At 41.6% G+C, this 144,179-nt stretch overlaps 1 protein-coding gene across 1 annotated transcript; it reads right to left on the reverse strand.

Moving 5' to 3' along the window:
* Positions 1–2,446: 2,446 nt before the first annotated feature.
* On the reverse strand, positions 2,447–98,330 carry LOC118900563 (laminin subunit beta-4-like). Its single transcript, XM_036862959.1, is given in 39 exon segments — positions 2,447–2,586; positions 8,392–8,545; positions 9,860–10,033; positions 12,624–12,762; positions 15,508–15,715; positions 19,542–19,686; positions 22,748–22,842; positions 22,845–22,923; positions 23,847–24,012; positions 24,014–24,050; positions 26,696–26,820; positions 26,822–26,849; positions 30,416–30,796; positions 35,441–35,537; positions 36,196–36,248; positions 42,165–42,308; positions 43,841–44,018; positions 45,546–45,552; positions 49,524–49,637; positions 50,415–50,524; positions 53,623–53,708; positions 53,711–53,786; positions 60,771–60,902; positions 65,081–65,231; positions 66,160–66,240; positions 68,592–68,653; positions 68,655–68,701; positions 71,078–71,257; positions 81,125–81,244; positions 81,247–81,312; positions 82,615–82,735; positions 83,858–84,072; positions 84,251–84,314; positions 85,650–85,838; positions 86,954–87,027; positions 89,613–89,748; positions 92,848–92,949; positions 92,951–93,003; positions 98,297–98,330. Coding segments are annotated over 39 exon segments (4,563 nt in total).
* Positions 98,331–144,179: the final 45,849 nt, after the last annotated feature.

Below are 144,179 nucleotides of genomic sequence, written 5' to 3' on the forward strand. Positions count from 1 at the left end.
ACTACTGAGCCTGCGCTCTGGAGACCGTGAGCCACAGCTACTGAGCCCCCGCACCACAACTACTGAAGCCCGTGCACCCTAGAACCCGTGCTCCGCAACGAGAAGCCACCACAATAAGCCCACACACCGCAACGAAGAGTAGCTCCTGCTCGCAGCAGCTAGAGAAAGCCCGCACAGCAACAAAGACCCAATGCAGCCAATAAATAAATTAATCAAAAAAAGTGACACAAGAGGGAGAGGCGGTTGGAAATTAACAGGATGGTGGAGAGTGTCTATGAGGGCCAGCATGAGCATCCTTACCTGAGTGTCCCTGAGGTGTGATCTTGGATATACGCCCAGATGCATAATTGTCCTTGGTTACATTTTCTCCAGCCATTTCTTCAATTTTATGTGCTTTCAGATATCCTTCTTGTAAATTCCCTTCCTGCTTGATAAACTCTCTGGGAGGACAGAAACTCTTCCCTCTTTAACCCTTTCCTCACTCTCCAGTCTATTACTTGTAGAGTCTGCCCACTGAAAAGGTAGAACAATTGAACGTAGCTATTTCAAACAGATCACCATGCTTGCAAAACTAAGACTATCATTTGTACCAAGTTGAAAGTCAGCATCCTAGTGGGAAAGTTGGAGTGTGTTCCACTCTCTACACTGGAGTAAACAATCATGTTTGTGATAGTCGTGTTCTTCGACTCTGGTTCATTCTGTGGGCTGTTCGTTGGTGGAAGTTTCCAAAAGTCCAAGTGCTGGATGCGTGGAGGATTACAATCATGTATTTCAAGAGAGACTTCTGGGGTGGTCCTTCCTGTAGAAAAGTTTCATCCTATTCTTCAGAATCACCAGGGAAACTGCGATTTTCCTTAGTAACCTACATCTAAAGAAATTCCATGTTTATATGGAATCCTAAAGCTCCTTTGTTGAATTATTAAATCCATCTGTTATGAGTCAGCCCTTAATGGAAATGGTTCCAGCTGCTTCTTCTCTTTTATACATCAGTGTTGATGTATATGATTTCTCAATCACAGATGTGGGGTCAAATTCCCTTAAAACAATCCCTCCGAAGGAGAGCATTCCCAGTGTGCTCTATCATATAACATACATGCAAGAAAAGTTAATACAAAATCATAGATCCATTTTGAAATGAAACAATCTGATCTTTTATACTAAACAATAGCAACATGATTGCTAGTCTTTTAAAAATGAGCAGCAGATCTTACAGCAAAAATGCTTGCAGACACGGACTTCCCTGGTGGTGCAGTGGTTAAGAATCTGCCTGCCAATGCAGGGGACACGGGTTTGAGCCCTGGTCCGGGAAGATCCCACATGCTGCGGAACAACTAAGCCCGTGTGCCACAACTACTGAGCCTGTGCTCTAGAGGCCGTGAGCCACAACTACTGAGCCCATGTGCCACAACTACTGAAGCCTGCGCACTCTAGGGCCCGTGCTCCGCAACAAAGAGAAACCACTGCAATGAGAGGCCCGCGCACTGCAACAAAGCATAGCCCCCGCTCGCCACAACTAGAGAAAGCCTGCGCGCAGCAGCAAAGGCCCAACACAGCAAAAATAAGTAAATAAATAAATAAATTTATATTAAAAAAATGCTTGCAGACAAATTATGAAAAGTAGCTCAATATTTATCTTCTTGTACATTGTTCTAGTGCCATTTGGGAAAAACAGAATCCTTTGGTTGAGAGAATGAATATGTAGGAGAGTGGGTGTAAAAACGAGTTATATTTTGAATTGTATGCATTTTATTCAGAACAGAATAAGAGTTTTACAGACAAAGCAAAAGCAAATCCAAATAGAAACTACAGAACAGTCTAGTATATCCCATCCATATTTATGCCAACCTAGTATTAGAAATATTGATTTATTTAAATTTGTTTAAATTTATTTATTTTTATTTTATTGTGGTAAGAACATTTAATGAGATTTACACTCAATGCTTAAGTGTACAATACATTATCATTGACTATATGTATAATGTATGGCAGATCTCTAGAACTTACTCATCTTGCTTAACTGAAACTTTACTCCCATTGATTAGAACTCCCCACTCCCCCCAACCCAGCTGCTAGCAACTTATTTAACACTCAGGTTCACTGGACTGAAATGAGTTTGAATACATACTTATTTGTAGATTTGTACTTGTTATATGTACATATGTCTATATCTATTGTATGTCATATTTAGGCTATGAAAGGAAAGGAAGGCAAAAGGAAAGGTTTCCGAAACCAGAGATGATCCCTTTACTACTCCCTTTCTATTCCATATAAAGTGGCATTGCCTTGGCCAAGCTTCACTCCACAGCTACACTGGGCAAGGAGAGGGCTTGGGGATGGAGGCAGAAGAGGCTGACCATTTGTGCTTCCCAACTTCAGCACTGCACCTCAGGTTTGCTCATGAGAAGCCAGAAACGAAGGCACAGGTGATTTTGCACTTTAACTCTGCCTAACTGTAGCAGGTAGCATATTTATTTTCTTGCTCGATAATTTCATTTTTAATGGCAATGACTTGATCTCCCTACTGTTTCAGCTGATCAGCTTTTTCTTGTCTACTTAGATTCAAAGCTTGGATCTTTGTTTCTAAATCTTAAAGAAGAAAATGGAGTAAATGTTTAATTAGGTCCCATTTGTTTATTTTTATTTTCATTACTCTAGGAGGTGGATCAAAAAAGATCCTGCTGCGATTTATGTCAGAGAGTGTTCTGCCTATGTTTTCCTCTAAGAGTTTTATAGTATTCGGTCTTACATTTAGGTCTTTAATCCATTTTCAGTTCATTTTTGTGTATGGTGTTAGAGAATGTTCTAATTTCATTCTTTTACATGTAGCTGTACACTTTTCCCAGCACCACTTATTGAAGAGACTCTTTTCTCCATTGTATATTCTTGCCTCCTTTGCCACAGATTAGGTGACCATAGGTGCGTGGGTTTATCTCTGGAGTTTCTATCCTGTTCCACTGATCTATATTTCTGGTTTTGTACCAGTACCATACTGTTTTGATTACTGTAGCTTTATAGTATAGTCTGAAGTCAGGGAGCCTGATTCCTCCAGCTCCATTTTTCTTTCTCAAGATTGCTTTGGCTATTTGGGGTCATCTGTGTTTCCATACAAATTAAAACTAGAGCTACCATATGATCCAGCAATCCCACTCCCAGGCATATACCCAGAGAAAACCATAATTTGAAAAGATACATGCACCCCAATATTCATTGCAGCACTATGTACAATAGCCAGGACATGGAAGCGACCTAAATGTCAATTGACGGATGAATGGATAAAGAAGATGTGGTACATATATACAATGGAATACTACTCAGCCATAAAAAAGAATGAAATAATGCCATTTGCAGCAACATGGATGGACCTAGAGATTGTCATGCTGAGTCAAGTAAGTCAGACAGAGAAAGACAAATAACATATGATATCGCTTATATGTGGAATCTAAAAAATGATACAAATGAACTTATTTACAAAACAGAAATAGAGTCACAGATGTAGAAAACAAACTTATGGTTACCAAGGTGGGGAGGGGAGGAGGGATACACTGGGAGATTGGGATGGACATACACACACTATTATGTATAAAATAGATAACTAATAAGGACCTACTGTATAGCACAGGAAACTCTACTCAATACTCTGTAATGACTTACAAGGGAAAAGAATCCACAAAAGAATGGATATATGTATATGTGTAACTGATTCACTTTGCTGTATAGCAGAAACTAACACAACATTGTAAATCAACTGTACTCCAATAAAAATTAATTAAAAAAAGAAAGTGGAGTAAATGATATCTATTTGATAGATTCCTCCTGGATACCCATGTTATACCAAACACAGGGATTTATGTGTCAATTAAGGACATATTTAGTTTTCTGTTTTGATTCAATGGATAAAGCACTTATTTTCACCAGATTTCTCAAGGTTTTCACCTAAATCAGTAGACAAACTGATATTTTTGTCTAAAGCTAGTTAGAATTCATTAGAAATGAAAAGACAGATGACAAGCCTTGATTGGATTTGGTGAAGTGCTGTATTTCCAAAGGTTTGTTCTTCCTATATTCACTTTTTAACAAGTGTCCATCACTTTAGGGCTTCCCAATCTTTCAGGAAATAGACTGAAGACATTTTTTTAAAAGACATGTTCATTTCTTCATTCTTCCCTGCTTATATGGAAGTCCCTGAACAGTAAAAGCAAAGTGATGCTCTTCACTCTTATCCATCCATACATCCATCCATGAATCCATACATCCATCCATGAATCCATACATCCATCCATGAATCCATCCATGCATCCATCCATGCACACATCCATGCATCCATCCATCCATTCACTTATCCATTCTTCATCCAACAAATACCTGAGAATTATAGTAAACCCTCACCAGGAGCCCATAGAGTAGTGGATGGAAGAGGCACAGAGAGCTATAGTTAACAGTGTGAGGTGGCCTTTAGAAAAGAAACTGACCTTAGGTTGAAGGGGCACTTCTAAAGGAAGGAAGGTAAATGTTCCACTTCACTTGGTCATATCACACCTGGATACTCAGTTGGTTTGGGGTAACTGTCAAACTAGCATGTAGCATGCGTTTAGAGGAACAAGCTAGATTGCTAGAGAAATATGAAATTGTCTTGTGAACAAAAGTTGAATTAACTTTTATGTTTACGTTTCATACCCATGAGTTGAGAAAGAAGATTCAGGGCATGTGCTATAGCTGTTTTCAAGTATGTGTGGCCAGAAAAGCAGAGTAAATGTGTTTTTGGTCATCCTGAGGACACAGAATGAAACCAGCAGGTGAAAGCTCCATGAAGGAAGATTTTTGTCTGAATATAGAGAACTTTCTAGTAGTCACAGCAGTTCAAAGACTAAGGAGCTGCTATGGAAGGTGGTGAGCATTCTATCGCCAGAAACTTTCAAATACGGGCCATTTGGGATTGAACAGGGGAGTCAGCATTGAAAGGGTATTTGTACTAAAAGAAAAATAGATCCTTGGGTTTCTACCAAGGAAGTTAACAAGATCGTGCTGGATACTTTTCATTTGCCCCACCAGATCCTTGCCCCATCCTGCTCTGTGTCCTGGAACGAAAGCCAGCCTCCACAGATGACATCACCTGGCTCCCTTGACCTCTGGCTTTCGTTCACACTTGGCCACTGGCCAGTTCTGAGAAGGGATCAGAGGGTGGGAAGCGCGAGCGGAATGCACCTGTGGTGAGCAGCAGGGTCTGGCAGTCCTGCTCTCTCTCAAGTCCAGCTCCTACAGGGTGGCCTCCTCCCTTCTGTGCTCACAGCGCTGCCTTCCAGCACTCACACTCCTCCTTCCCGTGGCTCATTCAGGTCCAGGGATACTAATGGCTTCTCTGCTGCTCACCCAGGACTTCCACACCCTTGGTTGATTCCCTTAATTCCTGTGGTTTTTTTTTTTTTTTTTCCTAGTTCCTTCCACCAAGAAATAGAGTCTATTTACCCTCTCTCCCCAAACCAGGTCCAGCTTTGCAAGTTGTTTTGACCAATAGAAAGTGGAAGAAATGATGTTGCTGGACCTCAATCAAGAGCCTCGGGCCTTCTGCCCATTCTTACGGAACCCTGTATCCACCAGGCTATAAAGCAGCCTGGAAGGAAAGACCCTGTGGAGAGAGGCCCAGCATCTCAGCCAAGCCTGGGCCCTGGCAGACCTGCCAGCTGACCCATCAGACAATGCAGCTGCTTGAGTAACACCCCAGGAGAGACCTGCACCACCCAGGCAAACCACACACAAACAGTGCACACTTGTTGTTCTAAGCCATTAAGTTTGGGGAACAGTTTGTGATGCAGTAAATAGATAACTGAGACAACTCCGCTTATAAACACACAATCCAGAATTACATCCAAGTGTGCTTTTCATTCCTTGCTGGGATGCTGACTGACACAAAGCTCTGTGGAGGGACCCTGGCTGCAGACTGGGGCCCACTCCCCACTTTCTCCACTTTGACCTTGTCAAGTTAAGTCAGGGCTCCTTTCTGCAATCCCATGGGCATCTCTTCCTAACAGAGGGGAATAGAGCACAGACCTTGTGGTTCAGCCTCTTCTCAAGTGACAGAGTTGGGAAGAGGGCCAAACCACTGTCTTAGTTTCCTATCTTGTTGAGTTGCGAAAACAGCCTTACAGTGAGAGAAAAAAAAAGTAGTAGAATGCATTGCTTTTGATCTGAGAAGTCCCCTGACTTAAACTTCTCTTCCAACCTAATTTTAAGAACTGTGAAAGTTTTAGTCTATAAGGAAAAGTGGAAACAATGTAGACCCTGACATAAAATATAAGACAGAAAAGGTCCTCCCTGTGTTTTTGTTCTCACAGGAAGGACCAAGGTCTGGGAATAATAGAAACTGATTTTTCATGGTATCGCCTATGGAGTGCAAGGTAAAAACAACATTTGTCTTTTTGAATCTTTCCTAGTATTTCCTTTTTAAAATTATTAAGAAAATACTGAAAGTGAAAAAAACTCACTACTTTTTAAAACAATTCTGTAAATGTAAAAAGTAGTGTTTTCCTCTTCACCCTCCCTGCCCCCAGAGATATCTAATGGTAACAGTTTGGTATGCATTTTTCCTGACTTTGGCCCACACTAATGTTGCATTTTCATTTTTTTCATTTCATAACGATGATATAAATAGTTGTAGGGCCGACGACTCATTTTATAATAAAGTAGCATTTGTAAGTAAGAGTTGGTTTTTTCTTTTTTTTTTTGGCCCCATCCTGCGGCATGTGGGATCTTAGTTCCCCTACCAGGGATCGAACCTGTGCCCTCTGCATTGGGAGCGCAGAGTCTTAACCACTGGACTGCCAGGGAAGTCCCTGGGTTATTTTAGTATTTTGAGAGTTACTTATATTCGAAATGAATATGGTTAATTTTAAAGTTTTGGGAGACAATAAATACAACTAGAAGTAAAACTAGACCACTTATCATTCGATATTTCTTGATGATTTAGAGGTGGTTCAGGACATGATGATTGCCCAGAACAATCATGAATATCAGCTGTGGAAAAAACACTCTGATTACCTTTCTGATTGTATGTGTTTTATGTTCACTACACCTTTTGTGCATCAAAATTTCCATTTTTTTCAGAGTATGTTTCCTTCTGGATTGCTACCTACAGACCCATGATAAATGACTTAGCACCCTAGAGTCTAGATCATAACTCCAAAAAAGTAACTTGCAGGAGAGGAGAAAATGAGCAGCATAGCTTAGGACAGGGTTTCCCAACCTCGGCACTACTGATACTTTGGGCAGAATAATTGTTCACTGTCAGGGGGATGTCCTGTGCATTACAGGACATTTAGCAACATCCCTGGCCTCCGTCCACTAGACGTTGTTGTGACAAGCAGAAATGTATTCAGACATTTTTATCCCCAGGGGAGGGGATAAAATCACCCCTGGTTGAGAAGTACCAAGTTAGGACAAGGGCATTTCAAGGTGACCATAGGCAATCTCAGTGTGTTCCAATTAATGCAGACAGAGCTCATCAATATTTGTTGACATAAAATCAGGCACGAGGCATATTCCATTACAGTCACAAACCCAGCTCCTACTTCTCTCTCCTCGGTGGACTCAGAAGTGGTTAAACTGTGTCAATGATAAATTGAAATTGGTATATGTTCTACCAGAAAGGTGGAGTATTATGATGTTATTGTCAAACTGGGGGAGTGGGTAAAAGGATAGAGAGAGCTACAACATGGTCCAGGAATCCCGGATGCGTGTATATATCTGAGAAAACCAAATCTGTATCTCAAAGAGATATCTGTACTCCTGTGTTCACTGCAGCACTATTCACAATAGCCAAGACATGGAAACAACCTGAGCGTCTGTCAATGGATGACTGGATAAGGAAAATGTGAGAGGCATATATACACACATCAGATATATACACATATATGTGTAAATATAATTCATCACGACAAACAAGGAAATCCTACCATTTGCAACAACATGAACGAACCTAGAGGACATTATGCTAAATGAAAATAAGCCAGACAGAGAAAGACAAATCTGTATGGTATCACTTATATATGGAATCTAAAAAAACAAAAAAAAAGGTGAACTCATAGAATGAGTAGAACGGTGGCTGCCAGGGGTTGGGGGATGGGGAAATGGGGGGAGATGTTGGCCAAAGAGTACAAACTTCCAGTTATAAGATGCGTGGGTTCTGGGGATCAATCAGATTGTATTGTATATGTGGGTAGATCTGAAGCATTCTCACCACATACACACAAAAAGTAAACATGTGAGCTGGTGTTAACTGTGGTAGTCATTTCACAATGCACACGTCCATCAAATCATCACGGGGTACACTTTAAATACATACAATTCTATTTGGCAATTATACCTCAATAAAGCTGAGAACATCTAAAGAATAGGTACCTGTTATTCTTCTTACCTTGTCCTCTGTATCTGCAGCCAGTTTGACTGCTGTATCTCTTGGCTGTTTCACTTTCCCTAAGGTTTCCTTTGCCAGTCCTGGCGCGCTTGTCTTATGCTGAAGAATAGCATATTGACATTGTAGCGCAGCAAGCTCCTGTAACAAAGCAACGCTCCCATCATCAGAAAATATTTATAAAGCATGCACACGTGCGTGATGTTTGCCTGATAACGTTCATAAAAGGAATAAGCGCAACCATCAGCCAGCCAGTGACGCTTGAGTCACTCTGATATTTCTGACAGGGCTTTTATTTGCATGGCTTGGGTCTTTTTTTTTCAGGTTGAAAAAATGCTCAGCTTTAGTTAGTCACAAATAAAATGTTTCTGTTACAAAATATCAAGCATTTTTTCATGTTAAGGCAACGACTTGTCCTGAACTACGTTAAGGTCAGAGATAACAGAGAACAGAACTGAGCCCGTTCTGCCCGTGACAAATGTTTGGTTCAGTGGGGTCGAACAGCTGCAAGTGCAAGGTGAAGGTCAGAGAGAGTGGTGAAGGTTCAGAAGCAGCAAGGACACAGTATTTGTTTGGCACAAAGGTGAAAGGGGAATGAGGAAGGAAGGGAGGCAGGGAGGCAGGAGGGTGTGAAGGGTTCCTCGCGTTTAGAAGGGAAATCTTCAGGGTCAGCTGAGTGGCTGACAACCTGGAACGTTACATAGATGAATAACCGCCAGACCCAGGAACGCACTATGGAAGTGGTAGAGGGTGGGCAGGAATCACCTTTCTCATCCTCTGTTCCATAGAAAACGCCCTCAACTCCCAAGTCAGTGGAAAATGCACCCAGCACATTAGGAATTAAGAGCAAGAGTATACACCAATTACAAGAACACTTCAACCTCTTTCTTTTGCTTAAGCTGCTATATTAATGTGACCAACCAAAGATTTCCTGCTAAGAAAATGAGTTGATAGCTTCTTTCAGCAACCGAAATGAACAGGCCATTTTCCACAACTGTTTCATGAACTCACTCTGATTTCTGTAACTTGATCTATTCCCTTTGGCAGATGACTTTCACTTCTTTGTTTTGTGATTTAATTAGAGTAAAGGGATCAATCAGATTGTATTGTATATGTGGGCAGATGTGAATACATACAGCATAGACCCATGACATAAATTGTGAATGGTTGGAAGTTTAGGAAAAATGGGACCAAGATGTCACTAGTAATACGGGATGAGTAGATGGGGCTGAACACTCTAACATAATCTGGCCAAAAACCTGTCTTCTTTGGAGACAGCACTCCACTTACAGAAGCATCTCCATGCCCAGTGGGGTCCCTACAAACATGCACTGCTGAGCATGGACCAGCACTAAAGGAAATGCTGACAAATGGCACAAAAATCTGGGGGTGAAGGGATTATCCTTCAAAGAAGCACTGTTGTCTGCTCTTAGTGGCAGGGGTAGGACCAATGACCTCCTCAAGGCCCCCAGCCTGGCGCCGGGCCGATTCAGCCTGAGCTCCCACACGGACGGCCTCGTCTCGATTCCTTTGCAACTTGGTCTGCAGCCGGGCAAGTCCACCCTCCTGCGCTGACTGTTGCTTTGCGAAGTCCAGCACATTCTCAGTCTCCCGGGCCTGATTTTTAGCCTGTTGTTGATTGAGAGACCAGAAAGGAGAAAGTCTCTTTATGTAACAAACAAGAAAATACATGATGTAATGACCCCTCTGAAAACAAGCTAGGTGTAAAGGGAAAGGAAATCGTTCCTTTGCTTTTTCTGTTCCTTAAAAAAATGTTATAAAAAAATATTTCAGACAGACAAGAGGGTCTAGGAGAAGATGTGGCACGTATCCGTGTACCCACCAGCTGGCTTAAGAATAAACATTGCCAGTGAGCCAAGACCCTGGGTGTACCACCCCCATCATCACCCCCTCCCCCCTAAAGATCACCACTACTCTGAATCTAATATTTCTCATTCCATATACTTCTACATGCTTTTAACTCATCTTATTTGGTATTTCTAACAATATACAGTATTTTCTACTTTTAAACTTTATGCAAATACATCATCCTGTGTATTTCTGCAGCTTGAATTTTTTAATTCAAAATTATTCTTGTACAGGTCACCTAATTTGCATAACTCTTTTTTTTCTTTTTTTATTCTTAATTTTTTTAATTCTTTATTCACTTTTACCAATTTAAAGTGTTCCATTGTTTGAATATACAAAAATTTATTTTTCTATTTTCCGATGGATGCAGGTGGCTTCTAATTTTTTTCTCCCTTATAAACAATAATGAACACCTTATACTTGTTTCTTATTTCAGCGACTATACTTGTCACGTCTAGAAGTCTGACAGGTCATTTGTTATCTCTTGTCTCTTGTTCTTTGGTCAAACTTTCATGCCTTCTTTGATTTTCCTTAAGCGTAATAAACATTCTTATTTTGTACTGGATATCCAATAATGGTAATATCCGAAGTCTCCTGCATTCTGATTCTCTTGTTTACTGTTTCTGATGGACTCTTGCTTAAGGCGATTTGTTTCTTTATTGTGTGTTTCAAGGGAATCCTTTGAGGCTTGGTTTTAAGGTACATTTCCTTTGGAAAGGATTTCTCATTGCCTCTGTCAGGCATCTGAGGGCCCTGACAACCCAGGACCACTTTAAATGACATTTTTAGCTTGGTTTACCAGGGCCACCCAGGTAGTGTGAATTCTGGCCCCATCTCACCTGAGAGCCAGCTTGTTAATAATTCTTAGTGAAGACTCTCCCCCTCCATGCACAGGCTAATATCTTAACTGCCTCTTCCTCTCTCTGAAATAGTTTAACATTTCCTTGAGGGTTTGCCTTTTGGGGTCTCCTCTCTGTGCAGGGGCCTCATCCCCTCCTTGCATGGGCTTCGTTTTCTGTCTATTACTCATGGCAGCCAGGGAAACCAGCAGCTTTAATACACCAGGGATTGACAGTTGCCCTCTGACTGCCATCAGGTTCATGCTTGATTATCTGTCGGGATCATGTTTTCCGGTCATTATTGGCCTCTGAAGATTTCCTCCATTTTTTACCAATTCAGCTATGCATTTAAAAAATTGTTAAAATATCTACCATTTTCAGGTTTTTTCCTACTAGATGGCTCCTTGATATACTGGTCTACCATGCTGTTAGAAATCGAAGCCCCTTCCTAGGCCCTTGGGCATAGGTGGGAGTTTTTCTAGAGCAGGAATCTTGAAGCTTTTTCTGTAAAGGGCCTGCTAGTAAATATTTTACACTCTGTGGTCCATAAAATCTCTGTTGCAACTATTCAACTCTGTGCCATTGTAGTGCAAAAGCATCCATGGACAATATGTGGCTGAATTCCAATAAAGCGGTGTGACTTTGGATACAACAGTTGGTGGGTCCCTGTGGCCCTTGGGCCGTATTTTGCCAACCCCTGTTCTAGAGTAGATGTCTAGAAGGGGAAAACCCGGAGGCCTTCTTTATTTTTTGCTCCTGTATATATGCAACCTCTTCATATCTAAGCTTTTTATTTCCAGGTGCACGACTTCCTGTGCTGGTGCTTTCTGCTTTTCTTTTCATGATGCATGTATTTAGATATCTAAGACTCCGGGGAAGAACAGAGACCGAGAAGCTTGCAATCTGCTGGGAAGAAGATGTGTTGGAGGGAGATACGTCACAGACTCTCAGTCTAGGTCCTGTTCTGTCCTCCAGCTGCCAGGCTTCCTCTTCTGGATCCATCCCCTGGGTTAAACCGTGGCTTTATTCCTGCCAAACAGTGGATGGAACCCTTTCTTTCAGGTAAGATAGTCTTTCAGTCTTAGGATACGCTGATGAGATTTCATGCATATTTTGTTATAAAAATCTGGCAACAATTAACTTAATTTCTTTGGTTGGTGAGCTTTCAGAAGTCCGTTACTTTCCCTGGTATCAGAAGGGATAAATACTGGCCTCACATCTACCATTAATTAGCTGCGAGACATTACGTGAGTGACTTAACCTCCGTGAGTCTTAGTTTCTTCATTTACAAGCTGATGGTAACACCTGCTTTGTCCCCCAGGCTTGGTCAACAATGAGATGAAATAATGCCAGGATAACTCTGTAGAACATTAATTAAACACATAATACTATCATAATCTTATTTATCATCATAATAATTCCATCAGACAGGTAAGATGAGATATAAAAACTGTGCTGTCTTCACACTCAAAGTCTATTTCAGGTTAGTTTCAAGGAAGATAGAGAAATACCTGCAGGGCGTTCTTTTTTATTTTTGTTATCTGGGCAGTCAGCTGTGTGATGGTAGAACTTGCCCGTACTTGAGTGATGTGAACTTGTTGCAACTTACTCAACATTTTGTCGAGATTTAATAGAACATTTGCTGCTTTTCTAAGATATTAACATATCAGATTAGATAAATATACAATTATTCATTTATTTCACCTTGAGAGTTCATTCGACTCAAAAACTTTACTGAATTATTTATAAAGTCAATTGAAATCACTCTTAAGCAAGGCAAAGTGCTGAAGTCTTCCTTTTGAGACATAGGTACATTTAGATGCCAGTAAAAGCACGTACATATGCATGCATAGATACAGATTTTGCCAGATATGGAAATCAAGGTTACAGGTCTCGTTTCTTCTTAACTTGTCATAAGCAGAGAGGTTTGGGGGATAAAACTGCCAAGCTTGGAACAAAAAAAAACTATCTTTGGCCAATTCCAGTTCTCTGATTTCTCAAACTTAAGTAACGCTCTTGAAATCCTTTTTGGAATAGGGGGCGGGGTAGTCAAGAGGCTCCAAAGGGAGCAAAAGAGAACGAAAGGCCCTGCGTTTTCAGGCTGTGTTTATTCAGGTTTATTTAAGCTTCGCTGACATTCCAGCTGCCCAGGGGCCCAGTCAGAGGTTACCATCACAAGCATTCCAGGTGATAGTCTATTTTACAGAAATGAGCTCACCTCAAGTCAACATTCACCAGATACTTAGGTCTGTGGGCTCAGAAGCACCTTTGGAAGAAGGTACAAAGTCAGGGAAATAGATCTTAGCAGAGGCATCATTAGAAATGCTTGTGTGAGAGCAAAAACAGCTAAATGGCAAAACAACCCCTTCCCCATCCAACCCAGCCTCTCCTCCGGGTGATAATCCTTCTCTCTGTTGAAGAAAAAAAAAAAAAAACACACAGCTTTTTTTTTTTAAGAGCAGTTTAAGTTCACAGCACAATTGAGAGGAAGGTACAGGGATTTCCCACACACTCCCTGCCGTCACACATGCATAACCTGCCCAATTATCAACATCCTGCACCAGAGGGTCCATTTGTTACAACTGATGAACCTATACTGACACATTGTAAACACCCAAAGTCCACAGTTTACATTAGGGCTCACTCCTGGTGGTGTCCATTCTAGGGGTCTGGACAAATGTATAATGACATGTATTTATCATTACAGTATCAAACTGAGTGTTTCCACTGTCTTAAAATTCCTGTGCTTGCCTATTCATCCCTCCCCTCAACCCCTGCAACCACTGATCTTTTTTTACTGTGTCTCCATAGTTTTGCTTTTTCCAGAATATCCTATAGTTGGAATCATACAGTATATTGCTCTCCCTTTCTATACTTTTTTCTCTACAATTACAGTGAGGGTTCTAGAGGCTTTCCTTCTCATAACTCCCCCCTCCCCCATATCTTTTTACTGAATTCTTTTTTTCCTTTAGATTTTCAATGTACTGCTCATTATAGTAAATTTAGAAAGTACCCCAATAAAAGAAGAAAGAAGAAAAAAATAGCAGGGAGGGAAAATTTACCAGTAATCCTACCACCACCTGTTAAGATATTGGCACATTCTAGCATTTTTGTCCTACCAGGTTTTTTCTTTTCATGATTGAGATCCTCTTCCACGTATAATCTGTTATCTTCTTTTTACAAGCATTAACATTACACTGTAAGAATCTCTGCATGTTACTAAAAATCCTTCGTCAGCATCATTTTTAATTGCTGCATGATTGTGCCCAGTTGCTTAATCTTCCTAGTTTGAAATATTAAAACCAGAAGGGGCTGGGCTTTCAGTGGAGTCTGGTGCACTTCATCTGTATAGGTGGGTGATGAGACAGTGAAGGCAGCTCAGGTCTCAACTCTGCTTCTGGGCGTCCAAAAATGGTGGTGGGTGTTGATGATGGTACCATCATCCACTGACCCTATGACCTGGACTCACAGCACCCCATGATCATAAAAACATCAAGGTGGCTTTTCCTCTTTGCTTGGCTAAGTCGACAAGGGCAAAAGGAAGCAAGAGTTAGTGGACTTTGTGTACTGTATATATCATTCTACTCCTGTATTACTCCTGGGGCACTAGTGTTCACTTCTTCTCTGTCTCACCGTCATATTTTTAATGTGATATACTTTTTTTACTCTAGATTTTCAAAATACTGATATTGTAGTAAATACAGAAAGAAACAAAAATAGGTATGCAAGACATAGAGAATGGACTTGAGGACACGGGGAGGGGGAAGGGTAAGCTGGGACGAAGTGAGAGAGTGGCATGGACATATATACACTACCAAATGTAAAATAGATAGCTAGTGGGAAGCAGCCGCATAGCACAGGGAGATCAGCTCGGTGCTTTGTGACCACCTAGAGGGGTGGGATAGGGAGGGTGGGAGGGAGATGCAAGAGGGAGGAGGTATGGGGATATATGTATATGTATAGCTGATGCACTTTGTTATACAGCAGAAACGAACACACCATTGTAAAGCAATTGTACTCCAATAAAGATTTTTTAAAAAAATAAATAGGTATGCAAGAAAGGAAGAATACACAGACAGTCCCAGCACTTGTTAAGATATTGGCATATAATTAATACATGGCATTTATTGGTGTATATTGGTATAAAGAGGTAGCAGACACTGGAAGGGCATTCAGACACTAAGGAAAATGGGAAACAAGCATCTCTGCACAATGCCTCCCAGTTTCCCAACTTTCTGGGGCACCTCCACAGACAGCTTAGCCCTCATTTTGGGCAATGAACGATCAGAGGGTAATTTCATTTGAACGTTATAGCTCCTTAGGCAAATATTTTTCAGATGGCCTTTTGGCAGATGGCCTGTTAGAGGAGGAGGAGAATATTAATACTGTACTTACTCAGCTGCTTTTGCCTTCACCAAAACCTTTCGGGCTCCATCTGCTGCTTTATTTAGCCTGTTCTCCTCTGTCCTGTAGTCCTCACAGAGTTGCATAAGTTTCCGTGTTTTGTCAAATTCATGGGTCAGATTTTGCGATGTTACTGGTAAGTGGATGTCAAGTACACGATTTGCAACCCTCTCTATGTCCTCTGGAGGCACGTTATCCTCTTAAATAAGAAGATGGGTTTTAGGTAATTGTGTCTCCTTATCATTCTACCTTGTAAATATCACCACAACGAATTCTAAGTTAATTTGCATTTGATTATGTGTCCCTAGAATACAGGGATTATTGTATATGTCTCACAGATGCTTCTTCATCCTCAATTTTCCCTTCTCTCTGAAAGAAAAGCTGCTCATGTGAAGCTGAATTCATTCAATGCTTGTTGGAAAAACGAAAAATGACAGATATGTGTTCTACAAAATGTCCTCACAAGAATTGCTTATTATAAGTACAGATTCAAAAGCAATTAAAATGTTTAGATGTCATTAAGATTCAAACACAATGGCAAACTATTATATATAGGATGGATAAACAACAAGGTCCTACTGTATAGCACAGGGAACTATCTTCAATACCCTGTGATAAACCATAATGGAAAAGAATATTAAAAAGAATGTACATATGTATGTATAACTGAATCAATTTGCTATACAGCAGAAATTAACAACATTATAAATCAACTATACTTCAATTTAAAAAAAAGAGATTCAAATACCATGAATGAGACAATGGGGAAGCACTGGGTTTGGACTCAACAAAACTCCACTCTAATCCTCCATGACATTAAAAAGGCTCACAATTTTTGCTCACCTGCATAACTGGGTAATTATAACTGATGCTACTTCTCAAGGGCCTATTTTGAGACGGGGATGCAACAAAACAGAGTAATTTACAGTATGATTAATGTATTATAAAGAAACTTTTAGGGAACTCCCTGGTGGTCCAGTGGTTGGCACTCTGTGATTCCACGGCAGGGGTCATGGGTTCCATCTCTGATTGGGGAACTAGGATCCCGCGTGCCGCCAAGTGCAGCCCGGGGGGGAAAAAAAAGAAACCTTTAAATACATCTATGTCTTGCTTTTCAGAAGAATAAAATTGGCCCCCTTTGAGAACTAAAGTGCATAAGATGGACTCTCGGTATGTGGGGTAATAGCTCTTTGTCTCTCTCTGGCTCCTTATCGAGGCACAGATGCTGAGCGCCACGGGGGAAGTCAGAGATGAATCAGACACAGGTCTGATCCCCAAGGGGTTCACCACCAAGTGGGGAATTATAAGTCATTTTAGATGATTACTGATCCCTTACGAACAGAAGTGATAAACATAAGACAAAATGATGTGGGGTTCAGAGGGAGGAGAAAATACTTCAGGAAGAACTTCAAGACAGCATTTCAACCCGGTCTTAGAGGCCCGCACAGATTACATTTGTGGAGACATGCAGTGAGAAGAGGGTAAGGGCATTCTCCGCCGAGGCCAAAGCTCAGGGTGGAACAGGTAACAGTGCGTGGGTCACTCCTGGCTGGCCGGTGGGGGGGGGGGGGGGGGGGTCTAAAAAAGTAACTAAAAAAGCAAAAAAGTGTCTAAAAAAGTTAAAAAAAAAAAAAAAAAAAAAAAAGGAGTGGAAGTTCGGGAAGGCTGGAAGCAGATCACACATGCCCCTAAATGTGAGGCTAAGGAAACTGGACTTCATTCAAGACACAACGGGGGGACTTTCCTGGTGGTCCAGTGGTTAAGACTCCGCGCTCCCAATGCAGGAGGCTGGGGTTCGATCCCTGGTCAGGGAACTAGATCCCGCATGCATGCTGCAACTAAAACCCGGCACAGCTAAATAAGTAAATAAATACTAAAAAAAAAAAAAAGAGAGAGAGAGACAATAGGGGCCCTGGATAGCTTTGAGTATTTGAGTCACATGACCCTAGTATATATCTTCTTTGCAATCATTTTTGCCTTACCTATTCTTGTTTAATATAAAAGGAATATTTAACTTCCTTTTTTTTTTTGGCCACACCCTGCGGCTTGTGGGATCTTAGTTCCCCGACCAGGGATTGAACCCAGGCCCTGGCAGTGAAAGAGCCGAGTCCTAACCACTGCACCGCCAGGGAATTCCCAAAAGGAATATTTTACTTCCTATAATGTTTTTGAAAAAAATGTGACGAGAATTTTTCACGAATAAATTAAAACCATATTTTAAACAGAATCAAGGAGTTGGCTCTTTCTAGGAATAGTAACTTCTGTTAAAAAAAAAAAGTTCTAATAAAAAGTGAATTGAATTTAACCCCGTATTCAGTCATGAAACATTTCTTGGCATTTCTTATGAGATTAAAAATTCATATTCAAGTGATTATAAATTCACTTTCAGGAGAAGTGACACATAACTCTGTTAATAAGGAATTCAGACCGTAAGGAAAACATTAAGATGGTAAAAGAAGAGCTGAATAGTGTGGCCACCATAAATGTAATGATCATTTTATTTGGGCTTTATAGCCAAGAAAAGCAAAGAACTGGGTGGGTGAAGGGCACTGCTTCCTGGTGACCAAGAGTCTTGGACCCTGATCAGGAAAGTTCCTTTTATGGAATAGGATTTTTCTTGATGCCTAGTTCTAATTTTTATTGTAATTATCTGAGCACAGTTTTTTTTTCCCCTAATTCCTTAGGCTAATTAAAGTGACATTTTTATTAGAAACTTATTTAGTATCAATGAGAACTAGGACCAGTATAGGAGTAGGCTCTGTGACCCAGTGAACTAGGAGGAAAACAGGTAGAACCTGCTTTTTGAACCGTTGCTGGAACTGAGGACGCTGTGGCAGTTCTGATTTCGTTTTAGTTTTGGTGTCTGAATTGACTTGTATCTGCAGAAAGAGCTACCGTGTTCCTCACACAGTTCCTGGATCTGTGTCTAGTTAATATCAATCCGTCTCGCTCGCTCACTGAAAACTTGCTTTTGAACAAACAAAATGTCCAGTTGACTGATCCCACACCCAATCATTTTTACTGATTATTTTGGTCATTTTTACTGATCATTTTTACTCCCTATTTTTTTCTTATTTTGAAAATCAGGACTAAAGATGCTAATACAATTTCTAGAAACAGTGAGATGGAAAGAATACTTGGCCACAGGGGTGTCTTATAAATAAACAGATTTAATAAAGTGATTGCAGTGATTATAACCGACATCCCAACTGTCGATTAATTCATGTGGAGAATATTAAATTATTGAACTTGGAAGACGTCTATAGGAAAGAAAGCCTCCTCAGATCAATTCCATGTAGTGTTGTACCCAAACGATATTATTTACCGAGAGTGAGATTTCCCATCAATTTCCAGCTGTACTATTTGATTTTTATCTTTAACTAATAGTTCTCTGGAGTTTAAAACAAACCTCTCCGAAAATAAGGCACAATGAGGGACATTAAGTTCATAATTATAATTCATAATAATAATGAATCAAATAGTTCCCCCTTTGGTCAGTCACAGAAAGCCAACATGAGTCTTGGAAAATAGTCAATAATAGTTATCTAAAATAACCAATATTTTAAATGCCACCACACTACAGTATTTGATGTACTAACCAACAGCTGGCATACCTTGATCTCACACAGTCTGTCAGCAGAGAAAGTTGTGGAATCTGACAGAGTCTTCATGTTAGATTTTCCTTGTTTAAAAAAATAACTTTAAACACCATGTTCACTTCTTTGGAATTCTAACTAAATTCTAGGATTTATTACTAAACTAATCTTATACAGAGAGCCATATTTTTTTTGATAGAGTTAATATTTTGGAATTGTTTTCATTAAGAAATTTAAAATCAAGGAGTATATCATGTTTCTGATTTAGCCATGTCATTTCCAGTTAATGTAATTTGGAGTTGGTTGTGATGTTTGAGTATACATTAAAAAAGGAAGAAAAAGAAGGAGGAGGAGGAGGATGGGGAGAGAGAAGAGGAGGAAGAGTGGGGGAGGGATGGAAACTAGTCCTAATATTTAAAAAAAAATTACCTAACAAGAACATTTTCAGTTTCTTGATTAAAAGATTCATTTTTTCTTCTTCAGATTCACTTTGGTTTTTCATATTCCTCAGTTTCTCACTTAGCTGTAAGGCATTGTTTTCGGAGACTTCTGCCAGTTTATTTATATTTTTGATCTGGAATAAGAAAAAAACAACAATGAGGCAAACGTAACAATTAGGCACATTCTGTGACGTTTCCCTACTTAGCTGGACCAAATAGAGGTCACTAAAAATATAATAGAAGTCTACATAATTAAACAATAGATTCATGTTAAAGGACTCTTTTAAAAGGTGATATTATCTGTTTTCATTACCATGTTTTCTTAATAATGTGAACTTATCTCTTAAAACATTTTTAGTGATCAAAATTGTTATTTGAAAACAATTATTGATGTAGGACTAATGACTTTTCCTGATACAAATCGAAAACACAAATTCTGTTTTAATAAGATGTTAGCATTCTATCATATCAACAAATGTCACAGAAATTACTTACAGTGATCATTATGTTTAGTAAGTTGAGAACATTTTCTTTAATATAAGTTAAAATATTAAGTTTAAATAATAAGTTTAATATAAGTTAGAATACTTACTCTTTTAAACATTCTTCAGATTCAGATAATGTACTTTCTTTGAGAGTAAAAAGAAAGCATTCTTCCTTTTAATAAACGAGTTTGAACTCAGAGAAGGCTACAAAGATAAATTCCAGATACTGTGTACACTTGGTGGAGGAATGATAGAACTAAAATGTTTACAACCTAGAAGTGCAAATTCTTAACTGTGTGATTTGAGAAAGGTCACGGACTTTTTCTTGGGATTCCAACAAATGAGAGAAAGAGAAAAAACAAAGAGAAATAGGACAATATCATCTGCAAGTTGAGCTATATTTAATAAATTAACTGTGACAGAAGCAGGGCTAATTAGGATCAAACATAGTTAAGGAAAAAAGAAAATCTCCCTTTATTTCCCCACAAAAATAGCCAGCTTAATTTAAGCCACACAGATTTTGTGGAAAAGGATTTAATGGTAGTCATTGGCAAATGATGAAACAAAAAGAAATATTTACATGATTAAAAATATGTAATTTAATTTTTTGGAGTTGTTCCTTAATTCTCTAGAACTTTTTAAACTTTAAAATGGATAACAGTTGCTAAGAAAGATCTTAAAAGTTCTCATCACAAGAAACAAAATGTAACTATGTGTGGTGATGGATGTTAACTAAATTTATTGTGCTAATCATTTTGCAATATATACATATATCAAATCATTATGTTGTATACCTAAAACGAATACAACGTTCTATGTCAATTATATTTCAATAAAAAAATAAAATGGAGAAGCAGTGAGTAAGAATGCACAGAAGTAAGATGAGAATTCCAGAAATAAATACTCTGGATAGGAAGCACCAAATTATACACATGAAATCTCAGTGTAGATTAGTCGATGCCATATTCAGAAAGAAAGAGATTGCTAAATTACTTCACTCTTAAAACATCTCTCTGCAATCCATCCTCTGTCATGACTCCTGAGAATTCTCTCGTAATCTCTTCTGGCATGCTTCCCCCTTCTAATCAAGAGGAAAATAGCACATCATTTTATCAACATGACAACCCCCATCCTTTTCCAGTTCTCCATTTATGTGCTGATTAAGCCAGATTCTGCTATTATACACTTCAGGGGTTACCTTTTAAAAGTAATAGCTTAACACGGGAATTATTTAAATGGTGTGAGATTTCTGGTTCTTGAGAAGGGGCAATATAGTAGTTTAAAGTTACATTAAACCATTAAGGATTCTTTTAACCACAGGGATGCAAGATCAGGATTTGCGTTTGTTCACTGCTGTGTTCCCAGCATCTAGATAAATGTCCAGCACGCAGTAGGTACTCAATGAATATTTGTTAAAGCAATGAAGAATAACATATAAGTGAAAAACTAGGTGGCAATATAGAATTATGACTATGTAAATAAAATTTTTCAACATTTAGGATGTGTGGGGATGTTCTCTAAGTTAATCAGAGACTTGCTCTGGAACTTGGATCCGGAGCCTGTGGGGCAAGCACGTAGGACCAACCGGGGTTCGGATGCATGGAGGCGAGGCTCACGGAGCAAACTGGTACTCTGCGTGTGCGCATGCGCAGGAGTGTGTCTCATCGCTGTGGTTCTCACCCCATTCCCAAGGCTGGCTCTCTATTCTCCTCTCACTTCTGAGACCCAGATGTCTTCCTTTTTGGTGAGGAGTTGGTTTCTGTTGCTTGCAAACAAGAATGCTAACTGATAAAATATTTACCTTATATTGGTAAAAAATTCAGCTCTTTTGGAGCTTTTTCTTCTTCATCAAAGGCTCTATGTATACTGTCCAAAAAAAAAAAGCAAACTAGGGAGCACATCATCATCTTGTTTTTAAGTTGAACACAATGTATTCACAAAACACCTAAAATTGTATTCATCCTTTCAAGATAAGTATAATGTATTCACAAAAAAACCCTAAAGAAAGCTAGGTAATTAAAAATTATACCCATTTATTAATATGACCAGAAAAGTAAATGAAGCCATTTAAAATTATTAGAGATTCCATTATCAGGTGCTTAAATATTAAAACAACTTTATCATGTCTATCAACATAGGAAAGAGTTCAAGGCATTAAGAGCATATTCCCATTAAAATATTTTCTAATATTAAATTAAATTCTAACATCAAAATTTGTCTATTTAGTAGAATTTCAAACATACCCTTGACTTTATGAAAAATATTCTTTACTTTGAGAGCTCTATAGTTTTCAAACCTTCAAGGCTAGGAGTTTACACATTTCTATGCAGTGTTTGCTATAAAGGAAACATATCCACACAAGTCTATATATGTCCTACAAACATATACTTTGAGATTTTTCTCTTCTTTCTTACCATATACACACATACACACTATACACACACACACATATTATATGTATATATGTGTATATGTAATATATATGAGAAAGTATGTCAATATTCACAGCTACTTCTAAATCACCATTCTTAACCACATCTATATTTTTATTCTATATTGTCAGGCACAAGAACACCTAACATCTAGAATCTACCCTTTTTAATTTTTAAAATTTAAAATTTAAAATTTTTAAAATTTTTAAAATTTCAAATAGTTTGTTTTTTTAATTGCTATTAATTTTACAAATAAAGCATGAGAAGACATCGTTTACCTGATTTTTCAACCCTTGAACTTGGTTGTTCAAATTGCGAATCACGAACTCTGCTTCCTGAGCTTTCTGGAGGGTGTTCCTCGAGAGGGTCAGGAGCCGAGACAGCTCCGGCCACCACAGGACAATAGCACACAGGGCATATGTGCCTCCTCCACACACCTGACAGGAGAAAGTATCTATGTTAAAAAGCAACTTGTTGGGACTTTCCTGGTGGTGCAGTGGTTAAGAACCCGTCTGTCAACAGTGCAGGGGACACAGGTTCGATCCCTGGTCCGGGAAGATCCCACATGCCACGGAGCAACTAAGCCCGTGCGCCACAACTACTGAGCCCACGTGCCACAACTACTGAAGCCTGCACGCCTAGAGCCCGTGCTCTGCAACAAGAGAAGTCACCACAATGAGAAGCCCATGCACTGCAACGAAGAGTAGCCCCCGCTCGCCACGACTAGAGAAGGCCCGTATGCAGCAATGAGGGCCCAATGCAGCCAAAAATTTTAAAAAAATTTAAAAAAAAAGCAACTTGTTGGCAGAGCTTTTTCTAACGTCCTCCAGGTTCACCAAGGCAAGACACTGCTCTGTTCATATGTGTTTCTTCAATAGCTGTTCACACTTAGTACATGGATATGACCGATTAAATATTTCCTAGTTAACTGAATAAATATCTAACTTATTTCTTATCAGCATTTGGGCCAATCAATGTCGCTTTTACACTTATAGTTTTGGGGGAAATAGTCACATGTCTAGCATTTCCATGTTACTTTCATTTATTTTTTTAAATAAAAAGTACCTTTTACTTATGAGGCAGGAGGAGTAAATGTCCATAATCTGTACCAGTTGGGAAATAGTAAATAGCATAAAATAATAAAATCAAGCCACAATCTTTACTCTTTGATTTTTCTCAAACTTTGACTTACGAAATAAAAAAAATAAAATATATTTATATTATTTTTAGATTAAATATATGTTATTTATAGATACTTTCTACACTTATAAAATATAAATAAAAAAATAAAATGTAAGACAGGGAAATACAATTGAAGAGGTCTGTATATCAAGTAAAAACCACAAACACTTGGACTATACTGTCATGAATATTTACCTTTTCATACAATATTTGAATATCTGGTATCTTGATCTGCTTTAATTTCTCCAATGACAAGTTTTCTTTTGAAGTTAGTGTATCTAAGATGGTAAGTAAGTCATTCCTGTTTTTTTCAGAGTTATCTATGAAGGAAGTAGTTTCATTAGTTTTCTTTTCAGCAGATAGAGCTCTGATAATACTTCTTGATGTTCTTTGAGGAATCTACATCAACACAAAGTGAAGTAAGATAAATTTTGTGAAAACGAATGAAATTATACATGGGTTATCAAGATAATCATTCCCCAGTTTGACTAGACTGTCTTGGTCTCAATGATCAATACAAAAATTCAACATCCTCTCTCTTAAATTTGCACTTAATAGGGAAGTAAAGAGTAAGGAATTTGTTCTCATTCCTAATCTGGAAGAAGGTGCCCACTGAAAGAACTGAAAATCTGTCAGCAGTCACCCAAGACAGGCAAAATAAAGCACAAGTGCCCCCATGTTGATTCTCCCAAACTTGCAGATGTCGCGTCATAGATATACATGTAATAGCTACAGAGCACTGAGACTTAAGTTTGCAGACATGGGTTTGAACGCTGGCTTCTCCCTTTACTGTCTGGGTATGGCCTTGAGCAAATCTGTTAAGTCTCTTAGATTGTGTTTCCTTATCTGTAAACTGATGATGATAATTTGTGGAGATTAAGTGAGATAATATAGAGACCCTCTGTGAAGTGTTCCTCAAATGTAAGGTATTAATTTTGACTACCCATATGAATCTAATATGATGAAACAACTAAGTTCACCTCACTACATAGAGCAGGAGTTGACAAAGTCATTCTACAAAAGGCCAGAGAACAAATGTCTTAGGCTTACCTGCCGTCACATTGCTGTCACAACTACTCAACTCTGCCATTGTAGAGTGGTAGTAGCCACAGACACCACATAAATAGGTGAGGTGGTCTCCTAATGGAACTTCATTTACAAAAGCAGGCTGTGGGTAGGATTTGCTGGCAGACTGTAGTTTGCTGACCTCTGATGTTGAGGCTGATGACAGCAGCTAACGTGCTGAGTGCTTTCTATACGCCTGTCCTTCCGATCAGTTCTCATCCTTGATCTTCACAAAACACTGTCAGGCGGTTAGCACGACCACCACCATTTTACCAGTGAGAAAAGGAGGCTCTGATGATAGCAAGGTCTCACTGGGAGTGTGATGTGAAGCCAGGATTTGAAGCCACGTAGTTTGACTCTAGAGCCTGTGTTCTTAAACACGTCTCTGTATTTTCCATATTGTAATGAAAATACAAATTCCTGAAAGTAATGTGAGATGTTTTAATGTAAACGAGAGTATATTAGGGCTTTAAACTGTTTTAGGAACCAAAGGCCCAGGGTTCTGATCTTTACTCCTATGTAGCCATAGTCCAGGCACGATAGCCACACTTTATCTTTTCAACATTCCTGGTTTTTACACTTAACAGACTCAATATATCGTGATTTTCATTTATCATGAACCGCCTCCCCCCGCCCCCCCCCCCCATCTCACACACACACAAATGAACACAAAGCCATGTTTCTATTGCTCGGAATGATTTTCTGCCTTGATTTATCTGGCAAATTTATCTTTATTCTGAGAGGCCTTTTCTAATAGACCCAGGAAGAACCCCACTCTCTCTACTCTGTTCCCGAAGCAGCTTGAAAATGTTCTGATAGAGTCTTTTCACTGTTTGGGGATTGTTTATACGCCTGTCTTCCCGCCACGAGACTGGGATGACTTAAGGGCGAGACTTACTGCCCGTCTCTGCTGCTCAGCACAGTGTCAGTCATCGAGAAAAAGCCCAGTGATTGCTGTTGGACTGCAAGTTTGAGAGAATCAGCATGGGGCAGTTTTGCTCTCTTCTACCTGGCCTGGGTGACTGCTGACGGATGTTCAGTTCTTTCAGTGGGCACCTTCTTCCAGATTAGGAATCGGAACAAATTCCTTACTCTTTATGTAGCATTTACTGAGCATCGTCAATAGTGATTTCATCAAATTTAGACCTTCCTTTAGGGTCATAGTTGCCATCTGTGTTTTTCTCTTTTAGCTCAAGATCAGATGACAAACAGGACCATAGACATAGGATAAGGAAAAGCAGACAATGTTTTTGCCTTGAGATAGGTTTCACGTATATTTTCCCTTATACGGCTCAACTAGATGGGTTTGGTGTGAATAAGTTCAGTGCTGCCTCACCTGGTACTAACAAGCTGTCTGTCCATGTCAAAACATAACAAGGATCTCATAGGAGATCAGCAGATGGGCTAATGCAAGTTTTGCTTTAGAGTTCCATTTCTCCTCCAAGTTGATTTTGGCTTTGGCATAATTCCCGTTCATTTTTAAGAACTATGTAATATGAATTACAGGCTTCCAGTATGTTACATGTCTCCAAATTCCTACAAAGTTCTTATGAGAAATTGTTTAGGTCCTTTTTGCCTCATATTCCTTTGCATTTATGGTTGCTGGAAATGGAGTGGCTTATACTCAGGAAGGCATAGAAACATGTCTCTCTCATTTCCTTATGGCCATAATAGAATTTCCAAGCTGCTGATTAAACGAGATCCTAGCATGGTTTGGAATCACAATACTTTGGGTTTCAGTATTTGTTTAGTATCGCAGATTGTTAGCGTTATTTTGTGCAAATGCTATCCAGCTTTGCAATGTTTTAAAAAGTTGAAATATTCATGCACAAATAATACCTTTAATGGGTGTGTTTTCATGTTCTAAAGTGCTCAGGTGCTGTGGCAATAAGCACAGGGAGATTCACTAATGGAATGCACTAGGGATTTTATCAACTCCTGTCCAGAAACAGACAGTTGAGGTGCATTTTCTCTCTTACCCATGATGCTTGCATTACGGGCACGGGAGTGCGAATTAATTTCTTCTTGAAGATCTTCAAGTAAGAGGTTCACTTTATTCCTCGTTCTTCCTCTTGTTTCTTTCAGATCTTGAAATTCATACAGTTTTCCTCTGCTCACTTAGTTGCATGATTTCTTTCCTATAGGAGAAAATGAGAGTAAATGTAGCTAAGCTTATATTACATTCTACAGATTGGTGAAAAAAACACACGTAAAGAAATTGCCCTCGGACTTCCCTTGGTGGCGCAATGGTTAAGGATCCGCCTGCCAACGCAGGGGACACTGGTTCGATCCTTGGTCTGGGAAGATCCCACATGCCGCGGAGCAACTAAGCCCGTGCGCCACGACTACTGAGCCCGTGCGCCACGACTACTGAGCCCACGTGCCACAACTACTGAAGCCCACACGCCTAGAGCCCGTACTCAGCAACAAGAGAAGCCACCGCAATGAGAAGCCCACGCACCGCAACAGAGAGTAGCCCCCGCTCGCCACAACTAGAGAAAGCCCACACGCAGCAACAAAGACCCAACACAGCCAAAAAATAAATAAATAAAAATAAATAAATAAATACAATTAAATAATTTTAAAAAAAAGATTGCCCTCATTATTAGGTATCCTCATACTTAGGATGGATTTTCCCCCCCAAATTTTCATTTGACAGTTTATGATTCTGCTTATGGCTTATCTCTTTCTTGTTAATTCCGCTTCCTAGAGTATTTCAGCACTCATTTAAAATGGTCTCCTACCATAAAGGTTTTTGAATCTTTCAATTTCAGCTGTTTATACTCTGTCTCCCTTTGCTTTGGTTTTCAAAAACACGTATTCAGACATGGTTCATTTAAATCAGTCTAAGGGAGCCAACCTATATTAGGCTTATAACAGAATCCCTCACACAGCCAAGGATAAAAATCAGTACCTCATTTAGAATAAATCTGCTTCCAGCAAGGTTCCTTTTACTGCTACTTCTGTACAGGGTCTTAACTTTGAATTTCCACAAGTGACAGGTTTCCTTGCTGGTGAGTGTACATTTGGGTGTGTCCTTTCTACATCACCTTTGATGGTGCCACCTTTGTCCCACTTCAGTTGGCTGGGTTCAGCAAACACAGTTGGTTCAGGTGAATAATTAGAATATCCCTCATTACGAGGAACTTGGGGACAAATTGAAGAGTACAGTTCAGGGAAGCCACAATACAAATTTATGGGACTAATTTATCTTGGTATGATTGCAAAGTATTAACCAATGCTTCCTAGCATTTTCTGCTCTCACTCTCCCTTCTAATCTACAGACTTTTCCTTCAAGCTCCAACCATTAGCACTGTAATCCTTCTGGCTAATAACAATAACAGTAATTACTATTATTATAACTGGTACTCTTAAAGCACTTACTATGTGCCAGACACCATGCAAAGTGGCTTGTCTTGAGTGATTCTCACAAGAATCCCATGAAATAGAGACCTTAACCCCACTTTTGATGAAGAAACTGAAGCTTGGAGAAGTAACTTCTGAGGCCACACAGCAGCAGGTGGATTTGAACCACAGTAGTCTGACTTCTCAATCTATGCTTATGATATCTTGGTTTCTCTGTCCTCCCCCCTTCCCCTTTGATTTGTAATTTACCCAACAAACATTTATTACTTAACTAAACCAGGCCTGGAGAAAGGTACAGAGAAGGCAGCTTTGCCCACAGGAGTCCCTCAGTGAGGCAATGGCTGAGCCACAAAGACGTGGGAAGATGCAGAAGGAAACACATCCTTTCTCTCAGGAGGTCAGGGAAGGCTTCAGTGAGGGGGTGGTGTTTGGGTGGTTGTTAGAGAGGAATAGGAGCTTAGCAGGTGGACCAAGAGGGGGCAGGCTTTCCTCATGGCTTCAGGCCTGGCCCCGGGACTCCTGCTTCTCTTGCTTTCTTCTCTCTGGTCCTGCTCAGGGCTCTTGCAGTATCTTTATCTACAGCATCTACTGTGGATTGGCTCCTTCTGCTTTCTCAGTTCCACTTCATCTGCCATGTCCTATAACCACAAACCAGTGGTCCATGTGCCAAAACTCATTCTCAGACAAGTTTCTTTGGCCTATACAGTGCTTTTTGAAAGCACTATTGGATTAGCTGCCTATATTTTAAAGTGGGGACATTTCCATAAAAATCTGGATGTCTGACATTGTTTAAAAAGTGAGGAGATCTGGGAACCCGGGGCCACAGTCTTTACCAGGGCATAGGAGTGCCAGTCCTCACCTGCCAACTTGATTTGGCTATGTGACCTCTCTGGGCCCTATAGCTTCGTTTATGATGCAGGTGGCCCTTCCTCTGAACTATCCAGGTGAGTTGTATCATCTTCCTTGTGTAACTTTTAAGCAGTTGCCATATACTTCAGGATTTTTTGTCTGGTAATAACGAATGGCCTTATATTTATGCTTGTGGATTTTTGTATGTTTGTTTGTTTGTTTTTGGCTGCGTTGGGTCTTCATTGCTGCGCTCAGGCTTTCTCTAGTTGCGGTGAGCCGGGTCTACTCTTTGTTGCGGTGTGCGGGCTTCTCATTGCAGTGACTTTTCTTGTTGCGGAGCACAGGCTTCAGTAGTTGCAGCACACAGGTTCAGTAGTCGCGGTGCACGGGCTTCAGTAGTTGTGCCTCGTGGGCTCTAGAGTGCAGGCTCAGTAGTTGTGGTGCACAGGCTTAGTTGCTCCGCAGCATGTGGGATCTTCCTAGACCAGGGCTTGAACACGTGTCCCCTGCATTGGCAGGTGGATTCTTAACCACTACGCCACCAGGGAAGCCCTGACAGGCGGATTCTTAATGACTGCACCACCAGGGAAGTCCCTACGCTTGTGTTTTATGTAACATAAAACTCTGCAGCTTCAACTATTCTTTAATACAGGAGCTTTTCTGGGGGAGGAGGGATATTTTTCTATAGAACTATAATCTTTTTGGTTTCTTAGTAGACTGTGTACTCCTAGAGGGGTGGAAACTATACCCAGCTCATCCTCGTTTTGCCCAGAGCAGGTCAGCAAACTTTTTCTTTAAAGGGCCAGAGAGTAAATATTTTAGGCCTTGGGGGCACCATAGTGGCCCTGTCGCAATCACTCAACTCTGTCATTGTAGAGAGAAAGCAGCCACGAGGATGTAAATAATGGGCATGGCTGTGTTCCAATAAAACTTTATTTACAAAAAATGTGATGGGTCGGATACTGACTGTGGGCTACGGTTTCCTGACTCCTGGTCCAGAGCAGCCAACATAATCTCTAGAAATATTTGATGAATGAAAAGAAGGACTCAATAATATATAATAGAAATGATATTGCATTTTGAAAGAATTACTGTACTCATTATATGACTTCACAGTAATGTGTGGGCTTATAAACAACTGAAGAATTTGGGAACATTTAGCAAATTTCCCTGAGAGCATGGCTGAAAAAAAATTTTTATATTAGAAACTTCCCCACTTCCAATTTTGTCTTTCAGCTCTGCTGGGTTTGGGTTTCTCAATTAACCTCATGATTGCCTTTTTGTTATAATCAATGACATCTCCCAAAATCATGTCATTCTAACTAGGTAAGAAAGAGACAACAATGATTCCCAGCCTGGTTATTAATGGAACAATGATCATTTCCCTAACATCAACAAAGGTTCATTTCTAAGTTGAAGGCTGCTAAAGCTCACAGGAGTTAAGGTAAATCAGGAACTTGGCGATCTATTACTTGCATACAAACCTTGCCGAACAGAGTCATGATAATCCTTGACTTTTAAGAATTCCCCAGATGAGAAAACAGGATGTCTCCACATCCTTTCTATTTCAGACATGTTCTCTCTGAGTCCTTTGAAGTCGGCCTCACAGACAGGCAGGGTCTCTCTTTTATCTTCCATGTTACCAGCCAGCCTAATTAACCCTTGCACCGCTTTGGAGAGGGAAGAAATGGTGTGGTCCCATTGATCAAAGCACAAGTGACACCGAAGACAAGCAGGGAATTCCTGGCCGTGACCCTGGGCGCAGCGATCACATTGTGGGCCGCTAACACCCTCTCGGCAGTGACACATGCCCGTGTCCTGGTCACAGATGTGCTTCTGGGAATCTTTCCTGTTGCAGTCACATGCTGAAAAGGATGGGAGAAGGAGCGGAGAATGTCAGTCACCTGGCCTTTGGCTCATGACCAGCTCAAGAATAAAGTCCTCCCCTCTCCCCTGAGAATCTTCCTAACTCCCATTTCTAAGGTGAATGTTAAAAAGCAGGATAATTTCAGAGATCTGTGCAATGGCCATTAAAACAGAGCATACCTCGTTTCATTCCACTGACCAATCAGCTCTTGGTTTTTTTGTTTTTTTGTTTTTGGACACTCCACCGTGGCTTGCAGGATTAGTTCCCTGACCAGGGATCAAACCCGTGCCCCTCGCAGTGGAAGCGTGGAGTCCTAACCACTGGACCACCAGGGAATTCCCAGCTCTTGGTTTTTATATGGACATTATTAGGTGTCACATTTACTGCAAGTGTGAGTTGTTCCCATCTGGTTTCTTTAAGTATGTGAGTGAAGAATATGGATCTAATGGATGACACACTTGTGACGGCTGCTACTGCCCCCACCCCAGGGTGGTTCAGGCGTGTCACAGACTCTCTACGAAGGCCCATGATCACACTTTTTCTTAGTGAAACCCAGCCTGGATGTGCTGTCTTCCATTACATAAGGAAAACTGTTCTGTTATCAAAAAAGGGGTGGGCGGGCGGGCGGGCGGATCACTCTTTGGTATTTACCCAAAGGAGTTCAAAACATGCCCACAGAAAAACCTGCACACGGGTGTTTCTAGCGACTTTATTCATAATCGCCAACTTATAAGTAACCAAGATGTCTATCAGTAGGTGAATGGATAAAGAAACCATGGTATATCCAGACAACTGAATATTATTCAGCACTAAAAAGAAATGAGTGTTGAGCCATAAAAAGACATGGCGGAACCTTAAATGCTTACTACTAAGTGAAAGAAGCCAATTTGAAAAGGCTACATGTTGCATGATTCCAACTGTAGGACATTCTGAAAAGGCAAAACTATGGAGACAATAAAAATATCAGTTGTTGCCAGGGGTTGGGTGGTGGGTAAGGATGAATGGGCAGAGCAAAGAGAATTTTTAGGGCAATGGAAATACTCTGCATGATACTATAATTATGGATACATGTCATTATTCATTTGTCTAAACCCATAGAACGGACAACACCAAGTGTCAACCCTAACGTAATATGAACTTTGGTGATTATGATGTATCAATATAGGTTCATGAATTGTAACAAGTGTACCACTCTTCTGGGGATGTTGATAATGGGGGAGACCATGGTGGGGTCTGGGGGTATATGGGAAATCTCTGTATCTTCCTGTCAATTTTGTTGTGAACCTAAAATTGCTCTTAAAAAAAGTCTTTTAAAAAATAGAGAACATTAAATTCATTCTGTCTTAACTAAAAAAAAAAAAAATCCTGATGCTACATGCACTTCAAATGAATACGTTTTTGATTAAGCCTGAGGATGGAGGATGGGGAGAGCTATTGAAGTTACAGCAATTTCCAAAAGGTCAGGGAATCACTAACCTATGCCATTGGCTTGACTACAAGGAACAAGCGATTTAAAAATGCATTTGGCCAGCTTGAGTGAAAATAATGCGAATTAGAAATAAAAACTGATTAACACACTAGGCTCCTCCAATAGACATCACCTGTCTGGCACATTCCCTTTGGTCCAAAGGCCTCTGCAGAAACCCCTGGGGGAGCTCTGTGCGCTTCACCAGCTGGAGGCCAAGGCTCCCCCTTATTACCTGCTCCTCCCCAGGAGCCCTAGTGGGATCTGTGGCCTGAGTGGACCGTTTGCAGAGTTTCCTCTCTGAAAGATGAAAACATTTTTATAAAGTAAGATTATTAAAATATTAGAGGGGCACAGGAATAGAAGCTCTGTAAGACAGTTTTTCTAAAAGCCAACATTTCTTCCTGGTTTTTAAAGTAGCAATTCCATTTGGAAAATTGAGTATTTGAATGGGGCAAAAAACCAAAGGCATTTTTTTTTTTTAAGCCACAAAAGCACATTTATAAAGGAACGGAGAGGAGGAAAGAGTTACCATATGTGGCTACATTGAGGTGACTACAATGATAAATCCATCACATCTGATATTTCTTCGGATTGACTTCTTTTGAAAGCCGATTTCAAACAGAGATTCAAAGATCCCTCCTCCTAGAACCAACCCAGATTCTAAATCTGCACTGTCCGATACGGTAGCTACTAACCACATGTGCTATTTAAATGTAAATGGATTAAATGAAATAAACAATTGTTTTCCTCACATGCACTAGCCACATTGCAAGTGCTCAGTGGCTACATATGGCTGGTGGCCCCCGAACTGGACAGTGCAGATGTAGAATGTTTCCATCTCTGCAGAAAGTATCAAACAGCCCTCCTCTAAATCCTGTAACTATTGCTAAGGCATGGAATGAAAGACACTAGAAGACAAACTCCATAGGTTGGGGGCCTTGCCTTATTTGTTCACTACCTAGAGTACCCAGTAGACACTCTGTGAATATTTTTAAATAAATAAGTGAATCTGTGATGGACCCCAAGTTATGAGAGCCACATTGAAAAAACATCCACTCTGCTGACTTTCTATGATCCATCTCCCAGCATGTACCTTAATCCAAAGTAGCTATTTTTGTCAGCATGTTTCCAAATAGCAGAAAATTGGCTACAAGTTATGATCTCAGAAACCTGTTCCATTTTAATGACTTTGAGGAATTTCAATATAGGCTAACATTCAATATAGCGTAAAGTTTTAATATAAGAGAAAAAAATTTTATAGGGCTAAAACATTTTTTTTCAAAACTAGGATTCAAGTTTGTGGATTTTCAAATATAAGACATGACACCATAGAACTCCTAGAAAAGAACATAGGCAAAACATACTCTGACATAAATCATACCAACGTTTTCTTAGGTCAGTCTCCCAAGGCAATAGAAATAAAAGCAAAAATAAACGAATGGGACCTAATCAAACTTACAAGCTTTTGCACAGCAAAGGAAACCATAAACAAAATGAAAAGACAACCTACAGACTGGGAGAAAATATTTGCAAATGATTTGATGGACAAGGGCTTCATTTCCAAAATATACAAACATCTCATACAACTCAATAACAAAAAAACAATCCAATAAAAAAATGGGCATATATATATATACAATACCAAATGTAAAATAGATAGCTAATGGGAAGCAGCCGCATAGCACAGGGAGATCAGCTCGGTGCATTGTGACCACCTAAAGGGGTGGGATAGGGAGGGTGGGAGGGAGACGCAAGAGGGAAGAGATATGGGGATATATGTATATGTATAGCTGATTCACTTTGTTATAAAGCAGAAACTAACACACCATCGTAAAGCAATTATACTCCAATAAAGATGTTAAAATATATATATATATACATATTAGGATTGGGAAAAAAATAAATAAAATGCATAGATTTTTGTGCATTTCTATCAAATAAATTCTTGTGAAGGAAAAAAAAAAACAAATAAACGGCAGAAGACCTAAATGGACATTTCTCCAAAGAAGACATACAGATGGCCAACAGGCACATGAAAAGATGCTCAACATCCCTAATTATTAGAGAAACACAAATCAAAACTACAATGAGGTACCACCTCACACCAGTCAGAATGGCCACCATTAAAAAGTCTACAAATAACAAATGCTAGAGAGGGTGTGAAGAAAAGAGAACCCTCCTACACTGTTGGTGGGAATGTAAGTTGGTGCAGCCACTGTGGAAAACAGTATGGAGGCTCCTCAAAAAAACTGAAAGTAGAGTTGCCATATGATCCAGCAATCCCACTCCTGGGCATATATCCAGACAAAACTATAATTCAAAAAAGAGGGGACTTCCCTGGCAGTCCAGTGGTTAAGACTTTGTCTTCCAATGCAGGGGGTGCAGGTTCGATCCCTGGTTGGGGAGCTAAGATCCCACATGCCTCGGGAACAAAAACCCAAAACATAAAGCAGAAAGCAATATTTTAACAAATTCAATAAAGACTTTAAAAATGGTCCACATCAAAAAAATCTTTAAAAACAAAAAAACCACAAAGATACACGCACCCTTATGTTCACAGCAGCACTATTCACAATAGCCAAGACATTGAAACAGCCTAAATGTCCATCGACAGATGAACGGATAAACAAGATGTAGTGTATATATACAATGGAATACTACCCAGCCATAAAAGAGAATGAAATAATACCATCTGCAGCAAAATGGATGGACCTAGAGATTATCATACTACGTGAAGTAAGTCAGAAAGACAAATACCATATGATATCACTTACATGTGGAATCTAAAATATGACACAAATGAACTTATCTACAAAACAGACACACAGACATAGAGAACAGACTTGTGGTTACCAAGGGGTGGGGGAGAAGGACGGATTGGGAGTTTGGGATTAGCAGATGCAAACTATTATATATAGGATGGATAAACAACAAGGTCTTACTGTATAGCAACAGGGAACTATATTCAATATCCTGTAACAGATCATAATGGAAAAGAAAAAAAAAACTAATTGGTTACACAGTTTTCATTTTATTAATATTTTGTGGAAAATTTATTTTAAAGTTAGTGATTTTTCGACCAAATAAAGGAATTTAAAACTCAGTTGGTTCATAGCAAGCCCGTGGTAGGACCAGGCTGACTGTACTCACGTTTTCAGAATTACCAATACTTACGAACGCATCGCCCCAGGGGATCCCCATAATAATTTTCCTCACACTCACTGTAGCGTTTCCCATCATAGCCTAATCTACACGGACACTGGCCTATAAGCTGTGAGAACAGTCATGGGTGAGAAATTGACAAGCTCTATGATCTAAAAAAATAATGCATTTTAATACAAAACAGTTTTCCCTCCAGTGATTTAGAACATACAGCTGTGCAAAGGCAGAGGCAGGAGGATTCCCGCAGCCAGCAACCACCCCCGACAGCACCAAGGATCAGAAGTTAATGTTTTTGGCTGAGGGCCCTTGAATATACCGCCTACTTCCAGCTGTTCAGGGACAGGTGGCCCCAAATCGGGAAACAGCCACAGATGCAAATGAAAACGAAACACATAATGGGAAATGGGCCACATTCACTCCCAGGTTCTGGGAGTTCTCCCCTAACAGAGACAGACCCAAGATCTGGACTTAACCTCCATCAATTAATTTGGCAAATAATGTTTCCATTATGGAATGTAAATTGGAGTTTCTCCCAATTGGGCTAATGTTTTTCTCCACAAAACATTTTTTTGTAAATGAAGCTTAATCATTCAATGACAGTTATTTAAGTGTGTTTTGGGGAGAGGGCTGAACTTTCCTGCATCCTCCCAACTGGACTCTTTTTTTTTTGGCTGCGTTGCTTGTGGGATTTTAGTTCCCCGACCAGGGAGGGAACGAACCCGTGCCCCCTGCAGTGTGGAAGGGCGGAGTCCTAACCACTGGATTACCAGGGAATTCCCCCAACTGGATTCTTGATCAGCTTTTCTGAACACCAAGGAGACTGGAAAATTAACAGGAGAAAAATATAAAATCAAATCACTATTGTTGTGGTCCTAGGTTATACCTGACCAAAGCTGCTTACCCAATGACAACTCCAGAAGTAGCTGGATTCATAAAGTGACTGCGTCTACTAAGCTTCTACCCATTTTTGGAGTAACCACTGGCTTCTACTCAAATATAAGGAATTATGGGAGCTTGTTGCCATATTGTCTTTGTTGGGCAATGCTGTCTTACGTTGATGCAGAATCTGCTCCTTGTAACTTGTTCCCATTGTTCTGAGTCCAGTCTTAAGGAAACTGCACAAAACAGGCAGCCTCCCTCTTCCCACTTACAGTCCATCTCCCAACTAGAGGTGGCCATTCTCAACTTGCATATGCTTCGTTTCTTTAAGCCAACCACCCCTAACACTTCATCACAAAATACCATGGTTCTATCCATTATCCTTGCTGTCTTCCTTTGGACACATACTAGTTTGTCAATACAATGTTTAAAATATGATACTCAGAAATGAGAACGATGTTCCTGGAAGCCATCTGGCCATATAGAGGACAATAGGACAACGGCTGCCCTGGAGCTGGGCATGGCACGCCCAACCCCCTCTTTGGCAGCCCAGCCACACCACTGGCTCACTTGAAGCATGCAATCAAAATCCCTCAGATGTTTTTCTCACAAGCTAGCTCCAAGTTATTACTCCCACCCTGTATTTATGCAATGGATTTAAAAAACCCAATTGCAAAACTTTATTTTTAACCCATTGACATGTCATCTTCTTGTTGCCAGCCAACAAGACAGGCTGTTAAAATATCTTGTCTCTTGTTTTGTCTTGATCACATTAACTTATAACTTTATAATATCTGCAAATTTGATAAGCATGTTTCCCCAACTCCATCTAAACTGTTGATGAAAATATTGGACAGCACATTTGGATCTCTCTGTGAGAATGCACTAGGGACCACCTACTGGCTGACATAGAGACATTTATCAGTAGTTGTTTAAACAGCTGGAAATCTAAATGTCCACATGTCTCTTCTATATGCCAATGAAAGTGTTTCCTGATTGTAAAGAGCAAATTTCCCCAAGGAATCCCCTATGGACCAGATGACCGCAAATACCCTTGTCATAAGGGGGTCTTTGGATAAACCAACACCATCTGCTTTTCAGCTTTGTAGATTTCCCTTAGCCTCCATGACTGAACTCTTGTCTCTGTCAAGTCCTGCTACAAATATGCTTCCCAAAAGGTCTAAGAAGTATGCCAGACAGTGATGTCATGAGCATTAGGAGTTCCTCATGAATTAGGAAGCCATGCAGTGTGTAGAGATCTACCAATTTGTTCCATGGTTGGTGGCTGCAGGTGTGAGGAATGAAGAGGAACATATAAAATAGGCATGGTCCTCTAGTGCCCAGATCTTGGTTTCTAATACCATTCTCCAATAAAAGGAACCAGCCCTCCTTAAAGAAATGGCTGATTCTAGGATGGGGCAGGAAATACACAAGATGAGCTTAGAGCATCTTGAAGTGCAGAAAGTAAGGAAGTACTTAAAAACAAACAAACAAACAATAATATGTCAAATGCATACAGAAGCCAACTGAAAGAGCTCCCCATGACCAAAGCTGGAAAAACTTGAATAACAAAATTAAGTAGTGCTGGATTATAACTCAAAGCATAGTACAAATATCCTGAGTCCACTGATATTAAAAAATGATTGAGGGACTTCCCTGGTGGCACAGTGGTTGAGAATCCGCCTGCCAATGCAGGGGACATGGGTTCGATCCCTGGTCCGGGAAGATCCCACACGCCGTGGAGCAACTAAGCCCATGTGCCACAACTACTGAGCCTGCGCTCTAGAGCCCACGAGCCACAACTACTGAGCCCGCACGCCACAACTAACGAGCCTGCACACCACAACTACTGAAGCCCACATGCCTAGAGCCCGAGCTCCACAACAAGAGAAGCCACCGCAGAGAAGCCCGTGCACCACAAGGAAGAGTAGCCACCACTCACCACAACTAGAGAAAGCCCACACGCAGCAATGAAGACCCAAAGCAGCCAAAAATAAATAAGTTTATTTTTTAAAATGATTGAAAAAATGAAGAAGTGGGGAACAACAGACAAAACTCCAGTGCAGAAGAATTCCAAATAATTTATGGAGATACTCTGCCCTCAAAGAGACAGAGCATAACTGTCCATTCCTTAAGTGCGGACTGTGTTTAGTGACTTCCCCCCAAGGAGTACAGTATGGAAAGGAGAAGGGTCGCTTTACAGTAAAGAAATGACACACACTGCTTCAGCCAGGTGATCAAGATTCAGGTCAACAGTGATCAGTCGTGTAAATAGCATGTACCCTTGACGTGATGTGATGAGAATAGCGCTTTACCTCTATGGTCTTCTTCTCAAAACCCATAATCCAAGTCTCATTGTGAGGAAAACATCAGATAAATTTGAATTGAGGGACATTTTACAAAATACTCCTCAAAACTGTTAAGGTCATCAAAAATAAGGAAAGTCTAAGAAACTGTCACAACCAAGAGGAACTTGAGGAAACATGATGACTAAATGTAATGTGGCGTACTGGATGAGGTCTTGGAACAGAAAAAGGATATTAGGTAAACTAAGGACATTTGAACAAATTATGGACATTAGTTAATGATAATGTATCAACACTGGTTCATTAAGGACACCCTAATATAAACATGAATAACAGAGGAAACTGGGTGTGGGGTACCTCTTCTCTATGTTCACAACTTTTCTGTAAACCTAAGTCTATTCTAATATAAACATTTATTAAGGGAAAAAAGGCCATTGTGTGCATTTGTGTGGGTATGGGTTGGAGCAGGGAGGGTTGGAGAGAGAAAGAAAAAGAGAAGGGAAAACACATTCTATATATAAGAACTACCTACAAAAGTTTACTTGTACAAAATTTGGCCTTTGAATAAGTTGAACAGTGGAGCTGAAACCGGAGGTGAGCCATACTTATTAGTCAGGAAGATTCCAGCTTCTGAAATGAGCATTTTGATTCCAATTAAACCCTAATCCCTGTATTGTGGATTGGACTCTAAAATTTCTTGTCATTGTTTTACCCTTCTTCCTGCATCTCAACTAATGTAAAAGTGTTTCAAAGAATACATTTATCAAGCCAAAAAAGCCTAATCATGACATTGTTTTCTCCATAAATAATGTTAATATTCTTTTAAAAAAATTTCATGCTAATTGTTTTATTGACTGAAAATCACATGTGCAGTTAAGTAGTGTTAACTGTATATTAAACAATAAAGGTTTGCTCCTAGGCTGCATTCTTTAGAAACAATTGCTGCTGGTCTGGTAGCTATAAGATAAATAAGATAAATTAAATAAGAAGACATCTTATTTAACCATCTGTAAAGCAACTGGTGAGCTGCAGGGAATAACAGCTTGATTTTTTTTAATGGAATTATGGATTCTGAACGAACCCATTAACTTTCATTCTGATTCACAATCAATTCCGATTAATGATGGATTTCTAGGGGCTTGCCTATGCTCACACATATGAAACAGTGAAAGAGAAGGTGGTCTGTGTTTCATTCCTTGATAAATGCAGACTCCGCCCCCATATAAGTCCAATCCTATCTAAAAACACTGATGAACAGCAGTATGTAAAGAAAACATTCTTTACATATTTAGAAAGCATGTCTCCCCATCACATCTCACTTTGACACCACAGGAAATTGAAAGTCTCTTGCCTGGTCACAGTGTCTATTGAGTGAGGTCCAGGGGTCACAATCGCATGGCTGACATCCTCTGCCGGCGATGACATTCCAGCATCTATCAGCACAATGGTCACAGGCCCGGCCTGTGACGTTGGGCATACAAGGGCATGTGCCAGTGTCAGGGTCACAGAGGCAAGCTCCCCCGCCAGGGGGACACTCAGAGGGACTCACGCCGGAAGGATGACAGGAACACCCTGGGAGCACAGAGCCGTCGTTGGGGGGCAAATCCGTGATAACGCTGGCATCAACAACCCCTGCAAACAACTTTCTAGAGTGGAGGCATCGTTTCTTTAAAAGGCTCAAGGAAGAAACATCTTACAATAGAACAGAATTTATCAAGGAATCTAAGTAGGTTGAACCCATTCAACTGTTTTTGATCTCCCCAAAATGCAATTTCCTATGGTTCTACCTACTACTACATTCCAAGAGCTCACGATTAGGATAAACGAAAGTCTCACTTTTTCCTCACGCCACTCATCAAAGTTCCACTTATGTCAACAGTCCAGAAACAAACTGATTTGGGTGAACTGAAGTAATTAAAATATCTCCTAAAAATGAGTATATTCCTCCTCTTTCTTTATCATAGAATTAAACCCTTGTCCTCTTCTACATCAGTGATTCTCCTATTTATACATTAAGTCACTTGATGAGGCGGTTACCAGGCAGATTCCTGGGCCCGGCTCCCAGAGATTCAGTTCTGTGGGTCTGAGGCACGGACCAGGAATCTGCATATTGATACCACACCCCCCCAACCCCAGGCGGCTCTGGTACAGTGCACGGTAGTCCACACTCTGAGAAACAAGGCTCCGAATCCACTAAGGCCCTTGTCTATACAGCTTGTCTGAGTCTATACAGTGCTTAGAATAGAGCCTGGCATGTACAGAGAACCAGGTAAAAATATTTGTTAAATAAGAATTCACTGATTCAATCAACAGAATGTTGTGGACAACTGGGTTTTTTTTGTTTTGTTTTGTTTTGAGGTATAACTGACATACGACATTATATTAGTTTCAAGTGTACCACATAATGATTCAATATTTGTATGTATTGCAAAATGATCACCACTGTAAGTCTAGTTAACATCTATCACCATAGTTACAATTTGTTTTCTTCTGATGAGAATTTTTAAGATCTATTCTCTTAGCAACTTTCAAATATACAATACAGTATTATTAACTATAGTCACCATGCTGTACATTATATCCCCGTGACTTATTTATTCTATAACTGGAAGTTTGTACCTTTTGACCCCCCCCTTCACTCATTTCGCTCACCCACCTCCCTTGCCACTGGCAAACACCAGTTTATTGGTGCTCTATACCTATGGGCTTGTTTTTTTGTTTTCTGTTCGTTTTAGATTCCACACATAAGTGAGATTATCCAGTATTTGTCTTTCTCTGACTTATTCACTTAGCATACTGCACTCAAGGTTTATCCATGTTGTCGCAAATGGCAATAGCCTCTTCATTTTTATGGCTGAATAGTATTCCACTGCATGTATATACCACATTTTCTGTAATCATTCATCTGTTGGTGGAAACTTAGATTGCTTCCATATCTTGGCTATTGTAAATAATGCTGCAATGAACATGATAGTGCAAATATCTTTTCGTGTTAGTGTTTTCATTTTCTTCAGATAAATACCCAGAAGCAAAATTGCTGGATCATATGGTCGTTCTTTTAAATTTTTTGAGGAACCTCCACACTGTTTTCCATAGTGGCTGCACCAATTTACATTCCCACCAACAGTGTAGGAGGGTCCCCTTTTCTCCACATCCCAATCTCATTGTTTTAGCCTTTCCAGCCACCGGGCTTATGCACCAGATGTTAAAGCTGGGTTTACACAGCCAACTCCATGGTGTCCCCACATCCTCCCTGGACTACCATCTATCTGATACAAACTGAAAGCTCCCTGAAGCATGGACCATGTTTTTTTTATCATCACTCATGTTTTCTAATAGAGCTCTGTACACAGTCAGTGCCCACTGAATGGAAGAATAAAGTATAGCGGAAAAACATTCAGTATATTTTATCTACATAGACAAGACAATCTGAATAATGAAGCCAAATTCCTAATCCCTCCCCTTTTCAACTCCCCACATTGATTTTCCTGCCTTTAAAACTCCAAGGTTGAGAACACGTGTGTTTCCCCCCTCTGGCTTTCGCTACGTACAGTGACAGCCGTGATGCCCCAGACTGTAGCTTCCTGTTGAGCACGTGTCACAGCAGCGGCCGGTCACACGAGGCTTACACTGGCCCTGGCCTTCCAGTCAGCTGCAGTTGGCTCCCACTGAGCCCTGTGGGTGACAGTTGCAGGCTGCAGGGAACAAAACAAGTTAGAGGCAAAGGAAGTGACAGAGAAGCACTCCGTCCTATTAGTGGCTCTAGTTCATGCCTTTCTCATTTGTTACCTCTAATCCTTAACTCCCTCATCTGTTAACTGGGGATAATATAAGATATACCTCCTGGGATTATAAGGATTAAAGACAATCATGCCTGTGAAGTACTTAGAATAGTGTTTGGCGCCTGTAAGTGCTCAATAAACACTACTTAACAAACATCACTTAGCAATGAACTTAACAAGTTACTGAAAGGCTTAAAATAAATTGCTTCAATCATTAATTGTTCCAATGTAATTATTATTTCTTCAATCCCTGATGATCCGTGTTGGTGCTGGATTATACCTTTCATTTCCCTTGTTCCATATCTTTCATGAGATTGTGGGCATCCCCAAAGCCAGAGTCCTGCACGGAGAAAGCATCTGTCTGGAACTTGGGAAGCCCAGACTCTCCTGGTGGCTGTCACACTATAGCAGTGATTCTCAACTAGGGGGAGCTTTTGCCCCCCAGGGGGATATATGACAAAGTTTGGGGACATTTTTGGATGTCACAGCTGAGGGGAGGGTGCTACTGGTATCAGGTGGGTAGAGGGTAGGGTTGGTGCTAAACGTCCTACCATGCACAGGACAGCAACCCCTCCCCAGTGAACTCTTACCCAGCCCTAAATTTTAAAAGTGCTGAGGGTGAGAAGCCCACTCTATAGCTTAGTGAAATGGGCAAGTTACCTTATGTTTTGGACCCAACAGTCTCATTTATTAAATGAAGGTTTAGGGATGAAAGAAGTTGTTTAAAGTTCATTCCAGGATTCCAAAGAAATATTTTAGGACCATTGTTCCAGGAATCTGGCATCCCCAAGCGACTGCCAGGCTCCTCTTTTACACACTTCCTGTACTGCGAGTTATGATTCCAACACATGGACAGACTGCTCTGTGTACCTAATCATCGGGCAGTTGGTATCTACATTGGCTGGTAGGAGTAGATACTAAAATACATTAGATCATTTCACTCATGTTCCTAAAAGCCGTTGTACAGATAGTGGTGATTCGGTAGAACCCGTTAAACAGATACTCAGGGACTTTCCTGGTGGTGCAGTGGTTAAGAATCCGCCTGCCCATACAGGGACATGGGTTCGATCCCTGGTCCGGGAAGATCCCACATGCCGCGGAGCAAGAAAGCCTGTGCACAACTACTGAGCCCACGTGTTGCAACTACTGAAGCCCACACACCCTAGAACCCATGCACCGCAACTACTGAGCCTGTGAGCCACAACTACTGAAGCCCGCAGGCCTAGAGGCCGTGCTCTGCAACAACAGAAGTCACCACAATGAGAAGCCCACACACCGCAATGAAGAGTAGCCCCCGCTCACCACAACTAGAGAAAGCCCGCAAGCAGCAACGAAGACCCAATGCAGCTAAATGAATACATACATACATACATACATACATACATACATACATACTTACTAAGGCAATTTCCATTAAAAAAAAAAAAAACCAAACAGATACTCACCCACGGCCCCGTTGTGCAGCCTGGCAGACAAACTGGCTATAAGCCTTTCACATGCTCCAGGGAGCACCTGAGGTCCCACTGCCGAGGCAATTTCAACACAGTTGTGCAGCTGATATTCATCTAAATCCTGCTTGCTGCAGAAATTCTCCAATGAGTTGATTTGGGGAATAAGACCAACCTTTTGAAATAATGCGAAAAGAAGACTTATGTTCAAAACTGTCCTCTATTCAAGATTCCAGTTATTAAAAAAAAAAATTAGATCTGTGAGAATCGTGGTTGAAAAGAGACTCAATTCCATCCTTTCAATTGCATACGACTGAAGATTTTAAGATTTTCAATTTATTTAAGAAATCTTTAAATATTTACATTTATTGACTTATGGCAAAGAAAATAAGGTTTTATCTTTTTATTACTATATTTTTTACTTGCTAATCAATTTGTCTTAGATTTGGAAGAGTTTTAACTAGGCTACTTGTGATAGATTAAGAAATTATGTCTTACACATAGCACAGGGAGATCAGCTCCGTGCTTTGTGACCCCCTAGAGGGGTGGGATGGGGAGGGTGGGAGGGAGACGCAAGAGGGAGGAAATATGGGGATAGATGTATATGTATAGATGATTCACTCTGTTATAAAGCAGAAACTAACACACCATTGTAAAGCAATTATACTCCAATAAAGATGTTAAAAAAAAAAGAAATTATGGCTTAGACGTTGCATTCTGTAGTATTACTGTGGAACTCTAAAACTCTCCTTTAGAAAGTTTTATCTTTTTCAATTACATATGAACAGTGCTGTTCTACATCAAACTATCTGCCTCTTGGAGATTCACAGTACAGATTAACATATTAAACCTCTGAGGAGTACTGCAAGAAAGACACTGTTTGTTTTTATTGAAGTATAGTTGATTTACAATGTGTTAGTTTCAGGTGTACAGCCCAGTGATTCAGTTTCCATTCTGCTACCCCCCAACCTCTCAGCTCAGTGGTTCTCAATATGAGAGGTACCCACCCCAGGGAGCATTTTAGAAATTCCAAGGGGTGATTTTGGTTGTCATGGCTACTAGGTGAGGTGTGTTACTGGCATTTAGTGGGTGGGGATCAGACATGCTAGACATTCTCACAACAAGGAAAATCATCGCATGTCTCCAACAGCTTTTGAATATTTCACTGAACATCCATGAAGGAGCATTCCGTGCTTATAATTATGAGTTGAAAACCTTACTCTGTGTTTTTAAAACACGTTAAACATGTTTACAACACACCTGCTTGCATGGCTATCTCGTATGTAGTCAATCTACGTGTTTGAGCATCTCTGTACTTCAGTATGTCTCCTGGTGTGTTCATGTCGGTAGACGTATGTATTGAAGTACATATTATTTCTTCATAAATTACTTCCCTTTTACTGTGTTTGCACATAACATTGATATTATTTGGAAGTTATGTGTGCAGGTCGGCTCTAATGCCTGTGAATTTCATTGCAGGGTAGGAAAGAGGGTTACAAAGTATCAATATTTGTAATAAAAAGGGAAGGTTGGGGGCCGCTAGACTTCCGAGATGGCCCACACTGTGGAGTGTTTCTCCCAGGGCTGCTCTCACTTTCCAAGACGACTCCATGCCCTGGGGCTGCTCTTGCCTTTTGAGATGGACTGCCTCCTGTCTATGGAATGTGTACCTCTCTAAATAAATCTACTTCTAACCAATCACTTTGTCTCTCACTACATTCTTTCAGCAAAGAGACAGGAAGAACCTGAGCTTCAGCAAGTCCTGAGACCAGGTGTGTGATCTCAATTACAAGAGAGTGGGTTCAAGGGGGAAGAAAAAAAAAAAAAAAGGAAGGTTGAGTCAGATGACATTGAGAGCCACTGTCCGAGCCACACCAAATGACCTGTCACAGTTTCCAGCATCTGTCACACTGTGTTGTCATTTCCTGTGTAACTGCCTGCATCTCCCCTTTAGAGCATCAGCCCCGGTGGGGCAGGGAAGGTGTTGGTCTCGTTTACCCTGTGCCTGCCCAAGTGGTTAATTTACAGTAAATGCTTATTAAAAATTGTGCAGTAAAGAAGTATACATACATTCCTAGTATTGTATCTTTGATACTAAAATGACTCTGCATTCTCCAAACACAAACCAAGCAGGGTGACATCTAGAAGGAAGCCAGATGGGCTAGGCTTGGTGGTGAGGGCAGGCAATCAAGGACAAATTGTTTACAGTTCTTGGTCTGAGCTGGTTTAGAGTTGGCCATTCCTGGCACCAAGCCGATAGAGCAGATGACAAGAGTCCCTGTCTATCAGCGATAGGATTTTGTAATGCCATGACTCACTTCTCCTAGAAACTTCTAAGGGCTTTATGTTTACCAAGTGTCGTCCAACCCATGGTTTAAAAGAAGAATGGCAGTTTTATGTTCTAGAACGCATAATTTATGTTTGACTCTCAGCACATTTTTATGGGCACACACATCATGTAATCAGGGCGACTGAAAAAAAAACCCAACCATCTCACTCTGCCTGCCAAACAAAAGATACTTGTGTAGAAGGTTGAACAAAGCTTTCCTCTGGTCTTCTTGGTAATGCATCTCAGTCTTAGATGCAAATGTTAATCTGGCTGCAGAGAAGAATGAACTTTGAAAGGGTCAATTCCAAACAATCGAGTATCTTCCCAAAGCGGCAAAACTGCTTTAGTCTGGAATCATAAAACGTGTAACGACTTTCTCCTACTGCCATCCTGGGTCAGGGACTCTAGGGGACATTGCAGGTGCCCTGCCTGGATCTTCCCATCCACCAGCTGCTGTGGCACTGGCTGCTAAAAGCTCACAGCTGTCCCCTTCTCCAGAAAATTGGACCTAGCCACTGTGTCCAGGAGTGAGTGCGCTCTCTGGGGGGATGGGGAGTGGGGTAGGGAGCCTGTAGCTGATGATGACGTGGGCACACAAAGCCCCACCCCTTCGCCTCCAGGTGGAACCAACCCTGTGGTGCAATTCATGCTCCAGGGCTCCCTGGAGACCACATCCTTGCCAGGTTCCTTCCCCTGTCCCCTCCTCATCCCCTCACTCCTCTTCCCCCGCAAGCATGCCCTCAATAAATCAGGCGAACCTGAGTCCCTGCTTGTAGGAAATCTGACCTAAAATGGGGATCTAGGGCCTCTTCTGGGATTTTGGACAGTTTGCCAAGATCGGGTTGCTCTCTTAATTTTTATTTTGGTTTCAGGGTTTTCATGGCTATATATAAGGAGAATGATTGCTTGATAATTGACCAAATGGACATATTTATGTTCATTTCAAATTATCCATTTATATTCTACATCTGTCAAACATCATTGCAACGATTTTGTTTACATGCCTGTCTTCTGTGTCAGGCTGAGGACGCTTTGAGGGCAAAAACCAGATTTTACCCCCAGCCCCCAGGAACCAGCACAGTGCCTGGCCCACATACCCTCAGAGAAGGGGTGATGAATGGACAATTTGGATGGATGCATTTAACACAGCATCCAGTGATTATCTTTGGAATTTACAAAGTTTAGAAATATTTAGGACATGGATTTAAAAAGAGGAGTACTTGGCTCTCATAAATTTGAGTTTCATGACTGTTATGATTACAATAATAACATCCCTTGGTGATTAGGAATCCTTATTTTCTTCCTTCCCCTTTCTTTACTCTGCCTGGGTTTAGCTTTTTTTCCTGAATTAAACCTGTTGGATTTGAGTCTCTTTCTTCGTAACTCACACGTTGGTCATGAGCACAGTTCTATTTAAAGCTCCTCGGTAGAGAATATGAATTATGTGGATAGGGAAATCATGATAGTTTACATTTCCCATTCAAGAGTTGGTTTCTACTTTCCACTTCAATTCTATTGAATTTCAGAGAAACAATGAATAATTTTTTAGTATGTATCATGTAGTATTTGAGGGCAATATTTGGGACATATTTATATGATATTCAAATTTAACTGGGTACCCTGTATCTTTCTTTCCTCCCTCCCTCTCCTTCCTTCCTTCCTTTCCTATATCTTGCAACCTCACCTTTGGTAAAATAATCTTAAAACAATGGCTTTTTTTCATATTATAAAAGCTGAACTTATTGAATAAAATCTAAGATATACCTGCCTCATACTAAATTCTATAGTAGATGATGAAATTAAAAAGTTCTAGGGTATAAATTAAAAATGTTCAATAGTTAAAAATTGAACTTTAAAGACACAATACACAAAATGTGGATACTTAATTAAATCAGGGGTTGACAAACTTCCTATAAAAGGCCAGAGAATAAATATTTTGGGCTTTGCGGTCATAAGGTCTCTTGCAAATATTCAACGGTGTCTTTGTACCTTGAAAGCAGTGTAGATAATATGTAAATGAATGGGCATGGCTGTGTTCCAATAAAACTTCATAGGGCCGTAATTTGCTAATTAAATCACAATATTAGAAGATTGTTACAAATGTTTAAAAATGCAATTTTAACAAAGCAATTCCATTTTATCCACAAAAGTACTTTAAAAAAGTCCCGCACAATTCTCTACAATTCTGCTAAAGGTGGAATGAAACTGGCACTTTCATGCATTATTGATAAGCCTGAAAATTAATTGATGTATAAATTAATTAATACCTTCCAGAAATTAATATGACACATTATTTCAAGAACCATAAAACCGTGGGTAAAGTAGGACTGTATTTTCAAATGTTTAAAAATATACCAACTACGCAGAGTAGAAAAAATAGAAGCAACCTAAACGACCACAAGTAGGGGAATAGATAAGTAAATTAAGTAAATTTATTCAATGTCCAAACTCTGCCCAGGGACAGGCCTGGGCCTGAAGTTGTGCTCAGAGTGAGAGTTTGGAAGGAATGCCTGTGGCCCAAATTTGTGAGCCACAACTACTGAGCCTGCGTGCCACAACTACTGAAGCCCACGTGCCTAGAGCCCGTGCTCTGCAACAAGAGAAGCCACCACAATGAGAAGCCCGCGCACCAAAACAAAGAGTAGCCCCCGCTCGCCGCAACTAGAGAAAGCCCGTGCACAGCAACAAAGACCCAACACAGCCAAAAATAAATAAATAAATGAATTTAAAAAAAAAGAAGCCACTTAAGGAAATACTATGCATGCTTCCTAAGAATGGTAAGATTACATAAGCATAATAAGAAAACGCTTATGATATAATAGGAAGTGAAAAAAATCCATGTACAATCTTGTCTAAGCACTCTGATTACAATGATATGAAAGCATAATATGCAAAAAATGGGAACTTGTAAGCTGATAATAATTAATGATTGGTGGAATTTCTCCCCAGACTTTCTGCAGTGCCAATACACAGCAGTGGCTCCAGGCAGGGATGCGTGAATCAGGCCTTCTGGCTCTGATTTCTCACTCCTCATTCACTAGCTTTGTGACTCTGTGCCTCAGTTCTGTCGTTCGTAAAATGGGAATAATGACAGTACCTCCCTCATAGAGTAGTTGTGAAGTCTAACTAACAGAATATGGAAAACACTTCAAACCGTGGCTGGACATATTATTCTGGATGATTTGCCATTGTTATTAGATGACCTTTATAAAGAGTAGGTGATTTTTATAATGCAACAAATACTTTTCTATTTCTCATGAAACACTTCAAAGTACAAGCCTACTTTTAGAATTAGAATGGAGCTCAGTTCAGAAGGAAGCACCCCCAAGGGTCTGTTATACTTACAGAAACAATTCAATGTGTGAATGAGCCTGGAATCCTCCTTCCAAAGGTTGGGAAAAATAGACATCTATGGAATACTGTACGTCTGGTTCTAAACAGATGGGTGTGGGAAGCAGCACGATTCTGTATTAAGAGAAATAAAGGGAAAATTCAGTGACAAAAGTACAGTTATATAAGCTAAGCGGCCATCGAATTTGGTGTGTTTCACGTGTGTCGTGAAGTGGGTGCCACTGAGGGTTGGAGACCGGGGTGAGGTCCAGACCAGCTCAGGTGTGCTGGGTGGACAGTCAGTTCACACTCAGATTCTCTGTGGCTCTTCTGTAGGATTGTGCCAAACAGCAAAGCTTTGGAAACTGGCCGTGGTTTGTCATGACTGCTCTGGGAAAAGGATGGCGCAAAGGTCCTTCATCCCATCTATCAGGCTAATATCAACAGGGTCTCTGCTTTATTCAGCCACAAATCTCCAATGCAAAATTAGTGGTCTCAAAACTAGACTCTCAGTTGTTGAGATAACTCAAGCTGAATACTGTCCTCTTATTCTTGCAGCATTTCATTTTCTCACATCTGCAGGCATCTGGGGAATGGGAAACAAACATTCAAGATCTAGGGTCAGGATATCTGGGCTGGAGCCCTGGTTCTTCTACACATTAGCCGTAAGACTCGGGCAAGTTATCACAGTGTTCTCGTTCTCAATGAAGACAAAACCTACCTCCTTGAGTTGTTAGGAAGATTCAGCGTGGTATTAATGTAAAGCACAGTGTAGCACATAGTAAACACTTAATAAACATTATGTCTGCTTTGATACATCTCTACTCTCACTTAGTCCCTGGATACAAATTCCTGATAGATGAACAACATTCTAAGAAACGTTCAACGTTTGAGGACAGGCCCCCCGCATACCTGGAAGCTGCTGGTAAAGGCTGAGGCTTTGGCTGTGGGGTCTCGCATGCACAGTGCTTGCTCCCTCCGGCCAGGTTAACCACCATCTGGACAGTCCAGTCATCTGCAGACTAGACAGGCATCACATAAGAGCACGTCCCTGCGAGGATGCATGCACCAACATGTTCCTAATGGATAGTGCGTGGAATAAATTTGCAACCCACGGCCTGCTCAGAAAACAGAATTTTGGAGTTGAGAGAAGAGGTTCACTCTCAGGCTCAAGTCGCTGGTGTTTGAATTGTGATCCAGGTAGAAAGAATATTGTTTCTGGCCATAGCTGTAATTCCTGAGTCTAGAAAAACCCTGGCACTCCTGACAGGTCTAATCTTTAACCTCTGCCTCCCAAAGAGTCGATTAAATCATCATGTTCCTGACTTCCTAACACCATACACAAAAATAAACTCAAAATGGATTAAAGAACTAAATGTAAGGCTAGACACTATAAAACTCTTAGAGGAAAACATAGGAAAAACACTCTGACATAAATCACAGCAAGATCTTTTTGAGCCACCTCCTAGAGTAATGGAAATAAAATCAAAAATGAACAAATGGGACCTAATAAAACTTAAAAGCTTTTGTACAGCAAAGGAAACCGTAAACAAGATGAAAACACAACCCTCAGAATGAGAGAAAATATTTGCAAACGAAGCAACTGACAAAGGATTAATCTCCAAAATGTACAAGCAGATCATGTAGCTCCATATCAAAAAAACAAACAACCCAATCCAAAAATGGGCAGAAGACCTAAATAGACATTTCGCCAAAGAAGACATATGGATTGCCAACAAACACATGAAAAGCTGCTCAACATCACTGATCATTAGAGAAATGCAAATCAAAACTACAATGAGGTATCACCTCACACCATCAGAATGGCCATCATCAAAAAATCTACAAACAACAAATGCTGGAGAGGGTGTGGAGAAAAGGGAACCCTCCTGCACTGTTGGTGGGAATGTAAATTGATACAGCCACTATGGAGAACGGTATGGAGATTCCTTTAAAAACTAAAAATAGAACTACCATATGACCCAGCAATCCCACTACTGGGCATATACCCTGAGAAAACCATAATTCAAAAAGAGTCATGTACCACAATGTTCATTGCAGCACTATTTACAATAGCCAGGACATGGAAGCAACCTCAGTGTCCATCGACAGATGAATGCATAAAGAAGATGTGGCACATATATACAATGGAATATTACTCAGCCATAAAAATGAATGAAATTGAGTTATTTGTAATGAGGTGGATGGACCTAGAGTCTGTCATACAGAGTGAAGTAAGTCAGAAAGAGAAAAACAAATACCGTATGCCAAAGCACATATATGGAATCTAAAAATACGGTACTGATGAACCTAGTAGCAGGGCAGGAATAAAGACACAGATGTAGAGAATGGACTTGAGGACACAGTGGGGGAAGGGTAAGCTGGGACGAAGTGAGAGAATGGCATGGACATATATACACTAACAAACGTAAAATAGATAGCTAGTGGGAAGCAGCCGCATAGCACAGGGAGGTCAGCTCAGTGCTTTGTGACCACCTAGAGGGGTGGGATAAGGAGGGTGGGAGGGAGGCTCAAGAGGGAGGGGATATGGGGATATATGTATACTTACAGCTGATTCATTTTGTTGTACAACAGAAACTAACACAACATTGTAAAGCAATTATACTCCAATAAAGATATTTAAAAAAAATCATCATGTTCCTGGATCACAGAACCAAAAAAAAAAAAAATCCTTCACAAAAAGATATATATTTCTTTCATATTAGTGCATATACATTATTATATAAATTTATATTTATTATATTATTAGATCTATTTATACATATCTGTATAAATACATACATATATAGAGAGACACACACACACACGTATATAGAAAGAGACAGAGAGAGAGAGGAAGACAGTGCTTATGCTAATTAGCTAAACTCTGGAAGCCTTACAGTTAGGAAAAGCTTTTTAAAGCTGTCAGAGAGGGCTTCCCTGGTGGCGCAGTGGTTTAGAATCTGCCTGCCAATGCAGCGGACACGGGTTCGAGCCCTGGTCTGGGAAGATCCCACATGCCGTGGAGCAACTGGGCCCGTGAGCCACAATTACTGAGCCTGCGCATCTGGAGCCTGTGCTCCGCAACAAGAGAGTCCGCGACAGTGAGAGGCCCGCGCACCGCGATGAAGAGTGGCCCCCGCTTGCCGCAACTAGAGAAAGCCCTCGCACAGAAACGAAGACCCAACACAGCCAAAACATAAATAAATTTAAAAAAATGAATTTAAAAAAGTCAGAGATGTGTTCTCTCTATACAAAAATTAAATATATTTATGTGTATATACACATATGTAAAAAAAAAAATGAGTTTCTTGTCATACTCACCAGGTCAAAGTTCCTTGAAGTCCTTTGCCTTTCATGTGTAAGTGAGAAATTGAGAACTATGTCATGTTAAGAGTTTCAAAGCAGATCATCAGCTCTGGTCATACCATAGAAAGTGAGCCCTTCCAGAATGTGGTCCCTAGAGAGACTCCGGGGGCTCTGAGGCCGCCCCCAGCCATATAAAATATTTTTCAGGGCAGATGGTCTGTGGGGTTTCAGATCATCAAAGAAAAGGGTATACAAAGAAAAGGTTAGGAACCACTGCTCTAGATCAAGTGTTTTTCTAATTTGGTTTCTCTTCCTCTTCGATATTTCTCAAAGGGTGGGGGAAGGCTAGAAAGGGAGCAGGCAAGAGGAACAGGCTGCTTTTAGCTTTTCTCGTTTCCTGGTAAAATCCAAGTGCAAATAAATGCCTCTACTGCATCCCTATGAGTCTGAATCTCTACACAGGTTTATTACATTTTTAGAAAAAAAAAAAAGTCCCAGGAGGGCAGGATTTGCGTTGTTTTAGTTATTTATTGTTCTTATACAAACATTCCATCACCACTTCCCTAGAACTAGTACCTTAAATCCGTAGCCCCAGCTTTAGCTTCTCTCCACGGAATAAGGCGTGTGTGCATATGGCTGTGTTGCTTTAATATGTTTAGGAAACCCTTTGGTTTATAATGCTCTCCAGATGTTCGACTTTTTGCAAATCCTGTTAAGATGAACGTAGGCAAGATTGCAATGGAAACACTTAGCTCGAGAACGTATTTCAGTCAGCTCGGAACCACCACCGTAGAAGTGGAGTAAAGGATACCTGAGTTTCATAGTGAATGGCAACAGCAAAATCCATGGGAATGGGGATGTTCCCCACAGCAAATCTCAAGCCGGCCCCAGAGAGAACCTGGCAAATCCAGGTCCCGTCCACGTAACAGGCACCCCGGGAGCTGGCCCTCGGAGAACGACAGAAACAGCAGGCAGCTAGCCAGAGAGGAATAAACACAACTTTGCCTAGAGTGAAGGGCTGGAAGAGTTCAGGGGGAAAAAAACAAAAACAAAACCCATGGGTTTCTTGATGTGTATATGATCCATCTGAGTCCCGAATAACTTATTCCAACCAGGATAGAGTCCAGAATACAGCGGAGAAAAACATGCTGAATCTGCAGCTTTGGAACATATGTTACTGTATAGAGTAATCACTTGGAAAACACTGTCACTAGCCAGTACGTTATGTACTCCACGTGTCATGTACTGAGTGATTCCACATTGGTGACCTTGGCTTTTCTCAGATCTGACTGTGGAGTTCTGGCTAAAATACGGAGGGCAAGAAAATATTCCCATGACTACACTTCATGGATTTTGCCTAATTGTGCATGACAATGATAAAACCCACCCAGATTTTTTTTTTAGATGTTTCTTCCATGCAAATATGAGAAATGATCTTCTCCCATCTGCTTGGGGGCACATAAGTACAAAACTGCTCACACACTTGATTAGCAGCCCTGCCGGTCTCAGTGCTGGATATCAGCCTGGGGCCATCTGGACCCTATAGATAATACTTCCTTGATGACTTTTGCATCTGCCTCTCGACACTTCCAGCCTCCACCAGAATGCTGCCTCTTGTTAGTTTCTGCCTCTGTTGCTGCAACAACCTCTTGGCTGTTCTCTCCGTGATCTCGCTAGTCCAATACATACCGCACACTGCTGCCAACAAGCATTTCAAACGCTTTCTCACTGCCAAGGGTATCATGCCCAAATTACTTAGCCTGCAGTTCAAGTTGCTCTGTGATCTACCACAAACTGCTCTTCATTTGACAAATGTTTATTTAGTAATGATTCAATCCCCGCCTCTGAATCAGGAATGCATATACGAATAGGACAGATTCCCAGCCACAGAGGGGTTTAGAATCTTGCGTGGGAGACAGAAAGGTAAATAAGAAATGAGACGGAGGTGTATGTAAACTCATCTCTATGCAACGTTTTTCAAACTTTAAAAAAGTACTCTGGAATTTGCAACAGACACTGTAGGTACCCCCGCACCCCGGGATCCCCCTTTACTTGGTTGGTATACACATCTCCCAGTTGCGTGTGTGCGTGTGTGTGGTTTCCAACAGCTCACAATTGCCCCCCTTCTCCGGAGAACTGCCCTCTCACACCCCAACTGCCCACTCCTACCCCTGGAGTAGCTCACAGCCAAAGACTGCCTGATAGGAGGTTATAAAAGGCTGGCCCTGTCGTCTCAAGGGGCAGGACAAATTTATCTGCAGTTTATGTTTCTGACTTTCTCTGTGGATCAATCCAAGTTTTGTTTTACCTGAGACCACCTCTGACTCTTTCCTCTTCTCTGTCATGTTTCCTTCACTCTCTTAAAGAGTTTTCCCGAAGAACACTGCCTTCATAAATTACATGCACCTGAATCCGGTCTTAGGCTCTGTTTCTAGGGCCGCTGACCTGAGAGAGTTGGTAGCAGACAGTGTGGACTCTAGATGCATTCCTGGACGTGGATCATTTACTGCTCGGCTGGCAATGAGGAACCCAGTGGGTAACGTGTTGATGACCCTTGTGTAGCAGCAGAGCCATTGCTAAAACAGTCATCTGTGGCCACCTGGGACAGGATAGAGGGCGAAGGGGAGGCACTGACTTGAGCAAGATTTCTGATACAGGGGAAAGAGTAGTTATAAGGACTGTGGACGTGGGTGGCTATTGTTGGACACCACTGACGCATTTGATGAAAGACGATGGCAGGCTCAGGGCAATCGATCAGCAACTTAGAGTCAAGTGTGAGAATCAGAAGGGCTCCCTGGCAGCATTTAAAGAAACTCATCTCCTTTAGTGAGAGGGCAGGAAGAGCCAAAGACCAGGCACGAGACTTAATTGGAAGAGCTGCGGAACTTCAGGGAAGGCGGAGTTCTCAGCCTGGGTAAGTCACCTATGCCCAAGTCAGGCCCTCCCTTCACAGGGAAGCAGGGGGATCTTGAGGCATGGGTGATGCACCTGAGAATCGTGAACCTTGAGGTTCTCCTGAGCACTCTTGGACTGTAGAAGTAATCCACTCACACTTATTCGAAAATAGAGGCCCTCCCATCCTCGCCCACCTCCATCCCTGCCACATTTGAAGACGAGGCAGAAACCTCAAATGATGCAGGTACCTTAAAAGAAAACGTGTGCATTCCTGAGGATCTGCCCCTCCTGACCACTTGCCTGATAATTAGGGTCAAGTTGCAGCATGATCTGATGGGAAAGGGCTGGATCTCCGAGAGGGACCTGGTGAACACGAACAAGTAGCAACTGGGAGAGGATGGCTGGGCATGGATCGTGAGGGGTGCCAGATCAAGGGGACAGAATATGAAATCAGGTAAGGAGAGTTTGTTGGTTTGGGGTCACCGGTGATAAAGGATTTAGCAGCCTGGCAAGGGCCCCGGAGCCCTGAGAGATGCTTGGCGAAAGCTGTGGTCCAGAGTAATGAAGCAGAGCTGCCAGAACTGCTGTAGCAGGCTGGGGAGGATGGGTTACAAGGCTCAAAGAACTAGGCATGCTTGAATGGATGTAAGCCACAAGGCTGGAAAACCCATCAGCTGACTATGCTCCGTGTCCGTTTTTCAAGACAGTGAGGAATGAACTGGTGACGGGGCCACCAGCATCACTGAGAAGCAGAGGATGGGGTACCCTCTGTAGGCTGGTAGGCTAAACCATTACAAAATTGAGCTCCTTAGTATCAGTGTGGTGGACAGGATCGCAGACTATCAAGGGCTGGGGAGCATTTAACTCTCAAAAGCAAGATGGGTATAATTATAATGGTCAGCGAGGTTGGAATAGGAGACAAGGGGGCCTGACCTACAGGAATCTTCTGTGGAGACGACTAATAGAACATGATGTTCCTAGGAGCAAGACAGATGAGCAGTCGACAAAATATTGCTTAATATGTGTAATCCAAAGTGATCAAGTATGAACTGGCAGAAGGCTGAGTTCAGCCACCTCAACAGAAGGACATAATCCTTTCCCAAATTTATAGAGCTGAGCAAATTCTCAGACCCAGACCCCAGTGACTGAATGAGAGTCCGGGTCCCGATGAGGAAAGACTCTTCACCACCACAGCAAGTGTTAATTCTCTCACTTATCTCCCAAAGAGATCTATGTTTATTTACCTAGTCTATTGGGGAAGCAGAAATGCCTAGATCTTTCGAGGGCTAATGGATACAGGATCTGAGTTGATACTGATAACCATGTACCCAAAGTGCCATCATGGTCCCCCTGTTAGAACAGGGCATATGGGGGTCAGGTAGTAAATGGAGATCTGACTTAGGTTCTTTTCACAGTCAGTTCACTGGGTTTACTGAACCATTGATTGTTTCCTCCAATTCTTGTATATGTATTGGAATGGACCTGCTTAGCAGTTGGCATTGATATTAGCGCTCCTATAGTAGGAAAGGCCGAGTAAAACCTTGTGAAATGCCCACCCTCCATTGCCCTCCCCACCACCACCAAGCCAAGATAGTAAATAAAAAGCAATATTGCAAATCAGAGGCATTCTCAAAGTGCCACTCTCAAGACTTGGTGGTGGGTCTCATATCATATCCCCATTACAAACTTTATACTAATATAACTAAGTTGTAGCCCCACTTGGCAGCTGTCCTGATGGAAGGAGTATCATGACCAGAGCTGGTTACCACCACCCTGGTGCATGATACGCAGCTATTGAAACGCAAAATGCGTTTTCTTCCATCTCCATGAGGAAGAAGAAACAGAAGCAATTTGTATTCACTTGGGATGGGCGGTCGTGTATATTTAGTCTTGCCCCAAGGCTATTAATTCTCCTGCTCTCTGTAATAGTACAGCCCAAAAGAATCTGGACAATCCAGATGTTCTACAAAATATGACATTGACTCCCTATATTGAAGGATAGTGAATTGGATCCCTTGGTCTAAGGCGATGTCATGTGGTGTCCCACAGTGAGAATCGGACACTCTATGGCCTTGGTCAGCACCACTCTCTGACAGCTCACAGAGTGTCTAATTCACCAATGTGGGAAAACACAACTTCCTCAGCCCAAGGGATCCACTTTACAGTAAAAGAAGTGTATCAGTGGTCATGTGACTTTGGGATCCACTGTTCCTAAACAAACCATGGCATCCGGAAGATGCTGACCTGAGATGGCAGTGGGATGGGGCCCTTAAAAGATGCATTAGCTTCACTAGCTTGGAAATGACACCCTGTGAGATGGGACAGTTTTCTTCTAGATGTTATTTACTCCTTAAACCAATGGTCTTTATGCGATGCTGTGTCCCCAGCAGGGAAAAAGCATGGGTTTGGGAACCAAGTAGGAGTAGCCAAGCTCATTGTCACTCCCAGTGACCATGAATTTCTTATGTTTGCAGTTAAAATTGGCACTGCATGCTATAGAGATCAATAGTATAATTCAGGTTAATAATTTAAATTTTTAATATTTCTTTACTTAGAATGACATTAAATAGCACATAAAAATATTTTGACAAGTTGAGAGAGACTATGGAAGAAAGTAAAAAGCTTTATACTTTACTATCTTCAAGGGTCCTTTCCCTAATTTCTGAATAAGGGGCCCTGCATTTTAATTTTTATTTTGTCCTGGCCCTGCACATGGGTCTGAGCATGCCAGGAGTGAACTTGGGTCTATGCTGTTAGTGTACTGCCTGGTCCCCTTTACTGGGCCACTCTATCTCGCCACCAGCTCCTGGGATTGTTGGTTGCTATGTCTCACCACTGCTACCTTCTCTTGAGAATTGCCCTTGGCTGATGGGAGCCACCTCACCTGGGAGGCGATCTGCATCTGCCCTGGCAGCCTACAGCCATGCCTGCCTGACATGAGAAGACAGCCCTGGGGCTTCAATGGGGGACAACTCTGTGGTGCAATTTCTGCTTCACAGCTTCCCCAGGGGATCAGGCAAGGCTAGACTCAGGCAAGGCCTAGACGTCATCCTTGCCTCACTTTCCCCGCTCCCCAGCCTACTGCCCTCCTCCCTGACAGGTTTCTCCTGATGAGTGCTTCCTTAGTAAAACACATGCACCCAGATCTCTGTTGTAATCTCTGATTGTAGGGAATCCAACCTAAGACAGTGACTCAGTGCGCATGTGCGCACGCACACACACACACACACATTTATATAAAACTGAAAAGTTTCACAAAAAAATGCTCCTGTTTTATATTCTTCTGTTGTACTAAACTGATCCAGTCAATTGATTTCATGACCTACTTACTAATAGGCATGACCTACAGTTTGAAAATTACTGACCTATGGGACTCCAGAGATAGAAACAATTAATTATGTCCAGATGTCAGGGTAGGGAATGTCAGAGAAAGATAAATCTGAATTGGGTCTTAAGGGATGACTAGAAGTTTTGCAAGTCAGTAATACAGAGGTGGTCATTTCAGGCAAGAGTCAGGAGAGGACGCCGTGGATGCTTTGAGCAGTGTCTCTCAAAGTGCTGCCAGGGACCACTCGTATCACTTGGGGTGCTCGGCAAACACGCAGATTTCTTTTCTCCCCCCAAATGATCCAAAATGTGTGGGTTTTTTTTTTTTTTAAATCATTGTGCCAAACACCTCAAATATTTAAATCCAAATGAAGATCACAAAATGTACCCATGTTTTCCTAAGTCTTTGATGGTTCCAATTTGAACCTCTTTGCTCTAGAGCAACACTGCCTAATTGAACTTTCTACAATAATGAAAATGTTCTATGTTTGCACTATCCAATACAATAGTCCCATGTATAGAGTTACCTGAAAAAACTTGACTAGTCTCACATTCCCTGATTCAGCATCTCAAGTGGAAGGCCCTAGCATCTGCATTCTAAACAATCTCCCTGGGCAATACTTATGCACAGTAAAATTTAGAGGTTCACTGATCTTTGCCACAGGGAGCAAGGGCACTCCCTACTTTTCTCTTTCAGGTGGACTTCAGATTGAGATGCCTAGAGTCAGAGAAGGCTTCATGGGCATGTGGCATAGGAACAGAAACAAGAAGAATAAAGAGCAAAGCCTCTGTGACTTGGTGTACATGGGCCTGGAAGGAGGAACACCATCTATGAAGCCTTCTCTTATCCTCTCAGTTGGAGGTGGTTCTCCTTAAGTAGAATCCGTATCACATTATGTACACCTCTTTATGATACTTACCCCACCCTGTCATGCATTCATTGTTTGTATACGTGGCTCATTTCCCCCACCACAATCTTAAGGGCAGGCTCTATGTCTAGGTATTTCCGTTTTCATTCAATCAATCATTTCATCCACTCGAGAAAGTCTCTTATGAATAAGGAACTGTTTCAGCTGCTGGGTTTATGAACAAGACAGCTAACACCTGCTTTCCTTTGCTTTTCCAACATGCCCCTTAATGCATATGCACACAGGAATGCTCAGTAAAGACCCCGGCATAACAAATGAACAAACAAACAAACAGGCCTAAAGTGGCCCTGACTTCGAGTGAATACTAGTTGGCTAGCTACAAGGTCTTCAGGTCTCCTCTGGCCTTCTGAAGCCATCGGAGGCAGGGCCCTGTGGAGGCGGCATCACTCTGGCACTCACGCCGGCAGTGACCAACTACATCCATCTCAGATTCAAGGGCATAGTCACACACCATCCCCAGGGACATTAGCATGTCCTTTCTTCTCCAACTGGGAAGACAGCCATTCCTCAATACTGTATCTCTCCTTTCTAACATGATAAGAAATTGTGAATTCAGAGTCTGACTCTTCAACTCTCCAAAATCTTATTTTCCAGAAATTTTCATTTTGTAGAGAAATAAAGCGATTGAAGTTTTCCCCAGAGGCTCGAAGTACTTTGAGCTGGCTTCTACCTTTCCTTCATTCTATTCTTCAGGATAATAGGGCTTACACTGGCTGGTCACTTACATGGGCCACGCATGGTTCTAAGTGCATTACCCGGGTTATTTGCTTATAGCACAACAGACAACGACCCTGAAGAAATGGTTTACCTCACTCTGCTCATCCGCTCGAATGCTTTGCTTCTGATTTCTCTTCAGTATTATGCTTCCTTTGTCAGTTACGAAATCATCTCCTTGTTGCTGGAAATACACATCACATGTAGGCAGAGCTGTTGCTAATATCTTAAAAAGAAAGGACAGTTTAAGTAACCAACAAAAGTTCCAATTTTACCAGAGTTCAAGAGTTTCAGATTATACCATACTTTAAAAGGTAACCATGAGTCTCACTTAATAGCTTCAGGAAGAACACATAGAGGCAGCTTATAATTTTTTGTTTCTCTATGAAAAGGGGAAATTTTTAGTGGTCCTAAGACTATGTGTTGGGTTTTCTTTTTAAGGGCTGCTCAACTAGTGCAATTCTAAACTTCGAAAGCATTTCTTCTTTTCTATTGGTTTTGTGGTGTTTCGAAAATTAACAATATGCATGATATACAGATTCAAAGATTATTAGATGTTGTAATTTTAACACTCTCCAGACCAACTTCTCTTAGTTCTCATGGTTTGCAGAATCTGGTCTTAAATGTTCCCATGAGAAATTATACCGGGATAGCAAGATTCCACCAACCAAACTATTAAAACAGCAGAGTAGCATTCATGCAACTCCAGTTTCCTTAAAATCCTGGGTTTTATGGGACTCTGTTTTATATCATCTCCTTAGTCATTCAGCTGCCGACCCAGTTAGAATCTCCAATTGCTCATTTCCAAATTCTCACTGTACCCTAGTCATCGGTGTTTGCTTGATGTTTCATTGTTGGTTTTACAGTCAAGGTTTTTAATTTCACAGGTGCCCTGGTTGTTCATCATGAGCAGGCAGCCTTGAGGTCAGCTGTAGTTAACTTCAGGAACCCTCATACTCTGTGGTCACTATTCAGACTCTCAGCCATGCTCTCCGACCAGCTCCTCAACCTCTGTGATGAGGACCCTTTGGACAGGCCACACTGGATTACGTTTATTTGTCCTCTTCATTTTTTTCCCTCTCACCCATTGTGTTCATCTTGTAACACAAAATTATAAGCTACTTTACCACTTTTATACAGAAAACATATTATGGAATTAACTTTATATTATACTATATTAAATGCCATACCATGTTAAATTCAATCAATATTAACTTTTGTGACCACAGTTAGTTTCTGTAAGAAAACAAGTCAGTGTTTCCCAAACTGTGTACAAATCACCCGGGGATCTTGCTAACATGTAGAATGGATTCAATAGGTCTGGGTGGGGCCTGAGAGTCTCCAAGTCTAATGAATCCACAAGTGATGACACTATTGTTGGTCTACACACCACATTTTGAGTAGCAAGGATATCGCCATAGACTGAAGGTTTGTATCCCACTGCCCCTCTCCCAAATTCATATGTTGAAATCGAATCCCCAGTTGATGGTATTAGGAAGTGGGGTTTGGGGCAGGTGATTAGGATTAGTGCCCTTATAAAAGAGGCCCCAGAGACCTCCCTTGTCATGTGAGGACTCAGCCATCTAAGAACCTGGAAGTGGGTCTCAGATATTGAATCTGCAGGCACCTTGACCTTAGACTTCTCAGCCTGCAGAACTGTGAGAAATAAGTCTATGTTGTTTATAAGCTACCCAGTCTATGGTATTTTTAGCAGCCCAGACAGACTAAGAAAGATTAGATAGATAGATAAGTAGGTAAATGATAGGTGAACAGATACATGATAGATAGATGATAGATAATAGGTAAACAGGTGATTGAGAGATGATAGACAGATAGATAGGTAGATGTAGATACAAATATAGATATCTTTCTGAAGACCCACCAAGAAAGTTAATTGTCATTCTTCTTAGCTCTCCAATTTGAGTATTAAAACAATTATTTGAAAGCTGGGGTCTTGGATTCATGTCCTTTCATGTCTCCATCCCCATCCTCTCTCTTCTCCCTGAACCTTGTCCCTTCTCCATCCCTGTCTGGACTACTGCCCCCTGAGCCCCTCCACCCCAGGCTCCACTTCTGCTGGATGGTGTCCGTAAGGGCACAGAGGACAATCTTCATCACGTCATGCCTTTGCTCAGAAGGTTTCAACGAGTTCTCATTGCCCCAAGAAGAAAATTTAGCCTCTTTAATAGGAGAATCTAATTTTCTCTTCCGGTACTTCTTTCCTATATAAACTTTCTGTTCTACTTGCAAATACACCTGCGTTGTTTCTCCTCTGAGCTGTTACTTAGAACTTTTCTGATTGGACTGTCTTCTCCCCTCATCCACCAATGGAAATGCTCATGGATTTCTAGTCTCAGGCCAAATGATTCTACCCGTGTGTTAAGCCCATTCGTAAAGGATCAGTCGTGGCTCCAAAATCCTAATGCACTTTTGGACCCCCCTTGTTGTATGGCACTGCTCCCATCCTGAGCTATCTATGAAAAACATCAGCTATGGTTAAAAACTCCTAGAGGGCAGAGATGCTAACTAATCCCTTTCTACGCCAATCTTAGCCTGGAGCTCAGCATTATGCACCTGGCTATAAACTGGGGTTCCTGTGACCACCCGCTCCTTGAGTTCGATCATTTGCTAGAATGGCTCACAGAACTCAGGGAAGCACTTATTTATATTTACTAGTTTGTTATATAATAAAGGATATGATGAAGGATAAGATAAACACTCAGATGAAGATGTACATAGGGTGAGGACCGGAAGGATCCCAGACACAGGAGCTTCTGTCCCTTTGTGGCTGGGATGCACCACCCTCCCAGCACACAGATATGGTCACCAGCCTTGAAACTCTCTGAACCCAGTATTTTGGGAATTGTATGGAGTCTTCACCCCACACGCATGATGGATCATTACCTCAATCTCCCTCACCTCTCCCCTTCCTGGAGGCTGGCGGGTGGAGCCAGAAGTTTCAAGCTTCTAATCATGGCTTGGTCTTTCTGGTGACTAGCCTCCATCCTGAAGCCATCCAGGAGCCCACCCAGAGTCACCTCATCAGAACAAATCACACTCCTATCACCCAGGAAAGTCCAAAGGATTTGGAAGCTCTGTGTCAGGAACCAGGGTCAAAGGTCAAATTAGAACAAAAGATGCTCCTAGTGTTCACATCCCTTAGAAGATTACAAAGGTTTTGGGAGCTCTGTGCCAGGGACCAGGGGCCAAGGTCACTATGTATATACGTATATATTTTTTTCCTATTATTTCATGATAGTTTTGGCCTAAATATAAGTATCAATATTCTTTTCCCAAAGCTTTTTTTTTTTTTTCAGTTACCATCATAAACCTGCAATGCTAAAAGCAATGAAGAAGAATCTAGACATAGGATTGCTTTATCTTGACTCCACCCACCACAGTTGTGAGTCTAGGTCCGGACAGTGCAAGCCTCCTTTTCTTGCCCTAATCTCGGTCAGTAAAAGAGCAAATTCCAAGCCTCTTAAGGGGTATTTTCATCCCTCCCACCAGTCGTGTCCAGATAAGGAAGAGACCTCAGGAAAAGACTTAGTCACTGGAACCTGGAATGAGTTCCCAATTTTCTATCCAAATCCTGTCTCCAGAACCAACTTTCACATGCCTTCTCTCCTTGAAGTCGTTCGCCTCACATTGCCTTCTCCTTTGTCAGATTCCTGCTTGTGGCTGGAGTCAAAGGCATAAGAGTGTTATGGGAGGCTAACCTGTATTTTCTCTGATGGGTTCAGATGCCTGCGTTTGCCCCCCTCATAACACTTTGAGATAAATATTTTTAGGGAGCATCTCCCGCAGGACTTCTGACTTGTAGGGAAGATGAAGCAGACCAAGCGACATTTCCAATCACACACTCCTGTGAACAGCACTGAGGACTGCTAATCCGAGATCAGCTTCAGGAGGCCAGCGAGCACATCTTACACTTGGTTCAGTACCGTACTCATTCATTCATTAGCAGAGATCCCTGGCTTCCTACTACACACCAATCAGAGTGCTCGTCACTAGAGCAACAGTGGCGACGGGGTACACATCCTCCCTTCCCTCTCACGGTTTATAGTGTTGTCAGGGAGACAGACCAGGAAATGCTCAATAAACACACTCTATCTGATGGGTACCTTGAAAGAGCAAAACTCAAGTCCATTTCATCACAACTTAATGCAATTCACACTTCTGTGCCAGGCTCTGTGCCAGAACAGGGACACAAAGATGAACAAAATGCAGACTCTGCCCTCAAGACTTTATAGAATCTGCAGTTCCATGATAGAATCCACTCTGCTCTGTGTTTGTGGACAAAACCACTCTCTTCCAGGTAACTTACCCATGATCTCAAGGGTGTGTGTATTTACCCACACCCCATCAAATGAAGTCTGTAAAGAGAGTCAATGAAATACGAACCAAAGGAGCCAGTCCCTGGAGTGGCGTGGCTTCCTCTGCCTCATAGACGTAGAAATTCAAAGGAGCGAAGAAATAGCTGGGCGCTGGCTCAGTGCAGCTGCGACCTGTGACACGCAGACGACAATCACACTGCCCATCCTCGGGTGAACACCTGAGGGAAAACAAACCCACCTCATAAAAAAAACGTGGAGGAGGGACGAGTGTAAGATAAGGGCCTTGGGGGTGCTGGGCTAAATGCCCCTTGGGTTTGGGCCCATTCTTTGAAACCATCAATCAACCATCCTGGGGAGGATGCGGAGAAACAATGGATCTACAGGTCTGGTATTTTTGTTTGTTTGTTTTTTAAACTTTTTATTTTATATTGGAGTAGAGTTGATTAACAATGATGTGTTGGTTTCAGGTGTACAGCAAAGTGATTCAGTTATACACATACATGTATCTATTCTTTTTCAAATTCTTTTCCGATTTAGGTTGTTACATAATATTGAGTAGAGTTCCCTGTACTATACAGTAGGTCCTTGCTGGTTATCCATTTTAAATATAGCAGTGTGTCCATGTCAATCCCAAACTCCCTAACTATCCGTCCCCCCGACCGCACCACGGCCACCTTCCCCCACTAGTAACCATAAGTTTGTTCTCTCCATTCTACAGGTCTAGTCTTGACAAGCAAATCCAGATCAGTGAAACCTTGGTTGCCACTTCTCTCCTCAGAGGCTCTCTGATTCTGCTCTAAAAACCAGGCAAAGGAGAGTGCAGGACCTCTCTTTACAGGCTGACAAAAAGATGGAGTTTTAGGCAGGTCAGATCACACATTTGCAGGCATCTTTCACACCCCCTCGGGATACCCAGGCAGTAGAACTGTTATCTCACCCGTGGAAATATCTGAAGTGAAAGAAATCAGTTGGGCTATCGTTAATGTCTCAAGATCGTCACTTTTCAATGCCCTTTGCTTGTCATGGAATGAACTCCTTCACCTATGACTATGAGCATGTCCAAATGAAATGTGCTTTTATTTATTTGATGGAAATGGGAGTGAGGAATATTGCCACAAAACTTAGTCATTCATTTTACTGACTTACACATTGGAATAAGCATCTCCAATATCACAGTCACAGGGAGAACATCCATGGAGGTGATTTTCCAGTCCCCAGTATCCAACCTACAAAGAGAAAATGCTCAGTTGATTCCAGCCTTCAAGACATCTGCTGCTCTGAAGTGTAATATTAAAAGCACTATAGCTCCATCGATGCATAGCAAACAGCCATGCAGCCTGAACAATCACACAGTAGCTTGCTTGCCTACGCACTTGGTAATGCACACCTCCCATTTCCAGGACTTGAAATGAAAGGGACAGGGGGTTTGCCTATGTATTGCTTTGAATGGAAATGCAATGGATAATCAACAAGGACCTACTATATAGCACAGGGGACTCTACTCAATATTCTGCAATAACCTAAATGGGAAAAGAATCTGAAAAAGAATAGATATATGTATATGTATAACTGAATCACTTTGCTGTACACCTGAAACTAACACAACATTGTAAATTAACTATATTCCAATAAAAAAAGAAAGAAAGAAATGCAGTGGAAATCTCACAGTTCCTCTGACAGCGTCAATGTTAGCTTCAGGCTGGGTTGTCTAAGGTCAGCCAGGAGAAATTCTTTGACTAGCCTACTTGCAACTGCTTTCAGTCCCTTCCCATGAAATCCCTAGGGATTTTTACTTACACATTATGGCAAATGTTTGGGGCTAAAAAAAATCATTCAGGCTGATTTTGAAATCTTATACAAATATCACAGTTTAGTAGAATCACTCGCTTATAAATAATTGTTTTGGCTAACAAACTCTCCCTGTGTGAGAGACTCAACTCTATTCAAGACTTTTGTCATCATTGCAACATCTTGACCTTTATTTGATATAAACAGCTGGTGAGATGTAAACAACTACTTCTTAAGTCTGACATTTACTGTAAAATACTCAGAAAAATCTTCCCCCTCAAATCTCCACTTAACAAACTCAGATAGAATTAAGATCTTAGTAGGCACGGAACTCTCATTTGAAATTGGTTTGTTAAGTATCCGTATTTTTTGGTTGTTATCTTGGAAAAATTTTATGCCCAGTTTACTCAAAAAGATTTTAAATATCAAAAGTCGACATAATTTGTTACAAAACGCAGCAAAGGGCTTTTGATATTTTTCCCCAAACCAAACTTTAGTTTAGGCAAAAACAACGTGAACTGAGCTGCTTTATCCAGGATGGGGTTGTGAAAACCCCCTCTAGGCAGGGTACGCTGCCATGTTGGCCCCCCAGGGGACCATCCAGGGCACCACTGATAGACGTGCGGTACCAGGCAGATGCCTTGGCTCAGCCATGATGGACAAGTTCTGCCATCACTGGCCCCCGCTCAGTTATTTCCCTTTTGCAGACACAATTAAGTACACAGTTGCAGTTCACCAGCCAACAAAAAAAGTCAGCCCGAGTCTAAGGTTTGTCTGGAATGATCTGACTTGGCGTGTCCGTTGATCTGTTCACCAGCTCTGCACTCTTTTTTTTTGTGCTGTCCACTCACAGTCATGGAGCTCGGCGTGGCGCACCTTCCAACGTGAAACTTCTAGATTACTTGTCCTGTTGTACACAGAGTTCCCTCTTCATATTTACTTCCTTGCTTTCTTTCCCCACCTCTTCTGCCCCATCCCCATGTGTTTTCAGTAAAGCAACTTACAATATTAGCACAAAACTATGTCGGAACAGACATATGTTTCTTATTTATCAGCTACATTTCTTCAGACACATCAAGGTCACTGTTCTTTTACTAGGTTAAATTTTTGTTTTTTCTTTCTAAAATGTCACGGTGGGCTGCCAAGATCAGAGGACAAAGAAAAGAGCTGGGTTTTTAACTCCCTAAATGCGTGACACATTTCTTATGGAGTGAAGAATGCTTTATTTTGCTAATTTGAGACATACATGCTCATGTGGGTAGTGGAGTCTGTGAAAAATCCAACGGTTTATTTCCCACAGGAATCTACAATACATTTAAACCTAAGGGTTTTGTTTTTGCTTGTTTGTTTGTTTTTTTAATGAGCTCATCCAAAATATTTTTAGGCATGGAGTGGTAAGGGTGGGAAAGAGACTGTGTATAAGAGACAGAAGAAAAGGCCCCATGATCTGGTGGGCTTAACAAGGGGTCCAGATAAATGCTCTTATATTCTACTGCTTGGTACTTCCAAGAGAACAGAGGATAAAACTATTGCTGTCGGTGCCTGGGTTGATTCAGTCCCAACTGGTAAATGTCACGGTGCTGGTAAATGTTTAACAACTAGCTCTCTGCAGAAAGATGGGGGTTGATTTCCAGTGTTTGCTGATTCCTGTAGTGTAAATACTTTTACCACGGGAGTACCGAAATATAATAGGACAAGGAAAGCAATCAACAGGGCCAAGTCTCTTCTAGGCAATGCCAGTAGAAGACTGCATCACTCCCTAAAGGCGAAATCAGAGACAAATACGTAGAGTGCATTCTTCACAGTGTGGTCCAGTAGCAAGAGACTGACACAAGCATTGGCCTTGAGTGGCCAATGCAGGTCAAGAGTGGCAGACTCCTCAGGGGGTTACAGTCACAGGCTGAAAGCACAGCATACACAATTATTCTCATTCTGATTTCTCCACACTGGTAAATGTCCTTAACAGCTTACAATGAGCCAAACACGTGGCCACGAGAACACAGAGCAGCCTGCCCTGCCAAGTTCATTGTCTGCCTGGCTGCCCCATTATTGGACTGCATTTAACCCCACACAGGAAATGCAGTGCCAGACACTTTTGCAGCCCTCATGTGGTTCTACTGGATGGCAATTAGGAGGAGACAAGAGGTCATGCATGTTGCGGAGCTGGGCACAGTTCTGAATGAGGCTGGCTGGGTCGGGTGACTAGGGGAAGGGTTTCTGAGTGTCACCGTTATTACCAACAGCTCCCTCTCTGGCAGACGCACCTATGATATCCCTTTCTCTCCTCTCTCTTTCTTAGCACCTCGTTACTTTTTTTTCCCATTCCCTCTCTCCTCTTTCTCTTCCACCCATTGGCATTGCTAGCCCTGCTTATGTTGTAAAGGCTAAGAAATTGTGCAACCAGAGCAAGATGTGTATTTCCCCTGCAGGAAAAGCCAGTGTGCATGGAAACAGCCCAAATGTCCATCAACTGACGAGTAGATTAATTGTGGTATACCCATACAATGGAATATTATTCAGCAATAAAAAGAAATGAAGTATTGATATCTGCTACAACATGGATGAACCTTGAAAACATTACGGTAAGCAAAAGAAGCCAGACACAAAAGACCACATATTATATGACTCCACTTGTATGAAATGTCCAAGACAGGCAAATCTATAGAAACAGAAAGCATATTAGTGCTTGCCTAGGGCTGGGGGGATAGGGAGGTAGAGGCTAAAGCATATGGGGTTTCCTTTCTTTTCTTTTTTACGGTAAAATACGTATAACATAAAATTTACCATCTTCACCATTTTTAAGTGTACAGGTCAACAATGTTAAGTACACTCACACTGTTGTGCAGTCAATCTCCAGAACTCTTTTCCTCTTGCAAAACTGAAACTCTGTACCCATTAAATACCATCTCTCCCCATTCTTCCTCCCTCCCCCCAGCCCTTAGCCACCACCATTCTACATTCTGTTAATATTTGACTATTCTGGGTACTTCATATTAGTGGAATCATACAATATTTTTCCTTTGGGGTCTGCCTTATTTCACTTAGCATAATGTTTTCAAGGTCCATCCATATTATAGGCTGGATCAGGATTTCCTTCCTTTTTTAAGGCTGAATAATATTCCACTGTGTTTACCTACCACATTTTGTTTATCCATTCATTCATTGATGGATACTTGGGTTGCTTCCACCTTTTGACTGTTGTGAATAATGCTTCTTCACATTTCTTTTTGGGGTAATGAAAATATTCTAAAATTGACTGTAGTGATGATTATACACTCTGAATATACTAAAAATCACTGAACTGTACACTTTAAAAAGTGAACTGTGTGTGAATTATGTGTAACTGAAGCTCTTACAAAAGAAAAAACAAAGCAAAACAAAAAACCAACGTTTGGCCCATTTCTCGGAGGGCATAATGTTAGTGAACAAGGGGAAATGCCTGGAGTACTGAAAGGTATAATAGGAAATTATATAATTCATTATGCTGAAATTTAATTTTGCATCAAGTCCAAAAAGAAGAGCTTTTTTTTTTTTTAACAGACTGATTCATCTTGCTGCTTTCTAAACATGCAAATAATCCAGTTCCTTATATGGGCAAAACCATAGAGCATGACACTATGACCAAAGGGAAATAATTAACCCAGATTCTCTGTGAAATCAGCAGCTCTGTGACAGCCGAGGCAGCCCTGAGTTTCTGTGATCCTAGAGCCAATGGCCTCCCCATTTGGCCCCAGAAAACTCTGAGGTTATTTCTATTTCCCCACAGCCCCTTCCTTGCTTCTTTATTTCCTTTTCTTTGACAGAGAACATAAGACAATACTAAAAGCAGTGTGAGAGGGAGAAAATAATTTTAAAAAATAAAAGGAAACCCCCCACTTGAAAATTGCCTAAGAAGTCATCAACCTATGCAAAAATGCATAATGTAATTTAACAAATTTGTAGAGTAGACTCCTAGTGGAGGACTTTTTTTTTTTTTTTTTTAAGTTTTCATAACTTGGCATTAAATTTCTTGGCATTTTCCCCTGTGTTTGCTCCAGCAGCGAAAATGTGAGCGCCCCCTGCTGGTTCTTCATGATAAACTCAGCAAACCACCTAAAAAAGTTCTCCACTAACTTACTAAAATTTGTGGGAGGTTTGGTACACTTAAAAAAAAAAAAAAAAATCCAGAGACTGGTAGGACTTAGGTACTTACAATGACCAAATTTTAGACCTGACAGAGGCAGCTCCAAGCCTTAAAATGCATTCAGGTTGGCAGCCCAGGCCCTGTTGACTTAACGCTGACAGCCCAGGGGGTCGGTGACGCTCAGTCCGTAGTGGTTGGTCTTGCATCGGTCGCACTTGGCTCCTTCCACGTTCTCCTTACACAGGCACTGGCCGGCCACAGACCCCAAGTCAGGATCAGAGTGGCTCACACAAAGGCCACCCGAAATGGTCCCATCAGTGTCACATTCACAAGCTGGGGAGACAGACATGCATTATCTTAGTTAACTGCAAATTGTGGGAACCTTGAAATATAAGTGTAGCATTTTACCTTCACTATAACTATTTTAGTTTGTTTAAATCAATAAATATGTTTAAATAATTAGACCAGTGAGCAAGGGCTGCTCAGAAATATCTCCCACATCTCTGGACTTGGAAAATATTCAATAATTCTGGGGATATATATATATAAAGTGATTCTAAAGGGAGAGGACCAGAAACAGTGTGCTATTATGAAAACAGGATGTTAAGAATAGATTGATGAAATAGAACATACAACCCTAAAATTTGTATGGACCACAAACAACCTCAAATATCCAAAGCAATCTTAAGAAGAAAACAGCTGGAGCCATCACGCTTCTTGATTTCAAACCATGTTATAGAGCTACAGTAATCAAAGAAGTATGGTACTGGCATAAAAACGAACATAACTCAGTGGAATAGAATAGAGAGCCCAGAGATAAACCCACACATGTATGGTCAATTAATTTATGACAAAGGAAGCAAGAGTATAAGATGGAGAAAGGACAGTCTCTTCTATAAATAGTGCTGGGAAAACTGGACAGCCACATGCAAAAGACTGAAACTGAACCATTATCTTACACCATATACAAAAATTAACTCAAAATGGTTAAAGACTTGATTGTAAGATCTGAAACTATACAATTCCTAGAAGAAAACATATGCAGTAAAGTATTTGACATTGGTCTTGGCAATGATTTTTAGATTTGACACCAAAAGCAAAGGCAACAAAAGCAAAAATAAGTGGGACTAAACTAAAAAGCTTCTGCACAGCAAAGGAAACCATCAACAAAATGAAAAGGCAACCTACCAAATATGAAAAAATATTTGCAAATCATATATCTGGAAAGAGATTAATATCCAAAATATATAAAGAATTCATACAATTCAATAGCAAAACCCCACAAACAATCCAAATGAAAAAGTGGGCAGAGGATCTGAACAGATATTTTTCCAAAGATGACATACAGATGGCCAACAGGTACATGAAAAGCTGTTCAACATCACTAATCATCAGGGAAATGCAAATCAAAACCACAAGGATATACCACCTCACACCTGTTAGAATGGCGGTTATCAAAAAGACAAGAAATAACAAGTGTTGTCAAAGATGTAGGAAAAAGGGGATGCTTTGGCACTGGTGGTGGGAATGTAAACTGGTGCAACCACTTTGGAAAACAGTATGGAGGTTTCTCAAAAAATTAAAAATAGAGCTACCATATGATCCAGCAATTTCACTTCTGGGTATTTATCAGAAGGGAATGAAAATACTAATTCAAGGGGGGAGGAGAGAAGATGGCGGAAGAGTAAGACGCGGAGATCACCTTCCTTCCCACAGATACAGTAGAAATACATCTACACGTGGAACTGCTCCTACAGAACACCCACTGAACGCTGGCAGAAAACGTCAGACCTCCCAAAAGGCAAGAAACTCCCCCCGTACTTGGGTAGGGCAAAAGAAAAAAGAAATAACAGAGACAAAAGAATAGGGACGGCACCTGCACCAGTGGGAGGGAGCTGTGAAGGAGGAAAGATTTCCACGCACTAGGAAGCCCCTTCGCGGGCAGAGACTGCGGGTGGCAGAGGGGGGAAGCTTCGGAGCCACGGAGGAGAGCGCAGCCACAGGGGTGTGGAGGGCAAAGCAGAGAGATTCCCGCACTTCCCGCACGGAGGCTCGGCGCTGACCAGCACTCACCAGCCCGAGAGGCTTGTCTGCTCCCCCGCCGGGGCGGGTGGGGCTGGGAGCGGAGGCTCGGGCTTCGGTCGGATTGCAGGGAGAGGACTGGGGTTGGTGGCGTGAACACAGCCTGAAGGGGTTGGCGCACCACAGCTGGCTGGGAGGGAGACCGGGAAAAAGTCTGCAGCTGCCGAAGAGGCAAGAGACTTTTTCTTGCCTCTTTGTTTCGCGGCGCGCAAGGAGAGGGGATTCAGAGCGCCGCCTAAACGAACTCCAGAGACTGGCACGAGCCGCGGAGATCAGCGCGGACCCCAGAGACGGGCGTGAGACGCTGGGGCTGCTGCTGCCGCCTCCAAAAAGCCTGTGTGCGAGCACAGGTCACTCTCCACACCGCCCCTCCCGGGAGCCTGTGCAGCCCGCCACTGCCAGCGTCCCGTGATCCGGAGACAACTTCCCCGGGAGAACGCATGGCGCGCCTCGGGCTCGTGCAACGTCACGCCGGCCTCTGACGCCGCAGGCTCGCCCCGCCTCCTCTGTACCCCTCCCTCCCCGCGGCCTGGGTGAGCCAGAGTCCCCGAAGCAGCTTCTCCTTTAACCCCGTCCTGTCTGGGCGGGGAACAGACGCCCTCAGGCGACCTACACGCAGAGGCGGGTCCAAATCCAAAGCTGATCCCCAGGAGCTGTGCGAACAGAGACGAGGAGGGGAAATCTCTCCCAGCAGCCTCAGAAGCAGCGGTTTAAAACTGCACAAACAACTTGATGTGCCTGCATCTGTTGAATACCTGAATAGACAACGAATCATCCCAAATTCAGGAGGTGGACTTTGGGAGCAGGATATATTAATTTTTCCCCTTTTCCTTTTTTTTGTGAGTATATATGTATATGCTTCTGGGGGAGATTTTGTCTGTATAGCTTTGCTTTATAATAGCTTTATTTTACTTCACTATATTATAGCCTCTTTCTTTCTTTCTTTCTTTCTTTCTATTTTTTCTCCCTTTTACTCTGAGCCGTGTGGACGAAAGGCTCTTGGTGCTTCAGCCAGGCATCAGGGCCGTACCTCAGAGGTGGGAGAGCCAACTTCAGGACACTGGTCCACAAGAGACCTCCCAGCTCCACGTAATACCAAACGGCAAAAATCTCTCAGAGATCTCCATCTCAACATCAAGACCCAGCATCACTCAATGACCAGCAAGCTACAGTGCTGAACACCCTATGCCAAACAACTAGCAAGACAGGAACACAGCCCCATCCATTAGCAGAGAGGCTGCCTAAAATCATAATAAGGCCACAGACACCCCAAAATACACCACCAGACGTGGACCTGCCCACCAGAAAGACAAGATCCAGCCTCATCCACCAGAGCTCAGGCACTAGTTCCCTCCACCAGGAAGCCTACACAACCCACTGAACCAACCTTAGCCACTGGGGACAGATACCAAAAACAACGGGAACTACGAACCTGCAACCTGTGATAAGGAGACCCCAAACACAGTAAGATAAGCAAAATGAGATGACCGAAAAACACACAGCAGATGAAGGAGCAAGGTAAAAACCCACCAGACCTAACAAACGAAGAGGAAATAGGCAGTTACCTGAAAAAGAATTCAGAATAATGATAGTAAAGATGATCCAAAATCCTGGAAATAGAATAGAGAAAATACAAGAAACGTTTAACAAGGACCTAGAAGAACTAAAGAGCAAAAAAACAGTGATGAACAACACAATAAATGAAATTAAAAATTCTCTAGAAGGGATCAATAGCAGAATAACTGAGGCAGAAGAACGGATAAGTAACCTGGAAGATAAAGTAGTGGAAATAACTACTGCAGAGCAGAATAAAGAAAAAAGAATGAAAAGAATTGAGGACAGTCTCAGAGACCTCTGGGACAACATTAAATGCACCAACATTCGAATTATAGGGGTCCGAGAAGAAGAAGAGAAAAAGAAAGGGACTGAGAAAATATTTGAAGAGATTATAGTTGAAAGCTTCCCTAATATGGGAAAGGAAACAGTCAATCAAGTCCAGGAAATGCAGAGAGTCCCATACAGGATAAATCCAAGGGGCAACACGCCAAGACACATATTAATCAAACTATCAAAAATTAAATACAAAGAAAAAATATTAAAAGCAGCAAGGGAAAAACAACAAAGAACACACAAGGGAATCCCCATAAGGTTAACAGCTGATCTTTCAGCAGAAACTCTGCAAGCCAGAAGGGAGTGGCAGTACGTATTTAAAGTGATGAAGGAGAAAAACCTACAACCAAGATTACTCTACCCAGCAAGGATCTCATTCAGATTTGATGGAGAAATTAAAACCTTTACAGACAAGCAAAAGCGAAGAGAATTCAGCACCACCAAACCAGCTTTACAACAAATGCTAAAGGCACTTCTCTAGGCAGGAAACACAAAAGAAGGAAAAGACCTACAATAACAAACCCAAAACACTTAAGAAAATGGTAATAGGAACATACATGTCAATAATCACCTTAAATGTAAATGGATTAAATGCTCCAACCAAAAGATACAGACTGGCTGAATGGATACAAAAACAAGACCCATATATATGCTGTCTACAAGAGACCCACTTAGACCTAGGGACACATACAGACTGAAAGTGAGGGGATGGAAAAAGATATTCCACGCAAATGGAAATCAAAAGAAAGCTGGAGTAGCAATTCTCATATCAGACAAAGTAGACTTTAAAACAAAGACTATTACAAGAGACAAAGAAGGACACTATATAATGATCAAGGGATTGACCCAAGAAGAAGATATAACAATTGTAAATATTTATGCACCCAACATAGGAGCACCTCAATACATAAGGCAAATACTAACAGCCATAAAAGGGGAAATCGACAGTAACATAATCATAGTAGGGGACTTTAACACCCCACTTTCACCAATGGACAGATCATCCAAAATGAAAATAAATAAGGAAACAAGCTTTAAATGATACATTAAACAAGATGGACTTAATTGATATTTATAGGACATTCCATCCCAAAACAACAGAATACACATTCTTCTCAAGTGCTCATGGAACATTCTCCAGGATAGATCATATCTTGGGTCACAAATCAAGTCTTGGTAAATTAAAGAAAACTGAAATCGTATCAAGTATCTTTTCCGACCACAACACTATGAGACTAGATATCAATTACAGGAAAAAATCTGTAAAAAATACAAACACATAGAGGCTAAACAATACACTACTTAATAACCAAGAGATCACTGAAGAAATCAAAGAGGAAATCAAAAAATACCTAGAAACAAATGACAATGAAAACACGACAACCCAAAACCTATGGGATGCAGCAAAAGCAGTTCTAAGAGGGAAGTTTATACCAGTACAATCTTACCTTAAGAAACAAGAAACATCTCAAATAAACAACCTAACTTACACCTAAAGCAATCAGAGAAAGAACAAAAAAACCCCAAAGTTAGCAGAAGGAAAGAAATCATAAAGATCAGGTCAGAAATAAATGAAAAAGAAATGAAGGAAACAATAGCACAGATCAATAAAATTAAGAGCTGGTTGTTTGTGAAGATAAACAACATTGATAAACCATTAGCCAGACTCATCAAGAAAAAAAGGGAGAAGACTCAAATCAATAGAATTAGAAATGAAAAAGGAGAAGTAACAACTGACACTGCAGAAATACAAAGGATCATGAGAGATTACTACAAGCAACTCTATGCCAATAAAATGGAAAACCTGGAAGAAATGGACAGATTCTTAGAAATGCACAAACTGCCGAGACTGAACCAGGAAGAAATAGAAAATATGAACAGACCAATCACAAGCACTGAAATTGAAACTGTGATTAAAAATCTTCTAACAAACAAAAGCCCAGGACCAGATGGCTTCACAGGCGAATTCTATCAAACATTTAGAGAAGAGCTAACACCTATCCTTCTCAAACTCTTCCAAAATATAGCAGAGGCAGGAACACTCCCAAACTCATTCTATGAGGCCACCGTCACCCTGATACCAAAACCAGACAAAGATGTCACAAAGAAAGAAAACTACAGGCCTGTATCACTGATGAACATAGATGCAAAAATCCTCAACAAAACACTAGCAAACAGAATCCAACAGCACATTAAAAGGATCATACACCATGATCAAGTGGGGTTTATCCCAGGAATGCAAGGATTCTTCAATATACACAAATCAATCAATGTGATACACCATATTAACAAACTGAAGGAGAAAAACCACATGATCATCTCAATAGATGCAGAGAAAGCTTTCAACAAAATTCAACACCCATTTATGATAAAACCCTCCAGAAAGTAGGCATAGAGAGAACTTTCCTCAACATAATAAAGGCCATATATGACAAACCCACAACCAACATCGTCCTCAATGGTGAAAAACTGAAACCATTTCCACTAAGATCAGGAACAAGACAAGGTTGCCCATTCTTGCCACTATTATTCAACATAGTTTTGGAAGTTTTAGCCGCAGCAATCAGGGAAGAAAAAGAAATAAAAGGAATCCAAATCAGAAAAGAAGAAGTAAAGCTGGCACTGTTTGCAGATGACATGAAACTATACATAGAGAATCCTAAAGATGCTACCAGAAGACTACTAGAGCTAATCAATGAATTTGGTAAAGTAGCAGGATACAAAATTAATGCACAGAAATCTCTAGGATTCCTATACGCTAATGATGAAAAATCTGAAAGTGAAATTAAGAAAACACTCCCATTTACCACTGCAACAAAAAGAATAAAATATCTAGGAATAAGCCTACCTAAGGAGACAAAAGACCTGTATGCAGAAAATTATAAGACACTAATGAAAGAAATTAAAGATGATACAAATAGATGGAGAGGTATACCATGTTCTTGGATTGGAAGAATCAACATTGTGAAAATGGCTCTACTACCCAAAGCAATCTACAGATTCAATGCAATCCCTACCAAACTACCAATGGCATTTTTCACAGAACTAGAACAAAAATTTTCACAATTTGTATAGAAACACAAAAGACCCCGAATAGCCAAAGCAATCTTGAGAAAGAAAAACGGAGCTGGAGGAATCAGGCTCCCTGACTTCAGACTATACTACAAATCTACAGTAATCAAGACAGTATGGTACTGGCACAAAAACAGAAATACACATCAATGGAACAGGATAGAAAGCCCAGAGATAACCCCACGCACATATTGTTACTTTATCTTTGATAAAGGAGGCAAGAATATACAATGGAGAAAAGACAGTCTCTTCAATAAGTGGTGCTGGGAAAACTGGACAGTTACATGTAAAAGTATGAAATTAGAACACTCACTAACACCATACACAAAAATAAACTCAAAATGGATTAAAGACCTAAATGTAAGGCCAGACACTCTCAAACTCTTAGAGGAAAACATAGGCAGAACACTCTATGACATAAATCACAGCAAGAACCTTTTTGACCCACCTCCTAGAGAAATGGAAATAAAACCAAAAGTAAACAAATGGGACCTAATGAAACTTAAAAGCTTTTGCACAGCAAAGGAAACCATAAACAAGACAAAAAGACAACCCTCAGAACGGGAGAAAATATTTGCAAATGAAGCACTGACAAAGGATTAATCTCCAAAATTTACAAGCAGCTCATGCAGCTCAATATCAAAAAAACAAACAACCCAATCCAAAAATGGGCAGAAGACCTAAACAGACATTTCTCCAAAGAAGATATACAGATTGCCAACAGACACATGAAAGAATGCTCAACATCATTAATCATTAGAGAAATGCAAATCAAAACTACAATGAGATAGCATCTCACACCAGTCAGAATGGCCATCATCAAAAAATCTACAAACAATAAATGCTGGAGAGGGTGTAGAGAAAAGGGAACACTCTTGCACTGTTGGTGGGAATGTAAATTGATACAGCCACTATGGAGAACAGTATGGAGTTTCCTTAAAAAACTAAAAATAGAACTACCATATGACCCAGCAATCCCACTACTGGGCATATACATTGAGAAAACCATAATTCAAAAAGAGTCATGTACCACAATGTTCATTGCAACTCTATTTACAATAGCCAGGACATGGAAGCAACCTAAGTGTCCACCGACAGATGAATGCATAAAGAAGATGTGGCACATATATACAATGGAATAATACTCAGCCATAAAAAGAAACGAAATTGAGTTATTTGTAATGAGGTGGATGGACCTAGAGTCTGTCATACAGAGTGAAGTAAGTCAGAAAGAGAAAAACAAATACCGTATGCTAACACATATATATGGAATCTAAGAAAAAAAAATGGTCATGAAGAACCTAGGGGCAAGACAGGAATAAAGACACAGACCTACTAGAGAATGGACTTGAAGATATGGGGAGGGGGAAGGGTAAGCTGTGACAAAGTGAGAGAGTGGCATGGACATATATACCCTACCGAACATAATATAGATAGCTAGTGGGAAGCAGCCGCATAGCACAGGGAGATCAGCTCGGTGCTTTGTGACGACCTAGAGGGGTGGGATAGGGAGGGTGGGAGGGATGGAGACTCAAGAGGGAAGAGATATGGGAACATATGTATATGTATAACTGATTCACTTTGTTATAAAGCAGAAACTAACACACCATTGTAAAGCAATCGTACTCCAATAAAGATGTTAAAAAAAATTAAGTGTGACAAAACCCACATTACCAAGAGTTAAAGTGTGACAAAACCCAGTGTTGGCCAGGAAAGAGAGTCACAGGAACTCTCATACACTGTTGGTGTGGCTGTTAATTGTTACACCCACTTAAGGGACAATTCACTATTATCTAATCAACTTGGAGAAGTTCACAGTCTATGGCCCAGTCATTCCACTCCTAGGTATGACTTTTAGGGACAGTCTCTGTGCATGTGCACAAGGCCACATGTACAAGAATGTTTACTGAAGCATAAAAAGAAAAATGGACAAATAGATTTTGTTATATATATATATAGGAAGGAAGAATTCTATACAGAAGTTAAAATGGGAGAACTAGAGGCTACCTGATATGGACAAATCTCAAAAATACAATGTTGAATGAAATACTCAAGGGTACATACAGCATAATATCATTTATCTCAAGTTTGAAAACATGTCAACATGTATTGTTTGTGGATAAAAACGTGTGAAAGTGTAAAAACAAGCATGGTAATGATGATTGCCAAATATATGAGAGTTTATCCCTAGGAAGGAGGGTAGAAAAAGGGAACAGGTGTGCAGCTAGGACATCCCAGCCACAATGCTGTAGTGTTCTAGAAATGGCCTGAAGGTGAGAGGGTAAGATATTACATTTTGACAAAGCTAGTGGTGGGTCTATCTTACATACATATATATACATATATAAATAATATTATTCTCTATTATTTTGTCTATGAGTGAAATAGTCCCATTGAAAAAGTTGAGATTAAAGATAAAAGGAGGGGCTTCCCTGATGGCGCAGTGGTTGAGAATCTGCCTGCCAATGCAGGAGACACGGGTTCGAGCCCTGGTCTGGGAAGATCCCACGTGCCGCGGAGCAACTAGGCCCGTGAGCCACAACTACTGAGCCTGCGCGTCTGGAGCCTGTGCCCCGCAACAAGAGAGGCCGCGATAATGAGAGGCCCGCGCACCGCGATGAAGAGTGGCCCCCGCTTGCCACAAGTAGAGAAAGCCCTTGCACAGAAATGAAGACCTAACACAGCCATAAATTAAATAAATAAATAAATTTAAAATATTAAAAAAAAAGATAAAAGGAAAGATTTTTAAAGGTTAAAAAAAGAAAAACGAAACGAGGTAATAGCTTAGCAAAATTGAATCATCTACAGCCAAATGCTGTAGCCAGTTTCTCTAGTTACTTCCTTGAGCTGACACTGCAGGTGCATGCGGCCTCTTCTGAAACCATCGCCCCGTCCTGGTTGAATTCAGAACAGTTTCCCGAATCATCAGTATCAGCCCCGGCCGCAAGACCACCAGGACGGACCTGGATTACCTGGCCCAACTTGTTCAGAGAGAGGAAAGCTCTCAGAGCCGAAGCGATTTTGCAGTTCCCACCTCCGAGAGGGCAGTTTGGAGACGCCGCTGAACCCAGGGTGGGCTGGCGGCCCCAGGGACACCAGCTTCATCAGTGTCTGCTCAGATGAGGGGAGAGGATGGGTCAGAGGCTGGGGACTCACGAATGCACGCGTAAGGATCCGAGATGGCCTTGAGGGGGTCCCTGTAGAAAAGGGGTCTGCAGCGATCGCAGTGCTGGCCCTCAGTGTTGTGCAGGCAGCCGTCACACACGCCCCCCTGCGGCTCCCGCTCGCCAGGTACACGGTCTTGTCGAAGTGACAGCGGTCAGAGTGTCCGTTACAGCGACAAGCTGAGAACCGAGCGGAGTTATGAGAGATTCGCCAAGGTCCCAGGAATGAGCATCCTCAGCATGGAGACTCCACGCTCCATCACCCATTCTCCCCTCCTCTGCTTTCTTCAGCCACCCCGTCTTCTTTCACCAAATACACAAAGGCTTAAAACAGGTGCTTCCAAGGATTTTTCTAGTACTCCGATTCTGCTCATACACTCTCTAAAATGTGTTCCCGAAATGTTTAATATTTCGTTTTGTTTTTTCTTCATCAAGCGAACAAATATAAATCATTTGGGTGACCTAGAAGCCCTAGCATGCAGTATTTTTGTTGTCCTTCAGTAAAGAATACTTTTACTGACTTGGGCTTTGTAAACCTGAATTTTTTACATCATATACTCTGTAGTATGGTACTACCGGATTCTCCAGATCGGATGCTAGAGCTGGGCCCAGCCAGCCTCTGCTTCTCTCGGGCAGAATTGCTGGAAGGGGGGCTGCAGGCTGTTTTCCTCCCATCAGGGGCTCAGCCAGAGTGTCGGAAGGAAAGGCAGTCTGTTTAGAGGGATTTGTGTGTCTTTGTGGTAATGTCTATGCTGTTCATCCCGTTGGGTTTTTCCCTGTAAAGGGCATGATCTCTGGCTGCGCTTTGCTGGGTCTTCTCCACTGTGACACTCATGGATGGGGCTTTTCCATAAAAGCTCATCTGACAACCTCTCCTGTGAATCCTGTTTTCCCCATATTTGGGAAAAGAAACTGGATAACAAGTTTATTTGGAAGTTCATCAAAATTCAGAGGCAGCAAACACATGACAAAAACCCCTCCTATCTTATTAGCCTCAATATTTTATAAAAAATACAATAGCCTGTCCAACCCCATTCGGGACCTCATTTCTCATCTTAGCTGACATATGGTTCAAGGTCACCTTCATTGAGTGTATGATAATTCAGGAAAACAGTGGGGATCTTTGCACCCATTCTAGGGGTCACCACATTCCTGGAGTGGCACCATCCCCACAGATATTACCATTTCATGGCTATGCCTCCCTCTGGAAAGGGGCCACACAACATGCATATTGTCTCATTCTTCAAATTAATGTGAATTTTTGGTGTGAAGGTTTGAGAAGCTGGTGATTTTTCTGTGTGAGATACTGGGAGACATGAGGCTATCACACATTTGGAGCTGGAAGCCACAGGTTCACCACCTGTGCTGCCTGCAGCCCTACAGACACAAACTAAATATTCTCCAAAAGAAGGAAAAACAGAGATCGTGTAAGGAGCTCATATAAGGAAACTCGGTCTATGCTGAGAGCAGAGGTCCACCCACCTCAGCAAGTGCTGTCCAGGGGGCCCACAGCTAGCCACCAAGGAACGTCCTGGAAGAAATCCTTGCACCTCTCACAGTTCGGGCTATCTGTACTGTGCTGACAGATGCACCGACCATGAACCTGAAGGTGTGAGGAACATAAACAGTGTGAACACAGGGCTTATCTTAGAGCTTTGAGGATGCTGGGGTTCTTTAAATGGAAAATGACATACCAGGCCACGGGGTCCCTCTGGGTCTTAGTTTCCCATCTGTTAGTTACAATACCAGCCTTGACTATCTTTTATTATTTGCTTAACTAGCTTTTAAATTTTAAAAAATTTAAGATGTTTAGTGAACACCTAAAATAAATGCTTCTGCATTTCTGAATTCTAATTTCAGGGAACACAGAACACACATTTTGCAGCCTTTGGCAAAATGAGGGCCAGGATGGGGAGTATGTGTGTGCACGTGCGTGTGCGTGTGCACGTGCGTGTGAGTGTATGGGGTGATTTAGGAGCATCAGGGAAAAGAGGGAATTAGAAAACAGAAAGAAACTAGAGAAAGGTATGTGGTTCTCCTGTTTTTTTTTACAAAATGCCCTCCATGTCCACGTTCCCAGGGAAAAGTTCCATTTCCAGTGAAACACAGAGGTGTCTAGGTGGGAAGATGCAATAGCCTCAACATCCAGCCTTGTCTGTTATGACCAATAGTTCAAAACTATTGAGTTAGACACATCCCCAGGACTCTGCACAAAAATACCATTCTTCTACTAAATCACTCTTTTACAATTAGTCCCAGGAATGGAGGAGATCAGCACTGCTTAAGATAGAGTCGTTTGTAGTGTAAGTGTTACTTGGGGTGACCATTTTCAGAGCATCAGATGTCACTCAGACACCTTGGCACTGAGCACAGGCTCTCACATGATGGACCTTCAATATATTTTTGTGAGACAAAGCATGTGAACTTATGGGTCGTCCCTAGCAAATTCTCCATTCCCTAAAAAACCAATAAACAAAAGACAGCAAAACGGACTATCTTGAAATCATAAATTATAAATTCTGCCCATTAGCTGAATGATGCCCACGTGTGGCAGAATCCACAAGAACCTCTGTCCAGAGAACCAAAGGCCCCCAGATGGCCTGACGGGCCAGGTTGAATGAAACAACATTGTTGATCCCCACATACAGAGTCTGATCTACATCCAGCACCAAGACAGTGAAGGGAAGATGGGAGAGCCAACCACGCTTTCAGGTTTGTAACTCACCATTCCCGGAGGGCTGAAAACGTCTCCGCGCACCTTCTGTGTTGGGCCACATTAGCTAGCGTGGCCATTGCGAAAACAGCTTCCCCGAGCCACCATCTCATACAGAGCATAGTAGTATTTATCAAGGGAATCATTTTGCCTCCTTCCAAGCAAAGTACCCCCAAGGGTATGGAGTTTGGTAAAGTTCATCCTCAGGTTTGTTAATGTCACAAGGTCTAGAGAAAGGAAAATAATGAAATTAACGAATCGAAGTGCATTTAGGTTGGATGGGTTCAATGCACCCTGCTCGACTGACATCCCCTTAATGTCCCATAGACATGCAATGACAAGGAATTCCCCTAACGTGAAATTTTAGAAAAGGAGTTGGTGTGAAAAATATAAAGCAATTCATACCCTGGATGTAGGGGCTGTAAGGGTTTTCTATTTCAAAGCTGGGATCCAAAACTTTGAAAACAACCTGTAAAACAAATGTAGGTAAATTTAGAGTATTATACCCCAAAAACATAATTGTTAAATATACTCTTAAAGAAGAGATTCTGACCTCACAAGAAGGCTGAGCCATTGCTTCCCACCTGGTGTAAAATGCAGATTATCATTTGGGTTTGTTTGAGACAAGCTGGGACCCGGGACCCTTTGCTGCAGTGCTTGCACCTGAACACACCTCTCCTCCAGCAACAATACAGAGAAACTGCATGGGACTAAAAAATAACTGCATGCATGCACAGTTGGGGCAAATTCTGGACCCAAAAGATACAAAGAGACCAAAAAACCCAACTGCCACTTTTGAAGAGCCTGGAGCAAAAACAGGGTGTCGGGAGAAAAAGCAGGGTCCTGCGTGTGCCCCCTGCACGCAACACCACCTAAGGGGTGGGCAAAACACCCAAGCCACCCCTCTGGCCTGACCCCTGGACACACCCCTACCCTCACCCCGTATAAGAAACAAGCTTGCCCCCCCTTCAGGGAACGAGCAAGCAGGGGAAACTGTGGTTTGTTCTCGCTCCCCCTGCTGCAGCAGGGACCCCAGTAAAGCCTTGCCTGAATTTCTTGTCTGGTCTCTAGTCAATTTTTATTGATTGGGGAAGGCCAAGAACCCTGGTCGGTAACAGGTTCTCATATGAATAAAAATACCAAGAATGAAAATGAAGGAAGGTTGTTAAACAGTCATTCTGGCTCTTTACGCCCAAGTGGTCCATGTAGACGGAAGTGCTGATACCATTGGTGGAAGGGCTCCTCTGCTGGGTTGGGGTGGAGTGATAGGGTCACTATTCAGTAAGTCATCGTCAATTTGGATCTGGCGGGGGATTCTGGACCTGCCTTCTGCCACCATTCCTTCTAGTCTACCTGATAAGGTCATATCTCCCAAGTACACTCCTACCCCCTGACCCTCTGCCCATCACCAGCTTTGCTCTGAGGAATTTCCTGGCAGATTCCACCTGGGTGGGGACTTAAAGAGCACGAAGCTGAGACAACTAATCCAGGGCTTCCGCCAGCCTCTGTGGTTCCTTTACAAGGGTTAGAAAAAGATGTTCCTTCCTCTGATGCCCAGGCTGCATTTTAGCCCTTGCTTACCTTCAGCATGGCACTCCTCTACAGGATCATTTCTTATTTATAATTTATCTGAATATAAGATGAATTCAGGACTCATTTCAATCCAGACACTTTCATTCTGAAACAACCAGCAGCTCAAGTTCTATTTCAGTAGACACTACCTAAATTGTTTTCATCTCAATTAACCATATTAACAAAAATAGGTTTCACTTATGGCAAAGAAATCCAAGAAAGGAAATGCTACCTCACCACCAGTGGAGGGTTCAATATCCGAATATTTGGAGTCACAAACAAGGTCTTCCACTCCGTGGGCCTGGCCAGATGTGATGTTGGGGAAGGAAGTAGCACGGTCTTTGGCAAAATATCTGAACACTCTCCAGGTGTGTCCATAGTCTGTGGAGCGTTCAACTCACATTGCAGTAGGCCGAAAAGTCTAGGAGAAAAATGAGTTAAACTTGTCATACCTCACAAAAGTTGATTTTATTACCCACTCCAGATTGAATGTTTCCATTTTCAAATTCCATTTTTTAAAACTTTACCTTTAAAAATCTATTCTACCATGAAAACACTGAAATCTCTTTCTAACAAGCGGGTGAGTATTTATGAGCACATGCTTTGCCCCAGAATCGAATTCCACTTTTAAGTTGCTTATGGTTCTGTGAATTATTCGTTGAAGAAAGACAGCATACACATTTTTTAAAAAGCCAGTGTAGCAGATATTTTACAGCAATTTGCATGTGGTTTTTCTTTGCCTAGAATGCTTTTCCTCTGGCAAACTCTTACACATCCTTCAAAATCTACCATGAAGTTTACCGATTCCCCAGAGCCATCTTAGCCATGTCAATGAACCCCCCAGCATTCTAATCATACATCTATTTCTGCACTTGTCACTTGGCATTATAATTTCAAATTTATATATGTATTGTGTGTGTATATATATAATATATATATATATAATATATATATTATATATATATTTGTATCCATGACTAGACTGTGAGCTCTTTGGAGGCAAAGACTGGGTTTTTTTTTTTAATTTTTAAAACATTTAATTTTATATTCCTTTTTTATTACCAAAACCTAGCTCCAGGCTTGACATCAAAATTAGAATTTTGATGAACGATTAAAGAATGACAATAGTACAGGATTTTCTGTGGCATCTAACTAATCTCAGTAAAGAGCCTTTAAATTTTCTTCCTCTTTTGATGACAATTTTTCCCTAAATAATTTCCAGTTCCTGCCCTCTTATGCCGAAAATTATCTTTCTAGTTCTTGTAATCTCTATCAACCCAGGGCTTGGAGGTTTCCCTTTTGCTGTATCTTCCAAGATTTTATTTTATTTTTATTTTTTTGGTTAATCTATATAAGTTATTAATGAGCAGTGGGTTTTTTTTTTGTTTTTCATTCAAGAACAAAAACCCAGATGACAAAGCTTCAGTTGGATTTAAACAGCTTTTTGTTCTCTGCAGGGAAGCAAGGAAGCAAAATTGTAGGTATGCCAAGCATTTGGTAAATAGATAAGGGAACAGCAAGCCTACACATCTGTACCTTAAAGGTCAGAATAAGGTGACTGAACTGAAATAATGCCTCTAGATCCAGTCTGATGCTGACATGACCAAGACCTAAAGGAAAATCCAGAAAGAAGAAAATCAGTGATTTTGAGAGACCCCTGTTTATCACGCTAACCCCTCATTGTGGCTTGTCTGTAATGAAACCCTTTGAAATCTCATGGCTGGTGATCAACACTCTTGCCTACTCTGTTGGAGTGGTTTCCTAAGCCACCCATGCCCAGGAGAAGGTCCACGTGAGGGTAATACCCGTTTTCCCTTGACTGTGCCCACATCCGCCTTTTGGTGGCAATGTACACGGCCACTGTGTGGCAGCGTTACATACCGCCAAGGGAGTTCCCGGACATTCCCTAGAGGTGGAAAGAGAGGGCTCATTTTCTTGACCTCAAATCTTGACTCGACATAAGCTAGCAGGCACAGCATGGCAAACACCCAGACACCCTTTCCTTCCAACAGCTGCAAACAAGCATTTGAACTAGTTGTACTGTCACTTAGCAGAAAACCCAGCTTGGATTATTTCCCTGGGACTGAGGGTCTGTGGGCTCCTCTGTGGCCACCAACCATGTCCTTGTTCAATGGATGACATACAAAGACAACCTCATATTATGCTTCCCCTAAATGAGCCTATATATTATGACGATTCCCACACTTCCTTCTCATGGTCTAGGATCTCCTAAGGGAGATATATTTAGGTGTCCGAACAGAGGGATTGTAGCCCAAAGCATCCTGGCCAGGACTTTGCACTGAGATAGCTGCCATCCAGCTCTAGCATGGACATAGAGGATCAACCCCAATCCAGACGTGACAGAAGCCACTCTCGAGTGGAACTGTCCAATGGGAATATGAGTCCTATGTGTCATTTAAAATTTTCTAGCAGCCACATTTTAAAGTAAAAAGAAGCAGGAGAAATTATTTATGCTTATTATAAATAAATATAATAAATAATACTTTATATTTATTATATTTATTAAATTATTTATAATATTATATATAATGTATTGAATATTACTTATATATGTCATACATGATATATAATATATTGTATTTTTTATCATATATATTATTTATAATGTCATATATGATATATATAATATACTTAACCCAATATATGAAAAATATTCTCATTTCAATATGTAATCAACATCTGAAAAATTAGTAGCGCTTTATTACACATATATTTTTTTCTAAACTCAGTCTTAGAAATCCGGGGTGTTTTTACACTCACAGTACATCTCAATTTGGTTTTGCCATGTTTTGCGTGCTCAGGAGCCATGTGTGGAGCTACAGTATTGGACAGTCTAGTTCCAGAGAACAGCGGCTGCACCGTGGTGAACTGGGGAGCAGCTTAGCATTCTAGAGTGAATGGCTTGGGGAAGGATTCGCTGCCGAGAGAGCAGCCATGCTCCAGGCTCTGGGTCAAGGGCTCCTAGCTCTTTCTGGAAGGGACATCTCCTGTCCCCTGTCTAAAGTTCTTGGTTGAGAACCCATCTTCTGTGTAGTCAGCTTTGACCGAAGGGCATTCCTTCTGTAAGGAGACGTGGAACGAATGCTGGACATGTGGGTCAAAGCAGCTGTGAAGTAAAAATGGCCACATCCGTCAATGTGGTAAAAACCACCAACATTCACTAAGGAGAGGCCAGTGACAGACCAATCATTAGGATCCAAAATGAACCAGCATTTAATAGACACCAGTCATGTCCCTGTCCAATGGGTGACATAGAAAACCAGCCTCGTATGATGCTTGCCCTAAATGATCTTACCTATTATGATTATTCCCACACTCCCCTCTCATGGCCTAGGATCCCCGAAGGGAATTATGTTTAGGCGTCTGAACAGAATAGAGGAACTGTAGCCCAAAGTGCAACATACAGAGATGTGGCAATGGAGTCCTTTTCTGGGTTAAGTGTTCCAGACCAGTGTTGAAGAGGGCCCATCGTTTAATATAGCCCAACCAGCTGCATTAAACACATAAGGCCCAAGACTGGGGTTGGAAACAAGAATTCCCCAATCAGGTCCAAACTTAGAGTGGTGTCTAGGAAATAAGGACGGTCAGGGCCAGTGTGAGGTTCAGTATCACAATTATTCATGAACAGGGAAGGGCATCAATCCAGGAAGGAAAGAACTGCAGTGAGTAGCCAACTCTCCTTTCAATTCAATTTTTATATTAAAATTTTTGGCTTACAGTAAGAAATAAAATGTCCTTTCTCTTTTTCCCTTCAGGAGTTGAAAAAGGAAAAAGCACATGGTATTCACTTTCAGACTTCCCCTTCGTTATTATTTCTGTTTACAGCAGTGTGTTTTGTATAAGTCTTAATTTACCAACACCTCGTAACTTCTTTTTTTTTTTTTTTTTTTTTAACAAAGAACAAGAGGATGCAGAGCTATGTTCTTTCCCACCACGGAAAAAGTGAAACATTCTGAGTTATGTGCTTAAAAAATACTTCGATTTCTCAAGAGGAAAATAATCTTTCTTAAAATGAAAATTAAATTTTGTTTTTATACAGGGTTTTACATTCTCAGTGGATACTATTCCATTTCAATATAACTCCTTGTTGTGATAGTGCCAAAATCATACAGACTGAAAGATGCCTTACTAAAAATTTGAAGAAATAAAAAACTGGAAAGGAACTTAATCATACCGTTTTCTGATTGCCACCATTTCTTTTCTCCATCTGCTTCAAAACTTGGGATTACATTCTCAGTGGTGTGGCTGTTGGGTTGGGCGTGCGGATCATATGGAAATCTGGAGTCACAGATGAAGCACTTTTGTTCCTCCTGGAAAACACATCATTAAAATTAAAAATAAAGAATCATCATTACTTATTGTTGATATGAATTAAAAACAAGCTGTACTTACTATATTTGTCATTCAGTCTGGCTAAAAATAGAAAGCAGAGGAAGTAACAAGACATCGATTTTTTCCATTAATAGGTGCTTAACTACAAAAACAAACAAAATTAAGATGTGGCCTAGAAATTTTATAAATTTAAACAGTTGGGACAAAAATGCAAATTTATGTAGAACTAATAATTTTTCTCATACAAGGGGCAGAGGAACTGGAGGTTATTTTAAACTATAGAAAAATAATTAGGATATACTATTGAGTTGGAATGACTCTCTTTAGCCAAAAAAAGAATAATTAGGGACTTCCCTGGTGGCACAATGGTTAAGAACCCGCCTGTCAATGCAGGGGACATGGGTTTGAGCTCTGGTCTGGGAAAATCCCACATGCCACGGAGCAACTAAGCCTGTGTCCCACAACTACTGAGCCTGTGCTCTAGAGCCCGCGAACCACAACTACTGAGCCTGTGTGCCACAACTACTGAAGCCCGCAGGCCTAGAGCCTGAGCTCTGCAACAAGAGAAGCCACCGCAATGAGAAGCCCACGCACCGCAATGAAGAGTAGCCCCTGCTCACCGCAACTAGAGAAAGCCCATGTGCAGCAAGGAAGACCCAACGCAGCCAACAATAAATTTAAAAAAATAAAATTCAAATAGCTATATAAAAAAAAAGAATTAGTAAGAAATTAATGAAATAATTGGCTGGTAGTTTATCTGCAACCATCATCCTTTCCCTCTCAGACAGTATTTTTGGCATAAAAGCTTCCAGGGCCAAAATGTTTACATCACACATGTGGATTTTATAAAAGATTTTCATTAAACTCACAACAGAGAGACCCACCCTCTTGTCTTACAGACTAGAAGGTTTTAGTTAATTGGAACTAGTTTTGCTTGGGATGGATTTTCAAAGATTTTAACAGTCAAGATTGGCCTTCGAGTTTGCTTAATTTAATGCATCCACTTGCAGCTATACTTACTTAAAACTCCTGGGGAAAACTCCCAAGATTTCCAAAGGACTGCCAATGGCCTGCACGGTTGTTCCTGGCTAATATTTGCAGGACTCTGGAGGAGCATTTTTGCAAAGCTTCCAGGAAGCAGGAGCTATTTCTTACAGTCCTCCATATTGGAAATTGCCTGCAACAGCAAATGTGCTGGTAGGTATTCAGCGAATGTTTGATTTTATGTTTGACCCATGGCTTACAAGGGCCTACACGATCTGACTGGGCCCACCTCTTTTGTAGAACAAATGCATGATGATTTTAATGACTGTTTCAGCTAGAGTCTGTCAAAGTAAACCAGCCTTTCAAGAGATCTATAAAATCTTTTTAGAATCATGGGCCACCATAAGCCTTATACTTGAAGAAAACCAAAATGCCCTTTGGAAATTAAGGACCGATATAAGCAACATCAGTTCTGCCTATAGGGAGGTTTGCCCCAGATCTGTCCTAAAAGAGTAGCAGGAGCCCTGTGATTCCACTACAAGGTGTCAAGACTTCATTCCAGTAATACTATGAAAATTATTGTGGAAAATGTTTAACTTCAAGGGCCATTTTGATTGTGGGCCTTTTTTTTTTTTTCTGTAAACATTTTAGAAGCACAATCTTTGATGGAAATGGCTACAGAGGATGCTTAGTTGTGGCAACTAGATATGGGAGGTCTGACTTGGGTAGCACTCTGAGTCAATGTTGACTTGAAGATTCGGAAGAGAATGTTTCACTTGATAGCTCTTTGCTAGACAATTGATGAAAAAAACTTATCCTACATGCCAGGCAAATGTTTACGTAACTAGTACTTGTGGTCCCACCTGCAATACTTTGTCAGCAGAAGATATTTTGAGATTTTTTTTCCAGTTTGAAGATGAAGATTTCTGTGATAACCTAGACCAAAGAAGCTCTGCAGTTTGACTTACTTCTATTTTTGGTGTAACTTTGCAACATAGGAAAATCGATTTCTAATTATCATCAGAGTATATTGGCTCATGACAACTTAAGCAAATGCCAATAGTAGAAGGACAAGAGGGGTGATGCCAGTGTTGGAAAGTTTCTAGTATTAAAGTTGGGAACCACTTCTTTGTCCAGAGGACCTGGACTTCAGGAAGTTACCTGAAGGACCTTCCATCCCACCTGACCTAAAATTGAGCAAAACTATAGTGTCATTTCCTTGCACATGTAGAGGATTTGCTTTCGTATACAAGTACTTCCCAAACTTAGACCAGGGCTCAACATTCAGGTATTGTCTCCACTTATTTATAATCATCTTCTTTTTACTAGAAACCAATGAGAATACAAAGCCTTTCCCAGAGCCTCTGGGAGTTGCCTTAAACGAACAATACATGGAAAAGCCTGGGCCACTAACATTAGGCTTACATCCAACTTCCTTCCTGAACATCCTCTCAGTTAAGGGGTTGACGTAATTGCCTTGGGCTTTTCAGCAGGTATGATACTCAGATGACCTTGGATGCTTGTTTCAGAGCACAGGGAAGAAAAAAAAAAAGCAACTGGTCCTTTCATAAAACTGGTCTTTAAGAAAAAAAGGCACAAAAATATGTTCACATCGGGATTTGACAGTCTCTAGACAAGACAATTTCCAAGTAGCATGGAATTGTAGACAATTCCAAGTCTGCCCCAGCTCCATCTCTACCTGAAGCAGGGCAGTGAGAACTCATGTTCAGCATAATAGCCTTGCGGCCCTGAGGGATCTTCCATCTTCACCCAACTAGTCAATTAAGTCCACTCCACGAGAGTCACTAAGGCAGCCAAGCAGAACAGTATATTGTACAGTATTCCCTTCAAAGACTGAATCGAAAAAGGCTTTTCTGTCTAACTCTAAAGGTAACAAGAAATAGATGAAGCCCATTTTCCTTTTTCTCTGATCAGGGAAGGTTTCCCGGATGTTGAATTGAATCACTTGTGTCTCTGATGATTGGGAAAGCGTGCTGTCTCCTTTTTACTGTTGTCTCGACGGCCCTAGATGTACTTGGAAAAATCTACATCATTGACTAAATCATGTCCCAACAAGTAAAGAATCAACCCACCTTAAGGTAGCTGAGGATGCAGTATTTCTGAGCCCCGCCGAGCCCGCAAGTAGAAGCGGAGAGCTGCGCGCTGCGACCCACCAGTAGATTGCCGGTGGGGGGGGCGACAGGTACCTCTGTTGCATTCATCTTGAGCTTCCATGTAACTGAGCAACCCTTGATCATGACAAACAGGACAGAGGAGGCAGTCTAAGGGTAGCAGAAGGCTTAGAGAAGCAACTGGTTAAGTGGGAGAGTTAACAGTCCGTGTATTTTTAATACTAGTTCTGTGATTATTAAGATCCTGGTGGTGGATGCTGTTGGCACCCTCAGCCTGATGGAAATCTCTTAGCCTGGGAGGTTATGACATCTGTGCTCATGTCCCCACCTGGCCCAGCTGGTAGCCAGTGACTGATGGATACATATTTCCCAGTCATTGCCTCAGGCTGGGATCCACTCTGTGGTGCAATTTATGCTCAGAAGTTCTCCTGGGAGGAGGTTGAAGCCAGACTCCTGATGGGACCCCATCCTGCCTCCACCCCCCTCACTCTCCCTCCTCAGAGCACTCCCTCAATAAATCACTTGCACACAAATCCTTGTCTCAGGCTCTGCTTCTGGGAGACCTGATCTGAGACAGCCTCCATTCGCTGGGAATTCTCTACGTGTCATTTTAGGGCAAATAACAAAGACGAATGCATAGACATGAGGAAGGAGAATCCTAATCCTGCCTCTTATACCTGCTGTTCAAACATGGAGAAAATCAACTGGAGAATTTAAGAATTCCTTGGGAAATAACTTTCTCTTAAAATATATAAATTCAACTGACCCCTTTATAACCTGAATTGCTGGGTTCAGATACACCATGGACCAAATCATACCCCTTTGGGATAAAGGATGGGACAGGTGGGAGTTTCAGCCTGTATAGTACACTTAGCCGTTGGTACCTGCTGTCCAACAGACCTGTCATGAAGTTTTCGGTCACAGGTGAGCTAGAGCATTAAAGGGCAGCTCTATCTCAACTGTCACCTCAGTTCTTTACTTTTCACGTGTAGCCTCTGAGATAGTATCTTTAAATCTTGGTTTAAAAATGATTTTTAAAGTTCTGTTTGTTTTAAAATGTTAAATTCTGAGTTAAGATAACTGTTAAATCTTTATATGTGAATGTGGGGTGGGTACGGTAATCCAAGCTATTTCCTGCCTGCGTGGATTGTCTGCAGGGTTTACTCCATTATGTTAAAGTTACACACTTGAATTGACAACAAGTGCATGATCAGTAAAAAGAAAAATTGGTAAATTGGACCTCATCAAAATTAAAAACTTTGTGAAGAGGTAAAAAGGCAAGCTACAGACTGGGAGAATATAATTACGAATCACATATCTGACAAAGCTCTTGATCTAGAGTATATAAAGGGCTCTCAAAACTCAACATTAAAAAACCAATCCAAGTAGAAAATGGCAAGAAGCATGAATAGATATTTCACTGTAGGAGATAGACCGATAGCAAGTAAGCACCTGAGAAGATGTTCAACATCATTAGCCATTAGGGAGACGCAAATCAAAACCACAATAGCACTATATACCTATCAGAATGGCTAAATAAAAAATAGTAATAACTCCAGCTGCTGGAGAGGATGTGGAAAACTGGATTACTCATACACTGCTGGTAGGAATGTAAAATGGAACAGCCACTCTGGGAAAAAGTATGGTAGTTTCTTATAAAGCTAAGCATGTGCTTATCATACAACCTAGCAATTACACTCTTAGGTAATTATCCCAGAGAAATTAAAGTATCTTTTCACAAAAATCTGTATAGCATCTCTATAATGGCCCCAAACTGGAAACAACCCAGATGTCCTTCAATGGGTGAATGGTTAAGTAAAATGTGGTCTATCCATACCATGGGATAGTACTCAGCAATAAAAAGGAGGGAGTCGTTGATACATGCAACACTATGGATGGATCTTCAAGGAATGATGCTGAGTAAACAAAGCCAATCTTAAAAGGTTATGTACTACATAATTCCATTTCTTGAATGACACAATTCTAGAGCTGGAAAACAGATTCATAGTGGCCAGGGGTGAGGGAGGCTGGGAGAGGGGAGAGGTGGGTGTGGATATAAAAGAGTATTACTGGGGATCCTGGAGGTGATGGAACTGTTCCGTATCTTAACTGTGGTATGGTCTCATGAATCTATACATGTGATAAAACTGCATAGAATTAAATACACACACACACAAACACACAAACAAGAGCATGTAAAACTGCGGAAATCTGAATAAGGTTAATGGATTATTTCAATGTCAGTTTCCTGGCTGTAATATTGTATTGTAGTTACACAAGATGCTACCATTGGGGGAAATTGAGGGAAATGGGATCTCTCTGTATTATTTCTTACAACTGCATGAGAACTTGCAATGACCTCAAAACAAAAAATTAAAAAAAAACAACAACAACAAACAACTCTCTCCCCCTTCAAAATCACCCCATCAGCCTCTGGATGGTGAATCATGTAAATCCCACACTCTAAAATAATACACACAGGACAGGTTCCAGCTGCTCCTATATACTTTTCCCTTGAGACATGAAAATGTATGCCAAGTCCTGATTTCAGCAAACAGGGGTGGGAGGGATGGGCCTAAAAGGAAAAATAATTACCATACTGTGGAATAAGCTTGGTTTCTCCTCAGGTTTTTCTTATGGTAAAAATATAAAGAATCTTCTTCATGGACTTGTTTTGAATTTAATGGATTGCTTTCCTTCAAGCTGGCCTCCAAAAATACAGCTTATTGAAAAATAATGTTCTTTCTCTTGTGTACACATTTCCCACATCTATTCTGTTAATATGGTCATTTTGTGATTATTATTAGGTGTTAAACATATATAGATCACGGTTCTATAGCTAAGAATATGATCCATAATGTCTCCTTCCCCACAGGTTACCAAAAGTCAGTTTGAATGGGGAATTTTCCACCTTCCATCTCATTGCAAAGATTATTATACTAAAACAGAGCACAATATTTCTTTCTCTTTCTTTGAGATGTGGTTAGGCCCCTGACACACTTTATTTCATTATATAATAGATGATCCTAGCTTGGTTAACCTGGATGTTTCTTTTTATTCACCCAACAATCCAAATCCAGATCTCCTTTTATTTCCTAGAACTGGCATCTAGGATAAATAACTAACCTAAAGTTTGGACTTCAATAGACAGAGGCTTTTTCAAAAAGGGCAGGTATAAAATCTCTGCTAATGCTACGTGTGCATTAGCTAAGATTCCCCTTCCAGGGCTTTATTCTTTTAGACAAGTTCCATCCTGAATTCTTTTATTGGAATTGTTGCCTTAGAGATTGAACATGTTTTTAGAAACTGACTTGGCCAAACATGTTTTAATCAAACATGTACTTTACAGAAATAAAAGTATTCCAGGACTTTGGGAAATTGAACTATTATTCATGTAATTTTCTACCAGCAAATATGAACTTCTGGTCTAAAATTCTTGGCAGAAAGTGGCAAAAAACATTAAGTAGTTAAATCTTCATGCCTGAACGTAGATAGACGTAGCAATATCCTTCCTGGATTAAAGCTTTCAACTGCTGAGTTATTACATGAGCAATAGGTTGGAATTGATTTCGAGAATAATGTTTCTGTCTTTAGAAAATCAATGTATTGCTCAAAAATGACATAAAACTTGGCGATAGGATCTTATTAAAAATGAATTTAGGAAAGCTGGTCATTTAAAGAAAATATACAGTAAATTTTCGGTAAAGTCAGTCATTTTATAGATACAACCATTATTATATGATCTCTCAGTAATTTTGGATATTGTTATAATTTTCTTAAACACATGTTATGTTTTCATCTAGTTTAGATTTCACTTCAGAGTTTAGAGGCTATAAACACACACAACCATTTATGTACTCACACACATTATTTACTATGAGTGATCAAACGTGCAAAGGATGCACGTTGGATAAGATTTGCACTTTGTATACAGTTCCTCAAACCTGGGGCCAATTTTATGATCCTTTCTCTTTATCTTCCTTAGTTATAATACAAGACAGAGGGTTTAAATAGGTTTCAGTATTTATATAAATGCCTATGGTCGAACTATAAACCAGAAAATGCCCATGCAGCTGAGGTGGGTCTAACCTGGTTGGTAGTTTGACGACAGGCTACCTTAGAGATTTGGGTTAGAGCAGGTCAAGCTTAGGTTTAGAAACCTAGGATCTGTTGCAGGAAGGCCTTTTCTGCCCAAGCTAATTTAGTTTTGAAGGTTTTCCCTCCAGAGAGAAGGGTCTCCTGATTGAGGAGGCCTCACTGAGGCTCTGTGGTGTGGTTTAGAACTTTGGCAAGGTGTAAGTTATCCTACGGAGAGGCCTGGAAAAGATACCATGATTGGTTGCTTCTGATTCTGAATACTGTTTTAGTCCCAAAGAGAACATCCAAAGAAGATATAGATGGGGACTTCCCTGGCCGTCCTGTGGTCGGGACTACGCGCTTCTGCTTCAGTGGGTGCGGGTTCGATCCCCGGTCAGGGAACTAAGATCCCGCATGCTGCAGAGCGTGGCCAAAACAAACAAAACAAAAAACAAAAAACAAAAAACAAAGCAGATGTAGACAAGACCAACTCTTCTCTGACTCTTTGAGACCAGATCTAAGCTTCCTAGTCCTGGGGGGGAAACGCAGTACAGTGAGTCTCCACTTCCACTGGCTGGCTTGTGGCTTGTCTCTGAGGCAGAAATTTTTCAACAAAGAACAAATGAGCATTTACCATCTAAAGCTGTTCTTCTTTGCTCCATGACCAGCCAAGCTAACTGAGAATTTGCCTCAGGGTTTGGGAGTTGCCACATTAAAAGAGGAGATTCTTAAAGTCTACTGCCATGAAGAAATTCAGCAGGAATATTTGAAGAGAAGGTTCTAAGCAATTTAGTTAGTACTCACCCAAAGCAGGGCTGTTATAGATACAGAAAAGCAGGATCAAAGAGAGTAATTGTTGGAAAAATCTTCTCTATGACTAATGTAAATGATTCTCAGCTTATTAAAGACAGCCCGGTCATGGAGAATTTGGCCTTTTAGTTCTGAGCTGCAGCTTACTCAGAAGACGGAATTTTGCCTATAAATTCTTTATGAGACCTCATCACTGGGATAAGTGCTACATTCAAAGCAGAGCTATTTTTAAAAATTAAAATGCATTGTATGTGTAAATTAAGAATCTGAAAGTAGTTTGCTTTTTTTAGTGTCTTATTTATCTGCTGCTAATACTCCATTAAAGAGTGACAGAAATAGCTATGGGTGGATAATGGCCATGTTTGAATGGAACTTTCTAGTTGTTGACACAATTATACAACAGAAGAGCCATGCGAATATGTGTTAGTATAGAAAAAAGAGGTGGATATGTTTAAAACCTATCTCCACTAAATATTTTAGAACAATTCAATACAAGCAGAAAATGTATTTTGATAATACTCACCAAGGTGCAAAAAACAGGTCAGTTGAAATTGCATTCCTTGCAAGGATTCTTCAATATATGCAAATCAATCTACATGATACAGCATATTAAGAAACTGACAGAGAAAAACCATGTGATCATCTCAATAGATGCAGAGAAAGCTTTCAACAAAATTCAACACCCATTTATGATAAAAACCCTCCAGAAAGTAGGCATAGAGGGAACTTTCCTCAACATAATAAAGGCCACATATGACAAACCCACAGCCAACATCGTCCTCAATGGTGAAAAACTGAAACCATTTCTGCTAAGATCAGGAACAAGACAAGGTTGCCCACTCTCACCACTATTATTCAACATAGTTTTGGAAGTGTTAGCCACAGCAATCAGAGAAGAAAAAGAAATAAAAGGAATCCAAATCAGAAAAGAAGAAGTAAGCTGTCACTGTTTGCAGATGACATGATACTATACATAGAGAATCCCAAAGATGCTACCAGAAAACTACTAGAGCTAATCAATGAATTTGGTAAAGTAGCAGGATACAATATTAACACACAGAAATCTCTTGCATTCCTATACACTAATGATGAAAAATGTGAAAGTGAAATTGAGAAAACACTCCCATTTACCATTGCAACAAAAAGAATAAAATACCTAGTAATAAACCTACCTAAGGAGACAAAAGACCTGTATGCAGAAAATTATAAGACACTGATGAAAGAATTTAAAGATGATACAAATAGATGGAGAGATATACCATGTTCTTGGAAGAATCAATATTGTGAAAATGGCTCTACTACCCAAAGCAATCTACAGATTCAATGCAATCCCTATCAAACTACCAATGGCATTTTTCACAGAACTAGAACAAAAAATTTCACAATTTGTATGAAAACACAAAAGACCCCGAATAGCCAAAGCAATCTTGAGAAAGAAAAACAGAGCTGGAGGAATCAGGCTCCCTGACTTCAAACTATACTACAAAGCTACAGTAATCAAGACAGTATGGTACTGGCACAAAAACAGAAATATAGATCAATGGAACAGGAGAGAAAGCTCAGAGATAAACCCACGCACATATGGTCACCTTATCTTTGATAAAGGAGGCAAGAATATACAATGGAGAAAAGACAGCCTCTTCAGTAAGTGGTGCTGGGAAAACTGGACAGCTACATGTAAAAGAATGAAATTAGAACACTCCCTAACACCATACATAAAAATAAACTCAAAATGGATTAAAGACCTAAATGTAAGGCCAGACCTATCAAACTCTTAGAGGAAAACATAGGCAGAACACTCTATGACATAAATCACAGCAAGATCCTTTTTGACCCACCTCCTAGAGAAATGGAAATAAAAACAAAAATAAACAAATGGGACCTAGTGAAACTTAAAAGCTTTTGCACAGCAAAGGAAACCATAAACAAGACCAAAAGACAACCCTCAGAATGGGAGAAAATATTTGCAAATGAAGCAACTGACAAAGGATTAATCTCCAAAATTTACAAGCAGCTCATGCAGCTCAATATCAAAAAACAAACAACCCAATCAAAAAATGGGCAGAAGACCTAAATAGACATTTCTCCAAAGAAGATATACAGATTGCCAACAAACACATGAAAGAATGCTCAACATCATTAATCATTAGAGAAATGCAAATCAAAACTACAATGAGATAGCATCTCACACCGGTCAGAATGGCAACCATCAAAAAATCTACAAACAATAAATGCTGGAGAGGGTGTCAAGAAAAGGGAACCCTCTTGCTCTGTTGGTGGGAATGTAAATTGATACAGCCACTATGGAGAACAGTATGGAGGTTCCTTAAAAAACTAAAAATAGAACTACCATATGACCCAGCAATCCCACTACTGGGCATATACCCTGAGAAAACCATAATTCAAAAAGACACATGCACCCCAATGTTCATTGCAGCGCTATTTACAATAGCCAGGACATGGAAGCAACCTAAGTGTCCATCGACAGATGGATGGACAAAGAAGATGTGGCACATATATACAATGGAATATTACTCAGCCATAAAAAGAAACGAAATTGAGTTATTTGTAGTGAGGTGGATGGACCTAGAGTCTGTCCTACAGAGTGAAGTAAGTCAGAAAGTACCGTATGCTAACACATATATAGGGAATCCAAAAAAAAAAAAAAAAAAAAGGTCATGAAGAACCTACGGGCAAGACGGGAAGAAAGATGCAGACCTACTAGAGAATGGACTGGAGGACACGGGGAGGGTGAAGGGTAAGCTGGGACAAAGTGAGAGAGTGGTAGTGTATATATGGACATATATACACTATCAAATGTAAATTACATAGCTAGTGGGAAGCAGTCGCATAGCACAGGGAGATCAGCTCAGTGCTTTGTGACCAGCTAGATGGGTGGGATAGGGAGGGTGTCTCGGAGGGAGGGAGACGAAAGAGGGAAGAGATATGGGGATATATGTATATGTATAACTGATTCACTTTGTTATAAAGCAGAAACTAACACACCACTGTAAAGCAATTATACTCCAATAAAAATGTTAAAAAAAAAAGGTCACAAGACAATGACAGGGTTCAAGGTTCTAAATTCCAAAAAAAGAAAAAAAAAGAACCTAGGGGCAAGATGGAAATAAAGACGCAGACCTACTAGAGAATGGACTTGAGGACACGGGGAGGGGGAAGGTAAGCTGGGATGAAGTGAGAGAGTGGCACGGACATATATACACTACCAAATATAAAATAGATAGCTAGTGGGAAGCAGCCACATAGCACAGGGAGATCTACCTAGAGGGGTGGGATAGGGAGGGTGGGAAGTAGATTCAAGAGGGAGGAGATATGGAGATATATGTTTATGTATAGCTGATTCACTTTGTTATAAAGCAGAAACTAACACACCATTGTAAAGCAATTATACTCCAATAAAGACGTTAAAAAAAAAAAAAAAGAAGAAAAGCTTGTTATACTCAAAAGCTTTTGCACAGCAAAGGAAACCATAAACAAAACAAAACGACAACCCACGGATTGGGAGAAAATATTTGCAGATGATGTGACTGACAAGGGATTAGTCTCCAAAATTTACCAACAGCTCATGAGGCTTAATATCATCAAAACAAACAACTCAATCAAAAAATGGGCAGAAGACCTAAATAGACGTTTCTCCAAAGAAGATATACAGATGGGCAAGAGGCACATGAAGAGATGTTCAACATTGCTAATTATTAGAGAAATGCAAATCAAAACTACAATGAGGTATCACCTCACACCAGTCAGAATGGCCATCATCAAAAATCCACAAACAATAAATGCTGGAGAGGGTGTGGAGAGAAGGGAACCCTCCTACACTGTTGGTGGGAATGTAAATTGATGCATCCACTATGGAGAACAGTATGGAGGTTCCTTAAAAAACTAAAAATAGAGCTACCATCTGATCCAGCAATCCCACTCCTGGGCATATACCCTGAGAAAAACATGGTCCAAAAGGATACTTGCACCCCAGTGTTCATTGCAGCACTGTTTAAAATAGCCAAGACCTGGAAGCAACCTGAATGTCCATCGACAGAGGAATGGATAAAGAAGATGTGGTACATATATACAATGGAATATTGCTCAGCCATTAAAAAGAATGAAATAATGCCATTTGCAGCAACATGGATGGACCTACAGATTGTCATACAGAGTGAAGTAAGTCAGACAGAGAAAGTGAAATATCGTATGATATCCCTTATATGCAGAATCTAAAAAGAAATGATACAAATGAGCTTATTTACAAAACAGAAACACTCACAGACTTACAGAATGAACTTATGGTTACTGGGGGGAAGGATGGGGGGAAGGGATAGTCAGGGAGTTTGGGATTGACATGTACACACTGCTATATTTAAAATGGATAACCAACAAGGACCTACTGTATAGCACAGGGAACTCTGCTCAATGTTATATGGCAGCCTGGATGGGAGGGGAGTTTGGGGGAGAATGGATACATGTATATGTATGGCTGAGTCCCTTTGCCTTGCACCTGAAACTATCACAACGTTGTTAATCGACTATACTCCAATATATAATAAAGAGTTAAAAAAAAAAAAAAGAAATTGCATTCTTTTGTCAGGAAATGATTAAATTCAATTCTGCTAGGTTTAAAAAAAAAGGAAGTTAAAGTCAGTCACTGATAAAATCAATAATTGTCAACAATTTTAAGTGACTATTTGTCTGATGCTTCTTTTTTTTTTTTTTTTGGTACTTATTCTTTTATAGTCTTTTTTTCTCCTCTCTTTTTTAAATTGTAGTTAATTTACAATGTTGTTTTAGTTTCAAGTGTGTCTGATGGTTCTTATACTTTTGAGACACAAAATACCCACAGGGCCCAATTCCTTAAAAAATGAGTGTATACAAGTTTTACAAATATTTGTTTTCTATTTTTTGAAGAAACAGAAGGCAATAGTTAATCTATTTTGTCCATTTTTATTTAGAAAACAATTTTAATTATATGATTAACATGTACTCGTTGAAAAAATAGAAATATCAGAAAACAAAATGAAGGAATTATTATCTGTTGAACTACCACCCAGAGAAAAGTGGTTAATATCTTGCTATATGTTCTTCCATGCTTTTTTCCTTGCATATAAATATTTTCCAAAAATGATATCATACTGTATGCTTGTTTCAGTCTATACAACCCAGGCATCTTTCTGTACCAGCAAAAACATTTTTACATCAGGGAATTTCCACCCAGTGAAGGACATTAGGACCACCTGGGGGCTTCCACAAATCCAAGCTGTGTCCCCCTTTGTAGATCCAGCTATGCCTCTCTAGGTAGAGGGCCGCCCCCAAGTCACTGTTGTAAGGGACCTTGATGTAAATGGCAGTATACACACACCTCAGTGGTTTAGGAGGAGAGGAGGTGAGATGCTCTCCTGCACCAGTATTTTATTTATTCATTTTAAGATTAAAAAAAATTTTTTTAAGTTTTCTTTTATATTGGAGTACAGTTGATTAACAATGTTGTATTAGTTTCAAGTGTACAGCACAGTGGCACCAGTATTTTAAATGAGCGGATCATATTCCTCTGAATGCCAGGACCAGAATCTATTTAACGAAGGCCCTATTAGTTGATGTGGACTTCCTTTCTTATATTTTCCTGTTATAAATATTTTTGCTAAATCTTTGTTCATATCCTTAATTATTCCCCAGGATATATTAAGGGGAGGGGAAATACTGGATCAAAGAGCATACGTATGCTTGTGTGTATATAAAATGTTGATGTTACTGTCAAGAGCTATATGGAACGTTTGTCTCAATTTACACTCCCACCAACAGCCTATGGGAACAATCATTTAAAACTCTGTCAATTTAAAAAGCAAAAAATTATACCTCATCATTATTATTTCAATGTCTTTGTCTGAAGAGCAGTGAATGTCAAATATTTTTCATGTACTTACAGATGAGAATTTTTTTCCATTATGGTTTATTACAGGATATTGAATATAGCTACCTGCGCTATGAGATTTTTTTTTTTTTTTTTTTAACATTCTCACCTCCAGGGCTTTTCCTAGTGAGTTTTTGGTTTCTCCTACTAACCCCACATTCTCAATCCCTCTAATCTTTCATTCCCTGCCCTCTAGCATCAGTACACCATTTCCTGCTTTCTGACCCTCTTCTCATGCTGTTTCCTTTGCCTTGAATACCACCCCCCTAAACTTCAATGCCAGCTTCTTTATGAAGACTTTTTAGGGTGTTTTGAAAAGCCTGATGTAGGCAAATTTCCCATTCTGTCATCCAAGCTCTTTGCATAGCTTGGGGTTTATTTTGCATCTCAGATGTCATAAGGAAATCACTCACTGAGAAATGGTCCCGTCTGCAGCATCCCCATGTGGAAATGAGCTCTATCTGTTATAAAAGTCCGCAATTTGGGATTAATGACTTTACACAAAACCTTGCAAAGTCCTATAGGAGAATCCAGGATGGAGCCTTAGGAAGGTCCATCACTAAAAATTGCCTGAACCTGAGCACTTTTTCTAGGTGGTGCTTTCTTGTTGCCTTTTCCTCAGTCAGAGCATGTGGCTTTGGTCAATTACCCAGCTACACTTTAGATAACATGAAATTTCCACTCCTGATGTCCTCCTGGATTCAGAACTCCTGCCTGCATGCTCTTTCTGTCCAGAAACGCGGAATCATTAACCATGTGATTATCCTTTTCAGAAGAACAGGCAACATAAGCAAAGTCTGAAAATATTATCCTCTATAACCAAAGAAACCAAATTCAGTGAGATCATAACCCGTGTAAATAGCCTACTACTCAGGGCTTGAAATGATCTAGGCTCTGAATGGCTGACGGTAATTAAAGTGCTGCATAGAAAATATAATGGCATTCCTGTTTCTTCCCCAGTGGGGAATCCACTCACAGGGCAGATTCCAAACTGAAAGACTGCTTCCATCTACCGACCATGGGATAAAATCTCCCTCCTTTGGAAAGATGGGAGGGAGGCAGATTGCAGAATTCTAAGGACTCAGATTTAGAGAGAAAGGAAGCAGAACAGTAGTGGTGATGGCAGGAGGAAAAGAAAGCATGAAATACCTGTTGCAGAGCATCTGGGAGGAACAAAGTTGCCTTCGTATCACAGTTCATCACATTTCTGTGATGAAAATGAACCTCTGGGAATTTTCTCAGTCCAAGGGTTATCTTCAAGCAATGATCAAGTCATGAGAGGAAGAAATGCACTTCCCAGCATAAATCAGCTGGGTTCAAGAATGACTTGCCCAAGTGAAGAGGAGGAGGAGGAGCTAGAATAAGATCCAGACTGGACCAGAATAGGTGCCCTATTAATAATTGCTTACGGATTATCACCAGTTACTCAGTGAGGAAATAAATGACAGAGTCACAGGGCTTACCCATCATTCCCCTGCCTGCTGAGTGTCTACACTTAGTTCAGTGGGGCACAGCCCTGGCTACACCTTAGAAACACCTGGAGACATTACTTTTTAATGACTTCTCTTAAAGATATTTATTTATTTTATAATACACATAACGTAAAATTTACCATCTCAACCATTTTAAAGTTTAAAGTTCAGTAGTCCTAAGAAGATCTAAATAGATAATTCTCCAAAGAAGACATACAGATGGCCAAAAAGCACATAAAAAGATGCTCAACATCGCTCATTGATAGAGAAATGCATATCAAAAGTAATGAGGTTATCACCTAGTACCCAACAGAATAACCATCATCAAAAAGTCTATAAACAATAAATGCTGGAGAGGGTGTGGAGAAAAGGGAAGCCTCCTACACTGTTGGTGGAAATGTAAATTGATACAGCCACTATGGAGAACAGTATGGAGGTTCCTTAAAAAACTAAAAATAGAGCTACCATATGATCCAGCAATCCCACTCCTGGGCATACATCTGGAGAAAACTATAATTCGCAAATATACATGCACCCCAACGTTCATTGCAGCACTATTTACGATAGCCAAGACATGGAAGCAACCTAAATGTCCATTGACAGAGGAATGGATAAAGAAGATGTGGTACATATATACAATGGAATATTACTCAGCCATAAGAAAGAATGAAATAATGCCATTTGCGGCAACATGAATGGACCTAGAGATTATCATACTAAGTGAAATAAGTCAGATAAAAATCATGATATCAGTTATCCGTGGAATCTAAAGAAAAAATGATACAAATGAACTTATCCACAAAACAGAAACAGACTTTGAAAACAAACTTATGGTTAACAAAGGAGAAACGGAGTTGGGGGGGGAGGGTTAAATTAGGAGTTTAGAATTACCATGTACACACCACTATATATAAAATAGATTATCAACAAGGACCTACAGGGGACTCCACTCAATACTCTGTAATAATCTATATGGGAAAAGAATCTGAAAAAGAATGGATATATGCATACGTACAACTGACTCACTTAGTTGTACACCTGAAACTAACACAACACTGTAAATCAACTATACTCCAATATAAAATAAAAATTAAATTTAAAAAAATTTAAAAAAATCAGAATTATCGGGGGGTGGAATCTTGGCATCAGTTTTTTGTTTTTTGTTTTTTTTTTTACAAGATTCCAGGTGATTCCAATATGCAGCAAAGTTTGGGACCCTGCCACCCAGCATTACCATGGGCCAATTTGCTTTAGACTAGAAACTTGAGGGTCATCCTTGATTCCTCCTTGTCTCACCCTTCAAATCTAAATTGATCTTATCTCCTTAAACAGTGCTTCTCAAAAATGTGGTCCATGGATTTAATAAGGTGACCAATTCATCCCGCTTGGCCTGGGCTTTTTTGGTTTTAGCATTGTAAGTCCCCAAATCCAGGGAACCCCCCTGAGTCCTGGGCCAACCTGGATGTTGGTCACCTACTGGATCGCTGCGTCAGCATCACCTGGGGACTTGCTGCAAATGCAAATGATCAGGGCCCAGCCCAGGATCTACTGGTTCAGAAATTCTAGAGACAGAGCCCAGCACCCTTGGCTTTTACAAGGCCTGCAGGTGAGTCTTATGTGTGCTCAGGTATGAGAACCACTGTCCTACGTAACTCCCAGGTCCATGCAGTGAAGATCAGAACTGCTGGTGCTCCTGGGGACAGCAGCTAACACTGAATGGGAACCTCAATGGAGGGTGTGTTCGTAGCTATCTGTGTGGTCTGGGCAGGTCCCGGCTGCGGTGCTGGGGTGAGCAGAGCTGTCTTACCTGGATCTGGCCCTGTCTGAATGTGCATGGTCTTCTCAGAGCTTGCTCAGCGAAGGGCTTCTTTTTCTAGCCCCTCAATATCATGAAATGATTTTCCCATTAGAAGAGAAGCTTTGTAAGCCTCTTTTGGCAGCAAAGAGCTCCCTGCAGGAGGTCCCTTTTGTCTTGACACTAACCTTAAACCAGGTGCCCCCCCACCCATGCTCTACTCATCTCTGGCCCAAGCACAGCTTTCAAATCTTTGGGTCACACAATACCTTGCCTAATCTGTTGGGTTTTTCCATAGATCAAAGAAGTAGAAATGAAGAATAAGTAATTAACAGATGACCAGATCTCTTCCCTAGCTTGTGAACAAACTGTGTGAACAAGATAGCATCTAGAGAAAGATCACAAGAAATCAACAAGCCTGCACACAGTAGGGGATGACTCTGACCCCCTATCTCCATGGTTAACTGAGATGACTTCCCGTTTTCCCTTTAAAATTTTTCATGGCCAAGCAGAATCTTTAGAGGCAGTTTTGGGCGGACACTGAGTCCACTGTCTCCCCAGATTGCCAGCATTCTGATTAAAAGCAACTTCCCTTTCTACCAACATTTGCAAGTATTCATTTTTGAGCATCAAGCAGCCAGACCTGATTCAGTAACAGCTTGTTATATTTCTAACAGCCTTCTAGGGAGAAAACAGAAAAAAGTTTTCTTTCTTACATGAGGTCTCTCCCGTGAAACGTCTCGTTTCTCTAAGTGGAGGTACCTTATCTCCATACCTCTTATTACCTCTTTTAAAGCATAAAGTGTATTCGATTTTTTTTTTTGGTGGCAGCTTTGCTGAGATAATACACATACCATAAAATTCACCCTTAAAGTGCTTTTTAAAGTATATTCACAGGGTTGTGCAACCATCACCGACCATCTACTTGTAAACATTGCAGGACCCCCAAAAGAAATCCCATACCCTTGGGCGGTCATCCCCTATCTGTCTCTTCCTGCAGCCCCTGGGGACTACGAATCTCTGACTACTAATCTCTCTTTCTGTACATGTGCCTATTCTGCGTTCTTCAAATAAACAAAACCATACAATTTGTGGTCCTTTGTGACTGGTTTCTTTCAATTAGCATGATATGTTCAAGGTCTATCCATGTTGTAGCATGAATCAGTACTGCATTCTTTTATGCTGAATAATATTCCATTATATGGATATACCATATTCTGTTTATTCATCAGTTTGTAGACACTTGGGTTTTTTTCTACTTCTTGGCTACCATGAATAACGCTGCTATGAACATTTACCTACAAATTTTTGTATGGATGCGTATTTTCATTTCTCTTGGGTAGATACCTGGTAGTGGAAACATTCTTTTTTTTTTTTTTTTTAATTATGACCTTATCTAAACATTCCTAATAGGTTGTAAGCCCTTGAAGGCAAACATTCATCTTTTAACCTCTCGAAGTACTTAGAAAAATATCAAAAACATTTGTTGACTTGAATTCATTGCAGCTTGCATTTCTTGGGTTAAAATATGTCAGTCTCTGGGGCTTCCCTGGTGGCGCAGTGGTTGAGAGTCTGCCTGCCAATGCAGGGGACATGGGTTCGAGCCCTGGTCTGGGAAGATCCCACATGCCGTGGAGCGACTAGGCCCGTGGGCCACAATTGCTGAGCCTGCGCGTCTGGGGCCTGTGCTCCGCAACAGGAGAGGCCGCGATAGCAAGAGGCCCGCGCACCGCGATGAAGAGTGGTCCCCGCTTGCCGCAACTAGAGAAAGCCCTCGCACAGAAACGAAGACCCAACACAGCCAATAAAAAAATTAAAAAAAAAAAAAATGTCAGTCTCTGACCTTGGCCCTATGGCATTTCTAGCTTTTAATTTACTGGCTGTTCCACCAACTTCAGCTCCTCTGCCCTCACTTGAAGGCCTCAGCTGTGCCCTGGAGGTGCCCCTCCTGCTGGGGCTGCATTAGCCTTGGTTTCAAGGTCTCTGTGTAAATTGCCAATCCTGGGTGTTCCCTGGCGCTGACCTTTTCCCTCCCTCTTCCTCCACAGCCTCATTCTGTGGCTTCTAACTCCTGATTTTCTCCATATATATATATTTTTCCAGAGCCCCAGTGTGAAACTGGGGCTGTCTTTTAATCTGACGATATAAGTAGTGTAATAGGAAGCACGTGGAAGGTAAAAAGGCTACAGATGTAATTACTCAGCAGTAGCGCCACATGTTTTTCTGTCATAGCTGGAAGACAGTCCTTGTCTCCATTTAGAACTGATCTTAGAAGTGTACTTTGTGAAACAATCCTGAACCACATCCTGTGAAGGATTTAGAGCTTTCAGGTCAGAAGAACTGGCCTGGGGCCTGAAGCATTCACCCTGTGGGGTTCTCCAGGGCCCAGTGGAATGATGGGTGGAAATGGGCTGGGGTTTCTGGCTTCCTTTCCTCCACCCAGACAATGGGAGTGGCCCCAGAGGACTACCAACATTGGGGTTTAAAACCCTTCAGCTATCTCAGAAATCCCTGAGGCAGAGGTGAGTTAGTTCTGGTTAATTCAGGCTACTGAATATATTCTCCCTGAAATGAGCCAATAAAATGTGATAAAGGGACTGAAATCATCCCTGATTTTCTTACTTCTCTGTGTCATCCTGCAAGCGGACCCTGGACTTCCTGTTACCAACTGATTCCTTGTATTTCCCCCTCACTCAAGTTTACCTCCTAAAATTGAATCTCCTTCCTTCTCAGTGAACATGGATGACGGCTGATCCTGTAATTACACTGAACTGCTTAGGCCCATAGCAGCTTGCCTGCTTCTCATGTGTGCAGTGGTTCTCACCTCATTGGGTTTGCCCCGCAGAGAACATCTGGCAAGGTCTGCAGACATTTCCTTTGGTCACAGTAGGGGAGGGGGCTGCTACTGACATCTAGTGGGCAGAGGCCGGAGATGCTGCTAAATGAATATCCCAGAATGCACAGGGCGCCACCCCCCAACTTCCCCTAACAAAGAATTATCAGCCTCAGATACCAATAGTGCTGAGCTCTGAACCCCTGTAGTTGTCCCTAGTCAGAGCCCATCACCCTGCCTTTGTTTCCCTAAGTGACTCAGGCCTGGTCTTACTCCCAGTTTCCTGTTTCCCATTTTAGGTGATTGGCCTCAAACTAGAAGAGTGTTATAGTAAGTCCGACAGCTGTTAGAAATTCTGTTATTTGCAATCACCTATGCAGTCATTATAAACCCCCAGCTTCACATACAGCCCAATTCCAGGCATTGTGGTCATCTCGTCCATACCTTCCTACATCAAGCTACACATTTAATTGGTGCTGCTTTTCTGGTTGGTTTTTCAGTGCTGATATTTACGAAGCCTCATGGCAGCTGAGTGAAATTTTTTCTCTTGCTAAATTCATCGGTGAGTTTAAGTGATCTATGTACAAGTAATCAGGAATGAATCAACATAATGTTACCCCTTCTTTGGATGAAAAGCATGTCAGTGTATTTACAAAGGAAGTGGATGCATCCTGGTAATTGTTTCATGACAGCTGCTAGATGATGCTGGTCTTAAAATGAGGAAGTGTTGCGATAAACTGTAAAACACATGAAACTGACAATAACTAATTTTCTGGGTTGCTGATTGGTTTTCATTTACTGATTGTTCACTAACTTTACCTCATATGCCTTCGCTTGAAGGTTGTGCTCAGGCCCACATCTTGTCCAAGAGTTTTCTCTTTTTTTGTCAAAACAGTTTGGATAAAAATAGATGAAGACACGAAGGGCATATCATGTCAAACCGCGGAGCCCCAGGGCCCACAGGTGCAAACAGTGTTCGGTAAACAGTCTCCATAGAAAGGCCTGCATTCCACTCCTGTTTCTACTACTGTTCGTTTCTTTTGCAAATGGTACAGTAATATCTAACACAGGGGATAATTGCAATAAATTTATGATATATAATATTATAATATTTTAACATTTATGTTAGTCCTTAATTCCTTGTCTGGCTCACCTCAGATGGGTTATTTTATACATTTAAAAATGACAGTTCTGGGCTTCCCTGGTGGCGCAGTGGTTGAGAATCTGCCTGCCAATGCAGGGGACACAGGTTCGAGCCCTGGTCTGGGAAGATCCCACATGCCACGGAGCGGCTAGGCCCGTGAGCCACAGTTGCTGAGCCTGCGCGTCTGGAGCCTGTGCTCCGCAGAGGCCGCGATAGTGAGAGGCCCGCGCACCGTGATGAAGAGTGGCCCCCACTTGCCGCAACTAGAGAAAGCCCTCGCACAGAAACGAAGACCCAACACAGCCTAAATAAATAAATTAATTAATATTAAAAAAAAAATGACAGTTCTCATAGAAGTCTTATGCTTAACTTCCCCTTATTTGTGTAATACTGTTTTTTCACATTACATCAGGAATCATTAGCTATTTCAACTGTGTTGCCTAAATGGCATCGCCATGAGGAATGCAACGCTCTAAAGCTTACTTTTCTTTCAATGACAGCAGACACCATGTTTTCCTTAAAACTTATCATTTACACATACCCAGGATATTAACAAACATATTTTGAAGATAAGGATAGTTCTATAGAATTTGAATTTTTCCTAAATTGTCACAAGTTAGATCACCATGATAAAATAAATATTGCCCAAATACACAGTTTAAAATTGCGCAGTTCAACACTACATCGTTTGAAGCCTTCTTCAAGGAACAGAAAAGCTCAGCTCATTGGCTGCACCCCACTCTGCGCTAGGCATCGACCACTCTACTGGATACTGTACTATGTATACGTGTCTTACGTATAAATGTTATCAGATTAATTATCGTTCTGAAAAAGGAATGATTATCCTCTCTGCTGGTCCCCCACCTACCCAACAACTTCTAAACTTGCTGCTGCCTTCACTTAATCCAAAAAATGCCAACTTGCTAGGGAGACCCAAGGTGAGACTTACCGCTTTGAGAGTTTGCGTTGAGAGGCGCAGGCAGCAAACAGGGCGTGTAGAGCCACACCTGAAGGTGAGACTCAATTTAAGTAGAAAATGCTTTTCCCAAGGCACCTGAGGGAGGAAAAAAAAGGTGAGAGGTATTCCGAAACCTGCCAAAAAAGGTGATTTGCGAAGCTACTTGCCTTAGGTTTTCACACACACACACACACCCACCCCCCCCCTCCCCGTATACAGAGGAAAAGAGAAATCAATTATTATGGCAAATGTTCATCTTCATTTAGGTGCCAAACTTCGGAAAGCAATGACTAGGAGTTGATACCAGGGCTACAGCAACAAACTGCAACATTCCTGCCAAATTTATAACCAAGTTCTTAGGTTACTTGTAGCTGCTGTGAAAGTAAGGAGGAAGGTTCACCGAGAATCAGAGGCTTACATGTGCTCACAAAAGCAATTGAGTTGCCACACCCTCTAGAGGAATAAATTGTTTGGGGGTGGGGGGATGCTCTATGTTTACTTGGATGAAAGGTACGGGTCTATTCAAATAATTTTTATTTACTACTTGTAATAATAATGGTTTACAAAGTAAACTGTGAACCTGGAAGAGAGCAGTTGATAAATGCAGATGTTTTCACTATTCACTAACTTGTGGTGTCTTTTGCTTAAGCATCCAACTTTGCCTTCAGAAACCAAGATTCTGGTGGCCTGGAGAAAAGAAGCTGTATCTGATGAAACTTATGAAGAAAGAGCGACACAATCCACGGAATATTTTGGCTCCTAGAATTGGAGTAGTAAAGTTATCCTCTACAAATAAGACATTAAGACAAAATTACCTAACCCATTTCACTGATTTATAGTGACATGTGTCAAAAAGAAGACTTGGTTCATTCTGAACAAAAAAAAATTAAATTAAAAATCCAGAAGGCTAGTGCATGGCTGGGTCATGGTCTCTGCTGTCCTTGTAACTGCTGCCCCCAGCATAACATGTGTTCATCCTCAGGGAACAAAACGTCAGTCTTTCAGGATTTACTCAGCCTTGAAAGACTTCTCTCCATTTTTACCCTTACCCAGAGGCTTTGGTAGTGCATGCTGTAATATAGAAGTTCTGGAAACTATTCAGTACCTCCTAGATTGGGAGTGATGGGTTTATGGCTCCATTATTTAATTGAATTTGAGTATATCAATGTCACCAAGCAAACAATGTTGTTGATATTTTCAGATACCAAAGAGGTGAAACAAATTTTTTTTTTTAACATCTTTATTGGAGTATAATTGCTTTACAATGGTGTGTTAGTTTCTGCTGTATAACAAAGTGAATCAGCTATACATATACATATATCCCCATATCTCCACCCTCTTGCGTCTCCCTCCCACTCTCCCTATCCCACCCCTCTAGCTGGTCACAAAGCACTGAGCTGATCTCCCTGTGCTATGCGGCTGCTTCCCACTAGCTATCTATTTTACATTTGGTAGTGTATATATGTCCATGCCACTCTCTCACTTCGTCCCAGCTTACCCTTCCCCCTCCCCGTGTCTTCAAGTCCATTCTCTATGTCTGCGTCTTTATTCCTGTTCTGCCCCTAGGTTCATCAGAACCTTTTTTTTTTTTAGATTCCATATATATGTGTTAGCATACGGTATTTGTTGTTCTCTTTCTGACTTAACTTCACTCTGTATGACAGACTCTTGGTCCATCCAATTCACTACAAATAACTCAATTTCGTTTCTTTTTATGGCTGAGTAATATTCCATTGTATATATGTGCCACATCTTTTTTATCCATTCATCTGTCGATGGACACTTAGGTTGCTTCCATGTCCTGGCTATTGTAAATAGAGCTGCAACGAACATTGTAATAGTCTCTTTTTCTACCTTCCTCGTCAATGTTGGTGTTTCCCCTGGGCTTTATCATCTGAGCATCTCCTTTCTCTTCCTGTGTGTATTCTTCAGACAGACTCACTGGGACAGTTTAACGGCTGAATCCACTTCTTCCTCTTCTCTAACCCACCTACATCCTGAGCTTTGGCTCCATGTTTTCAACCACCTTGGCCGTCTCTATCTGGACGACCCACTAGCACCTCAATCTCACGATACTCGCAGTTGAAGTCTTCTGTTCAAATCTATCCATCTTCTTCACTTCCATCTCAGTTAATGGCATCTTTATCCACCCATTTGTTCAAGCCAGGAACCTCAGCTATGCTTAATTTCTTCCTTGCCCTTCTGTTCTCCTGAGACACAGAGTCAAAATCTCTGAGCAGGGACTCCCTGAACGATGGATGGGGTCCACTGACAAACAGGGAAGTGACCTTAGCTATTCCTTCCACTGTTTTTCCCCTTAGCCCAGCGTTATGACTGCCCTTGGGCCTTGGCTTGCTGGCCCTGAGATACTGCTCATGTCCTTTCAGAGGGAAGGTCTGTGGGGCTCAGACTGGGTCGCAGAGCATCACGCAAGTGGAAGGCTTAAAGGCACAGTCCACAGAGCGCTTCCTCCCGTGTTCTTGTCGGTTTGAGACAGCACCTGAGCCATTTCTACTCCCCCAAGATTGTTAGTTAGAAAGTCTTACCTTTCACTGGCTCCTTTACTCCGAGGATCCTTTCAAGAACAGTGTGGAGAGGGGGAAGGGGAGCTGGCTGTAGGGGAAGGCTAACTTATTGACTGAACTCTTTTATTTTGCTTAGAGAGACCAAATTTAGTATTTTGTTGGCCAGGTCTTGATGACAAAACAAAGTTATGGGGCTTCCCTGGTGGCGCAGTGGTTGAGAATCTGCCTGCCAATGCAGGGGACGCGGGTTTGAGCCCTGGTCTGGGAAGATCCCACATGCCGCGGAGCAGCTGGGCCCGTGAGCCACAATTACTGAGCCTGCGCGTCTGGAACCTGTGCTCTGCAACAAGAGAGGCCGCGATAGTGAGAGGCCCACGCACCGCGATGAAGAGTGGCCCCCGCTTGCCGCAACTAGAGAAAGCCCGAGCACAGAAACGAAGACCCAACACAGCCAAAAATAAATAAATTAATTAATTAAATAATAAAGAAACCATTAAAAAAAAACAAACAGAAAAAAAAAAAGTTATGTGTACCTCAACAACTCAAAGCAGAAATTTTAAAACATTACACTGTCAGTATGACTCTTAGCTTTTCCCAAGAGGACATCATCAAATATTATTATGAAGGAAATTCCTTGATTTCCAAGTGCTGTCAAGTCAGCTTTTTTTTTTTTCCTGCATTTTTTCTTTCTTCTACAGACTTACATCAATACATTAGCTGGAGGCTGTCCTCACACTTCTAACCCAGACTCCGGTTGCCTCCTAAATCTTATCCTTGGGCCCTTCTGGACCATCATCCTCATTGTCACTAGAGAACACAGACTTATACTCGTCACTTCTTGGCTTACAAACCTTCCTCGGTTTCCTTTAGCTGTCAAGACCCGAGTTTCTTAGTGTGGCATAACAAAACATGTTCCCAAGCTGGCCCCAATGTCTCTTTCCACGTTCCCTGCAGGAGAGCTATGTGTCACTCATTCTGTCCCCAATAACGTCAGGCACTTTTGACTTAGGCCTTTGCACAGGACACCATTCTGCCATCTCCATTTGTCCTTTAGCTTTCACCCTTTGTAAAGCCTTTTCATCCCCTCCAGGCAGAGTTGGCTACTCCATCTCCTTCACGATGAAATGACAGCCTTTCGATGGCGATGAAGTGCTGCTGTCTGTCTCCCCCTAATTACTCTGAGCAATGCGATGGCAAGGACCACAGGGAAGTCCTATCCTTCTGCGCTTCCTCTGACTCCAGTAACTGAGCTGTTCATGGCTCCTGTGCCCAGAAGCCAAAGGCTCAGTTCTAGCAGGTAAACTCCTCTGTATCCTCCGATCTTCATCATCCCCAGACTCATGGTCCAGGGCCCGACGACCTAGTGCTAGGTATTCTAGTGCCCACCAGGGGGCAGCACTCCTCACCCACCAAGCCGACTTTCTCTTCGCTTCCCATTCTGAGTCTGCGTTTACTGTATCCACCTTGAGCCCTCTCCTTTGACTGGGAACCTGGCACTTTGTTTTCTCGTTTGGGGTGAGTCCCCCTTTACATCAGCCTCTTCCCATGGCTCTGCCACATGGGACTGATCTTCAATATATATATATTTTTTTAATTTATTTTTTGGCTGCGTTGGGTCTTTGTTGCTGCAAGCGGGCTTTCTCTAGTTGCATTGAGCGGGGGCTACTCTTCACTGTGGTGTGCGGGTTTCTCATTGCAGTGGCTTCTCTTATTGCGGAGCACGGGCTCTAGGCACATGGGCTTCAGTAGTTGCGGTGTTCGGGCTCAGCAGTTGTGGCTCTCTGGCTCTAGAGCGCAGGCTCAGTAGTTGTGGCACATGGGCTTAGTTGCTCTGCGACATGTGGGATCTTCCCGGACCAGGGATCGAACCCATGTCCCCTGCATCGGCAGGAGGATTCTTAACCACTGCACCACAAGGAAAGTCGCCAGATCTTTAGTATTTTACCTCTCATGTATTCTCCACTGCTGGGTCTTGCCTAATCTCCACTGAGCTGACCATTAGCAGAATTTAGACGAATCTGGCCTATTCCTCTCCCCCATTCTCTAGTCCTGGAATGAACTGATTCACCTTAAGAAGCTGGTCTCTTAGCCAGTTTTTGTAACTAAGACAGCTTGTCATCTACCTTTCTGTGATGAGTTCACCTGGCCATGATCTTCTACCCCACAAGGTTTTTGGCCAAGGATATAACATATATCACACTGTATTCCCACATGCCAAGCTTAGTGCGGTGCACACAGTAGGCATTTTCTTTTTGAATGGACGGATATTAAATTGCAAAAACCACCAAAAAAAATCGTATGGAGAAATATGTATCAGAAAAATCTCAATTGCTAAACTTAGATTTAGAACTTAGATTCTAAAATTTGGGGAGTGGGACTTCCCTGGTGGCGCAGTGATTAAGAATCCGCCTGCCAATGCAGGGGACACAGATTTGAGCCCTGGTCTGGGAAGATTCCACATGCTGCAGAGCAACTAAGGCCGTGCGCCACAACTACTGAGCCCGTGTGCTACAACTACTGAAGCCTGTGCACCTAGAGCCCTGCTCCGCAACAAGTGAAGCCACCAAAATGAGAAGCCTGTGCATCGCAACGAAGAGTAGCCCCCACTCACCACAACTAGAGAAAGCCCGCGTGCAGCAAAGACCCAGTGCAGCCAAAAATAAATAATAAATGAATTTATTTAAAAAAAAAAAATTGGGGGGGCGTGTGATTTGACCTGCCTTGGGTTGGCTTTCATCAGGCCTAAGTTACCAAACAGAGTGAATGGACCTGGAAAATAATCAAACGGAATTTCCAGGGAGTAAAGCATTCAAGACAAGAGGGACAATTTTCTCTAGTGTCACTAATTTACAACAGCTGGAAAATTCTCCTACATGTCCTAATAAGGCCCTGTGGTAATTTAAGCCGACTGTTATTTCCCTTGTCAGTCACTGTCTTGCCTTTCTTCACAAAATGTAATCTTTTTTTTCCCCCCATCTCTTAGACCTTCTTTTTGTTTTCTTCTCATAGACCTTCTCATTTTCTCCTCTCGTTTTCCCTAAAGCCAATTTTAATTGCCAGGATAATGCAGGGATATTTTTTTTCCCTGTTTTACTCATTCATTTTTTTCTGGTTCATGCTTTAGTAATCATTTTCAGGTGGCTTGACGTTTATCACCTATAAAACGTGCTTAACTAGAGGAGCTTGTTTCTTAGAAACAGGAGACCCCCCAACCTACTTCCAGGGGGAGGAAGTGGAATATTTCCTTTTTAGTTCTCAATACTCTGTCAAGTCCCAGCTGACTCAGGGTCATCTTAAATGTCTCACGCACCTTCTGTTTGCCTTGTGATTCACCAAATATAACCAGTGCAGGAACTGTAGATTTAAGGGGTTTGGGACTCCATGTGGTTTGGAATGCCATTGTCCTCCAAAGACGGTTTATAGGATAGGAATGAAACTAAGGCATGTCTTAAATTTCACTCACCTATCAGTATCTTACATTATCCATTTCAAACATCCTATGCAGTTTCAGTGGGTAAGTTTGTTGGTTGCTTGAAAGAACATATTTGGGATTCCTACAAGCTCTTGGAGAATATCCTCATGGAAGAATAATGGTTGTGAACTAAGCCAAAACTAGATGTTCATTTTTTCTACAACAGTGACAGATTAGAGAATAGATTCAACAAACGTTCCTCAAATACACTTTTGTAGATCTTTAAGCTCTTTCAGAAATGTTTTTTAAAGTTTCTTGTTATTTGTGTGTTTTCGTTTATTGCTATATTTTAAGTTGATGCCATTGTTGTTTTTAATTTTGTTCCCTAAAACAGGCCAGATGAACCTGTTGATTTCTGACATACTGGAAAGAAAACTCCGAAGACTGAAATTACATCTTTTCCATTTCAGGACTGAACACAGAGGAAACTTGCCATCAGTAGCCACTGAACTAACTTATTTCATTTCTTTTTACAAACCAACAACTCCCACAAAGCACCAGGGGGTAGGAGACTAGAGAGTAGCATTTGATTTTTAGGTAGAAACTTCCACAGGGGGTTTGAGTGAAATAAAGGGACTTTTCAGTTTGTTCATTTGATCGGTTTGTGATCTGTTTTATTAATTGAATACTATTTTTTCCCTTTAGTCTTTTAAATTTTTGTACAAAATAAGAAACCCTAGACACTAAATATTGGTGTATATTTAAAAGTTATTCCAAACACTGGTATTCCATAAAAAGTGTTTCCTTTTGAAATATGTAAATTTAAAAGGTTTGCTTCATTCTTGGGTGATTTTATTGTATCTTGAAGGTTGTCGCCTGATATGCATATCTCCAGTTTTAGAATGAAAATTGAAGGGACAGCACCGTTTACATTTCATAAATTTACCTTCAAATAACTATGCATAGGTGACTGTGGGCTGTTTTCCTATAAACTGATGCCACGTTCTTAGGATATCTGACTTCAGAATGGCTTAACTATTTACCTTTTAGGATTAAGGTTGGGGTTAGAGTGTTGTCAGACAGAAGGTATTTTCCAAAAAATATCTTGCCCATGGGACAAAAAGGTCAGTCTATCAGGTAATCAGAAGCAGCCTCTCAGTATAGCTCCTCTTAATCAAAGGTTTCGGCTTCTCTCATTTTCTTTTCCACAAAGAAAACAGCTTTATTGCTTTCCCTGAAATATAATATATGCTCATTTACCCCACATCAGATAATACAAAGAAGTATGAAGACGAAAATAAAAATCTCCTGGAAGCCCACAGTCTTTCGGTGAAGATCCTTCCAGATTTCTCCCCCCTCTCACTCTCGTTCTTGCTCTGTCATCTCCCAGAAACAGAGGGCGGGTGGGCTGCAGGGCAGGAGCAGGTCCCACACTCAGCAGTGTGGGATCCTAGCTCTGTTTCTCTAAGTTGCAAGACCTCCAAAGCAGGCAAATTCCATTAGGTATAATTTACATACCGTAAAATCCACTTGTTTTAGGCACACAGTTCAATGCATCCAGTTGAACTCAAATGTGGGAAAGTGAACGTTTCATACCCCTGGGACAGGGTATTTCCTTGGAAGGCAGCTTGGGAGGACACCCCCTGATGCAGCCTCATCTCAGCCAGAAACGCTTGACAAGCCTCGTCCGGCAGTGGCTTGGCCTGCCTTTGCTCCTTGGTGACCCACCTCAGCACAGGGGAGGAAGCAGCACTTCCTGAGACTTGCCCAGACTCAAGGGGATTTCTCGAGGGCTCAGGAGTCTTCACTGGGCACAAGGAGGCTTGCAAGTCCTGACGGGATGTGTGGAGGAGTACAAAGTCTCAGGAAACATTGAGACAGCTAATCAGCCTTTCAGAAGTTTCTGTGAACCCGAATGAAGCTAAGATTACTATGTGCCCTAGAGCTGACACAGGCTGCTAGAACTCTGAAAGGACAGATGGGGCTGCCTGCAAAGTCTTCAGGCAGTCAGGAAGCTGCCAAACCCTTGCTGACTGGACTGATGTCAACCGCCCCGTGTTATCTCAGAGTCAGTCATCCCAGGCAGAGCCCATTGGCACCTGGAGAGAACCCTGGTAAATTTATCCTTTGCTTTCTTTTATAACCAACTTTCCCAGTTCCTCTCCTTATAGAGGAAGAAGGGAAAATGCATACAGTCTACAGTGACCTGGGCCTGAAGTAATCCTGGCACCTCCCACCTCAGAACCTGCCTTGGAATGTTCTAGTTACCAGACTAAGGTAGATGGAGCTCACAGGGCATTTAAGAGTGAGCCAGGGGACTCAAGTCCATGCATGAACCTTTATAATTCCTATCAGAATTTTTAAAGTGCATTTCAGTACTTATAGGAAAGTGTTTAAATGTACCAAGTTTTAAGTTGCTGATAAATGTGTAAAAGCTGTGTCATTTCTATGCAAAAATGGTTAACAGAGTCATAGATCATTACAGTCCTCACTCTTTGCCCTCAAGATGAGGAAACTAAGATCTACAGTGTTAAATGACTCCACTAAAGCCACACACCGGTCCACAGCCATCCTCCATCCTCTCTACACTAACAGCCCTGGTGGACGGCCATGCTTCTTTTATTTCATTCCTTGGTGTGCTGGCTTTGTGGCACAGTGTCACGTTAGCACACTTTAGGGTTTCAGTGAATCCACAGAAGTGGAAGTAGGAGAATAAAGCATACTAAGTTGTTGAATTCCCATATCCACCCTGGGCAATAGGTACTAAATTATCCTCATTTTTCACATGAGGAAACTGAGGCACAAAGAAGTAACTTGCCCATGGTTACAAAGATATCAACATTTCCTTTGATTCCCCTGAAATGAACTGATATAACAAGGAAGCAGAGGAAGAAGAAGTAATAAAGACCAGGATGTCGGGGACAGTCATGGGTAACGAGGGACAGAACCAATCCTCTTAGAGCCCTTCCCTCCAATCACACTGAATTATGCCAGGAAAAATTGTGAAAATCTTTGAAATGGGAAAAAAATGACTAGTGTTCCCATGTAGTGCATCCTTCCTGGTTATCTATGTCTTTGAGCTACTTTACGACTCTGTAGGTCTTAGAGTACTACTGATAGTAATGCAAATAATTCTTGTCTATAGAGTTGCAAAATGTGTCCTAAGGAGATGCAATTGATAAGATGCCTTATAGATATTGACCAATTGATTTCAGCATTTCTGATGGCTTATATACATGTGTTTTTGAAAAACTTCTCTTTGAAGTAGTAATAACATTTTACTGGTTCCCTCATTAATTAAAATCTTTGGCACATGTTTGTTTAATGTTTGTATGAGAGTCATCATTTTACCTTTTTAAAAAATTAATCGTTAACAATTACTTGTAGTTCCTGAATGTGCCTATGCCTTCTCATGAGCTATTTCCTCTTCTTGTATGCTTTTCCCACTTCTTCATCTAGTTCAGGTGTCTGCAATCTCCAAGCCACAGACTCAGTCTGTCCTGCCACCTGCTTTTGTGATGACCTACAAGTTAAGATTGGCTTTTACAGTGGATTGGATCAAGATGGCGAAGGAGTAGGACATGGAGCTCACCTTCTCCCACAAATACATCAAAAATACATCTACACGTGGAAGGACTCTCATACAACATCTAATGAACACTGGCACAAGACCTCAGACTTCCAAAAGGGCAACAAAATCTCCATGTAACTGGGTAGGACAAGAGAAAAAAAAAATAGAGAGAGAGAGAGAAAGGAATTGGGATGGGACCTGTGCCCCAGGGAGGGAGCTGTGAAAGAGGAAAGGTTTCAGCACCCTGGGAAGTCCCCTCACTGGTGGGAAGATCAGCTGGGACAGAGGGGGAGCTTCAGAGCCATGGAGGAGAGCACAGCAACCTGTTTGCAGAGGGCAAAGCAGAGAGAGACCTGCACAGGCATTCAGTGCCACCGCCCAGCACTCCCCAGCCTGAGATGCTGGTCCGCAGGGGTGGGCGGGGGCTGGTTGCTGAGGCTCGAGCTTCAGAGGTCAGAGCCTGGGGAGAGGCCTGGGGTTGGCTGTGTGGAGACAGCCTGAGGGGGCTAGAGTGTGGTGTGCCACAACCAAGGGAGTACAGGAAGAAGCCTGGGCCTGCCAGAGATGCAATGTGCCACCACTGGGGGGGGGCACACAAGGAGAGGGGCGGGACCGCCATAGGAGCTTCTTTCTCCTCATATGAGCTCTCAGGTGGCAGGGCACCCCCTACACAAGCTCCAGGGATGCCACTGCCATCTCAGACTCCAGAGGTGGGCACAGACCACCACCACTGCCAAGAGTCCTGTGACTGGGCACCAAGCACTGCACCCGTCTTCCCGGGAGTGTGCATGGGCTGTGCATCTGCATACCCCCTATTGAGGGGATAACAGCCAGCACACACTGAGGAGAGAGGACAAGCATCCAAACCAAAAGCAGCCCTCACGCCAAAAAAAAAATTAAACCCACACAAGCTATGCAGGGATGCTCCCACATATAAATAGCCCCCCAAGACTACAGTAGATAATTGTTTCTTCTAAACACACAGAGTACGAGAAATATAAGCAAGAAGAAGCAGAGGAACCACACCCAGTTAAAAGACCAAGAGAATTCCCCTGAAGGAACGAACAATGAAACAGACCTCTTCAGTCTAATAGACACAGAGTTCAAAAAGGAGGTAATGAAAATACTGAAGGAATTAAGACAGGTTATCGACAGAAATGCAGAGTGCTGTAAAAAGGAACTAGAAATTATAAGGAGGAGCCAAGAAAAATTAGAAAATTCATTTGCCAAGACGAAAGCTGAGCTAAAGGCAATGAATCATAGAATGAATAATGCAGAAGAAAGAATAAGTGATCTGGAAGATAGAATAATGGAAATTACCCAATCAAAACAGCAGAGAGAAAGCCAAGCGAAAAAAAAATAAAAGCAATATAAGAGACCTATGGGATAATATAAAGTGTGCCAATCTATGCATAATAGGGATACCAGGAGGAGAAGAAAGAGAAAAGGGGATTGAAAACATATTTGAAGAAATTACAGCTGAAAATGTCCCAAACCTAAGGAAGGAAACAGATATCCAGATACAGGAAGCACAGAGGGTCCCAAACAAGATGAACCCAAACAGACCTGCACCAAGACATATTATAATAAAAATGGCAAAAGTTAAAGATAAAAAGAGGATTCTAAAGGCAGCAAGAGAAAAACAAAGAGTTAATTACAAGGGAACCCCCATAAGGCTATCAGTTGATTTCTCTACAGAAATGCTGCAGGCCAGAAGGGAGTAGCAAAATATATTCAAAGTCCTGGGATTTCCCTGTGGGTCCAGTGGTTAGGACTTGGTGCTTTTACTGCCAGGGCCTGGGTTCAATCTCTGGTGGGAGAACTAATATCCTGAATGCCACGGCCACTAGTTGTGGCCAAAAATATATATTTAAAGTCTTGAAAGGGAAAAATCTGCAACCTAGAATACTCTACCCAGCAAGATTATCATTTAGAATAGGAGGAGAGATAAAGAATTTCTCAGACAAGCAAAAACTAAAAGAATACAGCAATACTAAACCTATCCTAAAAGAATTATTGAAAGTTCTTCTCTAAATAGAAAAGAAGGAAGGAAGGAAGGAAGGAGGAAATCACAATTGGAAAGTAAATCACTTAAATAAGCCAGTATACAAATCAAAAAGAAAAAAATACCTATTTGTGAAAGTGATGTTAAACACAAGGAACTGCAAAAGGATACACATGTAGATGTAAAAAAGGACAATAAGAAAATGTAGGGTTTTTTTTTTAAGAATTTGTTTGAGCCTATATGACTATCAGTCTAAAGCAAGCAGATATAGGAAGGGGTTAACATACTTGAAAAACAGAGCAACCACAAACCAAAACATACAATAGATTCAAAAAAACCAAAAAGAAGAGAACACAGGTGTAAAATACATGGAAATCATTAAACCACAAAAAAGAAATAGGAACAAAGAAGAAACATAGAATCAACTGGAAAACAAGGCTTAAGATGGTAATAAATACATACATATCAATAATTACCTTAAATGTCAAAGGACTGAATGCTCCAAAAGACAGAGTGGCAGACTGAATAAAAAAACAAGAGCCTACAATATGCTGCCTACAAGAGACAGCAGAGACAGCAAAGGGCAAAGGACATGTATAGATTGAAAGTGAGGGGATGGAAGAAGATATTTCATGCAAACAGAAATGACAAGAAAGTGGGAGTTGCAATACTCATATCAGACAAAATAGACTTTAAAACAAAGGCCATAAAGAAAGATAAAGAAGGACACTATATAATGATAAAAGGATCAGTAAAAGAAGATTTTACATTCATCAACATATATGCAACTAATACAGAAGCACCTAATATAGAAGCACCCAAATACATAAAACAAATATTAACAGACATAAAGGGAGAAATTGATGGGAATACAATAATAGTAGGAGACTTTAACATCCCACTCACATCAATGGACAGATCTTTCAGACAGAGAATCAATAAGGCAACAGAGATCCTAAATAATACAATAGAACAGTCAGACTTATTTGATATTTTCAGGACATTACATCCAAAAAACCAGAATACACATTCTTTTCAAGTGCACATGGAACATTCTCTAGGAATGACCACATACTAGGGCATAAAACTAACCTCAACAAATTTAAGAGTACAGAAATTATTTCAAGCATCTTCTCTGACCACAGCATCATGAAACTAGAAATCAACCACTGGAAAAGAAATGAAAAAAAAAAAAAATTACATGGAGACTAAACAACATGATACTAAAAAGCCAATGGGTTAATGAGGAAATCAAAAAAGAAATTAAAAAAATACCTTGAGACAAACAGCAATGAAAACACAACCATGCAAAATCTATGGGATGCAGCAAAAGGAGTTCTTAGGGAGAAGTTCATAGTGATACAGGCCCTACTCAAAAAACAAGAAAAAATCTCAAATAAACAACCTAACCTACCACCTAAAAGAATTAGAAAAAGAACAAACAAAACCTAAAGTCAGCAGAAAGAAGGAAATAATAAAGATCAGAGAGGAAATAAATAAAATAGAGATTAAAAAACAATAGAAAAAAAATCAGTGAGACCAAGAGCTGGTTCTTTGAAAGGATAAACAAAATTGACAAACCTCTGGCCAGGCTCACCAAGAAGAAAAGAGAGAATATCCAAATAAACAAAGTAAGAAATGCAAAAGGAGACATAACTGATACTGCAGAAATACAAAAAAAAAAGAGAACACTATGAACAATGATATGCTAGCAAATTTGCCAACCTAGAAAAAATGGACAATTTTCTAGAAACGTACAGCTCACCAAAATTGAATCAAGAAGAAATAGATAATTTGAACAGACCAATCACTAGAAGTAAAATACTAGAGTATGTAATAAAAAAAAAAACCCTACAAACAAAAGTCCAGGACCAGATGGCTTCACAGGCGAATTCTACCAAACATGCAAAGAAGAACTTATACTGATCCTTCTCAAACTCTTCCAAAAGATTGAAGAGGAGGAAACACTCCCAAAGACATTCTATGAAACCACCATCACCGTGATACCAAAACCAGACAAAGAAACCACCAAAAAAAGAAAATCACAGGCCAATATCTTTGACGAATACGGATGCAAAAATCCTCAACAAAATATTAGTAAACCAAATCCAACAACACAAAAAAGATCATACACCATGACCAAGTGAGGTTCATCCCAAATTCACACGGATGGTTCAACACATGAAAATCAATGTAATACACCACATTAACAAAAGAAAAGACAAAAACCACATGATCATCTTAATACATTCAGAAAAAGCATTTGACAAAATTCAACATCCATTCACGATAAAAACTCTTACCAGAGTGGGTATAGGAGGAACATATCTCAACATAATAAAAGCCATTTATGACAAACCCACAGCCAATGTAATACTCAATGGTGAAAAGCTAAAAGCCTTCCTGCTAAAATCTGGAACAAGACAAGGATGTCCACTCTCACTTCTATTCAACCGACTATTGGAAGTCCCAGCCACAGCAATCAGGCAAGAAATAAAAGGTATCCAAATTGGAAGTGAAGAGGTAAAACTGTCCCTATATGCAGAGGACATGATACTATATACAGAAAATCCTAAGGACTCCACACAAAAACTACTAGATCTGATAAATAAATTCAGCAAAGTAGCAGGAGACAAGGTTAACATTCAGAAATCAGTTCAATTTCTTTACACTAACAATGAAATATCAGAAAGGGAGTGTAAAAAAACAAAAACAAAAACAAAACCCTAGAAATACACCTGACCAAGGAGATGAAACACTTACATGCTGAGAACTATAAATCATTAATAAAGAAAATTAGAGAAAATTCAAAGAAATGGAAAGATAGCCCATGCTCTTGGATTGGAAGGATATTGTTAAAATGGCAGTACTATACAAAACAATCTGTGGATTTAATGTAATCCCTATCAAAAAAAAATCATGACATTTTTCACAGAACTAGAACAAATAATTCACAAATTTATATGGAACCACAAAAAACCCAAAATCGCCAAAGCAATCCTGAGGAAAAAAAACAAAGCAGGAAGCATAACCCTCCCTGACTTCAGACAATACTACAAAGCTGGACTTCCCTGGTGGCACAGTGGTTAAGAGTCCACCTGCAAATGCAAGGGACACGGGTTTGAGCCCTGGTCCGGGAGATCCCACATGCCACAGAGCAACTAAGCCCGTGCACCACAGCTACTGAGCCTGCTGTGCTCTAGAGCCTGCGAGCCACAACTACTGAGCCCACATGCCATAACTACTGAAGCCTGCATGCCTAGAGCCTGTGCTCCACAATAAGAAAAGCCACCGCAATGAGAAGCCCATGCACCAAAATGAAGAGTAGCCCCCGCTCACAACTAGAGAAAGCCTGCATGCAACAACGAAGACCCAACGCAGCCAAAAATAAAAATTAAAAAAAAAAATCAGATTAGCTTTAAAAAAATACTACAAAGTTACAGTAATCAAAACAGTGTGGTATTGGTACAAAAACAGACATACAGATCAATGGAACAGAATAAAGAGCCCAGAAATAAACCCACACACCTATGGTCAATTAATCTTCAACAAAGGAGGCAAGAATATACAATGGGAAAAAGTCCCTTCAGCAAATCGTGCTGGGAAAGTTGGACAGCTGCATGTAAATCAATAAAGTTAGAACACACTCTCTCACCATACAAAAAAATAAACTCAAAATGGCTTAAAGATGTAAACATAAGACACAACACCAAAAAACTCCTAGAAGAGAGCATAGGCAAAACATTCTTTGACATAAATCGTACCAATGTTTTCTTAGGTCAGTCTCCCAAGGCAACAGAAATAAAAGCAAAAATAAACAAAGGGGACCTAATCAAAATTATAAGCATTTGAACAGCAAAGGAAGCCATAAAAAAACAATGAAAAGGCAACCTATGGAATGGGAGAAAATATTTGCAAATGATGCTACCCACAAGGGCTTAATCTCCAGAATATACAAGCAGCTCATACAACTCAACAACAAAAAAACAGACAACCCAATCGAAAAGTGGGCAGAAAACCCAAATAGACATTTCTCCAAAGAAGACATACAGATGGCCAGTAGGCATGTGAAAATATGCTCAACATCACTAATTATTAGAGAAATGCAAATCAGACTTAAAATGAAGTACCACTTCACACTGGTCAGAATGGCCATCATTAAAAAGTCTACAAATAACAAATGCTGGAGAGGGTGCGGAGAAAAGGGAACGTTCCCACACTGTTGCTGGGAATGTGAGTTGGTGCAGCCACTATGAAAAACAGTGTGGAGGTTCCTTAAAAAACTAAGTGAATTACCAAATGATCCAGCAATCCCACTCCTGGGCATATATCCAGACAAAACTATAATTCAAAAAGATACATGCACCCCTGTGTTCATAGCAGCACTATTCACAATAGCCAAGACATAGAAACAACCTAAATGTCCATTGACAGATGAAGGGATAAAGAAGATGTGATACATATATGCAATGGAATATTACTCAGCCATTAAAAAGAACAAAATAATGCCATTTGCAACAACACAGATGGACCTAGAGATTATCATACTAAGTGAAGTAAGTCAGAAAGAGAAAGACAAATACCATATATCACTTATATGTGAAATCTAAATATGGCACAAATGAAACTAGCTACAAAACAGAAACAGACTCACAGGCATATAGATCAGACTTGTGGGTGCCAAGGGAAGGGGGAGGGAGAGGGATGGACTAGGAGTTTGGGGTTAGTAGACGCAAACTATTACATTTAGGATGGACAAAGAACAAGGTCCGACTGTATAGCACAGGGAACTATATCCAATCTCCAGGAATAAACCATAATGGAAAAGAATATAAAAAAGAATGTATATATGTGTATAACTGAGTCACTTTGCTGTACAGCAGCAATTTGCACATTGTAAATCAACTATACTTCAATTTTAAAAAAGTGATAATTTCAGTAGATCTTAAAAAAAGATTGGCTTTTACATTTTAAGGTTAAAAAATAAAAATAATATTTTATGGCACATGACAATGATATGAAATACACATTTCAGTGTTCATAAATACAGTTTAGTTGAAACTAAATACATTCTAGTTGAAAGAGTCATGTTGATTTGTTTACATACCATCTACAGCTGCAGTGTCTACAATGACAGAGTTGAAGAGTTGTGGAAGAGAACATACCACCTGCAAAGCCAAAAATATTTACTACCTGACTCTTTTCAGAAAAAGTTTGTTACCCATTGCTATGGTTACAATGGGTTCCCCCCAAAATTCTTAGGTGTAAATCCTAAGCCCAAAGATGATGGTATTAGGAGGTGGGGCCTTTGGGAGGTGCTTAGGTTGTGAGAGTAGAGCCCTCGTCAATGGGATTAGTGCCCTTATAAAAGAGACCCCACAGAGATCCCTTGCCCTTTCTATCAGGTGAGGACATGGCAGGAAGTCAGCAGTCTGGAACTGGGAAGAGGGTTTTCACCAGAACCCAATCATGCTGGCACTCTGATCTTGAACTTCCAGCCTCCAGAATTATGAAAAATAAATTTCTGTTGTTTGTAAGCCAGCCAGTCTCTGGTACTTTGTGATAGCAGCCTGAATGGACTAAGACACCCATGATCTACTTTATGCCATGAATGTCTCAGCATCTCCTCCAGAACACATCCTAACTCTCCAGTCTGGGCTGGGCTGCCCCACTAGGTGCATGCAACACCTGGTACGTGTGTCTCCTGTAGCTGCTGTCATCTGTGTTGTGATAAGTGAGTCTCTTTATGCTGTCATTCCTCATCTGCAAACCCCTTGAGGACACGGACTGGATAACAAGTATATTTGAATATCAGAGGATTCTGAATAAGTATTTAATTATCAACCTGTTTTTATTTTTGGGGGGGGGGGTGTTGAAGCAACAATAAGAACCAAAATATTTTTCAAATAAAATGATGGGGGGAGGGATAAATTAGGAGTTTGGGATTAAAACATACTCACTAGTATATGTAAAATACGTAACCAACAAGGACCTACTGTATAGCACAGGGAACTCTACTCAATATCTTGTAATAAACTATAATGAAAAAGTACATATATATACATACTGAATCACTTTGCTGTATACCTGAAACAACACTGCAAATTAACTATATTTCAATAAAAATTTTAAAAATATAAAATGACAGAAACCATTTATTTTAATCCTCCCTGAAATGAAATGACATAGCAAGGAAGGTAGAAAGAGTGAAGACCAGCCTGTCATGGCCAAACACAGTGACTGAACTCTGTGAATGTGGGATGTGCCAGATGAGAGCACAGGTTTAAAAAGTCTTTGGAGAACTGACCAGCTTTAACCAACATCCCAATCTGGGCAGGTTGCACAATTTCTGGGATTACCTTTCTCATCGTTTGCCACTTATGTCCTTATCCATGGGTTTCAGGCCTCTCCAGCTTGTCTTTCCATCTCCATTCATTCTTTGGTTTTTCTGCCTTCCCCTTGCCCCATCGAGGAGCTTTCTCCGAGCTCCTGGGACATCCTGTGTCACTCAGTGTGTCTGAGATAAACACTTCACAGAGTCCGATCTTGTTTTTATCTTGGCGGATCTTTCTACTCCTCTGAACTTTCACTTTCAGAAGGCACCATAGGTGTTAAAAGCCCAGGGGTCAATGAAAATATGGTTAGGAACAAGAGTTGCAGGAAACTCTAAGCACTTTGAAGGAGCTAAGCACTGCCCGGTTGCAAGTGCCCCCAACACTGGCGTAAATTCCTTCTTGAATCAGCTGATTCTCTTTCTCAGCTTCTGGCATGGATTTCTCACCTTGTCCTGTTACAGGGTTTGTCATCTCTCAGATGACCTAAAAATTCTGAAACCATGAGGAGTTCAATGCCACCCTAGGCTACTACAAGCCATGGCACAAATGTCAATTTCTAGAAGCCAGTGATTTTCTCTTCCCTTTGCAACTCTCATCCATCTAGCATATTGTGGAAGCTACAGGAGGTGCTGACATTGGCAGGATTCAATTCCTATTTATCGTGCTATGGGTTGAATTGTGTCCTCTCTCTTCCCCCAAACCCATCTGTTGAAGTCCTAGCCCCCAGTACATCAGAATGTGGCCTTATTTGGGAACAGTGTCATTGCAGATATAATTAATTAAGATGAGGTCATGCTGGAGTAGGATGGGCCCCTAATCCAATATGACTGGTGTCCTTATAAAAAGGAGAAATCTCGACATACAGAAGCACGCACAAAGGGAGAAAACTGGAGTTACATTGCCACAAGCCAAGGAACTACCAGAAGCTGGGAGAGAGGCCTGGAGTGGATCCTTCTCTACTGCCTTCGAAGGAAGCATCACCTTGCCTACACCTTGATCTTGGACCTCTATCTCTTCTTGGATCTCTACCTCTCAGAACTGTGAGTCAAAACACTTCTGTTGTTTAAGCTGCCCTATTTGTGGTCCCTTGTTATGGCGACCTTAGCAAACAAATACAACCCGGAATCATGCTTTGCATACTACTTCTCCCTGACCCCAATATTGGGGCTGGGGGTTTATTATCACCTAGAAATCACTGTCTTTTGGGTTTTTTGATCTTGCTGCTTTTCCAGATTGAATGCCCCCCTGTATTAGTTTCCAGTTGCTGCTGTAACAAATCACCACAAACTTAGTGGCTTAAAAAACCCCACAATTTCCTATTTCACAGTTCTGGAGGTTAGAAATTCAGAGTTAGTCTAATTGGGCTCAAGTCAAGGTGTCAGCCTATCTGGTTCCTTCTTGTGGTTCAGTGGGGAAAATCCATTTCCTTGACTTGTTCAGCTTCTAGAGGTGGCTTGCTGCCAGTGGCCCCTTGTGTCACTCGAATCTCTTGCTTCCATTGTCACATCTCCTACTCCTCACTCTGACCCTCCTGCCTCCCTCTGTAAGGACCAAGGATTACATTGGGCTTACCCAGATAACCCAGAATTATCTCCTCATCTCAAGATACTCAACTGAATCACATTTGCAAAGTCATTTTTACCACGTAACGTGACATATTCACCAGTTCCAGGGATTAGGACGTGGACCTCTTCAGGGGCCATTATTCTCTTTCCATCCTTATCCTTTCCAAATTCCATTCATCTTTCAAGGTCCTCTCCTCTTCCTCAGCCCACGGTGACATCTGTCTTTGTATCCATAATTATAGTTTATATACCACTACAGGGCCTGGTCCTAGATCCCTAATTGTTGGACATGAGGTCACTCAATTTCTCTAATTGCTCTGAAGATGCCTTGAGTACAGATTATTGTTTATACTCCGCTGGCTCTCCTGCAACACTGGATATGGGCCATGCACCCCCAGATGTAAAAATTGCTTGATGGAAGGATCCATTCTTCTTTGGAGTAACGAGATGCAGAGCAGCAAATCCATACCTCCAAGTTTGCCCTCTTCTTCCTCCCTTTGCTCACTTAAGACAGAGGTAGGACTAAGCTTGGCTGAGCAGAGAGCTGAGACCACCAAATCATCATCTGCCCATGAACTTACTCCCCAGAGTACAGCTGGTAAGCAGTTAGCATGACCTTCACATTCTCACTGTGTCCTTCCCATCTCTGTGGAGAAGAATAACCATGACACAGCCGACAACCTCGAACAAGTCCCCACAGTGTTTAAAGGACTTTATGAAGCACTTATAAGTGTGGGGAAAGTCAAGAAGGCTTTGGTTCTGTCTTGGAGCATCTGGCAGCTTCACAACCAGTGGAGCCAGACGGTTCTTAAAAACTGGCTGTCCTGAGGTTGTGCTCTATGTGCTAAAATCAGAAAAGAGTAACATGTGGGTCTCTGTTCTTACATGAATGTGGGTTCAAGCCTGGGTATCCAGACATCGCATCTTTCCCTTTCACAGTCTTTGGACTGAGCGCCTACTGACTTTTTACATACAACAAGCTCTCCTTATATTTTTAAATATTAGTTTTCCACAACTGAACAGATGTTTGTTTTTGGCCTATTCTCCTCCCATTTGGAATATCAGAGTTTTATTGAATGTAGTTTAAGGAGAAATAATTCAAAGGAGGACAGAGCTAGTATTTTGGAGTCAGATACATTTGAGTTCATGTGCTAGATCTCTTCTATGGATGTGTGATCTCTGGAAAGAAAAGTGGGGCCACCTCACAGGATTGATGAAAATATTCAGTGGGAATGGACACTGCTTCCTAGATTACCTGGCATTTCAAAGGCACTAAAGGTGGGTTACTTCTTTTCTTCTCCAACCTCCCTTCAACGCAACAAATTCTTGGTAACTAAAGAGGATTAAATGCTGAAAACATATATAAAGTAGGAAAACATCACAAAGAATGTTTGCATTTGGGGACAGAATGTGAAAAAATATGAAGTAATTTGCAAAGGATTACGTCTTAGTCTGTTCAGGCTGCCATAACAAAATACCCTAGAATGGGTGGCTTAAACAACAGAAATTGATCTTTCACAGTTCTGGAGGCTGGAAGTCCCAGATCAAGGTGCCAGCCAACACCGTTCCTGGTGAGATGCTGCTTCCTGCCTTTTAAGTGGCTGTGTTCTCTCCGTATCCTAATGTAGGGTTGGGGCTTTAACATAATAGTTTTGGGGCAACACCTTCAGTCCATAACAGATTGTATGATCATGTCTATACCTGACCTTTCCTTTCATTTCAGATTTTACCCTGGGGAGTTTCGATTGTGTTAAGACCTATACAACTGCTTCCTCCCCCACTTCTCCATTTCTACCCTTGGCCGGGAAGGAGACCAGAAGCCGTGTCAGCATGGCCATGCTTCCGCATTTCCCCGCAGTTCTGGGGATAAGTGGGGTCTTCTTGCAGGTCTCCGGATGCACCTGCTCCATGAGTGTTCCCATGGCTCATTACGGATGAAATGGGACTTCTAGTGTTACCTCCATGAACCAGGACTCAGCCCTTCCAAGTTTGGAGAGAGAGATGCAGGGCAGGAAGGAGCGAGAGACAACAGCCCTAGAATCCCATATCCCCTCTCCTCCAAAGACTGCGTGGTCTCTCCCCATATAACCCTCCCCCGTCCTCCTTCCTAGTTGGTTGTCAATAGGAAGCATCAAGATGCCAGTTGCTGCTCATTTTCATCGCGATATCCCCGTATCTCCACTCAGTACTGCGATGCCGTATTCTGAAAATGCCTTTGATCACTGTGTTGTGAAAAGCTGTTCCATGCCCGTTTTCTTGTACTTAGTATCCAGCAGTATTATTTAAAAATATATCTTTTCTTTTTAGGGCATTGTAACCTTTTTTTCCGTTCCCTTTTAGCCAGAGAAGACAGAAAATAGGTGTGAAGGGAAAGCCACAAATGGGAGCTTTGAAAACGGATGCCTGCGCTAAAGGAAAGACATCTAGGTTTGCCCTGGTGGTCTGGGGAGTCATTTTCATTACTAATACCCACGGAATACAGAGTGGTTCCCTAGGCTGAGAGCTCTACTGTCTGGGAGAAGGAGAAAGGAGAATAGTAGTCATTTGAAAGGTCAAGGGTTCCCTGGTTAGCTGAGGACCAGCCCCACAACCCCAGAGACTTTCCAGTCCTGGGGTGGTCAGAGTTAAACTTGCTCACGTGGCTTCCCAGCGTTTCCGGAGCCGAGTGGGAAGGTGGTCATTTGTGCAGGCAAGCCTCCACTAGGAGTCTCAGCAACTCGGGTTCCTGGCCACTTAATCTCTGGACAGCCAACCTCCGACTCCACGCCCTGAAACCGGCATTCTCCCAGCTACAGCCCCCTTCTGCCAGCCACCCTCTCACCACCCAGCTGCCCTCAGACCCCTCTTCCCCCTTCCCCAACCTCCAGGACTGCAGCCACCTCAGGCCCCTATCCTAGGGAACTGCCAGCTCCCGGGGTTTTTTCTCACCTCCGGGAACAATCCCCCCTGGACTGCTCTGGTGGTCCACTGGGACAGTAAACAAGCAGTCCTTTTTGGCCCTGTTAGACCCCAGGGCCCAAATCACTGTCATTCCAGGCAATCCCTCTAAATTCCCCAAATGGGAGCCTTCTCTTACAGGGCCCTGCTGGTTAAACCATCAAACGTACACAAACCCATTCACACAAACCCATTCCGACGTCACGATTGGGCTGTTCACCTCAAAGGGCTTCCTCTGGGGCTGCCCTCCCCCTCCCTGCCGGCTCCTCTTTCCCTCCCGTGGGCACGGATGTCCCGACGTGACACCATGCCACCTGGGACAAGCCCAGGTTCTTGACCTCCTGGTGGGACTCGCCAAACGGACGCCAGGGACTCATCTTCCTCCGGTCAGGACGGCACAGTTCCCAGTACCGACTTACACGGAGCACTGAAGGCTTACACCCTGTCATTAATGACATGCTTGAGACAGGAGTTACCAGGCCCTTTCAATACCCATGTGGCCAGTACTTAAGCCACCACTAATGCACGGAACCTCACTATCGACTGTCGGAACCACAGTGCTCAGGCAATTCCTAATATTTTAGGATTGAGTGAGGTCATACAACAGTCCCAAGGAGAGTGCTTCGAGGACACTCACCTAGCTCATATGTTCTGTTCTTATCATGGAAAAATCCCAGGCCCAATTTGCTTTCACTTTGGAAGGGGCTCCGTATATATTACGAGGCTCCCAATGGGATATTTGAACAGTCCTGCAAGGCCTACATAACCTCTGCTGCCAGGATTGAAATACCGTACAATTGGAAAGTGCCGTTCTTAGCATCATTTTGATGACCTTAGGCTGAGGGTCCCTCTGAGGAAGCAGTGTGGGCAAATTTGCAAAGACCAGCTAAAGCAACACAAGGGGATAAATCAACCCTCTCAAGACCCAAGGCCCAGCCTCACCTGTCAAGTTTCAGGGCATCATCTGGTCCTCTAAGGGCTAAGAAATCCCCCCAGCAGTCAAACATCAATTACTCACGTTCCCCACCCCCGTCCTCACACTCAGGCAGAACACGTACTTGGTCTTTTCATGTTCTGGAGGCAACCCACCCCTCCTCTCTCACTAAGGCTTTGCCCCAGATGTGCAATCACGCGTGAGATTCTGCCACCTTCCATCGGGATGAAGCCCAACAGTGGGTTTCAGAAGCGGCCCAGTGGACAGTCCAGCAAGACTTCCCTTTAGTCCCCTCTGGCCTCACGTTCCAAGTCAAGTCGTCAGCCACGCCTGACTATGCCTCCTGGGGTCTCTGGACCAAACAGGAGTCCACCTGGCTTCCTACGCGGTTTTGGACTAAGCACCCACGCGCAGTAGCAGCCCAAAATACTCCCCCTGAGTGCCAGTTTGGGGCATCCTCTTGGGCTCTTATAGAAACTGAGGCACTAACAAGCCCCACCTGACTCCTCCAGACCCACGTTCCTATAACGTCCTGGGTTTGAGATGCCACCCAGCGGAAGCTCGGCACGGCTACTCATGCCTCCCTGGTAAAATGGAAATGGTACCCTCAGGATAGGGCAATACCTGAAGTCAAAGGCCTTTCCAAATTACAGGAGGACGTGGTTTCCCCCATGCTCAGCCCCTTGCCTGGGATGCCTGAGGAAGTAACAGTGCCCCACCTCCCCAGCTCTGGCTATTTGGGGATCCCCTTGGGACCAACCATCTGGGATGGATGGGGAGTTGGTGTTCTTCAGGGATGGCAGCGCCACCCTCATACACGATGCAACTGGAAGACACGGCTCCACCCGCCTCGCCTTGGGCACCTCGCTAGTGGAGGAGGCCCTCCAGCTCAGCCCAGGTGATGGAACTCAGCCCTGAAGGAGGCCATACCAAGGGGCCTTTCACAGATCCACATTTTCAGACTCTTGGGTGGTTGCTAATGGCCTCGTGGTTTGGTCTAGCCGTTGGCTAAGGGGCAGCTTTCTCACAGGAGGCAAGCCCACCTGGGGGACCAGATATGCAAGGAATTAGCTGAGTCCCCAGTTGCTATCATTTCTACTCACATTTCCGCTCACACTAATGGCGCCATATCAGAAGCTATTGTTAACAATCCGGCAGACGCCCCCGGCACTAAGCCCTCCACACTCCACCCAGACGCCTCAGGGTTCTGGACTGTTCCATCAACTCGAGAAATGGGCCACACAACTTTGGGTCACTGGGGAGCTGCTGTGCTTTAACAACTTGGCCTCAAAGGAGGGGACTTCCCTCTCCAGCAGCAGCCAAGCTTGCGACAAACCAACAAGTGCCTTCTCTGCTCCCAAACCAAACAGAGGTCATCCAGACGGGGACATACTCCCAGGGAGACCGACCACACTCCCGCTAGCAGACCGATTTCCTTGGCCCACTGTCCCCTTCTGCTGGGGCTTCCAGATGGGGTGTCACAATCACCAATACTTACAAGGGACCCCTCTTGGCGACCCCTACCCAGAATTCCTCTTCTAGACAGGTCATCCCTTATCCTGTTTATTCCTGCTCCTTTTGGATGGAGAGACATCACTGATTCTGACCAGGGCACCCACTTTACCTCTCAGGACACTCCACGGTGGCCTCTCCAACCTAATATTCTTCGCGTCTTCCATCCACGTTAGGGCCGCAGGCAGCTGGCCTCACGGAGCGTCTTAATGACCTTCTTAAAGAGGCACTCCTTAAATTACTTTCAGGCAAGTGGTCCCTGAAAGGGATCAAACTCTTGCCCCGGGCATTTCTAGCCAATAGCATCGCTATTGATAGCCTGAGACCCGTACAAAACACACCTATATTGTAAATAAGGTTTTATTGGGCCTCAGCCACACCCACTTGTTGAAGTATCGTCCACACCTGTGGCTGATTTCCCTGCACAGCCGAGTAGCTGGTGGCCTCAAAAGCCTCAATTGTTTGCTATCCGGTCCTTTGCAGAAAAGGTTTGCCAACCCTGCTCTATTGTGTGGTGTTTGGCTTGCAGGAGGGCAAGAAGGGTAGGCAGTATGGTTGGGAGACTAGAGATGAAGAGATGTTACATGTATTCAACACACATTTTGGAAAAAACATAGTGAATTGGCTGTTGGGTTTGCTGGGTGGGGAAGGAAAAAAACAATGACTCCTGAGAGTTTTGCCTTGATTGAGCCAACGTGAGGCTGGTTACTGAGATTGGGTGCATCGGGCAGGGAAGAGTTAGAGCATAAAACAGCTCAAGACTTAAATTTTGAACAGGTTAATTCTGAGATGTCAACGCCGCCTCATTTGGATGGAGAATTGAGAGCTAGGAAACAGATGCTGTTAAGGTCCAGGAGAGCAAACATGAGAGACAGCAGGAAGGAGGAAGGACGGCAGTGAAAAAGCCTGGGAGAAAAAAAATGAGAGAAGAGGGATGCCATGAAGCACTGAGTTGAAGATGTCAACAAGCCAGGGTTTTGGAAAAGCCTCACAGGTGGACTTGCCCCACAGAGACGCAAATTAGAGGGGGACTGTCTCCCAGGCCTTGCGAGGTCTGGGTGTGTATTAGAGCCGACGTGCATCCTCAGATGCCTGACAAGACAGCCGTCCACCCCACGGCCGGGTGGAGTGGGAGAGATGGCTTCTGGAAGACCTTCCTCTAGAAGGCAGGCTGGGTCCTGACCCCTGCATTTACCACCTGGAGATGGGGGCAGAGCCAAAGGCCCTCCACCTCCCTGCCGCCTCCTTGGGCAGGCCATCCAGAGACAAAGAGAGAACCAAGAGAGGAGTCACTTAGGCCCAGTTCCTTTTTTCTTTAAAAACCAGTGTTATATTGCATCAAAGCTCAATAAAACTGTAGAAAAATGAAATAAAGTAATTAAAAAAAACAGCAATATTGATATAACTTACATACTGTTGTCCCCAAACGAACAGACTATCAGTTATTTCCCCAGCAAAAACGTGTTTCTTCTGGATCAGAAAAAACTGCATTTCCGGATCTACAACCATGAGGAACCACTGAGCAAATGTCCCCCAGCACGGGAAGCAGCAGGCTTTTATAGAGGGAGTTGGGAGGGCGTGAGTAAACAAAGAACCTTGGCTTCTCATTGGCTGAGTCCTTGCCAGGAAAGAAGAGGAGTCTTTTTCCTGTTTGGCTCTGCTATCAGCACAGGGCATGAGAGCTCCCCCTTCTGGTCTCCCAATTCAGTTTGAGGTTTCTGTTTTATAGCTTTTTACAATATGATAAAACATACCCATTTTAAGTATATAGTTTTGAGTCCTGACAAACACACCCCTGTAAACACCACCATAATCAAAATATAGACCATTTCCGTCATCCCTAAAAGTTTCCTCAGCCCCCTTGCAGTAAATCCCTCCCCACTCCTCGCCCCAGGTAACAGCTGATAGGCTTTCCATCAGTGTAGATTAGTTTTGCCTGTTCCTGTGTTTCATATAAATAAAACTCGTTTGGCTTCTTTCAGCGGAATGAGTTACCTGTATCAGTAGTTTATTCCTCTTTATTGTGGATTAGTATTTCACTGCTATGAATTTTGGTATGATATAACAGAATTTGTTTATTATGTGATGATGGACATTTCGGTTATTTCAAGTTTTTTGCTATTATGAAAAGAGCCTAGTTTCTTCTTTTAATCTCAGAAGGTAAATCACTCCCATACCTACAGGTGGGAGAGGAGAGAGGCTGGCACGTAGGTTGAGTGCTGTATTTCCCACACGTTAGGATGCATTAGAATCACCCAGAGTGCTTGCTAAAGCACAGATGCTGATCTCCACCCCAGAACTTCTGACTCAGTAGACCTGGGGTGGGTCAAGAATTTGCATTTCTATCCAGTACTGCTGACGCTGCTGTTCCAGGGACCACACTTTGAGAACCACTGATCTTGTGGGGTCTTCTAGAAAAAACAGGAGGACAGGGAGGGGAAGTGACCTGTAAGGGGGTACTGTACTCATCACAAGCCTCATTTATACACAGACCTGATCACTCTCAGATACACGTAAGCCTAGGGATGGTTTATCTTAACAGCTTTATTGAGGTATAACTTACCACAAATTCACTTGTTTTAAGTATACAATTCAATGATTTTTAGTAAATTTATCAAATTGTGACATCATCAACACTGATCCAGTTTTAGAACATTTCCATCACTCCAGTAAAATCCCTCCTGCCAATTTACAGTAATCCCCGTTCCCATTACCAGACAAACATTAATCTACTTTCTTTGTAGTTTTGCTTTTTTGGACATTTCAGTAAATGGAATCACATAGTATGAAGTCTTTTGCGTCTGGCTTCTTAATTTAGCATAATGTTACGGAGGGTCCTCCATGTTGTTGCAGGTATTAGTACTTAAAAAAATTACCAAATAGTATTCCATTTAATTGTATGGATTTATTGTTTAATTGCACAGATAGACCATATTGTGTTTATGCATTCATCAGTTCATGGACGTCTGGGTTATTCTTTGGCTATTATGATGAATGCTGTGAACTGTTGCATACAAGTCTTTGCATGGACGATTTTTTTCATTTCTTTTCGGTATATACCAGGAGTGGAATTTCTGGGTCGTAAGGTAAATTTGTATGTAACATTTTAAGAAATGGCCAAACTGTTTTTCAAAGTGGCTGAACCATTTTATAATCCCACCAACAATGCGGGGTCCATTTTCCCTACATATATTGTTGTTTTTCATGGGAGGAATACGAGAGAATTTGAGATCAACCTGTATGAAGAAATATATTCAAAACACTGTTCATTAAATATTTTAAGTGCACACACAGTGTGTGGAAACGTGTTGTTTCTCCACGCTGGTTTCAGTCTTGGCTGCACATTAGAATCATCTGGGGAGCTTTGAAAAACCCTGATGCCAAGCTACCTCTCAGACAATTAGAACAGAGACACGATGGGGGGGGGGGATGGGCAGGCATAAGGACTTTTAAAGCTCCCAGGTGAGTCCAATATGCAGGCTGAGTCTGCGTGCACATGCACACACACATGCGCAAAGTTTGTTGATTAAAAAAAGTTTGCTGAGTCATTCACTGAGATAATTGCTAAAGAGTTACAGCTGAAGCAAGACAGTGTCTATAGGACACACTGAATGAGACTGGAGAGGTTTGATGGCTACAGGAAGAACAAAGAATACACTGCCTGGCGAATAGTAGCTTTTGTGATTATCATCATTTACTTTTCCTGGGATTAGTTCAACTTTTTCAACCTTTTTGACCATGAAGTGGAGGAGAGAAAATGATAATGGAAGGGAGTGAGTGGGGAGGGGAATCAGGTTTTGACGGTCTGTTAGTTTTCGAAGGGAGAGACCTGGTGTTTAAATGTCAATAGACAGTCCCATTGAGCAGAAGAAGGGTTAAGATGGGTAAGAATCCACCAAGCAGAAGTTCCCAGATGCAGGTAGAAGGACTGATCCCCTATTTTAACGGAAGGCGTATTGCAGCAGGCATTGTGGTTTGCTAGCAGGAAGATGAGGGAATTCCCATCTCTATTTTTTTTTTCTTTCTGTAGTGAATTGTGATATAAGGTCATTTTGTAGAGTCTGATGTGTTGTGAGGCTGTGTGGGGAGAGGGGTTAGGGCTGAATGTTTGAGGAGAGTAGAGAAGATTTGAAAGAGCTATTGCTGAGTGTGAGAATATAAGTTCACCTGAGAAAAATAAGCAGGGCCGTGTGGAGAGTAGAACCATTTGAAAATTTTATGATTTTATAACGACACCGACCTCTATTCTATTTCTCAGCTCCTAGGGGCAGGCGGGAGAAAGCAGACAGTAGATTGATCCTTAGGAACATGATACCTCCACAGGGCAAAGGGCTTTGGGGTAAAGCAGGAGTGTTTCAAAAATAATGGACTATAAAATCCATGCTGGAAAAGGGATGGAGAAAGAAATACAACAAACTTACTTAAATTAAAAAAAAAAGAAAGACTCACAAAGTAGTGGTTCCCAGTGGGGAGAGGGAGGGGGGAGGGGCAAGACAGGGGAGGAGAGGGGAAAAAAAAGAATAGGAAGAAGCTTAAGGGGACAGTGGGTTGGAGGGGAGGTTGTGGGCAGAGAGCGGGAGGCTTAGATTTTATTATTAGGGAGGCACAGATGTGAAGGAGCGAGCCCGGGGGTGGATGGGTTGTCCACATGGGTGATGGCAAATCTCACTGTCTCCACTTCCTCACCTTGTACTCACTCCTCAGCTGTCTTCAGTCTGTCACTACACTCCACCCAACGGCTTTTCCTAAGGTCTCAGATGACCTCCGTATCTTCAAATCCAAAAATCTTCTGCTCCTCATTTTGCTTGACTTTTCGGCATTAAGTGACACTGTAAACCATTCCCTGTTCTTGAAGTGGTCTCTCTCACTGGCTTCCAAGACAATGCACTCTCCTTATTTCTTCCCAACTTCTCTGGCTCCTGTTTACTGGTCTCCTTTAGATGTCCAGCTGCCTCTTCCTAGCCACACCCTAAGGGAGTTTCTTAATAGGAGGTAATCCTCAGCTCTCTTGTCTATTTTCCCCTAGGCAATCTCATCCTGTGCCTCTTGGCTTCAATCACTATTCATCACCTTCGAAGTTTCTTTTGAGCACTAAGCCCATATATCCAATTGCTACTAGTGACTTCCACTTGGATGTCTCAGAGGCTTGTCAAACTCCTCATTTATTAACCTGAACTCATAACTTACCCCAGATCTGGTTCTCTCCTCATGTTCCCATCTAAGTGAACTTCATGTCTGGTTACACAAGTCAGAAATCTCAGTGCCATCTTTGATGTCTCCCTTTCCCTCAACCTCCCATATCTGATCTATCACTCCCATCAGTTTCCTTCCTAAATATCTTTAGAATCCACCCGCTTCTCTCCATCTCCAGTGATATGATCTGGATCCAACCTCTATCATCTCTTGTCTGAACTACTGTGAAGCTTCCCAGTGGCTTTTATCAACCTCTCTGGCTCTTTTCCAGCCCATTCTCTGCACTAAATCCTATGAATTCCACCTCCTCCCCAAACAGATCTGGTCATATAACGCTTTACTTCAACTCCTTCAATTACTCCCCTCTTTCCACTGCCCCTTGAATAAATACAAAAACCTGTCCTTTGGTGCTCAGGACCTCTGGCCCCTGCATCTGCTCTGGGCACACGGGCCTCTGCTGGGCAGCTGCTTTGTCCTGCCGTCTCCCCTGGGTCCTACTGTCCCCCAGCTCCCAGCTCCTCAGGGAAGCCTCCCACCGCTCTGAACAGGTCAGCCTCCTCCATCACTTGCTCTCATGGACCGGCGTTCCTCCCCCTTGGAGCGCTTATCTTGGTGGAATTACACAGTCATTCAGGTGGTTATCTGATTAATGTCTGTCTTCTCACACCAGACTCCAGGCACCGTGAGAGCAGGAACCACATCTGGTTTTGCTCATCTGGACCCTCCCCACTCAGCAAAATGCTTGGTGGTCGTAGGTGCTCAAACATTTTTTTTTTTTTGGCGGCGGCAATGACTGAGAATCACAGGATTTAAGCAGAAAGGGATGTTAGAAGTCATCTGCTTTCTGTCATTTTAAAGTTGAAGAAACGGAGGCCTGGAGAGGTGGGAGAGGGGGGGCTCACTTGTACACAGTTCCACAGCTGGTTGATGGCAGACCTGGAAGGTACACGCTGGTCTCTTTCCACCTCCACCTGGGAACTGTTTGCTTGTTTGTTTCTTTAACATAAATCCTCTACGAGTATTCTTTCCCTCTGCTGCTTTTTCTAAAGTGAAGAAGAAAAGCTGTCTGTGCTTAAACTGTGCTTCTTGTGCTAACCAACCACAAGACATCAAACCACTGGGGGCAGACAAGATGGCACGATCGGGAGAACGGGGGACCACTTTCGGGACCCGCCCCTCCTTCAGCCCCACCACCTGGCAGGCGAGGGGGTATCTGGGGGGAGCCAGGAGGCCCCCTACTCCTCCTTCTGCCCCTGCTGATGGGCTGCCAGCCACCCAGCCACAATCAATACGAGGGAGGAGATTAACAAGGCTCAAGGTGACACAGGCGTACTCCCTGGAGGTCGTGAACTCGTCAGAGGAAGCTGCATTTTCCCCGGTTACAGCAGGCAATCATTTTCTGCATGATCAGACCCAGTCTGACTATCAAAGGCGGTTGGCATTGTTTCTCCAGAGGCTTCGTTTTCCTGCAGTTTCTTTTGCATTGAATAAAGTACGGGAGCCCTCTGGTGGTAATTTGTAGAAAAATCTCATGAGCCGGAGAGATTTGCTCAGTTCAGGTGAGACTTCTCAGTTCTTTGCATTTCTTTCCTTTGCCTCCACGAGCTATTTCCAATTATTTTATCAGACATCAAAAGTAAACGAGGTTACACTGGGTTATATCAATTGTCTAATTTCTTCTTCACCCTGCAAAGTCAACTTTATAAATACAGATCTGAAGGAACTGAATGATAAAAAAAGTTTGCTAAAATTACTTAAATTATGAAAGTAAAATTAATCATTATGCTTTAAAATACAGAAATATCAATTACATTTTTTTGGAGAATTTTCACATCGTAGGTCCTCAATAAAATTTGAAATTTATGAAAAAAAAAAAAGGAAACCAGGGCCATTACAAATCATCTGAACAAGAAGGCATCAACAGACCAATGCTTTTTGTAGTCAGGCTTTACAGCTCGCCAGCCCCCGTTGCTAAACAGAGCTGTGACTGATGACGTGGCCTGAGGATGTAGATTGTGAATCTGGATCACGGTGTAGACTGGAGACCCTGACTTGCTGCTCAGAAGTGAATGCTCTCCATGGTAAAAAGACTAATAACAAGGTCTACATAGGGTCTATTAGCATCTTACGTTGATGTATATATCATGTTGTTATCCAAGTAACTGTATAGGGAGAGGGAGCTCTGTGCCAGCAGAAGGTCTTGTGGATGGAAAGCTGGGACCAGGGGACCAAGGGCAGGTGGAGGGACAGAGGAACAAGCCAGGTCTTGGCTGTTTGCAGAGCTGGACAGGTGTG

This window comes from Balaenoptera musculus, chromosome 9 (genome assembly GCF_009873245.2).
Source record: "Balaenoptera musculus isolate JJ_BM4_2016_0621 chromosome 9, mBalMus1.pri.v3, whole genome shotgun sequence".
NCBI lineage: Eukaryota > Metazoa > Chordata > Mammalia > Artiodactyla > Balaenopteridae > Balaenoptera > Balaenoptera musculus.